The sequence below is a fragment of the Eubalaena glacialis genome, chromosome 4, assembly GCF_028564815.1.
Source record: "Eubalaena glacialis isolate mEubGla1 chromosome 4, mEubGla1.1.hap2.+ XY, whole genome shotgun sequence".
Taxonomy (NCBI): Eukaryota; Metazoa; Chordata; class Mammalia; order Artiodactyla; family Balaenidae; genus Eubalaena; species Eubalaena glacialis.
The window spans coordinates 176,106,474-176,250,652 of record NC_083719.1 but is presented as its reverse complement, the minus strand read 5'-3'; the positions used below and the strand labels follow the sequence as shown (position 1 = coordinate 176,250,652).

General features: G+C 40.6%; 4 protein-coding genes, 1 long non-coding RNA gene and 1 pseudogene across 7 annotated transcripts; 4 read left to right on the top strand and 2 right to left on the bottom strand.

Annotated features, from left to right (window-relative positions):
• Window positions 1–32,021: 32,021 nt before the first annotated feature.
• LOC133090334 (olfactory receptor 7G2-like) lies at window positions 32,022–32,966 on the top strand. The gene has a single exon (XM_061188708.1). The coding sequence runs from the start codon at window positions 32,028–32,030 to the stop codon at window positions 32,964–32,966; it is 939 nt and encodes a 312-aa protein (XP_061044691.1). The 5' UTR covers window positions 32,022–32,027.
• A 23,746-nt stretch (window positions 32,967–56,712) lies between these two features.
• LOC133090333 (olfactory receptor 7G1) lies at window positions 56,713–67,053 on the bottom strand. The gene is made up of 2 exons (XM_061188707.1): window positions 66,135–67,053; window positions 56,713–56,738 (listed from the first exon to the last, which is right to left on the bottom strand). Exons 1-2 carry the CDS (start codon window positions 67,048–67,050, stop codon window positions 56,713–56,715), a joined length of 942 nt encoding a protein of 313 aa, XP_061044690.1. The 5' UTR covers window positions 67,051–67,053.
• A 9,509-nt stretch (window positions 67,054–76,562) lies between these two features.
• On the bottom strand, window positions 76,563–77,504 carry LOC133090332 (olfactory receptor 7G1-like). The gene has a single exon (XM_061188706.1). It carries the CDS (start codon window positions 77,499–77,501, stop codon window positions 76,563–76,565), a length of 939 nt encoding a protein of 312 aa, XP_061044689.1. The 5' UTR covers window positions 77,502–77,504.
• Window positions 77,505–81,104: 3,600 nt separating this feature from the next.
• LOC133090331 (protein SET-like) lies at window positions 81,105–82,186 on the top strand. 2 transcript variants are annotated; one of them, XM_061188705.1, is made up of 2 exons: window positions 81,105–81,962; window positions 82,004–82,186. In XM_061188705.1, the coding sequence occupies exons 1-2, from the start codon at window positions 81,149–81,151 to the stop codon at window positions 82,009–82,011; spliced, it is 822 nt and encodes a 273-aa protein (XP_061044688.1). In that variant the 5' UTR covers window positions 81,105–81,148; the 3' UTR covers window positions 82,012–82,186. The 2 variants fall into 2 exon arrangements, with proteins under 2 accessions (XP_061044688.1, XP_061044687.1); XM_061188704.1 differs by having other exon boundaries at window positions 81,105–82,186.
• An 11,210-nt stretch (window positions 82,187–93,396) lies between these two features.
• Window positions 93,397–94,132, top strand: LOC133090674 (serine/arginine-rich splicing factor 3-like; annotated as a pseudogene).
• Window positions 94,133–101,127: 6,995 nt separating this feature from the next.
• Window positions 101,128–131,734, top strand: LOC133091241 (uncharacterized). 2 transcript variants are annotated; one of them, XR_009700869.1, is made up of 4 exons: window positions 101,128–101,436; window positions 117,317–117,428; window positions 117,854–117,952; window positions 131,654–131,734. It is a non-coding gene; the product is annotated as an uncharacterized LOC133091241 (long non-coding RNA). The 2 variants fall into 2 exon arrangements; XR_009700870.1 differs by lacking the exons at window positions 117,854–117,952; window positions 131,654–131,734 and adding an exon at window positions 117,518–117,847.
• Window positions 131,735–144,179: the final 12,445 nt, after the last annotated feature.

The window sequence follows — 144,179 nt, the reverse complement described above, 5'->3', positions numbered from 1 at the left end:
ATTCTATGAAAGGCAGCCTACAGATTGAATATAATCTCTATCAAAATTCCAATGACATTTTTCACAGAAATGGAAGGATTAATCTTAAAATTTGTATGTAACCACAAAAGACCCTGAATAGCCAAGGCAATCCTGAGAAAGAACAAGGCTGGAAGCATCACATTTTCTGATTTCAAACTATATTACAAAGCTATAGCAATCAAAACAGTATGATACTGGCATGAAAACAGACACATAGACTGAAAGAACACGGTCAAGAGCTCAGAAATAAACCCTGCATATAAAGTCAACTAATCTCTCACAGGGATGGCTAGAACACACAATGGGGAAATAATGGTCTCTTCAGTAATCGGTGTTCGGGAAACTGGATATCCATGTCAAAAGAATTAAAATGGACCCCTGTCTCATACCACTCACATAAAATAACTCAAAATGGATTTAGACTTAAATATAGGATCTGAAACCATAAAGCTTCTAGAAAACATAGGAAAATGCTCCTTGACACTGGTTTTGGAAATAATTTTTTGGATATGACACCAAAAGCACAGGCAAAAAAAGCAAAAATAAGTGAGACTACAATAAACCAAAAAGTCTCTACACAGTAAAAAAAAATCAACAAAATGAAAAGGCAACATAAGGGGTGGGAGAAAATATTTGCAAACCATATGTCTGATAAGGGGATAAAACCTGAACTATATAAGGAACTTATACAACTCAAAAGCAAAAATACAAATAATCAGCTTAAGTAATGGGCAAAGGACCCTAATAAACATTTTTCTAAAGAAGACATACAAATGGCCAATAGGTGCATGAATCAGTATTCATCAGAGAAATGCAAAAAAAAAATCACAATGAAATATAACCTCACATCTATAGTCGTTACAGATGACTATATTTAATAATATTGTATTGTATACTTGAAATATGCTGAGAGATCTTTTTAAAAAAAATTATTTATTTATGTATCTTATTTATTTATTTTGGCTGCACAAGGTCTTAGTTGTGGCACACGGGATCTTCGTGTGGCAGGCGGGATCTTTCTTAGTTGTGGTATGCGGACTCTTAATTGTGGCATGTATGTGGGATCTAGTTCCCCGACCAGGGATCGAACCTGGGCACCCTGCATTGGGAATGCAGAGTCTTACCCACTGGACCACCAGGGAAATCCCTAAGAGAGTAGATCTTAAGCATTCTCATTTTGGCTCTCTTTTCTTTAGCAATTTCTGTCCCATGATCCTTCGGAGATTCTGCTAAAACTATAGTGCTTCCCCCCTGAAAAATATACATTTTGGCATTACTTTGCATATCATTTCGGAGTGTTTACGAAATGCCCTACCCTCTGAGTTAAGAGCTGCTTTAAAAAACTTTTTGGTAGAGGTCTCATGGTTTTCAAAATTGATTCCCAGACTTACAACTCCAGACTCCTAACACCCAGACTTGAATGTCTGCCCTCAAACTCAGTTTTTCCACCAGGATAATTTGCAGGAATTCAGTGTAGAGAGATGGAAGCATACAGATAATCGAATTCAGATAGACCAGGATTCAAATCCTGGCTCCATTACTTAGTGCCTATTAACCTCTCTAAACTTCATTTTCTGTATCTTTATCCTTGGGAGCAATAATACGCACCTCTGGGTTTTCTTAGAAGATGGAGTGAGGTAGCACGTGGAAAGTGACTGAAACAGTGCCCAGCAATATAGTGTGGTCTCAGCCAACATTGGCATCTTCATCTCAGGTTTAAGGAAGGGCTGTGAAAAGAGAAACACCTGGGTATGATTCATGGGCTCACCACTTACTAGCTAGGTGACCTTCAGCGAGTTGCCTAACCACTAAAATCTCACTTTCTTGGTCAAAAGGGGATGATATTAATGGTGTACAACTTAAAGGTTTGTATTGAGGATTAAATGAGGTATTGATCTAAAATTGTCTAGTATCTGACACAGAATAATATGGTTATAATAAGCAGTGATTTCCCTTTCTCTTTCTTCCTAGTGCACAAGTTTACCACATTTTAAAAAAGGCTATTACTTTTCTGGAGCCTGTATTTTATTTTTTTTAATATTTATTTATTTATTTGGCTGTGCCGGGTCTCAGCTGCGGCATGCAGGATCTTTTAGTTGCAGCATGCAGGATCTAGTTCCCTGACCAGGGATTGAACCCGGCCCCCTTGCATTGGGAGCATGGAGTCTCAACTGGTGGACCACCAGGGAAGTCCCTGGAACCCGTATTTCTATGAATAAAATCACCATCACTCCAGACACCTATGATTTAGAATTTGACTCTTCCTCTCTCATTACTTCCCTTGCCAAAGCCAATCTGTCAATGAGTTGCTACATCTTTCATAGCTGAACATCTCATTTTTATAGTCATTTTTTTGTCTAACCCCTCCTCCCACCAACCTGAATCAAGGTTCTTCTTTGTTCTGGATTGCTAACTACTAGTCCTTAATTAGGTCTCATGCATCCATCCATTCTCTCTCCTCCAAACCATCATGCAATCACTGCCAGCATAATCTTCCTGAGGTATAGCTCTGACTATATCACTTTTATTCACTTATTCATTCACTCGCTTTCTCCATAAGCAATTATTGATGGTTGCTCTATACCATGCTTTGGGGTGAATGAACAAAGACATGAATAGACACAGACTCTGTCCTCCAGACACTTGAAAGCAGGGACTGTGTGTCTTTGTTCATTTTTGTGGCTAGTGTCTTATCTGGGATATAGAAGGCAAAAACACCATTTGCAATACATGCATAAATAAATAATGATTCTCTTTTTCATTGTCTCCTACAGCACCAGGCACTATTCTACATTCTTTGTCACTTTGCTATTCAGAACAACCCAGTGATGGTGTGTCTGTTTCATACACAAGGAAGTGGAGGCATGAGGAGATTAATAAAATCAAATGGGGTTTCACAGAATGTGGGTGACATAACTAAGCCAAGCAGTCTGAATCTAGAGCCTGTACTCTTAATCTGTATAATTTCAAGAATCAAGAGTGAATTAATGAATTTACAGTTGCGTGAAGGAAACAGACTCAAGAGGCATTTATCAAATTATGCTGAAATGGGCATAATAGAAAATTACCCTGAGAATTATAAGAGTACTTAGGAAATGTAGCTCAATCAGACAGTGGTTCTTGGAAAGTCTCATATCTACACAGCAGCATTTATTAATCACTGTTGTTCACTCAACAAAGTCCAAATGTTTACCTTCTGGTTAAAAAAACTCCTGATTTTACTGCAAATATATACTTGTACTTTATTTACCACTGCCCTCCTAAAATTACATTTTTTTTTTATTCCTTTATTTTTATTTTTTATTTACTTATTTATTTATTTATTTTTGGCTGTGTTGGGTCTTCGTTTCTGCGCGAGGGCTCTCTCCAGCTGCGGCAAGCGGGGGCCACTCTTCATCGCGGTACGCGGGCCTCTCACTGTCGCGGAGCGCAGGCTCCAGACGCGCAGGCTCAGCAGCCGTGGCTCACGGGCCCAGTTGCTCCGCGGCATGTGGGGGTCCTCCCAGACCAGGGCTCGAACCCGTGTGCCCTGCATTGGCAGGCAGACTCTCAACCACTGCGCCACCAGGGAAGCCCCCTAAAATTACATTTTACATCAGCTTTTGGCGGCAAGATGCCAGTCCCTCTCAAAATCCATCCTTACCCTTAATTTCCTGTCTCCATGCTTCTTCACATTTCATATTACTAAATAAATATCTAGTATGTGCCAAGCGCAATAGACACTTTACATATGTGTCATATCATCCTAATAACAAACTGTGAGGTAGGAGTTATAATCCTCATTTTACAGACGAGATGATTGCGGTTCCAAGAGGAGAAAGGGTGTGTAGCTCTTATAACTATTAAATGGTGAGCTTGGTTCCAAATGCATGTCTGCCTGAGTCCAAAGTTATGCTGCCATTCTACATTCTCTCTTCCTGGAGTTCCTTGGCCTCCTTACCATCTTCCATCAGATTTCACCTCTACAGAGCCCCCGTGTCAAAGATGGTTTCTTACTCTGTGTCTTGACATTAGATTAGAAATTTATGTGGCTCTGATAACATTCTACTTGATAGTATCATCACTTGGCTAAAAGATTTAGGCTTTTTTTTAAATCCCAAGAGGGACTACTGAGTGCCCTGTTGATTAAATTACTAACTGAATCAATGAGCTCATCTCACATTCTCCTGTCCTGCACACGTAAGCTATCAGTCACTTGCTCTGTCACTGTTCATCCTTCCACAGCTCTCGGAAAAAGTTTAAGTTTCAGGAACTGGGAGACTCAGGTGTTCCCTTAATTATCTTGATGAGGCTTACTCAAGGAATACAACTCCCATCCCACGTGGCACCCTAGAACTTGGACATTTTTCCAGGTGTCCAGGTTCCCTCACCTGGAAAGATCAGGAATCTCCAAGGGCTTCAGAGACTCAGTGATGGAAATAACTCAAACCTATGCCTTCAAAAGTTTGGTGGGAACTCCTTTGTTCTTTGAGATACTCAAGTGAGCTTGGAAAAGCAGGTCCAGGTACTAAGAACTGTGATACAAATCATGGGCTTTGGAAAGGGCTTGGTGGCATCACATTTGGACTAAGTTGAACTAGGTAGATAAGTGCGGTTGTTGGATTCTGGGCTGGAAACTGTGTGTTGAATTGAGCTAGGTAGACTCCCCCACTTCTCTGAAAACATAGCAGCTCTAATGTCTGCCTGCATTCTCTCCAAGTACTTCGTCTCTCTCTCTCTCTCTCTTTCTCCCCCTCCCTCCCTTTTTCCTTGTCCCCAAATCCACTTACTGGGCTATCTTTCCTCTTCTTGACATCATCACTGAGGCAAGAGGCAAACTGGGCTCAGTTCCCTCCCAGGTGATGTACAATAAAGATGCTGGCTTTGCTTCCAGAAAAGGACAAGAATGATGCGGTTAGATCTGGGGAATGGAAAGATGTTCATAGAGGCACAGGTAGGTATCCTCCTGGCCCAAAGAAGGAGAGCAGGGGTGGAGGATAAATTGTAGGAACGGAGGGAATATTTACAATTTCTGAGCCAATAAGAAGTCAATTCCCAAGGCTCCTTGTTAGATAAGTTTTTCAATTTCACCTCTATTCCCTGAATAGTTCAGTTTCCTATGGGGGCTGGGACATGGAAGTAAGAAGGTTGTATTGAGTATTTTAGGTCTTCAGGAGGCAACTTGGAGCAAGTTGTGTTTCCCAACTTGCTCTGCACCTTGTCTTCAGGGAACAAACTCTCCTAGTCACCCAGACTCTTTGTCCCCAAGGCCCAAGTCTTCTCATAGAGGAAGTTTCCATTTTTCTTTGAAGCCAGTCTTCTTTATCACTTTAAGAACCAAAAAACATCTCCTTACATCCATCCAGTGACATAATACCCAGATATAAGGTTGCTTCCAACCCCATTTAACATCAAGAGGGAAACTCTCTGTAAAGACACCATGTCTTCCTTCCAGTTCTGTCAATGGAAGAAACAGAATCTAACCTCATGGGCGTACACAAAGAGAGGTTGACTGAATGGGTCTGCAGACAGATTTTCAATCTTGATATTGGTTCCAGGGTGGCATCAGTGGGAGTCTCTACCTTTGCATTTTTAGGAATTCAGTTTCATAAGGTCACTGCCAGATTATTGGGTCTTGTGTCCACTCGATAAACACCCATGGAATTGATTGGTACATTAAGTGCCAGTGTTAAAAAACATTTTGTTATAGAAATACTCAACCACAGACAAAAGTAGACAACATAGCACTAGGCTGAGTCATATGACATTGCCAATATTCCACGATTTTTGACCAACAAAACTCTCAGTTTTTCACATGCTTCAGCTCTATGTAATGAAACCCATGTATTCATCACTCAGGTTCAATGATTATCAATTAGGGTCTTGTTTCATCTGTATTCTATCTACTTTGACCTCCTCGCCAGGATTATTTCAGAGCAAATTGCATATATCATATGATTTCAGTACAACTCTAAAAAACCCCCTTCTTTTTAAAAGCATAACCCTAATCCCATTATTTTACTTTAAAACATTAATAATAATTATATATCATAAAATATCCAGTTAATATTCAAATTACCCTAATTGCCTCATGATTTTTATAGTTTATTTTTTTCACTTTGGAATCCAAATAGTATCCCTATATTCCAATTGGTTGATAGCTGTCTAAAGTCCTTTCTAACCTATAGGATGTTTTTCCCCTCTTGTTTATCACCCTTGGAATTTATTTGTTGAAGAAATGGTCTGGATTTTGCTGACTGCATTTGTATGCTATTGTTTCAAATATGCTTCTTGTAAATTGTAATTATAAATTGATGTGTAGATCTAGACACTTGATCAGGTTCTGGGTTGATTTTGGGATAAAGGATAATCCATAGGTGATATTGTGGACTTTCCTCAGGACACACACACTTTCTTTTTTTTTTACTCCAGCTTTACTGAGGTATAATTGACTAATAAAACTGTAGTATTTAAAGTGCACAAAGTAGGGTTTCCCTGGTGGCACAGTGGTTAAGAATCCGCCTGCCAATGCAGGGGACACGGGTTCGAGCCCTGGTCCGGTAAGATCCCACATGCTGCGGAACAACTAAGCCCGCGAGCCACAACTACTGAAGCCTGTGCTCTGCAACAAGAGAAGCCACCGCAATGAGAAGCCCGTGCACCGCAACGAAGAGTAGCCCCCGCTCACCGCAACTAGAGAAAGCCCACTCAGCAACGAAAACCCAACGCAGCCAAAAATAAATAAAATAAATAAATTTATTTAAAAAAATACAGTGCACAAAGTAATAATTTTATATTCATATATATACATTGTGAAAGGATTCCCACAATCAAGTTAATTAACATATGTATCACCTCACATATTTCCTTCTTTTTTTTTTTTTTTTTTTAAGATTTCACGTGTAGGGACTTCCTTGGGACACAGTGGTTAAGAATCCACTTGCCAACGCAGGGGACATGGGTTCGAGCCCTGGCCCGGGAAGATCCCACATGCCGCGGAGCAACTAAACCCCAGCGCCACAACTACTGAGCCTGAGTTCTAGAGCCCGTGAGCCACAACTACTGAGCCTGCGTGCCACAACTACTGAAGCCCGCATACCTAGAACCCATGTTCCACAGCAAGAGAAGGCACCACAATGAGAAGCCCGTGCACCGCAACGAAGAGTAGCCCCCACTCGCCGCAACTGGAGAAAGCCCATGCACAGCAACGAAGACCCAACACAGCCAAAAAAAAAGAAAGGATTTCACATGTAAATAATACCATGTAGTATTTGTCTTTGGCTCATTTCATTTAGTATAATGTTGTCCAGGTTCATTTACATTGTCAAAAATGGCAAGATTTCCTTCTTTTATAGGCTAAATAATATTCCATTGGACATACACCACATTTTCTTTATCTGTTCATCTGTTGATGGACACTTAGGTTGTTTCCATACCTTCACTATTGTAAATAATGCTGCCATGACGTGGGAGTACAGATATTTCCTTGATATGATTTCATTTCCTTTAGATATGTACTCAGAAGCGGGATTGCTTGATCATATGGTAGCTCTATTTTTTATTTCTTGAGGAACCTTTGTACTATTTTCCATAGTGGCTGCACCTGTTTATATGGGCACCAACAGTGTAATGCTGGAAGAAACACATTTTCCACTGTCTCTCTTTTTGTGATATTTGCCACCATTGAGGTCTATCGCCTAGATCCATTATTTCATGAAGGATTGCAAAATGACAATATTCTATCAGACCTCCACTTCCTAGCTGAAATACTTCTATAGAAATAAACTTCCCCTCATTAAGTCTCTGGTTAGTCTAAGGTACTGTTTGTGGAGGAAACGCAGTAAAAATGCTTGAATATTTATATTTTTTCCATTTATTTATTGGTTTTCAAAATAACGACTTGGTCTCCTAGCAGCTTTCACAGGTGACAATGAACATGGTTTTTTTTTTCCAACCCTTAATATGAATTCCTGTATTTTTAATATTTTTTAAGAACAACCAAAATTTATTCTGTCATAGTTTTGAAGGTCAGAAGTTCAAAATCAAGGTTTTGGCAGGGTTAGTTCCCTCTGGAGACTGAGAGAGAGAATCTACTTTCTGCTTCTCTTCTAGTTTCTGGTGGCAGCAGGAAACCCTTGGCATTCCTTGGCTTGGGGCTATACAAATCCAAAATCTGTCCATCTCCACATGACCCTTCTTCTCTGTGTCTGTGTGCCTCAAACCTAGCTCTCCTTCCTTGTATAAGGATACCAGTCACTGGATTTAGCACCCACTCTAATCCAGGATAATCTCACTTTAGAATCCTTACTTCTATTTCACCTGCAAAAACTCTTAATCCCCATAAGGTCACAGTCTGAGGTTCTGGGTAGGCATGGATTTTGGGGGGACAGTATCCAAACCACTAAATCTGCCTCAGAAATTGTCTCTAAAATATGCTTTAGCTTCACCTGTTCTTTTCTCTTCTGATACTGTTGCTGCTGCCTTTAGACATGGCTATTAAAAGTCAACTTTCAAAATAAACCTTGTTATTTTTCTTTAACATCCTTTAAAATGTAATTTTAAAAAAGCATTCATTCTTCTTTTTACCGAAGCAATAATGTTAACTGAAGAAAATTTGGAAAAGCACAAAAGAGAAAATAAAACCACTTGTATTCTTACTGCTCAGAGGAAAAGTTGTTTTTTACTACTTTAACCATTTTGAACAGTTCACTGACATTTAGTACACTTATATTTGTGCAAACATCACTACTATCCATTTCCTGAACTTTTCATACTCCCAAACTGAAGCTCTGTCTCCATTAAACAATAACTCCCCATTTCCTTCTCCCTCTGGCTTTCTGTGACTACCATTTACTTTCTGTTTCTATGAATTTGACTCCTCTTTATACCTTATATAAGTGGAATCGCTCACACAGTATTTGTAGTTTTTTGTATGACTTATTTCACTTAGCATAATATCTTCAAGGTTCATCCATGTCGTAGCAGCAATGGACACTTGGGTTTCTTTCGCACATGTTGCTATGATGAATAATGCTGTTATGAACACGGATGTACAAGTAACTGTTTGAATCCCTGCTTTCAATTCTTCGGGGTAAATGCCCACAAGCAGAACACGAGATCATATGATAATTCTATATTTCATTTGTTGAGGAACTGCCATACTATTTTTCATAGCATCTGTACCATTTTATACTTCCACCAACAAAGGTTAGTTTTTTTCCATTTGTTTGTTTTTGTCTGTTTGTTTCTATAATACCCATCCTGATGGATGTGAAGTGGTATTTCATTGGGGTTGATTTGTGTTTCATGTTGAGTACCTTTTCACGTGTTTATTGGTTATTTGTATATTCCCTTTGGAGAAATGTCTATTTAAGTCCTTGCCCCATCTTTGAGTTGTTTAGTTTGTTGTTGTTGTTGATGTGTAGGAGTTCTTTATTTATTCTAGATATTAATTCCTTATCAGATCTATGTCTTGCAAATATCTTCTCCTATTCCATGAGTTGCCTTTTCATTCTGTTCATAGGGTCCTTTGGTGATAAAAAGTTTTAAAATTTGATGAAGTTCTATTTATTTATATTTTCTTTTGTTGCCTGTGCTTTTGGTGTCATACTCAAGAAATCATTGTAAAATTCAGTGTCATATAGTTTTCCCTCTATGTTTTCTTCCAAATAATTTTATAGTTTTAGCTCTTAGGTTTAACTCTTTGATCCATTTTAAGTTAATTTTTGGATATTGTATAACATAGAGGTCCAACTTCATTCTTTTGCATGTGGATATCCAGTTTCCCCAACATCATTTGTTGAAAAGACTGTCCTTTCCCCCAGTGAATTGTCTTGCCACTCTTGTCCAAAATCATTTGAACGTGTATGTGAAGGTTTATTTCTGGGCTCTCCATTTCTATTATATTGGTTTATCTGTCTGTATTTATTCTGGTAGCATATGATTTTGATTACTGTAGCTTCATGGTAAGTTTTAGGATTAGGAAGTGTGAGATCTCTGAATTTGTTCCTATTTTTCACAAATAATTTGGCTATTCGGTGTCTTTGAGAAGACACCGAATAGCCAAATTATTTGTGAAAAATAGGAACCGTATGAAGTTTATAATGGATTTTTCTATTTCTGCTGAAAACATCATTGAGATTTGCATAGGCATTTCATTGAATCTGTCACTTGCTTTGGGGAGCACTGACATCTTAACAATATTACATCTTTCAGTCCGTGAACACAAGATACCTTTCCATTTATTTGTGTCTTCTTTAATTTCTTTCAAAAATATTTTGTAGTTTCAGTATAAAAATCTTGTGCCCCCCTCTTTAAGTGTATTCCTAAGTATTTTATCCTTCTTTTGGATGCTATTATAAATGGGATTATTTTCTTAATTTCCTTTTCAGATGGTTTCTTTTTAGTATATAGAAATGCGACTGATTTTTGTGTTTGATCTTACATTCTTTGTAAACTTTGTATAGCTTTGCTGAATTTGTTCTAACAGGTTTTTTTTTGGTGGCATCTTTATGGTTTTCTACATATCAGATTATGTCATGAGTGAACAGAGATCATTTAACTTTTTCTTTAACAATTTGGATGCTTTTTACTACCTTTTTGTGGACACAGGGAAAGGGATTTACTTTCTCTTTTTTAATGATCTATCCCCAGGGCTGAGAAAAATAACTATCATGGAGTAGACACTTGGTAAATATTTGAATGAATGGATGAAACATTTATTGAGGTCAACAAATGATGGAAGCTGATATTACAAGGACTAACAGGACAAATCTTTCTTGGAGCTGTGGTCTTTATTTCTTAACATGGAAAAGATGAAGATTTTCTGAAAATCTTAAGAGATTTTTATTGGCTGTTGGAATGTCTCCTTCCACAGAGGAAGGAGTGGTCAAATCAGTGCTTTAGCTCAAGCTATATCTCTCTGTATCAGAGAGAGAAGTATTCACAAAGATTCTGTGAGTTCCCATATTGTAATCATTTTCAAAGTCACTGGCAATTCCAGCCCTCTCCCAACCAATACTGTAGCTATTTGTATGCATGTGGCAAGAGAATGGAGGGGAGTTAGGAAGAGAGAGCACTGTGGTTTACTTTTACCTGTTTTTTGGTTATTCTAAAAAGGCATGAACAGACGCATGGGTGCCCCATGGCAAACTCCAGTGTTCTTAAATTTTGGATTTTATCCATTAATATTACCTACAAAATATATTTTCACCTTTTCCACATGTACCCTTACTAACAGAGTACTAAAACAGAACTACGTCTGGAGGTCTGTTTGTTCAACTGATAAATTCTAATTTAATTTTCATGAAAGGAAAGTACCAAAACAAATTAGATGTATGATTATTTAAAGCTCTTCTACTTAAGATTATGTCAGATCCTTAGCACCTTTTGAAAATTTCTGGCCCTTGCAAAGTCATTGCTCATTTCACTTTAGTTGTAAATCTCCAGATAAGTAATAGGATTACTCCCTAATAGAATAAGTGAAATTTATTGTCCTCATAGGAACTTTAGAATGACTAAATGAGACACAGCAAAGAAACCAAGTATAGTGTGTAGCACAAAAACTCAAAGTTCTCATTTCTGGTATAAGCAGTGTTACCACTTATATGCATTCCACAGGCATATATGGCAACTGAGACATTCTTCAGCTTCCCTCTGGTTTAGAGATTCATGATTCAATTGATTGGTATTTTGCTCTTTGTCTATGAGATATACACCAAAAAATGACATTTCCTCATTTCCTTAGTGCATTGTCTGAATCTCTCCCTTGTGCCTTGCACAACTTTTTTTTTAAACATCTTTGAGTATAATTGCTTTACATTGTTGTGTTAGTTGCTGCTGTATAACAAAGTGAATCAGCTATACGTATACATATATCCCCATATCCCCTCCCTCTTGCATCTCTCTCACATCCTCCCTATCCCACCCATCTAGGTGGTCACAAAGCACTGAGCTGATCTCCCTGTGCTATGCAACTGCTTCCCACTAGCTATCTATTTTACATTTGGTAGTGTATATATGTCCATGCCACTCTCTCACTTCGTCCCAGCTTACTCTTCCCCCTCCCTGTGTCAAGTTCATTCTCTAAGTCTGCATCTTTATTCCTGTCCTGCCGCTAGGTTCTTCACAACCATTTTTTTTTAGAGTCCATATATATGTGTTAGCATACAGAATTTGTTTTTCTCTTTCTGACTTACTTCACTCTGTATGACAGAATCTAGGTCCATCCACCTTACTACAAATAACAATTTCATTTCTTTTTATGGCTGAGTAATATTCCATTGTATATATGTGCCACATCTTCTTTATCCATTCATCTGTCGATGGACACTTAGGTTGTTTCCACGTCCTGGATATTGTAAATATTGCTTCAGTGAACATTGTGGTACATGACTCTCTTTGAATTATGGTTTTCTCAGGGTATATGCCCAGTAGTGGGATTGCTGGGTCGTATGGTAGTTCTATTTTTAGTTTTTAAGGAACCTCCATACTGTTCTCCATAGTGGCTGTATCTATTTACATTCCCACTAACAGTGCAAGAGGGTTCCCTTTTCTCCACACCCTCTCCAGCATTTATTGTTTGTAGATTTTTTGATGACGGCCATTCTGATGGGTGTGAGGTGATACCTCATTGTAGTTTTGATTTGCATTTCTCTAATGATTAGTGATGTTGAGCATTCTTTCATGTGTTTGTTGGCAATCTGTATATCTTCTTTGGAGAAATGTCTATTTAGGTCTTCTGCCCATTTTTTAACTGGATTGTTTGTTTTTATGATATTGATCTGTGCGAGCTGCTTGTATATTTTGGAGATTAATCCTTTGTCAGTTGCTTCATTTGCAAATATTTTCTCCCATTCTGAGGGTTGTCTTTTCGTCTTATTTATGGCTTCCTTTGCTGTACAAAAGCTTTTAAGTTTCATTAGGTCCCATTTGCTTATTTTTGTTTTTATTTCCATTTCTCTAGGAGGTGGGTCAAAAAGGATCTTGCTGTGATTTATGTCATAGAGTGTTCTGCCTATGTTTTCCTCTAAGAGTTTGATAGTGTCTGGCCTTACACTTAGGTCTTTAATCCATTTTGAGTTTATTTTTGTGTATGGTGTCAGGGAGTGTTCTAATTTCATACTTTTACATGTACCTGTCCAATTTTCCCAGCACCACTTATTGAAGAGGCTGTCTTTTCTCCACTGTATATGCTTGCCTCCTTTATCAAAGATAAGGTGACCATATGTGCATGGGCTTATCTCTGGGCTTTCTATCCTGTTCCATTGATCTATATTTCTGTTTTTGTGCCAGTACCAAACTGTCTTGATTACTGTAGCTTTGTAATATAGTCTGAAGTCAGGGAGCCTGATTCCTCCTGCTCCATTTTTCGTTCTCAAGATTGCTTTGGCTATTCGGGGTCTTTTGTGTTTCCATACAAATTGTGAAATTTTTTGTTCTAGTTCTGTGAAAAATGCCAGTGGAAGTTTGATAGGGATTGCATTGAATCTGTAGATTGCTTTGGGTAGCAGAGTCATTTTCACAATGTTGATTCTTCCAATCCAAGAACATGGTATATCTCTCCATCTATTTGTATCATCTTTAATTTCTTTCATCAGTGTCCTATAATTTTCTGCATACAGGTCTTTTGTCTCGTTAGGTAGGTTTATTCCTAGATATTTTATTCTTTTTGTTGCAATGGTAAACGGGAGTGTTTTCTTAATTTCACTTTCAGATTTTTCATCATTAGTATACAGGAATGCAAGAGATTTCTGTGCATTAATTTTGTATCCTGCTACTTTACCAAATTCATTGATTAGCTCTAGTAGTTTTCTGGTAGCATCTTTTGGATTCTCTATGTATAGTATCATGTCATCTGCAAACAGTGACAGCTTTACTTCTTCTTTTCCGATTTGGATTCCTTTTATTTCTTTTTCTTCTCTGATTGCTGTGGCTAGCACTTCCAAAACTATGTTGAATAATAGTGGTGAGAGTGGGCAACCTTGTCTTGTTCCTGATCTTAGTGGAAATGGTTTCAGTTTTTCACCATTGAGGACAATGTTGGCTGTGGGTTTGTCACATATGGCCTTTATTAAGTTGAGGAAAGTTCCCTCTATGCCTACTTTCTGCAGGACTTTTATCATAAATGGGTGTTGAATTTTGTCAAAAGCTTTCTCTGCATCTATTGAGATGATCATATGGTTTTTCTCCTTCAATTTGTTAATATGATGTATCACGTTGATTGATTTGCGTATATTGAAGAATCCTTGCATTCCTGGAATAAACCCCACTTGATCATGGTGTATAATCCTTTTAATGTGCTGTTGGATTCTGTTTGCTAGTATTTTGTTGAGGATTTTTGCATCTATGTTCATCAGTGATATTGGCCTGTAGTTTTCTTTCTTTGTGACATCTTTGTCTGGTTTTGGTATCAGGGTGATGGTGGCCTCGTAGAATGAGTTGGGGAGTGTTCCTCCCTCTGCAATATTTTGGAAGAGTTTGAGAAGGATAGGTGTTAGCTCTTCTCTAAATGTTTGATAGAATTCGCCTGGGAAGCCATCTGGTCCTGGGCTTTTGTGTGTTGGAAGATTTTTAATCACAGTTTCAATTTCAGTGCTTGTGATTGGTCTGTTCATATTTTCTATTTCTTCCTGGTTCAGTCTTGGCAGGTTGTGCATTTCTAAGAATCTGTCCATTTCTTCCAGGTTGTCCATTTTATTGGCATAGAGTTGCTTGTAGTAATCTCTCATGATCGTTTGTATTTCTGCAGTGTCAGTGGTTACTTCTCCTTTTTCATTTCTAATTCTATTAATTTGAGTCTTCTCCCTTTTTCTCTTGATGAGTCTGGCTAATGGTTTATCAATTTTGTTTATCTTCTCAAAGAACCAGCTTTTAGTTTCATTGATTTTTGCTATTGTTTCCTTCATTTCTTTTTCATTTATTTCTGATCTGATCTTTATGATTTCTTTCCTTCTGCTAGCTTTGGGGTTTTCTTGTTCTTCTTTCTCTGATTGCTTTAGGTGCAAGGTTAGGTTGTTTATTCGAGATGTTTCCTGTTTCTTGATGTAGGCTTGTATTGCTATAAACTTCCCTCTTAGAACTGCTTTTGCTGCATCCCATAGGTTTTGGATCGTCGTGTCTCCATTGTCATTTGTTTCTAGGTATTTTTTGATTTCCCCTTTGATTTCTTCAGTGATCACTTCGTTATTAAGTAGTGTATTGTGTAGCCTCCATGTGTTTGTATTTTTTACAGATCTTTTCCTGTAATTGATATCTAGTCTCATAGCGTTGTGGTCGGAAAAGATACTTGATACGATTTCAATTTTTTAAATTTACCAAGGCTTGATTTGTGACCCAAGATATGATCTATCCTGGAGAATGTTCCATGAGCACTTGAGAAAAATGTGTATTCTGTTGTTTTTGGGTGGAATGTCCTATAAATATCCATTAAGTCCATCTTGTTTAATGTATCATTGAAAGCTTGTGTTTCCTTATTTATTTTCATTTTGGATGATCTGTCCATTGGTGAAAGTGGGGTGTTAAAGTCCCCTACTATGATTGTGTTACTGTCGATTTCCCCTTTTATGGCTGTTAGTATTTGCCTTATGTATTGAGGTGCTCCTATGTTGGGTGCATAAATATTTACAATTGTTATACCTTCCTCTTGGATCGATCCCTTGATCATTATATAGTGTCCTTCTTTGTCTCTTGTAATAGTCTTTATTTTAAAGTCTATTTTGTCTGATATGAGAATTGCTACTCCAGCTTTCTTTTGATTTCCATTTGCGTGGAATATCTTTTTCCATCCCCTCACTTTCAGTCTGTATGTGTCTCTAGGTCTGAAGTGGGTCTCTTGTAGACAGCATATATATGGGTCTTGTTTTTGTATCCATTCAGCCAGTCTGTGTCTTTTGGTGGGAGCATTTAATCCATGTACATTTAAGGTAATTATCGATATGTATGTTCCTATTCCCATTTTCTTAAATGTTTTGGGTTTGTTGTTGTAGGTGTTTTCCTTCTCTTGTGTTTCTTGCCTAGAGAAGTTCCTTTAGCATTTGTTGTAAAGCTGGTTTGGTGGTGCTGAACTCTCTCAGCTTTTGCTTGTCTGTAAAGGTTTTAATTTCTCCATCAAATCTGAATGAGATCCTTGCTGGGTAGAGTAATCTTGGTTGTAGGTTTTTCTCCTTCATCACTTTAAGTATATCCTGCCACTCCCTTCTGGCTTGCAGCGTTTCTGCTGAAAGATCAGCTGTTAACCTTATGGGGATGCCCTTGTGTGTTATTTGTTGTTTTTCCCTTGCTGCTTTTAATATGTTTTCTTTATACTTAATTTTTGATACTTTGATTAATATGTGTCTTGGCGTGTTTCTCCTTGGATTTATCCTGGAAGGGGCTCTCTGTGCTTCCAGGACTTGATTAACTATTTCCTTTCCCATATTAGGGAAGTTTTCAACTATAATCTCTTCAAATATTTTCTCAGTCCCTTTCTTTTTCTCTTCTTCTTCTGGGACCCCTATAATTCGAATGTTGGTGCGTTTAATGTTGTCCCAGAGGTCTCTGAGACTGTCCTCAGTTCTTTTCATTCTTTTTTCTTTATTCTGCTCTGCAGTAGTTATTTCCACCATTTTATCTTCCAGGTCACTTATCCGTTCTTCTGCCTCAGTTATTCTGCTATTGATCCCATCTAGAGTATTTTTAATTTCATTTATTGTGCTTTTCATCGTTGCTTGGTTCCTCTTTAGTTCTTCTACGTCCTTGTTAAATGTTTCTTGCATTTTGTCTATTCTATTTCCAAGATTTTGGATCATCCTTACTATCATTATTCTGAATTCTTTTTCAGGTAGACTACCTATTTCCTCTTCATTTGTTAGGTCTGGTGTGTTTTGACCCTGCTCCTTCATCTGCTGTGTGTTTTTCTGTCTTCTCATTTCGCTTATCTTACTGTGTTTGGGGTCTCCTTTTCACAGGCTGCAGGTTCGTAGTTCCCGTTGTTTTTGGTATCTGTCCCCAGTGGCTAAGGTTGGTTCAGTGGGTTGTGTAGGTTTCCTGGTGGAGGGAACTAGTGCCTGTGTTCTGGTGGATGAGGCTGGATCTTGTCTTTCTGGTGGGCTCATCCACGTCTGGTGGTGTGTTTTGGGGTGTCTGTGGCCTTATGATTTTAGGCAGCCTCTCTGTTAAGGGACGGGGCTGTGTTCCTGTCTTGCTAGTTGTTTGGCATAGGGTGTCCAGCACTGTAGCTTGCTGGTCGTTGAGTGAAGCTGGGTCTTGATGTTGAGATGGAGATCTCTGAGAGATTTTCGCCATTTGGTATTATGTGGAGCTGGGAGGTCTCTTGTGGACCAGTGTCCTGAAGTTGGCTCTCCCACCTCAGAGGCACAGCCCTGACGCCTGGCTGGAGCACCAAGAGCCTTTCATCCACACGGCTCAGAATAAAAGGGAGAAAAAATGGAAAGAAAGAAAGAAAGAGGATAAAATAAAATAAAATAAAGCAATTATAATAAAACATAAGAAAAAAATTATTAAGAATAAATTTATTAAGAAAAAAATTTTTTTTAATTTTTAAAAATAGATTTATTAGTTTTTTATACTAAAAATAAGAAAAAAATTATTAAGAAAAAAATTTTTTTAATTTTTTAAAATAAAAAATATGAAAAAACTTATTAAAAAATTTTTTTTTAATTTTTTAAAAATAGAAAATAAGGAAAAAATTATTAAGAAAACATTTATTAGGGGAAAAAAAAATTTTTTTAAGTAAAAAAAAACAAAAAAAACGGACGGACCTAACCCTAGGACTAACGGTGAGAGCAAAGCTATACAGACAAAATCTCACCCAGAAGCATACACATATACACTCACAAAAAAAGGAAAAGGGTAAAAGTTAATATGTCCTGCTCCCAAAGTCCATCTCCTAAATTTGGGATGATTCGTTGTCTATTCAGGTATTCAACAGATGCAGGCACATCAAGTTGTTTGTGGAGCTTTAATCCGCTGCTTCTGAGGCTGCTGGGAGAGATTTCCCTTTCTCTTCTTTGTTCGTACAGCTCCCTGGGTTCAGCTTTGGATTTGGACCCGCCTCTGCGTGTAGGTCGCCTGAGGGTGTCTGTTCCAGCCCAGACAGAACGGGGTTAAAGGAGCAGCTGATTCGGGGGCTCTGGCTCAGTCAGGCCGGGGGGAGGGAGCGGTACGGAGGAGGCGGGGCGAGCCTGCGGCGGCAGAAGCCGGCGTGACGTTGCAGCAGCCTGAGGCGCGCCGTGCGCTCTCCCGGGGAAGTTGTCCCCAGATTACGGGAGCCTGGCCGTGGCGGGCTGCACAGGCTCCTGGGAGGGGCGGTGTGGAGAATGACCTGTGCTCGCCCACAGGCTTTTTGGTGGCGGCAGCAGCAGCCTTAGCGTCTCATGCCCGTCTCTGGGGTCCGCGCTGATAGCCGCGGCTCGCGCCCGTCTCTGGAGTTCGCCTAAGCGGCGCTCTGAATCCCCTCTCCTTGCGCGCCGCGAAACAAAGAGGCAAGAAAAAGTCTCTTGCCTCTTCGGCAGCTGCAGTCTTTTTCCCGGACTCCCTCCCGGCTAGCACCGAAGCCCGAGCCTCAGCTCCCAGCCCCCGCCCGCCCCGGCGGCTGAGCAGACAAGCCTCTCGGGCTGGTGAGTGCTGGTCGGCACTGCTCCTCTGTGCGGGAATCTCTCCGCTTTGCCCTCCGCACCACTGTGGCTGCGCTCTCCTCCGTGGCTCTGAAGCTTCCCCCCTCTGCTACCCGCAGTCTCTGCCCACGAAGGGGCTTCCTAGTGTGTGGAAACCTTTCCTCCTTCACAGCTCCCTCCCACTGGTGCAGGTCCCATCCCTATTCTTTTGTCTCTGTTATTTCTTTTTTCTTTTGCCCTACCCAAGTACGTGGGGATTTTCTTGCCTTTTGGGAGGTCTGACGTCTTCTGCCAGCGTTCAGTGGGTGTTCTGTAGGAGCAGTTCCACGTGTAGATGTATTTCTCATGTATCTGTGGGAAGGAAGGTGATCTCCGCGTCTTACTCTTCCGCCATCTTGCCCCTCCCCCCTCTTTTTTTTTTTTTTTGCTAGTAAAATAACTGTTTTATTTTTAAGCTGGTGGCATACAAGAGAGATATTGTGAAGGATAATGTGCTGTGCTAATCTTATCCTCTTTGAGGAAGGAAGCAATCATTACTCCAGTGGCAGAGTGCTGCTAGCAGACAGCCCTTCACTGTCAGCTCCCTTTGGGACAACCTGTCAGAAGAGAGCCACTGCACCCAAAGTCACTGCCTTTTTCCAGAGTTGCACCTAATGACTGATTAGTACAGGTGTTTAAAGACCTTGCTCTCTTGCCCCAACTTGGAACAACTCTGAAGAGACATTCTAGGCATAAACCCCCTGCAGGATCTGTGGAGCTTGACCCTGGGACATCACTGCACCTCACTTGCTTTCTCTGCCCAATCTTACTTTCTTACCTTGTCTTCAACGGGGTTAAATCTAGGAGTACTCCCCAATAAACTCCTGCATGCTAATCTCTGCTCTGTGTCTACCTCCCAGTAGCACCAATTCGATGCTGTAAGAAAAATATCAACTGCCAGATGGTGATAGGTGCTATGGAGAATATACAATGCTAAAAAGGGCAAGCATAAGTAAATTTGTGCAATTTTACACAGGAGGGCAAGAAGACTCACTGAGAAATTGGCATTTTAATAAAGGCTTGAAAGAGGTGTGGGAGAGAACAATGTGGTTATGTGGGGCAAAAGTCAACCTTGCATTCCTGGAGCAAAATTGAATTTTTCAGAATGCATTATCCATTTTTATTGGTTAGATTTAATTTTGAAAAATTTTGTTAGTAATTTTGCAGGAGTAAGAATGCATTGTAATTTTCCTTTCTTCTAAACTTGTGTGCTTCAGGCATCCAAGTTGTTCTGGCCTTATAAAATGAGATAGAGGATATCCCGCCCCATATTTTCTGAAAGCATACCCTTAGTCTTGATATTAACTCTTCCTTGGTTGCTTAGAAGAAGTTACCTGAAGTCTGCTTACATGAGGTTGTGTTTCATTGTTAGTAATGCTGTTGCACAATTTAATTTTCATAATGCTTCTCAGTAATTATTTTTCCATTTTTCTTCCTGTAATTTATTTTAGTTTCATCATGCGGTGGTTGGAAAAGATGCTTGATATAATTTCTACCTTCTTAAATTTGCTGAGACTTGTTTTGTGGCCTGGCATGTGATCTATCCTGGAGAACATTCCATGGGCACTGGAAAAGAATGTGCGTTCTACTACTATGTATAACATAGATAAACAACAAGGATCCACTGTATAGCACAAGGAACTCTACTCAATATTCTGTAATAACCTACGTAGGAAAAGAATCTGAAAAAGAATGGATGTATATATATATATATATATATATATATATATAAAACTGAATCAGTTTGCTGTACACCAGAAGCTAACACATTGTAAATTAACTGTTCCCCAATATAAAATAAGAATTAAAAAAAAAAAGAATGTGTATTCTGCTGTTTTTGGATGGAATGTCTTGTAGCTATGTATTAATTTCAACTCTAATGTGTCATTTAAGGCCACTGTGTCCTAAGTAGTTTTTCTGTCTGGATAGTCTGCCCATTGATATAAGTGAGGTGTCACCTAGTATTATTGTATTACTGTAAAATTCTCCCTTTATGTTTGTTGTTGTTTTATATATTTAGGTTCTCAAATATTAGGTGCATATATGCTAATGAATATTATATCCTCTTCTTGTATTGATTTCTTTATCATTATGTAATGCCCTTCTTTGTCTTTTATTATAGACTTTGTTTTAGTCTACTTTGTTGGATATGAGTATTGCTACTTTAGCTCTCTTTTCAGTTCCATTTGCATGAATATCTTTTCCCATCCCCTCACTTTCAGTCTGTGAGTGTCTTTAGCTCTGGAGTGAGTCGCTTGTAAGCAGCATATAGGTGGGTCTTGCTTTTTTATCCAATCAGTCACTGAATGTCTTTTTTTTTTTTTTTTTCCCCACACACACTGTATTTTATTTTTACAAGAGATAAATAGACTGACACCAAGCATTGTACATGGATGACCACAACAAAAGCAACAATGATTGCAATCACCAAACATGAAACACACTCATACTATGTCATAATATTGACATTCAGTCCAGTAATCCTCCACTGTAATAGCTCCTTTACTTTGCAGTGAAAATTGATTTGTATATTCTTTGCCTCTGAGTCCTTGTGGGATTTTTTCTTTTTTTTAAAATTCAAACAGAAAGTCACAAAAATTATACTCATCCTCATCAGTTCACTCAGTCCCACGTAATTAATTTTTTTTTTCATCTTGATCTTTTGTTAGCACTTTTATGAGCTCATCAGTTTTTCATTAGAGTTCTGAAAATGCTTATTCATTCAGTTCAGCAGTACAGTCAGGTACCAGAAACCTGTACTTGTCCGAGTCTTTTCCATGAATTTGCTGAAGATGAAACCCTTTTATAGGAACACATTTACAAAAGCATCAGAGTACACCCAGAACTGTCTGTAAATGACAAAAGACTTAAAAATGACCACGGTTAAAGATTGGATGAAAGTTCATAATAATGCAGTTGACAAGAAAATTAGTTATTTCTGAGATATACATTTTAAAGTAATAACTAGGATTATGACTTATAACATTATACCAGAACATATAAGATTTTTAGAAATTTCATGTAATGTCTGAAACATTTATATTAACATATCTCCATACAAATAACCCAATGAAAGTTTAGTATTAGTTGTTTTGTTTGTTTGTTTATACTGCAGGTTCTTATTAGTCATCAATTTTATACACATCAGTATATACATGTCAATTCCCATCGCCCAATTCAGCACACCACCATCCCCACCCCACCGCAGTTTTTCCCCCTTGGTGTCCATATGTCTGTTCTCTACATCTGTGTCTCAACTCCTGCCCTGCAAACTGGCTCATCTGTACCATTTTTCTAGGTTCCACATACATGCGTTAATATACAATATTTGTTTTTCTCTTTCTGACTTACTTCACTCTGTATGACAGTCTCTAGATCCATCCACGTCTCAACAAATGACTCAATTTCGTTCCTTTTTATGGCTGAGTAATATTCCATTGTATATATGTACCACAACTTCTTTATCCATTCGTCTGTTGATGGGCATTTAGGTTGCTTCCATGCCCTGGCTATTGTAAATAGTGCTGCAATGAACATTCGGGTGCATGTGTCTTTTTGAATTACGGTTTTCTCTGGGTATATGCCCAGTAGTGGGATTGCTGGGTCATATGGTAATTCTATTTTTAGTTTTTTAAGGAACCTCCATACTGTTCTCCATAGTGGCTGTATCAAGTTACATTCCCACCAACAGTGCAAGAGGGTTCCCTTTTCTCCACACCCTCTCCAGCATTTGTTGTTTGTAGATTTTCTGATGATGCCCATTCTAACTGGTGTGAGGTGATACCTCACTGTAGTTTTGATTTGCATTTCTCTAATAATTAGTGATGTTGAGCATCTTTTCATGTGCTTCGTGGCCGTCTGTATGTCTTCTTTGGAGAAATGTCTATTTAGGTCTTCTGCCCATTTTTGGATTGGGGTGTTTGTTTCTTTAATATTGAGCTGCATGAGCTGTTTATATATTTTGGAGATTAATCCTTTGTCCGTTGATTCGTTTGCAAATATTTTCTCCCATTCTGAGGGTTGTCTTTTCGTCTTGTTTATGGTTTCCTTTGCTGTGCAAAAGCTTTGAAGTTTCATTAGGTCCCATTTGTTTATTTTTGTTTTTATTTCCATTACTCTAGGAGGTGGATCAAAAAAGATCTTGCTGTGATTTATGTCAAAGAGTGTTCTTCCTATGTTTTCCTCTAAGAGTTTTATAGTGTCCAGTCTTACATTTAGGTCTCTAATCCATTTTGAGCTGAATGTCTTTTGATTGGTGCATTTAGTTCATTGACATTTAAAGTTATTGATAGGATGTACTTATTGCCATTTTGTTCCTTGTTTTCTGGTTGCTTTTGTAGTTCTTCTCTGTTCTTTTCTTATTCTTTCAGTTTCTACCCTTTTGGTTTGATGTTTTCCTTTAGTAGTATGCTTGTGTTCCTTTCTCTCCAGTTTTTTTTTTTTTGTATCTATGTATCTATGTTTTGTATCTATGTTTTTGATTTGTTTACCATGGGGCTCATATATATTTGTTTTAAACTGGTAGTCATTTAAGTTCAAGCACATTCTAAAATATCCACATTCTTTTACTCTCCTACCCCAAGTTCGGTTTTTGATGTCACATTTTACATTACTTCACTGTTTATTGCAGTTATAGTTGATTTTATAATTTTTTGTCTTTTGTCTATATACTACCGTAGCCATTTATCTATGTAATAGCTGTGGTTGATCCACAGCCTTTACTATATTTTTGCCTTTACTAGTGGAATTTTTCCTTTCCTATATTTCTTACTTCTCGTTGTGACCTTTTCTTCTCCACTTAGAGAAGACCCTTTAACATTTTTAGGGTGTTTGTATTTTGAACTCTTTTAATATTTGCTTTCTGAGAAACTATCTCGCCTTCAATTCTGAATGATAATCTTGCTGGGTAGAGTATCCTAGGTTGTAGGTTTTTCCCTTTCAGCACTTTCAATATATCATACCACTCCCTTCTGGCCTGCAGTTCCTGCTGAAAAATCAGGTGATAGCATCATGGTGTTTCCCTTGTATGTGACTCTTTGTTTTTCTCTTTGTGCCTTTAAAATTCTCTCTATAACTTTTGCCATTTTAATTATGTCTTGGTGTGAGTCTCTTTGGGTTCATCTTATTTAGGACCAGCTGTGTTTCCTGTACCTGGATATCTGTTTCATTCTTTAGGTTTGAGAAGTTTTCAGCTACAATTTTTATCAAAAACGTTTTCAACCCCTTTCTCTCTCTCCCCTCCTTCTGGGACCCCTATTATGTGGTTGTTGGTCCACTTGATATTGTCCTAAAGGCCCCTTAAACTGTTCTCCTTTTTAAAATTTGTTTTTCTTTGTTCTGTTCTGATTGGGTGAATTTCCATTTTTCTGTCTTCCAGATCACTTACGTATTCTACTATATCACCTAGTCTGCTGTTAATTCCTTTTAGTGTGTTTTTCATTTCAGTTATTCTGTATTCTTCAGTTCTGACTCATCCTTTTTTATATTTTCTAGTTTCTTGTTAAAATTCTAATTGTGTTCCTCTATTCTTTTCCTTAATTCAGTTAGCATTCTTATTACTAATGCTTTGAACTCTTTATCTGGTAAGGTATTTACCTCTCTTTCATCAGTTGTGTTTTCAGGTTTTTTGTTTTTTGGTTTTTTTTGCTTGCTCTTTCATTTGAAACAAACTCCCCTGTCTTCTCTTTTTGCTTAACTTTCTCTGAATCTATGAAATTAGGTGAAACAGGTACCTATTGTGGTGTTGAAAGGGTGTCGTTATGTGAGAGCATCCCTATACAGTCTGCATGTGCCTAGTGGCTTTGGTGGGATAACTGGATTTGAGGTGAACACAAGTCATGTCTTTTCTCATGGTGTGCTGGCAGCTATCAACTTGGTAGGAGGTGGGGCTAGAGATGGAGGGGCTAGGGCCAGATCCTGGGCTGAACCAGGGCTTCCTCTCTACTTAGTGGCCATCACCACCCTATCAGGTGCGGTGTCGGTTCATAAGCTGCAGTAGAGCGGAAGCCTTGAGGGTCAGGTTTGAGCTGGCTCTGTTCCATTTACCATTTATGTGTGTGCTTTTGCTCCTCCCAGCACTGGCATCCTGGCCTGAGAATGGAGCAGTGCTGGGACAAGAGGAGCTGGCGTGGGCACTCAGCATGGGTCAGACCATGGGCTGTGGTGGTCTGGCTGGGTCCCCATATGCTGCCTGTGTAAGCCTTAGTAGTGGCTGTCCCTGCCCTGCTCAGACACTGCTTTGCATCTGAGGTGCCTCTTTGTGTCACAGCCTGGCTCTCACTTTGGCTGTGGCAGCCCTTGCTCCAGTGTGGAGCTACATGGTGAAACAGGCAGGCCTGGAGCAGTCACTCGGTTCCAGCTGGGGCATGTGCGGGGGTAGTTGTGAGAAACTGACCAGCCACTCATGAAGTCTCAGTCTGCCCTCTCTGCTCTGCTTTGGGACAAAGCAAGCAAGCATATGAGCACTTCTTACAAGCAGAGTCCAGCCTTTCTACAACCCTCCTGTTAGTGCCACTGGCTCTGCAAGCAGCCAAGTGGGCTCATCTTCTCTGTGCTGACCCCACGGCTGGGGCACCCAATATATGACTTGAACAGCTCACTCCCCAGGGAGCATCTCCACCCATGTAATCTCCCTTTCCTCTGAGTTCTTACACAGGGCCACAGGTCCTGACCTGACTGCTTCTCCTCCCCGCTTACCTGATTCCATGTGGATCTTTCTTACAGCCTTGGTTGTACAGGAGTCTTCCTGCCAGTCTCCGGTTAGTTTTCAGTGAGAATTGTTTCAAGTGTAGATGTATTTTTGATGTGTCCATGGCGGGGAGGTAAATTCTGTGACCTCCTATTCTGCCATCTTGATCTCCTGTGTTTCATTATCTTAAATAACAAGTACTTCACCAGGTACTAGGCTGTCTGCTAAGATGATTTTATTGATTAAAAATGTAGAGTCCCACAATTGTCAAGGCATTTCGGGTATCCAGACATACCTTTCTCAGTTTCCTTTTTCCCTCTTAAGGCTAACTTGGCCATTCCCTCCCTCTTCCTAGTACTGTAGTGATGCACTTGTCAAGCAGCATGGACAACGGTGTGGTAGATTTTATCTTCATCATCCCAGAATCCTAATTTGAACACACTGACAAATTGTTGCTTTTGAATATACATTTACAAGTAGCATATACAAGTAGCATATTCTAATGTTGATCTCAGGTGTTGAGTGTGGGTCTTGTTTTGATACTGTAATTTCTAGATACTCCTTTTGCGGTCAGAAATTAGAAGACCTTCAAAATCAGGGCAAGAATTTGCAACTTTATTCAGGTTAAAGTTTTTAAAAGGCAATTGATGGAATCTGATGAACCCTTCAGGATACCTAAATCTCTGCTTCTCTGAGTTTGCATCCTGGTGGCATGAGTTCAGCTGCAAAGCCTGGAAACCTGCGTTCAAATCCCTTAAATACCTACCACTGGAGAGTCAAGTACTTTGGATCCATATCTTCACCTCACTTTATCTTTTCATGAGCATAAATAGAAGTGTTTTAGAAGCACCTGACTCACAGGTCAGCAGAGAAAATGAAATTAATTAGTATGAGAAAAGTGCTGAAAACTATGCCTGACAGTAGAGCATTGCAAGTGTTAGTGATAGTGTGAACAGTTAATAATAATTATTGCATTTAATTTTATGATACCTGGTAAGACCATTATTATTACAATGATTATAGATCGTGTTTGTGATAATAATCCTATAATGGGACAGGAATGGAAATGGGGAATTAAACGGACAGATTTTGGTGATCCATTGAAAATGATGAATTTGAATGGAGCCATGAACTTGAACTCCCAGAGCATTAGAAGAACATTGATGAGTCAGGCCCTCATTCTCCTCTTTACTTATGCTGGGTCTGCTCCAACACGTAAACAATTTGATTTTCTAGGCCCACAGTGATCTGTGCTCTAGAAGAGTGGTCGTCAAAGTAAAACCCAGACCAACACAGCAACATTTGGGAATGTGTTAGAAAGGCAAATTTCCAGCCCCGTGCCCAACCTCTGAATCTCAGATTCTGAGTGTGGAGCCAAACATTTGGGTTTTGACAGATCCTTGAGTTGATTCTAATGCAAGGCACAGTTTGAGAAACTCTGCTGTAAACCCATATTTCATATGCTTGGTTTTGGTTTTCCTGCTTGCTGGTTTGAAGCTTTGGAGAATTCTCAGTGAATATGTTGTTCCCTACTTTTTTTAAACTTTATTTTATTTATTTATTTATTTTAAAACATCTTTATTGGAGTATAATTGTTTTACAATGGTGTGTTAGTTTCTGCTGTATAATAAAGTGAATCAGCTATACGTATACACATATCCCCATATCTCCTCCCTCTTGAGTCTCCCTCCCGCCCTCCCTATCGCACCCCTCTAGGTGGTCACAAAGCACCGAGCTGATCTCCCTGTGCCATGCGACTGCTTTCAACTAGCTAACTATTTTACATGTTGTTCCCTATTTTATTCCTATTGTTTAGCACAATGTGGGAAAGTTCAAATTAATTTTGAGTGTAGGAGAGAGAAGGACAGAAAGATTAGAGGTTGAGGAAGTGAGAGAGACTGAGAGAAAGACAGAAGGCAAAGAAAAACATGAGGACTAGTCACTTCGATTTACAATACAGATATCACAGTTTTCTAAAGTAAGTGATTTGTGTACATCTGCTATGTGTCTTATCACATGTATTTTCCCCAGCAGACTCATCCACAACATGGAATCAGAAAGCCAAACAGGTGTAGGAGAATTTCTCCTCTTGGGCCTCTCAGAGGATCCAGAACTGCAGCCCCTCCTCTTTGGTCTATTCCTGACCATATACCTGGTCACTGTGCTTGGGAACCTGTTCATCATCCTCGCCGTCAGTTCTGACTCTCACCTCCACACCCCCATGTACTTCTTCCTCTCCCACCTGCCCTTCACTGACATCAGTTTAGCACCACCACAGTCCTCAAGATGCTAGTGAACCTCCAGACACAAAGCAAATCCATCACGTATGCAGGGTGCCTAGCTCAGGTGAACCCAAGATCAGGGTTATTTCTATAGTGACTTTGTGGACAATGTTCTTAGGAGAATTTTAGTGTCAGAAAGAGAACAGGGTAGGGGAAGGAGTTGAGCAAGGGTGTCATTATAGCCAGAGCACTAGCCTCAGCTTAGGTTTTAGGTGTTCTTATACCAAAAAAAAAAAAAAATGGTATCTATATGAGGAGATGGATATGATAATTATATTGACCACAATGATAATTTCACTAAGCATGTATATCAAGTCAACATGGCTTACAACTTAAATATGTATTTTTTTAAATACACAGAGAGAAAAGCATATCATTCTCTTTGTGTCTCAGGGTGAGGCAATCAGCCAACACGAATTTGGGAAAGGTGAGGAATTTGTCAAATTAAGGTCATTTTAAAAATTGTTTCTTTTCCTATGCAAAAGCTTTTCAGCTTGTAGTAGTCTACCTGTTTATTTTGGTTTTGTTGCCTTTATTTTTGATGTCACTTCCAAAAATTTATTGCCTAAACCAATGTCAAACAGCATAACCCCTATGTTTTGTTCAGGAGTTTTCCATTTCAGATCTTACATTTAATTCTTTAATCTATTCTGAGTTGACGTCTGTCATTGGTGTAAGACAGGAGTCCAGATTCATTATTTAATCCTCATTACCTGAAACAGCATCCTCTTCCCTAAGGACATAAATCAGCAGAGCCACTTGGCTCCAGCCCACCTACCATTTTAAGTGTCAGATCTTTTGGTGCTACATGGAAAATTTAACCTTTTTTTGAGCCAGCTAAGGCTTTGTGTATTTTACCTAATATACATGTGTTTGAAATTTACTGCTGTTAAGATGTTCCTCAGTGATATTCAAATGCCATCTTGTCATAAGTTGATTTTAAAACTATATCTAGAAATATATAGCATAAGAAAATTCATATAGAAAAAGTTAGAATGAAAATAAATGATGAACACATGAAAATACTGAGGTCTTTAAAGAAAAATGTTTTTAAGTGAATATTAGGATGGAGCACCATCACATCTTAAATTATGGATGAAATCTCATGAGATCTACTAGATAATAGACAAAACTGCACACTAGTGCCTTCGGTGACATTGTATTTTATCACAACACAATTTTAAAATAAAAAACCATAATTCAATCCAAAGTTGCCTAAATGTGAAGGAAAATGTACATTGAATCTATTGTGTGAAAAATGGAAAACGTGGTTATGAAAGCCTAAAAAGAGAGTATGATGTCTGTTTATATTGAGCACAGTCACAATAGATCATAGGGAATAAATTGGATACTGCTGTATAAAATATAAAGAACAGGAATTAAGGAACAGGAAACATTCAGTGGCTCTAAAACTGAAATGCCCCTAAGTGTCTGAATTTTATAATATCTTAACTATATTCATAAATGTACTATTTGTATCTAATATGTAAAATACGTTTTCACACAAAAGTTGAAATCAGGCGTTCTGGTATTATTAATTTGAGATGGCTTTTTCCGTAATTTTATAAAAGGATCCAGGAGTTCATTAGAAGAGAAGTGTGTGTACATATGTGCAAGGTATGCAAAATGCAGGCGAGCATGAACAAGTGAAGAGAATGGGTAATGTATCCTTGCCTCACAAGTCAGGGATTAGTCCTCATGAATTCCTTTCTTCTATAGTTTCGGTCTTTAGTGATTTGACTGCTCAAGGATCAGAACGACATTAATAATATATGTCTAATGAGGAGCTTTGGATATTGATCCCCCGGGGGAAAACGAGATACTCTAAAGAATCAACTTGTGACAACATTTCAACGGCTCTTGCCTAGTCAAAGCAGGCACACCTTCCAGAGATTATGCTTAACTAGAATTTCATTGTCTCATTTGGTCTCTCTGCCCTTTCTGAGTACAGATCTGTCTTCAATATCCAGGTGTCATTTCAAGTTTCATCTCACACTGATGCCAGTCAGGTAAATTAATGCACGTTAGATAATGTTTTTGTAATGAGACGAGGCGTTTTACTCCAAAGTCATCTTTGGGAAGCAACTGAGCAGAGTACATGTATGAAATGATCAGAACCCAGTGTCCCATGGGACTCCAGACAAATTGTCTGCTTGGTGACAAATTCTCATGTTTGTTTGTATCAATGCTCACCCAGTTCTCAGTCTGCTGGTCTAATATTTTCTCTAAAAATGGAAAAAAAATTTATCCTCCTGAGCAGAGATCTGCCCCTTCTCAAACATGATGACTGTTATAAAATTTTCTGACACTTACTTAAATTCTTCTTGTGGTTGTGGGGAAGGTGTTTTGTCAGCTTTCCCTTCATGTCCCTTCCTGCTTCTTTAAACACCACTGCACAGAAGTGTGTCTGCATTATCTCTGGACTTGGGCTATGAAATTGCAGGGGAGAAAGTAGAGACACAGAGAAACAGCTAGCTGCCATCCCAGTACACCTGTTTATAAAATTGCCAAGTATTTAATATAAGAACAGCAGAGATAGTATAATAAATTTAAAAAATATAACCATCCTTCAACTTATTCTAGAATTTTCAAATGTTGACACTCTATCATATCAACTTCAGGTTTTTTTAAAAAATAAAGTAACAAAATAATACACACATACAAAAGCCCTCCCTTTCGCATGCCCTCAGTTGTTGTTCTCCCCTTCCTAGAGACAACATCACCTTGAATGTGGTGGTATCCCTCATGCATTGCTTTATGGTATATATGTGTTCAAAAAAATACATTGATAAAAGGAATCAACACAGCAGAATGGAGAAATAAAACATGATGTAACTTGCAGTGGAATACTCCCTGGTGATTAAAAATAATGAAGAGGGATTAAATATAGCAACATTAGAGAATAGTGAAATCACATAAGAATGCAAATTGTAAATGACATGCACTGTATGTTGAGTACTATGCTGGCTGCTCTGTCTCTGTTCATTTCTCATCATTGCAACATCCTGATGCAGCTTTATGATAGTTCCCATCATACAAATGAGGACACCAAATCTTCTCATACAATTGAACCATTTTCCCTATTCTCAAAGGAAGTGCTGGTCCTGGATTCAGTTCAGAGTGTTTGAGTCTAAGTAATACAGCAAATAATAAAGACTGTCATGCCCACTTCCATCCCCCCCCAGGAGAACGAGGACCACTGCTTTACGGAGACAGTCCTATAGGATGCCTGAATATTTTGTAAGTATCATATGTCTTCTTATCTTGTAATTTTCTGTCTTGCAAGGGCCAAAAATTGTTGCTATTTTCTTCGACTTTTTAGAAGCCTATGCATTTTGTTCTCTCTCTCATTTATCTTTTTTTAAAAAAAATCATATGCCTCCTATCACCTTAGGGGAAGAGGTCCCGTTAGGATGAGACAGAGAATGTCATTGATATTTGCACACCTTCTCTTAGAATTAATTGTTAATGCAGGTGCGTTACATTTCATGAGGGTGTCTTATGAGCTCTAGTTTACAGGCAACATTTTCTAATATTCGCTCAGGTGCAGAGTGTATCCTTGGATAGATGTCATGACCTGCTATACAATATTTCATGCGTAGGGATGGACATACACTGTAGGGAAGAGAAAAGATTTAGAGCATGGTCCTAGATTAAAATATTGAAATTTTAAAGGAAAATTGTAAAATCTGAGTGTTGGTTTAGGAATGGTAATTCTGTACTATCCAGCGACATTGACAATGATTGGTTAAGAGAGTCAACTCAGCAGTCAGATAATCTTAGTTCAGACTTAGTCTTTTCCACACACTGTGTATTTCATGTCCATGAGGTACCCTCACTTTACCTAAGTGTCCGCATGGATGAATGGAGTGATAATACGATCTAACTCATCTGTAATTTGACAAGCCCTTCAGATGATTCTGCGGCAGGTCAAAGTTTAGGCATCATGCATTACGAAAGAGAGAGGATAACTTCATTCTCATTTTTCTTTTGCTTGAGGCAAGAAATATTTCTGAAGGAAACGCTGTGTCTTATTCTTTGTTTCAGCCTTGACACTTGGCACAGATGTGATACAGAGTTGGTGACCCATCAAAATAATGGCCAATAAAGAGAGTAGAGGGAAGAGGAAGTATGAGAGATGTTGATGGAGAGAAAAATTAGCAAAGGGACAGACTTGCATCGTCTTTTGGGTTCACAGTAGGCACAGAGTTTTCTTTTTTATTTAAGCACAGTTTCAAAGTGTTAGCATATATGACATTCATCTGGAGGGTATGTTAAGACTTAGATTGCCGGCCCTTACCTCCAGAGTTTATCAGCAGTACATCTGGAGTGGCATCAAGGATTTGCATTCCTTTTCATTTCCTTTTCTTTTCACTCCATTTCCCCGTCAGATTCACCGACAACATGGAACCCAGAAATCAAACAGACGTTTCAGAATTCCTCCTCCTGGGATTGACAGATGATCTAGAACTGCAGCCCTTCTTGTCCTGCCTGTTCCTAGCAATGTACCTGATCACTGTCTTAGGAAACCTGCTCATCATCCTGGCTGTTAGCTGTGACTCCCACCTCCATACCCCCATGTACCTCTTCCTCTCAAACCTTTCCTTTACCGACATCTGTATAAGCACAACTGCGATTCCAAAGATGCTGGTAAACATCCAGGCAGAGATACAGCACATCACTTACATAGGCTGCCTGACCCAGATTGGCTTTGTCCTGGTTTTTGTTGGTTTAGAAAATTTTCTCCTTGCAGCAATGGCCTATGATCGCTATGTGGCCATTTGTCACCCCCTGAGGTACACGGTCCTCATCATCCCCCGGTTCTGTGTCCTGCTGATTCTACTCTCACTTTTCATCAGCACAGTGCTTGGCCTACTCCTCAGTCTGACGGTATTGCGGCTGTCCTTCTGCAAGGACCTGGAAATCCCTCACTTCTTCTGTGAACTTGCTCAGGTCATCAAGCTGGCCTGTTCTGATACCCTCATGAATAACATCTTGATATATACTGTGGCTAGCCTGTTTTGTGGCGTTCCCCTCTCTGGGATCATTTTTTCTTATACTCAAATTGTCCCCTTTGTTTTGAGAATGCCATCAGCAGGGACAAAGCTTAAAGCTTTTTCCACCTGTGGGTCTCACCTTACAGTTGTGTCCTTATTCTATGGGACACTTTTTGGAGTTTACATTAGTTCTGTGGTCACTGACTCACCCAGGAAGACTGCAGTGGCTTCAGTTATGTACATTGTAGTTCCTCAGATGATGAATCCTTTTATCTACAGCCTGAGAAACAAGGACATGAAGAGAGCCTTGAGGAAACTTATTAGTAGGATACCTTCTTTCCCGTGATCGTGCCCTCTACTTTGGACTTGAGTTTCTAGAACGAGGCAAGGGATTAGGAATCCTGGGTGAGCCATAATGTCTGATACTTTCATTAACAAATTCTTCTAAAACAGCCAACAGCAGACTTTCCAAGTTAACTTTAACTTGGGGTTGACACCAGATTTTGCTTTTTGTTCATCCATATGCTGTTTGACACATATTTTCAATTCTTCAATTCAATTTCTTTGCTCAGTTTCTATAGAAGTAGAGCCTGAAGCAAGGGTTCTAGTTTTTATGAATTTTTTGCATCACTCTCAGAATAAGGAATATTGCCAAAATTATTAGGAAAGGAAGTACTGTAGCAAGGCTGTGGTCATATCTAGAGACTAACTTCCACCTGATCCATGGTGGGGCCATATGATTTGCACCCCAGAGTTAGGTCTATAGTGGAGTAAGAGATCTTACCTTTTCCACACCTACTTATTAATGAATTAGATTGAGGAACATAAGTATCTACTATAGTCAGTTTCATTATCTATGAAATGTGTCAGTGGTTTGAAAAGTGAGATATTTGAATTCCATTAGTGAGGAAGCCTTCAGTTCTAATAAGAAAAAGAATCTCTAACTCTAATATGTCCAAACAACAAAGAAAGTTATCTTTCATAACAAGGTCTTCATAGGTAAGAAATGTATGTAAACCAGGGAGTAGGAATTCATTCAGTCCTGCATGTGTTGTTTTGTCCTGGGACTGGTTTTCCTCAGGGTCACCAGTGGTGTTGCCAGATGAAGATGTCATGTATGGACATGATTTCCAGAGACAGAACCCTGGTTGTCCTTCTTTGAGTCAGGTAATTATAGAATTTTCCATGGAGTCAACTAGAATATATTTCTGTAATGGGTTGTATAGTGGCCCTAAAAACAATTTGTCCACATCTTATTTCTTATAACCTATTAATATTATATGATTAAAAAGGTGGATGTTGTAATCAACTATAATGGAATAGAATTAGAAAAACAGTGAGTGTTACTTATTTTGAATTAGAGTCTTTGTAGAAGATGAGTTTATCCCAGATTGGCTGAACATGTCCTAAATATAATCCATGTATCCTAATAAGCTAGACAGAAATGGAAATGACACAAAGAAAAGGAGAAGGTAATGCAGCCGTGGTGACTGAAATTGGATTTATGCAGCCAGCAGTTGATTTCCAGCATTTGATCATTGTTTTCAGCTTTATTGAGATATCATTGACATATGAACTATAAGATTATGCTGTACAGTTTGTTGATTAGATACATTAACATATTCAAAATGATTACCACCATAAAATTAGCTAAAAACCTCTGTTCTGTTACGTAATTAAGACTTCTTTTGTGGTGAGACTATTTAAAATCTATTCTCTTGGCAATATTCAAGTATACAATATATCATTTTTAGCTATATTATCATCATGCTGTACAAATTAGATTCTTGAACTTAATCTTATAACTGGAAGTTTTTACCCTTGACCAGCATCTCCCATTTCTTCCAGCTCTGTGATAACCACCATACTACTTTCTGTTTCTATGATTTTTGACTTTTTAGTTTGATGGAGTTACTTGTGTTTTTGGTGTCATATCCAAAAAACCATTGCCAAGGCCAATATCAAAGTGTTTTTCTCAACATTTTCTTCTAAAAGTTTTATGGATTCAGACATTATGTTTACATCTTTAATCGATTTTGAGATAGTTTTTGCGAGTGGTGTAGGATTGGGGTCAAGATTCATTTTGCTGTATGTGGTTATTCAGTGTTCCCCAAACCATTTATTGAACAGACTACTCGTTCCCCATTGAGTATTCTTGGTGCCCTTGTCATATATTAGTTGACCGTATATGTGTGGGCTTATTTCTGCGCTCTTGGTTCTGTTCCATTGGTCTAGGTGTGTGTGTTTGTACCAGTACTGTGATGTTTTGATTACTATAGCTTTGCAATATAGTTTGAAATCAGGATGTGCTAGGCATCCAGCACTGTTCCTTCTCAAGAATGCTTTGGAAATTCAGGGTCTTTTACCATTTTAATTGTTTTTAAGTTTACAGCTCAGAGGTGTTAAATATATTCACACTGTGTGTTTATATCACCATCATCCATCCATAGAACTCATCATCTCACAGAACTGAAATATGTGCCTATTAACAGTAACTCTGTAATCACTCTTGACCCCAGACCCTGGAAACCTCATTCTAATTTGTGTGGCTGTGAATTTGACTATTCTAGGAACCTCATGTTAGTAGAATCATACATTATTTGTCCTTTTGCAACTGGCTTATTTCACTTAGCATTATGTCTTCAAAGTTCATACAAGTTGTAGGATGTATCAGAGTTTCCTTTCTTTTTAAAACTGAATAATGTCCCATTGTATGTATATACCATGTTTTACTTATCCATTCATCAGTTGATGGACACTTGTGCTGCTTCCACGTTTTGTTTATTGTGCGTAATGCTGCTTGACCATAGGTATATAAACAACTTTTCAAGTCCCTGCCTTCATTTCTTTTGGGAATATATCCAGAAGTGAAATTACTAGGTAATATAACTCTACTTTTAATTTTTTGAGGAAATAGCATACTGTTTTTTTTTTAACATCTTTATTGGAGAATAATTGCTTTACAAGCATGTGTTACTTTCTGCTTTATAACAAAGTGAATGAGCTATACATATACATATATCCCCATATCTCCTCCCTCTTGTGTCTCCCTCCCACCTTCCCTATCCCACCCCTCTAGGTGGTCACAAAGCAACGAGCTGATCTCTCTGTGCTATTTGGCTGCTTCCCACTAGCTATCTATTTTACATTTGGTAGTGTATATATGTCCATGCCACTCTCTCACTTCGTCCCAGCTTACCCTTCCCCCTCCCTGTGTCCTCAAGTCCATTCTCTACGTCTGCATCTTTATTCCTGTCCTGACATACTGTTTTAGATAGTAACTTCACTGGTTTATGTTCCCACCAACAATGCACAGGGATTCCAATTTCTCCACATCGTTGCCAACACTTGTTTTTTCCCTCTTCGTCCTCTTCTCCCCGTCCTCCTCCCCCTCTCCCTTCTCCTTCCCCTCTTCCTCCTGTCTCCTCCACCTTTTCCTTCTCCTCCTTCTCCTTCTCCTTCTCCTTCTCCTTCTCCTTCTCCTTCTCCTTCTCCTTCTTCTTCTTCTTCTTCTTCTTCTTCTTCTTCTTCTTCTTCTTCTTCTTCTTCTTCTTCTTCTTCCTCTTCTTCTTCCTTTTTTATAATAACCACCCCAATGCTTATCTCATTGTGGGTTTTATTTGCATTTTCTCAATGAGTAGTTATGTTGAGCATCTTTTCATATGCATGTGGCCATTTGTATATCTTCTCTGGAAGAAGTCTATGTAAGTCTTTTGCCTAATTTTTAATCATTTTTTTCTTTTTCTTGTTGAGTTGTAGAAGTTCATTATGTTTTGGGGATATGAATCCATTATCATCTTATTTCTAAAGTGGTTGAATTTATCCCTCTTTTCATTGTTGAACTGTGATTGTTTTGGTCTTATTTAAGAAATGATTGACTCTCCAATTTTATATTTTCCTATATTGTTTTGTAAACATTTCAGGCTTTGGTACTTTGGAATAATTTTTGAGTATGTTGTAATATAGAATCAAATTTCATTTTTTCTCATATGGGTAAAAATAATTTCAGCACTATTTACCAAATGGTCATATTTGTTCCCTGCAATGACACATTGTCATAAAGAAAGTGTCCAATGCCTCCTGTGTCCTAAATATAATGTGCATATAGTTGAGGGCTTAATTGGCATTATATTTCTATCTGTTCAAGAACCAGACCATTTTAGTTACTATTGCTCCATATCTTGATATTTGGTAAAGCAAATAGTCCACTTTGTGCTTATATGCCAGTAAATCCAACATTTTTTCTCCATTGCTCTTTCATGTAAATTTCAAAATCATCCTCTCAAATATAATTAACATCTCAGACTCTGCATTAAATCTTCAAAAATATTTGAGAAAAATTGACACCTCTGTGATATTGCATGTAGCTCTCCAAAATTAGAATATTCTTTCTATTTATTTAGCTCTTCCATTGTGTTCTTCAGTATAACTCTATAATGTGCTTTCATATTTTTTCTAGAATTCTTCTCAGGTATTTATGTGATGTTCTATTAAAAATGTCTTTTAGAAATCACACTTTCTAAATGAATGTTTTGCAATGACATGCAATTGATATTGTATAGGGATTTTGACTCCAGCTACCTTGATACATTCTAATGATCTTTGTAATAAATGACTTATAGAATTTTGGCCTTCTCTTTACCTAGATGCTAATATTATCTGCTAATGGTTACACTTAAAATTTTTTTTTTAATTGAAGTATAGTGGATTTACAATGTTGTGCTAATTTCTGCTGTATAGAAAAGTGATTCAGTTATATATACATTCTTTTTATAGTCTCTTTTATTATGGTTTATCACAGGATATTGAATATGGTTCTTTATGCTATGCAATAGAGCTTGTTGTTTATCCATTCTATATATAATAGTTTGTATCTGCTAACCCCAAAATCCCACTCTATCCCTTCCCCACCTTTCCTCTCCCTTGGCAACCACAAGTCTGTTCTCTGTATCTGTGAGTCTGTTTCTGTTTCCCAGATAAGTTCATTTGTGTCGTATTTTAGATTCCACATATAAATGGTTACACATTTTTATTTGTTCACAATAATTCAAACTTACACTATATTGTTTGAGTGAAAATAGTGTTAATCAGCATCTGTTATATTGCTCTTGATTTAAAGGGAATGTTTTGACAGAAAGAGACTCATAAACAGAGAGAACAAACTGGTGGTTGCCAGAGGGGAGGGTGGGATGGGGACAGGCAAAATAGGTGAAGGGGATTAAGAGATACAAACTTCCAGTTAGAAAATAAATATGTTATGAAGATGTAATGTACAGCATGGAGAATATGGGCAAGAGTATTTTACTCACTTTGAATGGTGACAGATGGTAACTAGACTTATTGCGGAGATCATAATTTCATGTGAAAAAGTATCAAATCACTGTGTTTTACACCTGAAACTAATATAATACCGTGTGTCACTTATAATTAAATTAAAAGCTAAAAATAAAAAGAGGGACAGTTTTGAGTGTTTGACCATAAATTATTTCATTTACTGTAGATTATCTGAAATGCTGTTTCTTGAGTTAAGGTCATTTCTTCTATTTTCACTTCACTGTTTCATTATCAAGGAAGAGTGTTTCATTTTACTCAAATGCTTTTCCTCCATCTATCGAGAAAGTCATTTGTTTCACTTGCTCTTTATCTGTAAATGTGTCAAATCATACTCGAGTTCTCATATTTATTTATTTATTCACTCATTCATTCATTCATTCAACAAATATTAATCGAGGGCATACTGTTGCCAGGCCCTGTTTTTAGTGCTGACCGTGGAGCAGTGCACAATGAGATGGAAATCCGAGTGCTCAGACAGTGAGGGAAAGGTGAAAAATAAGAGAGCCTTGCCTCACTAAAATGGAATCCGGAGGCCAGCGGGGGAGCTCTCATGCAGTAGTATACAAAATTAATTATAGGAAGAATTGTCAATTACAGACACTAACAGAAGAATCAACCACAGGAAAGAATCATCAATTTCAGACACTTATAGGAATAGGTGTACATTGCCTCTTCTACAAGAAATTGACCAACTCAGCAACACAGACAATGAGAAACTGTCATCACCCTGAACTCTCATTTTCTACAATAGACTTTCATTCAAAACAACCCCTCCCAACTCCCTCCCTTTTCTCTGTAAAATAAACTTCCTTTCCTTCTATTGTTCGCCTTGCCTATAGCTTTTGCTGTAGCATGCTTGCCCTAATTGCACTGCTCTGCTATTCTCAACTAAACTCTTTTTTTGATAGTAAAATAACTGTTTTATTTTTAAGCTCAGAAGGGGAAACAGGTGACATACAAGAGAGATACTGTGAAGGACAATGTGATGTGCCGATCTTATTCGCTTTGAGGAAGGAAGCAATCATTACTCCAGTGGCAGAGAGTGCAGCTGGCAGACAGCCCTTTACTGTCAGCTCCCTTTGGGCAACCTGTCAGAAGAGAGCCACTGCACCCAAAGTCACTCCTTTTTGCCAGGGTTGCATCTAATGACTGATTAGTACAGGTGGTTTTTTTTGTTTGTTTGTTGTGTTTTTTAAAAATTTATTTATTTATTTATCTTTGGCTGTGTTGGGTCTTCGTTCCTGTGCGAGGGCTTTCTCCAGTTGCGGCAAGCGGGGGCCACTCTTCATCGCGGTGCGCGGGCCTCTCACTATCGTGTCCTCTCTTGCTGCGGAGCACAGGCTCCAGACACGCAGGCTCAGTAGTTGTGGCTCACAGACCCAGTCGCTCCGCGGCATGTGGGATCTTCCCAGACCAGGGCACGAACCCGTGTACCCTGCATCGGCAGGCAGATTCTCAACCACTGCGCCACCAGGGAAGCCCAGTACAGGTGTTTAAAGGCCTTGCTCTCTTGCCCCAAATTGGAACAACTCTGAAGGGACATTCCAGCCATAAACCCCCTGCTGAGTCTGTGGAGCTTGACCCCGGGACACCACTGCACCTCACTTGCTTTCTCTGTCCAATCTTACTTTTCTTTTTTAAAAAACATCTTTATTTGAGTATAATTGCTATACAATGGTGTCTTAGTTTCTGCTTTATAACAAAGTGTATCAGCTATACATATACATAAATCCCCATATCTTCTCCCACTTGCGTCTCCCTCCCACACTCCCTATCCCACTCAGTGCTTTGTGACCAGTAGGTGGTCACAAAGCACTGAGCTGATCTCCCTGTGCTATGCGGCTGCTTCCCACTAGCTATCTATTTTACATTTGGTAGTATATATAAGTCCATGCCACTCTCTCAATTCGTCCCAGCTTACCCTTCCCTCTCCCCGTGTCCTCAAGTCCATTCTCTACGCCTGCGTCTTTATTCCCGTCCTGCCCCTAGGTTCTTCACAACATTTTTTTTTCTTTTAGATTCCATATATATGTGTTAGCATACGGTATTTGTTTTTCTCTTTCTGACTTACTTCACTCTGTATGACAGTCTTTAGGTCCATCCACCTCAATACAAATAACTCAATTTCGTTTCTTTTCATGGCTTAGTAATATTCCATTGTATATATGTGCCACATCTTCTTTATGAATTCATCTGTCGATGGACACTTAGGTTGTTTCCATGTCCTGGCTATTGTAAATAGAGCTGCAGTGAACATTGTGGTACACGACTCTTTTTGAATTATGATTTTCTCAGGGTATATGCCCCGTAGTGGGATTGCTGGGTCGTATGGTAGTTCTATATGTAGTTTTTTAAGTTTTAAGAACTTCCATACTGTTCCCCATAGTGGCTGTATCAATTTACATTCCCACTAACAGTGCAAGAGGGTTCCCTTTTCACCACACCCTCTAGAGCATTTATTGTTTGTAGATTTTTTGATGATGACCATTCTGACTGGTGTGAGTGACACCTCATTGTAGTTTTGGATTGCATTTCTCTAATGATTAATGATGTTGAGCATCTTTTCATGTGTTTGTTGGAAATCCATATATCTTCTTTGGAGAAATGTCTGTTTAGGTCTTCTGTCCATTTTTGGATTGCGTTGTTTGTTTTTTTGATATTGAGCTGCATGGGCTGCTTGTAAATTTTGGAGGTTAATCCTTTGTCAGTTGCTTCATTGGGAAATATTTTCTCCCATTCTGAGGGCTGTCTTTTGGTCTTGTTTATGGTTTCCTTTGCTGTGCAAAAGCTTTTAAATTTCATTAGGTCCCATTTGTTTATTTTTGTTTTTATTTCCATTTCTCTAGGAGGTGGGTCAAAAAGGATCTTGCTGTGATTTATGTCATGTAGTGTTCTGCCTATGTTTTCCTCTGAGAGTTCGATAGTGTCTGGCCTTACATTTAGTCTTTAATCCACTTTGAGTTTATTTTTGTGTATGGTGTTAGGGACTGTTCTAATTTCATTCTTTTACATGTAGCTGTCCAGTTCTCCAGCACCACTTATTGAAGAGGCTGTCTTTTCTCCACTGTGTATGCTTGCCTCCTTTATCAAAAATAAGGTGACCATATGTGTGTGGGTTTATATCTGGGCTTTCTATCCTGTTTCATTGATCTATATTTCTGTTTTTGTGCCAGTACCATACTGTCTTGATGACGGTAGCTTTGTTGTATAGTCTGAAGTCAGGGAGCCTGATTCCTCCAACTCCGTTTTTCTTTCTCAAGATTGCTTTGGCTATTCGGGGTTTTTTGTGTTTCTATACAAATTGTGAAATTTTTTGTTCTAGTTCTGTGGAAAATGCCATTGGTAGTTTGATAGGGATTGCATTAAATCTGTAGATTGCTTTGGGTAGTATAGTCATTTTCACAATGTTGATTCTTCCAATCCAGAAACATGGTATATCTCTCTATCTGTTTGTATCATCTTCAATTTCTTTCATCAGTGTCTTATACTTTTCTGCATACAGGTCTTTTGTCTCCTTAGGTAGGTTTATTCCTAAGTATTTTATTCTTTTTGTTGCAATGGTAAATGGGAGTGTTTTCTTAATTTCACTTTCAGATTTTTCATCATTAGTGTATAGGAATGCAAGAGATTTCTGTGCATTAATTTTGTATCCTGCTACTTTACCAAATGCATTGATTAGCTCTAGTAGTTTTCTGGTAACATCTTTAGGATTCTCTATGTATAATATCATGTCATCTGCCAACAGTGACACCTTTACTTCTTCTTTTCCAATTTGGATTCCTTTTATTTCTTTTTCTTCTCTGATTGCTGAGGCTAAAACTTCCAAAACTATGTTGAATAATAGTGGTGAGAGTGGACAACCTTGTCTTGTTCCTGATCTTAGAGGAAATGGCTTCAGTTTTTCACCATTGAGAATGATGTTGGCTGTGGGTTTGCCACATATGACCTTTATTATGTTGAGGTAAGTTCTCTCTGTGCCTACTTTCTGGAGGGTTTTTATCATAAATCGGTGTTGAATTTTGTCAAAAGATTTTTCTTCATCTATTGAGATGATCATATGGTTTTTCTCCTTCAGTTTGTTAATATGGTTTATCACATTGATTGATTTGCGTATATTGAAGCATCCTTGCACTCCTGGGATAAACCCCACTTGATCATGGTGTATGATCCTTTTAATGTGCTGTTAGATTCTGTTTGCTAGTATTTTGTTGAGGATTTTTGCATCTATGTTCAACAGTGATATTGGCCTGTAGTTTTCTTTCTTTGTGACATCTTTGTTTGGTTTTGGTATCAGGGGATGGTGGGCTCGTAGAATGAGATTGGGAGTGTTCCTCCCTCTGCTACATTTTGGAAGAGTTTGAGAAGGATAGGTGTTACCTCTTCTCTAAATGTTTGATAGAATTCGCATGTGAAGCCATCTGGCCCTGAGCTTTTGTTTGTTGGAAGATTTTTTTTTTTAACGTCTTTATTGGAGTATAATTGCTTTACAATGGTGTGTTAGTTTCTGCTTTATAACAAAGTGAATCAGTTATACATATACATATATCCCCATATCTCTTCCCTCTTGCATCTCCCTCCCTCCCACCCTCCCTATCCCACCCCTCTAGGTGGTCACAAAGCACTGAGTTGATCTCCCTCTGCTATGCAGCTGCTTCCCACTAGCTATCTATTTTACATTTGGTAGTATATATAAGTCCATGCCACTCTCTCACTTTGTCCCAGCTTACCCTTTCCCCTCCCCATATCCTCAAGTCCATTCTCTAGTAGGTCTACGTCTTTATTCCCGTCTTGCCCCTAGGTTCTTCATGATCTTTTTTTTTTCTTTTTTCTTTTAGTTTCCATATATATGTGTTAGCATACAGTACCTGTTTTTCTCTTTCTGACTTACTTCACTCTGTATGAGACTCTAGGTCTATCCACCTCACTACAAATAACTCAATTTCGTTTCTTTTTATGGCTGAGTAATATTCCATTGTATATATGTATCACATCTTCTTTATCCATTCATCTGTTGATGAACACTTAGGTTGCTTCCATGTCCTGGCTATTGTAAATAGAGCTGCAATGAATATTGTGGGGAAATTGACAGTAACACAATCATAGTAGGGGACTTTAACACCCCATTTTCACCAATGGACAGATCATCCAACATGAAAATAAATAAGGAAACACAAGTTTTAAATGATACATTAAACAAGATGGACAATTGATATTTATAGAACATTCCATCCAAAAACAACAGAATACACTTTCTTCTCAAGTGCTCATGGGACATTCTCCAGGATAGATCATATCTTGGGTCACAAATCAAGCCTTGGTAAATTTAAGAAAATTGAAATCATATCAAGTATCTTTTCTGACCGCAACGTTATGAGACTAGATATCAATTACAGGAAAAAAATCTGTAAAAAATACAAACACATGGAGGCTAAACAATACACTACTGAATAACCAAGAGATCACTGAAGAAATCAAAGAGGAAGTCAAAAAATACCTAGAAACATGGAGGGATATTCCAGGCATAAACCATTTGATTACCTCAAAGAGAAAGTTAATCTAGGATGGCTAAGGGAATATTCATGTCAGGTTTCATACAAGTTTGATGTTGATATATTAGCAACTGGGTACTCCAAAGCTAGACATTTATATTTCTAATCCACTAATGTGGACAAAGTGATACTTGAAAATTCCAGATATATCCTCCTGTGGCTCTAAGGATTGAAGCTGATATTTCTCTCTAGAGAAATACTTTACTTTTGGAGGCAGTTATATGGACACCATGATTCTCTTCCTACATCACAATATGCTTCACACTGCTGTTAGGACTATTTTCTGAAAATAAAAATCTGCTCCCAAATACATGAAGCCACCCATATACTTCATGAAGCTCAGTTCTATCGCTTAACCTTATATATATGTCCCAGAAAAATATGGTTTATCTCTCTCTCTTCAGTTACCATAACTTAAACTTGATAAAGCCCTTATCACCTCACAAGTGGATGATGCAATTTACTGTCTCAAAGCTACTACTCTTACCATTGCCTGGAGTCTCTTCTCTATACTACTTTGGCAAAATTTTTATCTAGTTCTTAAAGACCCAGCTCAAAATTTACCTTCTTCAAATAAATCCTCAAGTAACTGCATGAAGTAAATTATGGGACTCCCTTATCTTGCTCCTATAGCATTTCCTTCGCACCTATACAACTGCACCTACCATGATGCTAGGACAGTGTCTGGGACTGTCACCTTGTACTGTATTTTGATACCTACAAGACAAGGCTCTATGTTTATAAGCTCCAAAGTCAGTACCTAGAGAGACTAATGAGACATTTTAAAGTATATAATCATAATAGATGTCAATAAAGGCCATAAATCATTTTTGTTTTATTTTACCTTATATTAAAGATGCATAAGGTAATAAGATAACTGGTTATAAAAATCCTTTCACTCTACCTATACTATTTAAATGTGGACTAAAAAAGATCTTTCATGAAAAATAATAAATAAAAGTTTTGCACATCAAAGGAAACCATAAACAAGACAAAAAGACAACCCTCAGAATGGGAGAAAATATGTACAAATGAAGCAACTGACAAAGGATTAACCTCCAAAATATACAAGCAACACATGCAGCTCAATGTCAAAAAAACAAACAACCCAATCCAAAAATGGGCAGAAGGCCTAAATAGACATTTCTCCAAAGAAAATATACAGATTGCCAACAAACACATGAAAGGATGTGCAACATCACTAATCATTACAGAAATGCAAATCAAAACTACAATGAGGTATCACCTCACACCAGTCAGAGTGGCCGTCATCAAAAAATCTACAAACAATAAATGCTGGAGAGGGTGTGGAGAAAAGGGAACCCTCTTGCACTGTTGGTGGGAATGTAAATTGATACAGCCACTATGGAGAACAATATGGAGGTTCCTCAAAAAACAAAAAATAGAACTACCATACAACCCAGCAATCCCACTACTGGGTATATACCCTGAGAAAACCATAATTCAAAAAGAGTCATGTACCACAATGTTCATTGCAGCTCTATTTACAATAGCCAGGACATGGAAGCAATCTAAGTGTCCATTGACAGATGAATGGATAAAGAAGATGTGATACATATATACAATGGAATATTACTCAGCCATAAAAAGAAACGAAATTGAGTTATTTGTAGTGAGGTGGATGGACCTAGAGACTTACAGAGTGAAGTAAGTCAGAAAGAGAAAAACAAATACCTTATGCTAACACATATATATGGAATCTAAAAAAAAAAAAAAAGGTTCTGAAGAACCTAAGGGCAGGAGAGGAATAAAGATGCAGACATAGAGAATGGACTTGAGGACACAGGGAAGGGGAAGGGGAAGCTGGGACGAAGTGAGAAGTGTCATGGACATATATACACTACCAAATGTAAAATAGAAAGCTAGTGGGAAGCAGCCGCATAGCACAGGGAGATCAGCTCGGTGCTTACTGTCCACCTAGAGGGGTGGGATAGGGAGGGTGGGAGGGAGGGAGAGGCAAGAGGGCGGAGATATGGGGATATATGTATATATATATAGCTGATTCACTTCATTATACAGCAGAAACTAATACTACAGAAACTAAACTAAACTACATCATTGTAAAGCAATTATATTCCAATAAAGATGTTAACAAGAAAAACAAACCTAGAAACAAATGACAATGAAAACATGACAACCCAAAACCTATGGGCTGCAGCAAAAGCAGTTCTAAGAGGGAAGTTTATAACAATACAAGCCTACTTCAAGAAACAGGAAACATCTCGAATAAACAACCTAACCTTGCACCTAAAGCAATTAGAGAAAGAAGAACAAAAAAACCCCCAAGTTAGCAGAAGGAAAGAAATCATAAAGATCAGATCAGAAATAAATGAAAAAGAAATGAAGGAAACAGTAACAAAGATCAATAAAACTAAAAGCTGGTTCTTTGAGAAGATAAACAAAATTGATAAACTATTAGCCAGACTCATCAAGAAAAAAAGGGAGAAGACTCAAATCAATAGAATTAGAAATGAAAAAGGAGAAGTAACAACTGACACTGCAGAAATACAAACGATCATGAGAGATTACTACAAGCGACTCTATGCTAATAAAATGGACAACCTGGAGGGAATGGACAAATTCTTAGAAATGCACAAGCTGCCGAGACTGAACCAGGAAGAAATAGAAAATATGAACAGACCAATCACAAGCACTGAAATCGAAACTGTGATTAAAAATCTTCCAACACACAAAAGCCCAGGACCAGATGGCTTCACAGGCGAATTCTATCAAACATTTAGAGAAGAGCTAACACCTGTCCTTCTCAAACTCTTCCAAAATGTAGCAGAGGGAGGAACACTCCCCAACTCATTCTACGAGGTCACCATCACCCTCATACCAAAACCAGGCAAAAATGTCACAAAGAAAGAAAACTACAAGCCAATATCACTGATGAACATAGATGCAAAAATCCTCAACAGAATACTACCAAACAGAATCCAACAGCACATTAAAAGGATCATACACCATGATCAAGTGGGGTTTATTCCAGGAATGCAAGGATTCTTCAATATACGCAAATCAATCAATGTGATACACCATATTAACAAATTGAAGGAGAAAAACCATATGATCATCTCAATAGATGCAGAGAAAGCTTTCAACAAAATTCAACACCCATTTATGATAAAAACCCTCCAGAAAGTAGGCATACAGGGAACTTTCCTCAACATAATAAAGGCCATATGTGACACACCCACAGCCAACATCGTCCTCAATGGTGAAAAACTGAAACCATTTCCACTAAGATCAGGAACAAGACAAGGTTGCCCACTCTCACCACTATTATTCAACATAGTTTTGGAAGTTTTAGCCACAGCAATCAGAGAAGAAAAAGAAATAAAAGGAATCCAAATTGGAAAAGAAGAAGTAAAGGTGTCACTGTTGGCAGATGACATGATACTATACATAGAGAATCCTAAAGACGCTACCAGAAAACTACTAGAGCTAATCAATGAATTTGGTAAAGTAGCAGGATACAATATTAATGCACAGAAATCTCTTGCATTCCTATACACTAATGATGAAAAATCTGAAAGTGAAATTAAGAAAACACTCCCATTTACCATTGCAACAAAAAGAATAAAATACTTAGGAATAAACCTACCTAAGGAGACAAAAGACCTGTATGCAGAAAATTATAAGACACTGATGAAAGAAATTAAAGATGATACAAATAGATGGAGAAATATACCATGTTCTTGGATTGGAAGAATCAACATTGTGAAAATGACTATACTACCCAAAGCAATCTACAGATTCAATGCAATCCCCATCAAACTACCACTGGCATTTTTCACAGAACTAGAACAAAAAATTTCACAATTTGTATGGAAACACAAAAGGCCCCGAATAGCCAAAGCTATCTTGAGAACGAAAAATGGAGCTGGAGGAATCAGGCTCCCTGACTTCAGACTATACTACAAAGCTACAGTAATCAAGACAGTATAGTACTGGCACAAAAACAGAAATATAGATCAATGGAACAGGATAGAAAGCCCAGAGATAAACCCATGCACATATGGTCACCTTATCTTTGATAAAGGAGGCAAGCATATACAGTGGAGAAAAGACAGCCTCTTCAATAAGTGGTGCTGGGAAAGCTGGACAGGTACATGTAAAAGTATGAAATTAGAACACTCCCTAACACCATACACAAAAATAAACTCAAAATGGATTAAAGACCTAAATGTAAGGCCAGACACTATCAAACTCTCAGAGGAAAACATAGGCAGAACACTCTATGACATAAATCACAGCAAGATCCTTTTTGACCCAGCTCCTAGAGAAATGGAAATAAAAACAAAAATAAACAAATGGGACCTAATGAAACTTAAAAGCTTTTGCACAGCAAAGGAAACCATAAACAAGACCAAAAGACAACCCTCAGAATGGGAGAAAATATTTGCAAACGAAGCAACTGACAAAGGATTAATCTCCAAGATTTACAAGCAGCTCATGCAGCTCAAAAACAAAAAACGAACAACCCAATCCAAAAATGGGCAGAAGACCTAAATAGACATTTCTCCAAAGAAGATATACAGATTGCCAACAGACATATGAAAGAATGCTCAACATCATTAATCATTAGAGAAATGCAAATCAAAACTACAATAAGATATCATCTCACACCGGTCAGAATGGCCATCATCAAAAAATCTAGAAACAATAAATGCTGGAGAGGGTGTGGAGAAAAGGGAACACTCTTGCACTGTTGGTGGGAATGTAAATCGATACAGCCACTGTGGAGAACAGTATGCAGTTTCCTTAAAAAACTGAAAATAGAACTACCATACAACCCAGCAATCCCACTACTGGGCATATACCCTGAGAAAACCATAATTCAGAAAGAGTCATGTACCAAAATGTTCATTGCAGCTCTATTTACAATAGCCAGGACATGGAAGCAACCTACGTGTCCATCATCAGATGAATGGATAAAGAAGATGTGGCACATATATACAATGGAATATTACTCAGCCATAAAAAGAAACGAAATTGAGTTATTTGTAGTGACGTGGATGGAGTTAGAGTCTGTCATACAGAGTGAAGTAAGTCAGAAAGAGAAAAACAAATACCATATGCTAACAGATATATATGGAATCTAAAAAAAGAAAAAAGAAAAGAAAAGAAAAATGATCAGGAGAACCTAGGGGCAAGATGGGAATAAAGATGCGGACCTACTAGAGATTGGATTTGAGGATATGGGGAGGGGGAAGGGTAAGCTGGGACAAAGTGAGACAGTGGCATGGACATATATACACTACCAAACATAAAATAGATAGCTAGTGGGAAGCAGCTGCATAGCAGAGGGAGATCAGCTGGGTGCTTTGTGACCACCTATAGGGGTGGGATTGGGAGGGTGGGAGGGCGGGAGATGCAAGAGGGAAGAGATATGGGGACATATGTATATGTATAACTGATTCACTTTGTTATAAATCAGAAACTAACACACCGTTGTAAAGCAATTATACTCCAATAAAGATGTTAAAAAAAAAAAGAGAGCAACCAAACCAATAAACAAATCCACCAATGATAACAAGCAGTAAAAACTAAACGATGATAAACATAAAACCAAAAGCAAGGGGCTTCCCTGGTGGCACAGTGGTTGAGAATCTGCCTGCCAATGCAGGGGACACGGGTTCGAGCCCTGGTCTGGGAAGATCCCACATGCCGCGGAGCAACTGGGCCCGTGAGCCACAATTACTGAGCCTGCGTGTCTGGAGCCTGTGCTCCACAGCAAGAGCGGCCGCGATAGTGAGAGGCCCACGCACCGCGATGAAGAGTGGCCCCCGCTTGCCGCAACTAGAGAAAGCCCTCGCACAGGAACGAAGACCCAACACAGCCATAAATAAATAAAAATAAATAAATTTAAATTACTTATAAAAAGAAAAAAAAAAAACCAAAAACAAATCAGACACAGAAATCATACCTCCAGTCTACAGTTGCTCCCAAAGTCCACGGTCTCAATTTTGGGAACATTTGTTGTCTATTTAAGTATTCCACAGATGTAGGGTTTATCAAGTTGATTGTGGGGATTCAATCTGCTGCTCCTGAGGCTGCACGGATAAATTTTCCTTTCTCTTCTTTGTTTGCACAGCTCCTGGGGTTCAGCTTTGGTTTTGGCCCTGCTTCTGAGTGTTGGCCACCCTCAGGCCTCTGTTCCCACCCAGACAGGAGGAGGTTAAAGCAGCAGCTTATTAAGGCTCTCTTCCTCCTTCAGGCCAGGCAGAGGGAGGGGGTACAGTAGTCGTAATTGGAATTTGGGGTGAGCCTGTGGCAGCAGAGGCCAGCATATTGCAATAGCCTGAGGCGTGCCATGTGTTCTCCTGAGAAGTTGCCCCTGGAACATGGGATCCTGGCAGTGACGTGCGGCAAGTCTCCCTGGGGGGTTGTGGGTAGTGATCTGCGCTTGCACACAGGATTCTTGGTGGCAGTGACAGCAGGGTTAGCGGTTCATGCCCGTCTCTGGGGTCTGAGCTGATAGCCGTGGCTCGCACTTGTCTCTGGAGCTCGCTTAGGCGGTGCTCTGCCTTCCGTGGGCACATGCAGCAAGAATCCCTTCTCCTTGTGCACCCTGAAACAATGGTCTCTTTCCTCTCTGGCAGCTTCAGACTTTTTCTAGTACTCCCTCCCGGCCAGCTGTGGTGCACTAGCCCCTTCAGGCTGTCTTCACACAGCCATTTCCAGTCCTCTCCCTGGGGTCTGATTTCTGAAGCCTGAGCCTCAGCTCCTAGCCCCCACCCGACCTGGCGGGTGAGCAGACAAGTGTCTCAGGTTGGTGAGTGCTTGTTGGCACTGATCCTCTGTGCAGGAATCTCTTTTCTTTGCCCTCTGCACCCCTGTTGCTGTGTTCTCCTCTGTGGCTTTGAAGATTCCCCTGAGCCCACCCCTAGTTCCTACCAGTGAAAGGGCTCCCTAGTGTGTGGAAACTTTTCCTCCTTCACAGCACCCTCTCAGAGGTGCAGGTCCTGTCCCTATTCTTTTGTCTCTGTTTTTTCTTTTTTCTTTTGCCCTACCCAGGTATGTGGGGATTTTCTTGCCTTTTGGGAGGTCTGAGTTCTTCTGCCAGAGTTCAGTAGGTGTTCTGTAAGAGTTGTTCCACATGTAGATGTATTTTTGATGTATCTGTGGGGAGGAAGGTGATCTCCATGTCTTACTCCTCCACCGTCTTGAAGGTCTCTCTCTCAATTGTATAGTTTTAGCAGTCTATTTTAAGCTGATAACAACTGAACTTCAATTGTGTATAAAAACTACACATTTACTGAGCTGAGTGGGGCTGGAACCAATTCACAGAACTATTTCAGGGACCACAGCTTGGACTGAGGTCTGCAAGTCTGCTTCTTGTAACACAAACAGGCATTTCTCCCTCTGGGTCCCTGGGTGAGCAGGACTGCTTCTGGACCTCAGCTGGGAGGAACCGGAGCTAAGTTACAGGGCCACTTCAAGATCTGCAGTTGAAATGAGGTCGGTGGACCTGTCTCAAGTGTCACAGATGGGCCTCCCTCCCAGTGGGTTTTTGGGCAGACAGAACAGTTCTCAGACTTCAGCTGGAGTGCCTGTTGCTGGATTACAGAACTGCTTTGGGGTCTGCAGACAGACTGAAGTCAATGGGCTTTCCTCTGAGGGCACAGGTGGGCATGTCCCCTTCCAGGTCCTTGGGAAGTTAGTACCACTTCCAGACTGCAACTGAGAGGGTGTGGAGCTGGGTCATAGTCTGATAAAGGGTCCACAGCCAGGACTGAAGTCAGCATGCCTGTTACTAGAAGCATAAACAGGCATGTCTTCTCATTCTTTTGGCAGATAGTGCTGGTGGCAGGACCAAGGATAGATAGGCTGTAGTTGAGACCACAATGGGGCAAGGCTTTTTCCATGTCCGTACCCAGGACCATGGTCTGTGAGCCTGTCACTTGAGCACAGGCCTGCCTTCTCAAAACAGCCCTTCCTGGTTTTGGGCTTCACTAGGGTTTTTCAAGGTCATGGCTCCCAAAGCTCCCACATGAGCATTTTTGTCCATGGATGGCTGCCAAATTAATGTTTCTATGGGAGGACATGGGCAGGGGACCTCCTATTGCAACATCTTGTTTGATACATGATTTTTGTGTGAAAGTATTCCCAATCCTTCAAACTAGTGGGGAAAAAAAAAATCTGTGTTTTAGAACTGATAGCATTCAGAATATGCTACTCCAAAACACGGCATATTGAATTTTTTTGCAACTGTTTTTTTTAATGCTTCAATTTTATTTTATTTTATCTTAAAAATTTTTATCTTATATTGGAGTATAGTTGATTTACAACATTATATTAGTTTCAGGTGTACAGCAAAGTGATTTAGTTATACATATACATATATCTATTCTTTTTCAGATTCTTTTCCTGGCATATTGAATTTTTTAAGCTGAAAGAATTTAACAAAATGGTAGATGAAAGAAAGTATCTTGGGCATGCCCTCACTCTCCTCCCCTGAGACAGGTCAAAAACCTCATGTGAGAAGTGCCCTTTGTAAACCCAGAAGAAGGAACATCCTTCTCTCCAAGATTGAGGGACACTGAGATGAATTCGAACAAACTGACCTTGCTGTTTCCCCCAGATTTTTACCCTTAGCTCATACTCAGTTTTCCCTATAATATTTTCCCACAACTGTCCACTCTTCATCAAACCCAGCTAAAGACACTCAGGTTTAGTCACTTTTTCAGGTCTTCATTTCCTTATGAGGGCTCCTGTGTCATGTAAAACTTATATTAAATAAATGTGTATGCTTTTCTCTTGTTATCTGTCTTTTTTGCAGGTGACCCAGTGAATACTTAGAAGAATAGTGGAAAAAATATATTTTCCTCCTCTCCAGAACAATGGCTCTCAAATTCTGACTTCTCTCAGTATCTGCTGGAAAGGTTTTAAAAACACAGACTACTGAGCCCCACACTCGGACTATTGAATTCAGAAGGTTGGGTACAGCACTCAAAAATGTGCCCTTCTAAAAAAAATTCCTAAATGCTGGTACTGCTAGCTTGATGGCCACACACGAGAACCACTCTTCTAAAGCATTGACCATTATAGAGCATGGGTAGTTAACTCATCCACAGGTTTGTACATACTCAGCACACTTCCTGAGCAGATGGTGACCAAGATCAACATCTGCAATGAGGGCTGGCGGGGAGTCAAGCCTATGAATGAATTAAGCCTCTTCATTGTCAATGGGTCCCTAAAATCTGTTCTTTTAATTCCTATTTTCATTTCCATGTCTTATCATTTGAGGTCCTATCACAAAATCCTTGTTCTAAATTTCCTAATTAATAGTAAAATTAGTAGAAATCATATTACTAAAATAATCATTATTATAACCTCTTCTACCACCACCAGTAATGGAGTTATGGCTATTGCTAGGCATGCATCTCAGCACTTTACTTATTTTACCTAATTGCATTCTCTCAACAGACCTGTAAATTGGGTACTTTTCTCATTCCCCACTTTACCATAATTTCACTTAGGTAAAGTAACTTTCAGTTATGCATACATGGATTCATGGTGCTCTTGTAAGAGGTGGTGAGGGGATTCAATCTCAGGCTTCCAGACTTTGGAGTTGACCTCATAACACCATGTGATATGATCTCTGAGTAGTAAAGCATTATGGGACCTAAAGAGTTAATCAGATTCCATCACTTGCCTTTTGAAAACTTCCAGTTGAATAAAGCCCCAAATAATTTCTCTGATTTTCAAGATCTCATTTCTGACCACAAAGATGTTGAGATATTGAGCTGATAGCATCTGACAGGATTCACACTCAGGACCTGAGGTCAAGATTAGAATATGCTACCAGGAACCCCAAGCTCTTATGACTATGGTCATAATATATGTGCACTAAATAACATGACTAGGCTAATGAGATTCTCTTTTCCCCTCAATTACTTGAAGATAAAAATATGTTTCTCATAAGGTGATAAAGTAGCACTTTTTTCTTTTCAAAACACAATTGGAGAAGAGACGACATGCATGGGGCTTGGGGAAAAAAAAAACTGAAGGAAAAAACTAACAGTTTGATAGTTTGTCCTAAGCAGAATCCTAAAATGAGAAAAACTCAATCTCCCAACCTAAACATCCAGGCAACTTGACAGGCGAGTTGTTATAGTAGTTGGAAAAGAGGAAAAGATTGTCAAGTCAACCTTAAGAAGAAAAAAGGAAATTGAGCAAAGTTCACCTGGATTCCTCAAATGTTTTCAGAGTTGTGGGATTTTAAAAATTTAATCCATGCTAATTGCTTAGCAGGAACCTTATCACCTAGTGTAAAGGACTTGTTATTTAAGATGCTCACAACAACTGGATGAGAAAATGAGAGCTTATTTTTAGAATTTCCTTGCCTTCCCTACCACACACACAAAAGTGTATGCAATAAACACATGCACACTCTTTTCTGTGTAGCTGCCAGCCACATTTTTACTTGAAAGCTATTAGGAAAAGACACCATACTATTTCAAATTTTAAATTAACAATAGTCATAATTAATCTCCATGAATAGGTTATTACTTCTAGATCTATTTTTCCTTTTCTTTGTTCTCTTGCTAGGTAGCCCAGTGGAACCCATCCCACCGTTTATTTCCAAGTTTTTAATGGCATATTTAGAAATAATTAACCCCTTGATACTCACTAACTTGATCCATTCTTTATTACTTTTATGTTTTGACACATCTCCCTCTGTTTTATAATTAGCAGTTAATGTCAGGAAAATAAATATTGAAATCAATCATGACATTCAGATCCTCTTCCTCTTTTTCTCTTGGGTCTCTTTAAATCCTGGGTGCCTTGGGTACTGGCACTTACAGGAATCCCTAGTTTATGTACCAGGATAAATTCAGTGATACTTCTACTTCCTGTGTTAAGATAAGATCCCTGAGAATACGGTTATTTTTAAAACATTTTTATTGGGGTATAGTTGATTTACAATGTTGTGTTAGTTTCAGGTGTACAGGAAAGTGAATCTGTTTTTCTTATACATATATCCACTCTTGTTTTAGATTCTTTTCCCATATAGGCCATTACAGAGTATTGAGTAGAGTTCTCTGTGCTATAGAGTAGGTCCTTATTAGTCATCAATTTTATATATAATAGTGTGTATGTGTCAATGCTAATCTTCCAATTTATCCCTTCCCCTCTTAACCCCCAGTAACCATAAGTTTAGTAGAATATGGTTATTGATTGCCCAAAGCAGGCAAGAGTTGATTTGCTAAATTCTGGGTGCTTTAATACATTTTTTTATTATTCTTGAGAATCAGTGGTTTAGAAAAAGTCTCCAAAAGTGTGAATAGCCAATTAGTATACTACTGTTTAGAGCTGAATGGACCTAGGTATATTTTGCTTCACTAATGGGAAATTCTGCACCATGAACATGGAGTCAGCACAACAAACAACCATAACAACATCAATCATCTGGGGTAAGATTTTGACTCAGACACCCCTGAGTTTAATCCATGCTCCAGGACTTGCTTTGTGAACAAGTAAATTTTAACGACTGTGCAAGAAGCCTTATACTCCTCATTTGTATAATAGGGACCATCAAAAATCTTTGAGGGAATGTTTCAAGGATGAAAAATGAATAAACAAGATCATCAAGCACAGTGCTTGACATCTGAGTGTTTCTCAATGCTTTCTGCTGTTACTATTTTTTCCACAGACAGATAAGACCACACAGCATGATTCACTGTAGGAAGGAAAATGATGAGTGGAGTAAGGTGAAAAAAGAGAAGAAAAAGAAAGAATATTATTTGCATGACAACTGTAAATTTCAAGGAAGAACAGATGTGTTGACACTTCCATTGGGAATCTTGCTTGTGTAGAGAAGTTGAGTAAGGGAACAACCCAAACAAATATCAGTGATGTCAATGGGCATTTACCATGGACATATGGTAAGTATATAGTAATTAAAATAAATAACCTAGGTGTTTCGACACAAATAATAAAAACTCAAAAGAGAAAAGTAATTTGGTTAACAAGGTATCTATAGGGACTACCCTGGTGGTGCAGTGGTTAAGAATCCTCCTGCCAATGCAAGGGACATGGGTTTGATCCCTGGTCTGGGAAGATCCCACATGCTGCAGAGCAACTAAGCCTGTGTGCCACAACTACTGAGCCTGTGTGCCACAGCTACTGAAGCCAATGCGCCTAGAGCCCGTGCTCCACAACAACAGAAGCCACCGCAAAAAGTAGCCCCCGCTCGCCGCAACTAGAGAAAGCCCATGTGCAGCAGCAAAGACCCAATGCAGCCAAAAATAAATTATAAATAAATAAATAAATTTATTTTAAAAATGATATCTATAGTATGAGAAAATTTAAATGAGTTGTTTTAATTTTTGTTACAATTTTTAAAGGTTATACTCCATTTACAGTTATTACAAAATATTGGCTATATTCCTCATGTTGTGCCATACCTCCCTGTAGCCTGTCTTACACCCAATAGTTTGTGCCTCCCACTCCCCCACCCTTGTGTTGTCCCTCCAACACTGGTAACCACTAGTTTGTTCTCTATATCTGAGAGCCTGATTCTTTTTTGTTATATTCACTTGTTTGTTGTACTTTTTGTATTCCACATATAAGTGATATCATATGGTATTTGTCTTTCTCTGACATATTTCACTAAGTATAATGCCCTCCAAGTCCATGATGAAATGTTTAAATTTATCAAAAATTGCAGAGCAAACAGGGACTTCCCTGGCTTTCCAGTGGTTAAGACTCCGTGGTTCCACTGCAGGGAGTGTGGGTTCGATCCCTGTTCAGGGAACTAAGAACCCACATGCCACACAGTGTGGAAAAAAAAAAAAATGCTGAGAAAACAGTAAAGGCCTGAATGCCCACCACTCAGCACCATCAAATTAAAATATGTTGTCATCTTACATTAAGTTTTTGTAAAGAAATAAAATAATACCTGTAGTTTTGAAGTCCCTCCTTCCTCCCCACTCTATTTTCTACAGTCTTGATCATTTTTTCCCCACCCCAGAGGGAACCACTGCACTAAACTTGATATACATCATTCCTCTGTGTTTTCAGTACATTTAGTGTGGTACTGATGGTGTTCAGGACATGCCATCCCAAAATATGGCACCTTGGCATATTGAAAATTTCAAGCTAAAAGAGTTTGAGAAAACAACAGAAGCAAGAAGGTCACTCTTACCTTCTCTTTCCCTTTTCCCCTGAAACAAGTCATAAAACCCTCATGTAAGCCCTCCCTAAATACAGAGGAAAGGAGCATCCTTATTTCTGAAGACAAAGAGACACTGAAAACAATTCTAACAAATAAGCCTTGCTAAGTTTCCCCCAGTTTACTACCTCATACTCTCTAACTATCACATTTCTACACGACTACCCACTCTTCATCAAACCTAGCATAAAAATACTCAGGTCTAACTGTTTTTTGGAGGGTCTTCATTTCCTTATGAAGGGTCCTGTGTCACATGAAACTTAAATAACTGTGTACGCTTTTCTCCTGTTAATCTGTCTTTGTCAGTTTAGTTTTCAGACCTAGCCAGGGACCCTAAGGGTCAAGGAAAACTTTTTCTTCCCCTGGAATAGTATCCACAAACAATATTATTATTTTGTGTTTTAATTCTTTATACAGTGTAAATGTCATTTTGAAACTGGTGTTTAAAAATAATACATTCCATTATGTACCACTCTTGGCACATTTTGTTAAATTTAACTGTGTTATACATATTTCACTACCTTATAATTAATTTTCTCTTCACAAGTTGGGCATTTTGATTGTGGCATTATATATATATGTATGTATATGCATATGTATATGTATATAATATATACATATACACACACATACACACGTATATTTATGTGTGTGTAAAAACTTTAAAATAACACCTGGAAACTGATCAAATTTAAGACTGGTTGCCTGGGAAACAAAGAAAGGGAACAGCATAGAATACAGTGTATAACGTCTTTGTGTATACTATTTTTCTTTAAATAATTCTAATGGATGTGGTACATATACAATATATATACAATGGAATACTACTCAGTCATAAAAAAGAATGTAATTTTGCCATTTGCAGCAACATGGACAGACTTGGTAGGCATTATTCTAAGTGAAATAAGTCAGACAGAGAAAGACAAATACAGTATGATATAACATATGTGTAATCTAAAAAAATACAACAAACTAGTGAATATTACAAAAAAGAAGCAGACTCACAGATATAGAGAACAAACTAGTGGTTACCAGTGGGGAGAGGGAAGGGGGAAGGGGTAGTATTGGGATAGGGGAGTAAGAAGTACAAACTATTAGGTATAAAATAAGCTACAAAGATATATTGTACAACAGGGGGAATATAGACAAAAATGGTCAAATGATTTGAACAGAAATTTCTCCAAAGAAGTCATACAAATGGCCAAAATGTATATAAAAAGATGCACGACATCACTAATCATAAGGAAATGAAATCAAAACCACAATGTGAAATCACCACACATGTTAAGATTGCTGTTTAAAACAAAACCAAAAAATAACAGTGTTAGCAAGGATGTGTAGAAAAGGGAAGCCTGGTTTGCAGTTGGTGGGAATGTAAATTGGTAGAGCCATTGTGGAAAACATTATTGAGGTTCTGCAAAAAATTAAAAATAGAACTACCATATGATCCTATAACACTGCTTCTGGGTATATATCCAAGTGAATTGAAATCAAGATCTCAAAGAGATACCTGTACTCCCATGTTTATTGCAGCAGTATTCACAATAGTCAAGTTATGGAACCAATCTAAATGTTCAACAATGGACAAATGGATAAAGAAAATGTGGTGTATACGTACAATGGAGTATTGTTCAGCCTCAAAAAAAGAAGAAAATTTTGCCATTTGCAACAACATGGATGGACCTGTAGGACATTATGCTAAGTGAAATAAGCCCAACAGAGAAAGATTAATACTGTCTGGTATCATTTATATGTGAAATCTAAGATAGTCAAACTCATAGAAGCATAGAATCAAATGGTGTTTTCCAGGGCTTGGGAAGAGGGGTGAATAGGAAGGTGATGATCAAAGGGTACAAAAGTTTCATTTATGTAAGATAAATAAGTTCTGGAAATCTAGTATACAGCATAATGCCGACAGCTAACAATACTGTATTGTACACTGAAATTTTACTAAGAGGTTAGATCTTATATTAAGTGTTCCTAATAATAATATATAATAATAAAATTATAAAGGGGAAACTTTGGGGAGTAATAGATATATCTATGGTCTTTATGGTTGTGATGGTTTCATGGGTGTACACTTATCCCCAAACTTGTTGAGTTGTGTACATGACTATGTACAGCTTTTTTGCATGTCAATCATACCTAAATAAAATGGTTTAATAAATAAATAAATAAATAAATAAATCACAAATGCACTATAAAAATCAATCATGTAGGTTCAGATCCTCCCGCTCTCATTTTCTTGTTGGGCCCCACTAAAGCCCGAGTCAGCCCACCTTGGGCTTCTCCTAAGGATATTCAGAAGATATGCAACAGCATCAACTCCAGGACATTCCTATTTCCTGGGTTAAGATGAGATCCTTAAGAATGTTGATATTCAATCCTCACAAACAGGGAAGACTTAATTGGCTCAGTTCTGGGTGCATTAATATATTGCTCATTATTCTTATGAACCAACGATTTAGAAAAATTCTCTAATGATATTTTAAAGGTGAACAACTCATTAAGACATCTAATGTTTAAAGATGATGTTAACGATGTTTAAAGTATAAAAACTCTGCTTCACCAGTGAGAAAATTTGATTCAAGCAAAGAGTCATGAAACCAAGCAACTATATCAGAATTGATCACTTGGTATAAATTTGAATTCAGACACACATGAGTTTATTCCAGTTTCCAGCACATGTTTTGGAACAAGGAGAGTTTTAAACTATGTGAGAGGGACTTCCCTGGTAGTCCAGTGGTAAAGAATCCACCTTCCAATGCAGGGGACCTGGGTTTGATCCCTGGTCGGGGAACTAAGATCGCACATGAAGCAGGGCAACTATGCCCGTGCACCGCAACTGCTAAGGCTGGTGCGCCTCAACAAGAGAGCCCGCATGCCACAAACTACAGAGCCCATGCGCTCTGGAGCCCACATGTCACAACTAGAGAGAGAAAACCCGCACGCCACAACTAGAAAGAAGCCCTCACAATGCAACGAAGAGCCTCTGCACTGCAGCGAAAGATCCCGCATGCCGCAACGAAGATCCCGCATGACACAACTAAGACCAAACACAGGCAAAAAAATAAATATAAATAAATAAATAAATAAACTATGTGAGAAGTTGTCATCTTTTGCATCATGGGAACCATCGTGAAACTTTTACATGGATGAGAAATAAATAGACAATTTCACCAAGCACAATGCTTGATGTATGAGAACTTCTTAATCTTGCTTATAGTGGTTTGTTTACAGCATAAACATGACTGAACAAACTAACATGGTTTATTATAGGGAGGGTAGTGAGGGATGGAACAAGATGAAGGAAGAGGACAGAGATAAGGAACAATCCTAGGATGATAACTGCAAATTTCAGGGAAGAATTTATGTTCTGAAATGACCACGAAATCTTGTTTATGTATAGAAACAGAAAGAGGAGACAAATTTTAGTACATTTCATTCTGATTCATTAATCTCACTTCTTTATTCCCCTGTCTCACAACATCACAGTTTATTTATTTCATCTTGACAGAAGGGGCATTTGCACTGTGACACACACACACACACTCACATATGTACACATGCACACACACATACTCATATGTGTGTGTAAATACAGTTTGACACAATACCAAGTGTACTAACAAATTCAAGACTGTAGTTGCCTCTGGGAATGGAAGGACAGGAATGGCAGAAAATAAAAATGGAATATTGTCTCTATGCAAACTATCTTGTTACTTTAAGAAGAGAACTGTTATAACAGATGTCAAAATTTATTAATTCTGGACACAGATACATGAGTGCCTGTCCTGATATTCTCTTTTATTTTAAAATATTTGATAGGTTACTAAAGAGATGCCAATACTGTTGATGTAGCTTTATGTAATTCTCCATCTCCTGTGCCAGAGTTCTCCAAGACAGGTGCCAGGGTCAAGACCAGTGATCATCCCTACAAAGGAATATGAAGAACCAAACATGGAAGGATAAATGTAAGCTGATCATCCACCCCAACCCCCTGCCAAGAAATTAAGAAACATTTTAGAGAATTCTAGAATATTCCACAAAATTTTGCAAAGGAAAGTTTCTCCTGAGGATGGAAGAGCCTCTAGAACTTTAGAGTCAGACTAGATTAGAAGATTAACTAGTGTTGCAAAGGTACAAGGAAGTTTCCAGATGATGGACAGCTAGGCAGGCACTTAATAGACTAATAAGATCAGGTCATCTTTGGCATGTTCCCACTCACAGGTCCAGAGACATACATGTCTCGCTATTTGAAAAACATAGACTAGGGAATTTCAGATTACCTGGGTGCCAACCTAAGAATGACATTCAGTTCTCCCTTTGCTATGAAGGAAATAAATAGAAGCCCCGTTCTCTGGGAGCACAGAAACATAGAATGAAGAAGTAGTTCTCCCTTTGATATTAAAATTGTTAAATGGAAGCCCTCTTCTCAGGGAGCACAAAAACATAGAGTGAAGGACTGGGCTGTTGTATAAAAGTGATGGTCCCTGGGAATATGTTCAGGTGTGCTGCCTAGTGACCTAAGCAGGGCTACTGAGTAAGGTGGCTATCGGCAGAAAACTGGCAGTCTCTGTGGCCCTTGGGGGTTCAATATCCAAGGTTTCTCATTAGTCAAATTCTTTTGCTATTAATCTCATCCCACGTCAGTGAAAATCCTTAAGAAACAAGGCCCAGAGAAGAAAGAAATTAAAACCAGCGAAGCCTCTCATCCTGGAAAGTCAAAAGTACACAGTTCTCTTCCATCCCCCTATTTCTTTTCGTATCCTTTTCAAGAGCCTTTCACACATGGATATAGTTCTCTTCTATAATTGGATTCTATAATAGTTTTCTTTCCTAAAGCACATTCAAAGGCACCCTTTATAGCAACAATCTAAGGAAGACAGGACATTTAGTTTCAAAACTATGGTTTATTATATGTATATATATATACATATTATATATATATACTATATATATAATGATATATATCACCTAGAAAATGAAAGTGATAATGTATCAAATATACTCTAAAAAACAAATTCTAAGGACTAATTCTATGTATGGCTCATTACATTCTGTTTTGACATTTTATATTAAGCAGATTCTAATATGTTCCCTGTAATCAAAAGAAACTGTGCATGGAAGAATAACCTCAGCAAAATGGAAAAAATGGCAGATTAGGCAACTCAAAACTCTCGTCTCTCAAAGAAACATTGAAAAATAACAGAAACTGTCAGAACTAACTTTGTCAGATCTCCTGAAAACAGTCAAAATTTATAGCAACCAAGTGAGTGATGAATCAAGAAAATAGCAACTTCACAATGGTAGGAAAGTTCTGAGACATTTTACTTGTCCTTTCCCCACCCTGCAGTATGGCAGTAGTCTTAGTCTTAAGATGGTCACTGCCTGGGGTCTCAGAATGAGGCTCTGGTCCATGTATTCAGAGGAGGCAGAGTTAACATTTTCTCAAATAATTCTGTATGTCTGTTCTAACTTGTCTGGGAGCTACCTGAAGGACTGACACAAGGCATTCATCTCTGGTTAACTCAGAACTCAGGCTGGAAAAGCAGTGGATATGGTTTTGAAACACCACAAACCAAAGCTCACATATGCATCTGGTAAAAGATTAAAGTCACAACATAAAATAGACTAGCTTAGACCCCAAGCAAAACAGGGGAATTTTTTTTAGGAAATTAGGACATTTAAAAGCAGCCAAGGGCTTCCCTGGTGGTGCAGTGGTTAAGAATTCACCTGCTAATGCAGGGGACATGGGTTTGAGCCCTGCTCTGGGAAGATTCCACATGCAGCGGAGCAACTAAGCCCATGTGCCACAACTACTGAGCCTGTGCTCTAGAGCCCGTGAGCCACAACTACTGAGCCCAAGTGCCACAACTACTGAAGCCCACACACCTAGAGCCCGTGCTCTGCAACAAGAGAAGCCACCCAATGAGAAGCCTGCACACCACAATGAAGAGTAGCCCCCACTCGCTACAACTAGAGAAAAGCCCGCCCACAGCAACAAAGACCCAAGACAGTCAAAAATAAAATAAATAAATAAATTTATAAAAATAAATAAATAAAAGCAGCCAAGTTATGGGAGAATTCAGAAAGCCACTTACATGCCCATAGCAATACATATACTCAGAAAAGTCCAGAGAAGATCCTAAACTTTCTCATTGATCTCTAGACTCAGTGCAAACCTGAATAAGTGTTAAAAGAGTACTGCAGCACAGATCCAATCTATAAAGACTGAAAGAGGTGTGTTATCTCTTTGTTTGTATCACTCCTGGCACTCAAGGAAATCTGTCAAACCATAAGCTGAACGAATGTAAGGAACATAGATTTCAATGACCACATACAATAAGAATTACAGTCTTTGCAAATGTATTTTGGGAAAGTCACTAAACACATAGACTACTACCACCTTCAATAATTATAAAGAAAAGCAAACTCTGAGGGAGATTATAATATCCAGATTATAATATTGAGTCTGAGGAGCGGAAAGAAAAAAGAATAAAGAAAAGTGAACAGACAACATTGTTAATTATTAGATGAATGCAAATCAAAACTACAATGAGGTACCACCTCACACCAGTCAGAATGGCCATGATTAAAAAGTCTACAAATAACTAATGCTGGAGAGGGTGTGCAGAAAAGGGAACCCTCCTACACTGTTGGTGGGAATGTAAGTTGGTGCAGCCACTATGGAAAACAGTATGGAGATTCTTCAGAAAATTAAAAATAGAATTACCATATGACCCAGCAATCCCACTACTGGGCATATACCCTGAGAAAAACATGGTTTGAAAGGATGCATGCACCCCTATGTTCATAGCAGTACTAGTCACAATAGCCAACACATGGAAACAACCTAAATGTCCATTGACAGATAAATGGATAAAGAAGATGTGGTACATATTATATATACAATGGAATACTACTCAGCCATAGAAAAGGATGAAATAATGCCACTTGCAGCAACATAAATGCAACTAGAGATTATCATACTAAGTGAAGTAAGTCAGAAAGAGAAAGACAAATACCATATGATATCACTTATATGTGGAATCTAAAATATGACGCAAATGAACCTATCTATGAAGCAGACTCACAGACATAGAGAACAGACTTGTGGTTGCCAAGGGTGGGGTTGGGGAGGGATGGACTGGGAGTTTGGGGTTAGTAGATGCAAACTATTACATATAGAATGGATGGACAACAAGGTCTTACTGTATAGCCCAGGGAACTATTGATATATTCGATGTCCTAGGATAAACCGTAATGAAAAAGAATATAAAAAGAACATATATATATGTATAACTGAGTCACTTTGCTGTACAGCAGAAATTAATACAACATTGTAAATCAACTATACTTCAATAAAGAAAAATATGAAGACAGAGACATTATTTCCTTGAAAAAATTATTCTTTTCTTACTCTTCTCTAGATGAGAATTTTGATGCTTCAAATATGCATATGTATTCTAAGTTACCAGAGAGACTGTATAAATCAGAACATGTTTATCTTTAAAAACAAAAAATAAAAGCAACCCTTAAAGGACACATCAAAAAAAAAAAAAGAAAAGAAAAAGAAAAGAAAATTGAGCAGACCCTTAAGGGATCAATGGGATATCATCAAGTGAAAAAAAAAAAAGCATTATATGAGTCCAAAAGGAAAAGAAAAAGAAAAGGGGATGGAAAAAATATTTGAAGAAATAATGGTCAAAAACAACCCAAATATGATGAAAGACTTGAAACTACAAATCTAAGAAGCTCAAAGAACTCCAAGAATATCTATAATAAAAGATATTAATGCTAAGACATTAACATTATCATCAAACTGACAAAGCCAAAAGGAAAGAGAGAATCTTGAAAGGAGCTCATCACATATAAGAAGTAAAGAGAAAATCACTCATTACTTACAGGAGATCTTCAATAAGATTAACAGCCAATTTCTCATCAGAACCATGGAGGCCAGAGAATTGTGGGATAACATATTAAAGTGTTGAAGGAAAAAACTGTCCACCAATAATGTTATATCTGACAAAATTTTCCTTCCAAAAATGAGTGAGAAATAAAACACTCCCAGATGAACAAAGCCAAAAGAGTACATTACCACTACACCTGCTTTATGAAAATATCTAAAGGATTGCTTCAGGCTGAAATGAAAAGGCACTAGATAGTTCAATGTTATATGAAAAAAATAAAGATTTTTGGTAAAGTCAAGTGAATGGGAAAAAATTTTTAATGTAGTTTTGATTTACAACTCTTCTTACTTTAGGAAAAGTAGGAAATGATTCCTACTGGATTTAGAAAGAAAATGTAAAAAAATTTAAATCTATGCTATTGGCAATAGTGTACAAACATTTAATTTGTGACACTAACATAATGGAGAAAGGACAGAGCCATATAAGAGCAGGGGTTTTGCATGCTATTGAGATAAAAATGGCATGAATTCAAACTACATTGTTATAAATTTAGCATATTAAGTGCAATGTCCATAGTAACCACACAAAAATTATCTGGATATATTCCAAAAAGGCAATGAGAACAAAATCCAAAATGTTCGCTATGAAAAATCAACTAGACAGAAAATAAAGCAGTAATGGACAAAATGAAGGACAAAAAAGTATTAGACTTACAGAAAATAAATTTTAAGTGGGAGAATTATGTATCTCCTTGTCAGTAGATACTTTAAATAAGTGAAATAAATTGTCCAATCAAAAGGTCAGAGATTGGAAGAAAGATAAAGGAAACATGATGTGAATATATGCAATTTATAAGAGACTCACTATAGATTCACAGACACAAATAGATTTAAAGGAAAGAATAGAAAAATTTTAGGCAAATAGTTACCAAAAGAGTTAATATCAGAAAAAAATAGACTTTAATTCAAAACTGTTAAAATAGACAAAAAAGGATAGATAGAAAATAGGTAGATAGATAAATAAAGATAGAGATAAAATGGTCAATAATCAAGATTATAGAACAATTATAAACATATATACACCAAACAACATGACCTCAAAATATGTGAATCAAACTTGACAGAAGTGAAGTGAGAAATCCATATTTCTACAATAATGCTTACAGATTTTAATGCAAATTTTCAGCAATGGATATTAACTCTGGATAGACAAAAAAGATGCAGAGGACCTAAAAACAGTGTAAACTAACAAAATCTAAGAGACATATATAAACACTACACCTAACAAAAGGAGAAGAAACATTCTTCTCTAGAGCACACAGAACTCTTTAGATAGTTCACATGTTAGACCACAAAGCAAGTGTCAATAAATTTTAAGATATTGAAATCATACAGTGTCTTTTCTGACTACAGTGGTATGAATCTAGAAATCAATAAGAGAATAACAACTAGAAAATACACAAATACGTGGAAATTAAATAACATACTCCTGAAAAGCCAGTGGTATCTTACTGATGAGTTTTCTCAAGGCACCTTTCATGTCCCTGTTCCTCAGACTATAGATGAAGGGGTTCATCATTTGAGGGACAACAGTGTAAATCACCGAAGCCACTGCAGTCTTTCTGGAAGAATTAGTAAGAGCAGAACTAATATATACCCCCAAGCCTGCCCCATAGAATAAGGACACAACTGAGAGGTGAGACCCACAGGTGGAAAAAGCTTTATACTTTCCACCCGCTGATGGCATTCTCAAAACAGAGGACACTATTTGAGTATAAGAGAAGATGACTCCACACACAGGAATACCACCAAATATGCTAGTTGCCATATATATCAAGATATTGTTGATGAGGGTATCAGAACATGCAAGCTTGATAACCTGAACAACTTCACAGAAAAAGAGGGGGATTTCCAGGTTTGTGCAAAAGGTCAGCTGCAACAGCATCAGACTGTGGAGAAGGGCATCCACAATGCTAATAAACGGGGAAAGAAGAATCAAAAAGAAACAGAGACGGGAGTTCATGATAACCGTGTACCTCAGTGGATGACAGATGGCCACATAGCGGTCATAGGCCATTACTGCAAGGAGAAAACTTTCCAAACTAGCAAACACCAGGACAAAGTAGATCTGTGTAAGGCAGCCTGTATAAGTGATGCTCTGATTCTGTGCTTGGATGTTCACCAGCATCTTTGGGATTGTGGTGGTGCTGAAACCGATGTCAGTCAAGGACAGGTTGTAGAGAAAGAAATACATGGGGGTGTGGAGGTGGGGGTCAGAGATGACGGCCAGGATGATGAGCAGGTTTCCCAGGATGGTAACGAGGTATATGGACAGGAACAGAATGAAGAAGAGGAGCTGCAGTTCTGGATCCTCTGTCACTTCCATAAGAAGGAATTCTGAAACTCCTGTTTTGTTTCTGGGTCCCATGTTGTTGACGAACCTGGTGGGAAAGATGGACTGACAACACAATCAAATGTGGTTTTCTACACCAGCAGGAGGAGAATCACCAGAGGCATACACTATCTTGGGATGGATAGACACTAACAGAGAGGAATAAGAAATGTGTCTTCTGTATACATATTATTCTGTTACTTTTTAAAAAAAACTGAAGCTGATACAGCAGAAAGTCATCGATTTTGTTAATTCCCACAAGGGTTAAGGGGTAGTCATTTCTTATATTACACTACCTATACTATTTAGATTATTTAAAACATTTGGTAACTTTATAAAGAGAAACAGACTAGGGAGGCAGCTGAATATACTGTCTGGATCCCCAGAGACCTCAGAGCCAGGCAACTGATATAAAAGTATAACAAGGACCAGGAATGGGAAGATAAGGTGAAATTTACCAAACTTCCTGCCCAACCCCCCCCCCCCAACCACAGGTTTGCAAGTGAATATCAGATAATTGTATAACAGTCATCCTTTTTTAAGAGAAGCAGATTTCAACTCAGGAGGAAATGGTCTTTGTTATAGTAGAGAGTGAGTACGATATTAGTAAATGAGACATGTTTGAGTATTGGTGCAAAGTACAAGGAAACATGAGAATAAGATGACAGACAGCTAGGCAGGAGGCCCGGGGGTAGCTTAGTTCTAATCATCTGATGTATGTACTCTCCTCACAGCCTCCCCTGGATGAACCTACAGTGAGACAACTGTCCTCTTTTCCAAACATTCACTAATGGACATTAGGTTACCTGGCTGGCATCACAGTGGAATGGTGCTTGATATCTCTGCTGAATGCTGTATCCAAATCCATACTCAGGAAGGGCAGAGGAATTGAGTGAGCCACCAGGCTCCTGGGCAAGAGGGATCATCTATGGAAGGAGGCTCAGGTGTGCTACTTCTTTTCAGGGAAAGGACTGTTGAATGAGATGGTCATAGGCAGATCACACTCTCTGTATCCCTAGAGGTTCAATTTCCAAAGATCCTCATTAGCCAAGCAATTTTATTGTCACTGTGATCCCAGGGCTCTGCAAATCCTTAAAGACCAAGGATATAATATTATAATGCTACAGTATATTATACTATCCTGTACTATACATATAATCCTATAGTATAATATACTATAATACTTTATGTTTTATATATTATAACTAATTATAAAATATATGCTATATATTATATAAATAACATATTTTAAAATATAGCTAAGTTATTATAAAAAGCAAACATTCCAGGGTTTATCTCTCCAAGAGTCATTAAATGTTTCCTGAATCTTAATCTTCACTGTGTATATTTTATACAATTGATTGTAATATATTCTCTGTGACAATCCTGTCTCTGATCAATTCATATAGATCCCTTATTCCCTTTTTAGGTTTTCAAAACCATCTTTTCTAATTTTGTCAAAATAGCTTCAATATATAGTTTTCTTCACTTTAGGGCACTATGAACTGAAGCATTAACATAAACATGAAACTTACTATTTTCTTCTACCAACATAGTGGAATACAAACCTGAAAGTAATCATACAAGAAGAGAAGAAAGATAGCTTCATTTTGTCTGCATCATCCTATCACTTAAGCTGGCATTGTTCAGTACCAAGAGGGGAATTTCCCAGCTAGAAAGAGTTCCTTTCACCAGGAAAGGAAGATTGGGGTGAGTAACCAGCTTCTCCAGCATTTGGGGGCACTATACACTTCCATTTCCCACCAACTCAGTCTGGCAAAGCCATGACATATAGAGACAACTAGGAATGAGAAAGAAAAGCAGGGGATACTAATAGCAGCCATGTAGTAGAACAGACTGCAGATCACAGTGACTTGCTGTGTAGAAAAAACCAGCAGATTTTTTTCACAGAAGAAACTAATGGCCAGCACAGCTGTTGTGGGCTCCCTGCATATTTCACCAGCTTTCACCCCACAAGTATTAGCATTTGTTAATGCCAGCCACCTGAGTCCCTCATCACTCCTTCCCCTACATCCTGAGACCATAAGCCACAATAGCAGCCAGCTCAGGCCTCTGAACTACTTGAGTGCAAGACACCCCTGGCTGCCCCCCAGCACCATGTGCTCACTTGGGGCTAACTCCTCCAGATGTGAACTTATAAGTCACTGGCCTGACACCTGTCACTGACCTCCACTGCTGTGTGCATGCCCAGGGGGAGATGGTGAGCAATGAGAGAGCTTACCAACAGACAGAGCTCCATGGCTGCTTGTGGGCACAGATCAGACCATGTCTTCTGTCACTGGCCTGCACCACTGTACTTACGTGTAGCCAGCCCCTCCAGTAAAGCACCTGAATACCACCAGACTGTCCAGCATCAGTGGGCCCCACTACCAAGATATAAAAATCAGAAATATATAGGAACCGAACATCAGAACATCTAAATATATTAAGCAAATACTAACAGACTGAAGGGAGAAATAGACAATACAATAATAGTAGGGAACTTCAATACCTCACTTTCAACAGTGAATAAATCATCCAGACAGAAATTCAATAAAAAAAATTGGGCTTCAACTATATGTTAGATGAAAAAGACCTAACAGACATATATAGAACATTCATCAAACAGCAGCAGAATACAGTCTTCTCAAGTGCACATGGAACTTTCTCCAGGATAGATCACATGACAGGTCACAGAAGAGTCTCAGCAAATTTAAAAAGATTGAGATCATACCAAGTATCTTTTCCAGCCACAATGCTATGAAACTAGAAACCAATAACAAGAGGAAAGCTGGAAAGCTCATAAGTATGTGGAAATTAAGCAACAAACCCGTGAACAATTAATGAGTCAAAGAAGAAATCAAAGTGGAAATTAAAAAATACCTTGAGGGCTTCCCTGGTGGCTCAGTGGTTGAGAATCTGCCTGCTAATGCAGGGGACACGGGTTCGAGTCCTGGTCTGGGAAGACCCCACATGCCACGGAGCAACTAGGCCCGTGAGCCACAACTACTGAGTCTGCGCGTCTGGAGCCAGTGCTCCGCAACAAGAGAGGCCGCGATAGTGAGAGGCCCGCGCACCACGATGAAGAGTGGCCCCCGCTTGCCACAACTAGAGGAAGCCCTCGCACAGAAACGAAGACCCAACACTGCCAAAAATAAATATAAAAATAAATAAATAAATAAAAGATTACTATAAATCCTTTGGTATATATGTCTAAAAATAAGGCATCTCCTTTAAAAAAAAAAAAAACCTTGAAACAAACAAAAAAGATATGGAAGCACAATGGGAATTCCCTGGCAGTCCAGTGATTAGGACTCTATGCTTTCACTGCCAAGAGCCTGGGTTCAATCCTTGGTTGGGAAACTAAGATCTTACAAGTCATGCAGCACAGGCAAAAACAAACAAACAAACAAACAAAATGGAAGCACAACATATCAAAACCTGTGGGATGCTATAAAAACAGTTCTAAGAGAGGTTTATAGTGGTAAATGTCTACATTAAGAAAAGAGAAAGATCTCAAAAAATTAATCTACCTTTATACCTCAAGGAACAAGAAAAAGAACAACCTAATCCCAAATTTAGCAGAAGGAGGTAAATATAAAGATCAGAGCAGAAATAAATGAAATAAAAGCCAGAAAACAAAAGATCAACAAAGCTAAGAGCTGGTTTTTTGAAAAGATAAACAAAATTGATGAAACTTCAGTTGGACTAAGAAAAAAGAGAAAAGACTCAAATAAAATCAGAAATGAAACAGGAGACATTACAACTGAAACCATAGAAAGACACAAGGTCATAAGAGACTATTACGAGCCATTATACACCAACGAATTGGATAACCTAGAAGAAATGGATAAACTCCTAGAAACATACAAGATACCAAGACTAAATCATAAAGAAATAGAAAATCTGAACAAACCAGTAACAAGCAAGGAGACTGCATCAGTAATCAAAAACCTCACAAACACAGAAAAGCCCATGACGACATGATTCTATTGGTGAAGTCTACCAAATATTTAAAGAACAATTAACACCAATATTTCTCAAATTCTCCCCAAATTTTCAAGAGGTGGCAACTTTCTAAATCATCTTATGAAGCCAGCATTACCCTGACATCAAAGCCATATAAAGATATCACAGGAGGACTTCCCTGGTGGCGAAGTTATTAAGAATCCTCCTGCCAATGCAGGGGACGTGGGTTCAAGCCCTGGTCCAGGAAGATTCCACATGTCACAGAGCAACTAAGCCCGTGCGCCACAACTACTGAGCCCAAGGGCCACAACTACTGACGCCCATGCCTCTAGAGCCCATGCTCTGCAAAAAGAGAAGCCACCACAATGAGAAGCCCATGCACCGTAACGAAGAGTAGCCCCTGCTCGCCGCAAACTAGAGAAAGCCCACGTGCAGCAATAAAGACCCAATGCAACCAAAAATAAATTAATTTTTTTAAAAGGTATCACAAGAAAAAAAATCACAAAGCAATATCCTTGATAAATATAGATGTAAAATTCCTCTACAACATATTAACAAATTGAATCCAACACCAAATTAAAAGGATTGTTTACCATAAACAAATGTTATTCATCAAAGAACTCAAAGGTGGTTCAACATTAGAAAATCAACGTAGTACATCACATTAATAGAACAAAAGATAAAAACTGCATGATTATCTTGATTGATGAAGAAAAGGAATTTCATAAAATCCAAAATCCACTCTCAGAAAACTAAGGATAGTGATATAATTCTTCAACATAACAAAGGATATTTATGAAAATACCCACAGCTAACATCATAATGGTAAAAGACTGAAAGTTTTCTCCCTAATATCAGGAACAAGGCAAGGAAGTCTGTTTCACCACTGCTGGTCAACATTGTTCTGGATGTTCTAGCCAGAGCTATTAGTCAAGAAAATGTCATAAAATGAATCCAAATTAGAATGAAAGAAGTAAAAATATTTCTACTGATAGACATGATCCTACAGATAAAAATGGCAAAGAATCCACAAGAAAGCTACTGAGCAAAGAACTCACCAAAGTTGCAGGATACATGATCAACACACCAGTCAGTTGGTTTTTTGTTTGTTTGTTTGTTTTTTTATACATCTGAAAGGAATCACTGAAAGGAATATAAGAAAGTTATCCCCTTTAAAATAGCATTGAAAAGAATTAGACACCTAGGAATAAATTTAACCAAGGAAGTGAAGACTTGCACATTGAAAACTTAAAAACATAGCTGAAATAAATTGAAGATGACCTAAACAAATGGAATAATAGCCTGTGTAATGGGTAAAAAGAATTCATTATTAAGATTTTAATACTAGCTATAGAAACCTAGAGATTCAATGCAATCTCTCTTAATATTATTTTTGTGCAGAAATGGAGAATGCTTTTTGTGCAGATATGGAAAAACTGATTCTCAAACTCATATGGGATTACAAAAGGCCCCAAATAGCCAAAGCAATCTTATAAAGAACAAACTCAGAGGACATATACTTTTTTTATGATTATGTAATGGTATTATTTATTTATTTTTCTTTTTTATTGAAGTATAGCTGATTTACAATGTTGTTTTAATTTCTGCTGTACTGCAAAGTGGCTCAGTTATACACATATATATTATACATTTTTAAAATATTCTTTTCCATTATGGTTAGTCCCAGGATATTGAATATAGTTCCCTGTGTTATACAGTAGGATCTTGTTGTTTGTATAGTCTATATTTAATAGTTTGCATCTGCTAATCCCAAACTCCCAGTCCATCCCTCCCCCACCCCACCTCCCCCTTGGTAACCACAAGTCTGTTCTCTATGTCTGTGAGTCTGTTTCTGTTTCATAGATAGGTTCATTTGTGCCATATTTTAGATTGCACATATAAATGATATCATATGGTATTTGTCTTTCTATTTCTGATTTACTTCACTTAGTATGATCATCTCTAGTTGCATCCATGTTGCTGCAAATGGCGCTATTTCATTCTTTTTTATGGCTAAGTAGTATTCCATTGTATATAAGAGCAATATACTTTTAAAATACAAAACTGAATGCATTTTGGCAGTTCTTCAAAAGTTAAGCAGAGAATTACCTTAAGACCCAGCATGTTCACTCCTAGGTAGATAACCAAAGAATTTAAAACAGGGATAAAAACAGATACTTGTACATCAATGTTCATAGCAGTATTATTCACAATGGCCAAAATGTGGAAAAAAACCATGTTCATCAACAATAAATGGATAACTATACTCCAATAAAAATTAACTATAAAAGATAAAATGATATACTTCCCACACCACAAAAAAGACAATAAATGGATAAACAAAATGTGGTGTATATATATATATATATATATACACAATGGAATATTATTCAGCCATAAAAAGGAATGAAGTTCTGAAACATGTTACAGCATGGATGAACCTTAAAACCACACACAATGATGAGTGAAATAAGCCAGACACAAAAGAACATATATTTTATGATTCCACTTATATGAAATAGAATAGGAAAAATCATACAAACAGAAAGTAGACTAAAGGTTGTCAGGGGCTGAGGTGTGGCATTAGAATGAGGAGTTATTGCTAAATGGCTACATTTTTTCTATTTGATCATGAAGTTGTGGAAACTGATGGAGGCAATGGTTGCCCAACGTTGTGAATTTGCCAACAAATTGTGCACTTAAAAATTATGAAAATTGAAAATATTATGTTATATATATTTTACCACAATAAAAAATTAGACTAAATATGTGACACGCATTTTACTCTTTTTTAAATTAATTTTTATTAGAGTATGGTTGCTTTACAATGTTGTGTTAGCCTCCACTGCACAACAAAAGGAATCAGCCATACACATACAGATATCCCCTCCCTTTTGGACTTCCCTCACGTCTAGGTTACCACAGTGCATTAGGTAGAGTTCCCTGTGCTATACAGTATGTTCCCATTAGTTGTCTATTTTATACATAGTGTCAATAATGTATATGTGACAACCCTGGTCTCCCAATTCCTCCCACCACATTTTACTCTTTTTATAAAACATTGCTATCAACTTTTCCCACTCTCAAGGTACTGGATTTGATATATTTTTCCCACATTATGGTCAATTTACTGAAATTATTGTCATTGGTTAACTATATTATTACAGTAAACTATGAGTTAATCAGAAAAACCGTCAAATTGTATTACAGTGTATTTTGTGATTGTAATTGATAAATATTGGGACTTCTTTGTTGCCACAGTAAACTTATTTTTAGCTGAAAGGTATGCTACAATAATTGAGCTATTAAATTGGTACAGGGGAAAATACAAGACCTGTTGATGAGAAGATAGAGCCCATAAAAAGACCAGCACATAAAAGTTTTCATAGGAGTAAAACTAAAAGAAGAACTTCAAAGAAATGATAATACACAATTCAGGAGAATGTTTGCCACTTGAAGGGACAGAGTGATATGAGTGGGAGACCTGTTAGATGGGTTCTACGGTGATGGCATTGCTCTATTTTTAACCCCTGGATAGATATATGTGTTTTTATTATCTTATTCTTGCAGAACTACACATAGAATTTAAGCACTACTTTGTATACGATACTTTAACAAGTAAAATTGAGGAAAGACCCTTCCATATTCCTAATTATAAACAAATTCTCCCATATTCTTTTAACATTCAAGTCATGCATCTTGACTTCATAGGTCATCAGAATGTCCCAAAGTACTTATTAAAAATATTCATTTCTCACATGTCTCCATAGAGATTCAAAGTCAGTAGTTCTTGGGTGAGGTTTGGAAACCTGTCCTATGTGCAAAGGCCTCGTGCGATTAAAATCTGTAAACATCAACGCAGGAAGCTCTGCACTAGATGGCACCAGAATTCCCAGGCAGGAGCTGTTTCCCAGTTGTGGTGCTGAAAATAAAACAACCACTATTAACCTCCAATGACAACCAGAAGTCTCTCCAGCAACTCCTTTGATTCTCCTTTGGGACTGTCACCTCAATACCCACAGAGATCATTCTGACTGATGACTTTACATTTTTGTGAATATGAGAAATGTGATTTACCTAATATTGCTAAATTTCCTTTTTTTGTCTTACATTAAATATCTCTTTCTCACAGTAAAGTAGTCCTCCAAAGAATAACTTTCCTTATAAAGACACTTTAAAAAGTCTTGCATGAGAGCCCTAGAAGTGCAGACAATCTTCTAAGACATCAATGATACAATTAATTTTATTCAGTGGTGTTTCTCTTTGTGGACTTCCCCAGAGATGAATAAGAATCATAGCAAGATAAGATGACTCAGGACAAAAGTGAAAATTCTTATTTGTAAGAATAAACCAAATAAGAAAGTTTCAGCAAATAAGAGACCAGGAGAAGATTATGTATCTTTGCCCTGACTGCATAAACATTATTTATTTTATTGTACTACACAGATCAGAAAAAGAAGTTGATAAATACAACACGAAAGAAAACTAATCTAATTACTGAAGCAAGTGGTAAAAAATATGTGAGACTTGTAATCACAAGTTATGATTATAGGCAAGGTATGGAACACAGTGATACTAGTTAATTTTATTGAGTACTTACTAGATGTCAGACACTGTATGAGGTGTTTGTAATGTTTATGGGGGTGGAATTCCCAGCAAGAATTGCAGTGCATATAGTCATTCTTAGGCTCTCATAATAAACATTTTCTCCACACTGAGGATGAGATTCAGATGGGGCATATGATCCTATTCATGGTGAAGAGAGTGAAGTGTATATATTTCGGATGACTCCATCTACTGCTGCCATCTGGGTCCATGAGGGGAACCAGCGCCCAGGATAAAGATATCACATGGAGGAATAAATGAATTTTGTTCTACATTTCCCACTTCTGAAGTCTTTGTAATGGAAGATAACATTGTTTTGGCATATTATCATCACGGTTACTTTATCTTAGTAAAAATGAAAGCTTCCTCACTGATCAAGATCAAATGTCTTGCAGTCATCTCAAACCACTGAGATAAAAACATATAGCAAATTCAGGGATCATAAAACTGAGTGTAGTAGATGCTGATGTTGCCCTGCAAAGATACAGTTTATCCATGATGGGTGTCAGGAATTACCGAATTGGAATTTGCAAGAACAGCTCTCCCCATATCTCACAATAGACCCTGGGGTGCAATTCACATGGCCCCAACCATGAGATCAGGCAGAATCAAGGCTCTTATGGCCACAGATTTATTTCAGTCCTCTCCCTGACATATCCAACAATTTTCACTTTTCTTCTGATGTTCGAACATTATCACTATAACCCTTGCCTCTATCAACTTCTTAAGGGATGCACTAAGGAAACCAAGATTAGGGAATGGAACTCATTTTGAAACATCACTGAGCAGTAAAAACAGCAAGTTAGGTTTCAACCTCAAGTTAAAATTCACGTACCCATTATATTATCTAGTCATTTTAGAATAAGTTGGTGGTACGAGTCAGATTTTCTGATTTTCTGATTTTCAGATTTTCACTCAGCATTTTTGTCACTTTGATTCGTTCTAGTAATCCCAGTACAAAGCAGAAGACACAATCACAGAAGAGAAGGAGTCCTAATGATGAGTTTCCTCAAGGCTCCTTTCATGTTCCTGTTCCTCAGGCTATAGATGAAGGGGTTGATCATTTGAGGGACAACAGTGTACATCATTGAAAGCACTGCAGTGTTTCTGGAAGAGTTAGTAAGAGCAGAACTAATGTACACTCCAAAACCTGTCCCAAAGAATAAGGACACAACTGAGAGGTGAGAGCCGCAGGTGGAAAAAGCTTTATACTTGCTACCCACTGATGGCATTCTCAAAACAGAGGGCATTATTTGAGTATAAGAGAAAATGATTCCACACACAGGAATACCACCAAATATGCTAGTTGCCAAATATATCAGGATATTATTGATGAGGGTATCAGAACATGCAAGCTTGATGACCCGAACAACTTCACAGAAGAAGAGGGGGATTTCCAGATCTGTGCAGAAGGTCAGCTGCAACAGCATCAGACTGTGAAGCAGGGCATCCACAATAAGAATGAACAGGGAGAGTAGTATTAGCAGACCACAGAGGTGGGAGTTCATGATGAGCGTGTATCTCAGTGGATGACAAATGGTCACATAGCAATCATAGGCCATTACTGCAAGAAGACAACTTTCCAAACTAGCAAACACCAGGGCAAAGAAGATCTGTGTAAGGCAGCCTGTGTAAGTGATGCTTTGATTCTGTGTTTGGATGTTCAGTAGCATCTTTGGGATAGTGGTTCTGCTTAAACAGATGTCGTTAATAGACATATTAAAGAGAAAGAAGTACATGGGAGTGTGGAGTTGGGAGTCAGAGCTGACAGCCAGAATGATAAGCAGGTTTCCCAGGACGGTGACCAGGTACATGGAAAGGAACAGGCTGAAAAGGAGGGAGCGCAACTCTGGATCCTCTGTCACTTCCATAAGAAGAAAATCTGGAACACGTGTTTTATTTCTCTGTTCCATATTGTTGATGAATCTGATGGAAAAGATGGAATGACAAGACAATCAAATGTGTGTTTTCTAGACCAGAAGCATAAAACCATCTTGGGAATAAAGAAGGGGATTGAAAGAGGACAATTAAAAACATGTGCCTTGAAAGAGAAAAACAAATGTATATTAACGCATATATGTGGAATCTAGAAAAATAGTGCAGATGAACTGGTTTGCAAGGCAGAAATAGAGACACAGATGTAGAGAACAAATGTATGGACACCAAGGGGGGAAAGCGGGGGCGGGGTGGTGGTGGTGGGATGAATTAGGAGATTGGGATTGACATATATACACTAATATGTATAAGATAGATAACTAATAAGAACCTGCTATATAAAAAAATAAAATAAAAAATTACATTTATAAAAAAATTCCAAAGGTCAAAATAAAATAAAATAAAATAAAATAAAATAGAATAAAATAAGAAGATGGGATTTAGCGTCTCCCCAAAACTAGGGCACCTGCCGGCCACTGGTGGGGGACCCTGATGCCCAAGGAGATGGGAGGAACCCCCAAGTGAACCAGTAGGATGTGGGGGGTCAGAGGGGTGAGGAGAAGTGGAGGCCAGACAAGATCAGCACCCCTGAGGCCAGGGAGATCAGGACAGGTAGGTGGGAGGGGCCCTCTGGGAGGAGCAGGAGAGGAGGGCATTTGCCCCACCCACTCGGGCACAGGGAACCTGCTGAGTTCCAGGCCGGTCCCCTGCCCTCCAAGGCACACCCCCCGCCCCCGGCTGCATTGGTCCTGGGAACATAGGAAGGAGGCCAAGGGGAGAACAGGAGAGGCAGTTGGGAAGGGCCCTCCAAGACAGGAGAAGCAGGAGAAGCAGGAGAGGTGATGAAGGCATTGGCCCCACCCACTCAAGCCCAGGAAGCCTGATGGGCTCCCAGATGAGGTCCCCTGCCCTCTGAGAAAAGGGGTGAGGGGCACACCTGGGCCCCTTCTGTTCCTTGAGCCTAAGTCTCACCCCCTACAGCCCCCAGGCCTTTTCCAGCCCTGTGGGTCCTAAGCATAGGCCCCGCCCACCACAAACCTCACCCTTTCTTAGGACCTGCCCTCCACAGCCAAGGCCTTTCACCCCCTTTTTTTCCCTTTTTTTTTCTCTTCTTTTTTTTTTTTTTCTCTCTTCCCTCCTCCTCTTTTTTATGATTGTGGTACTGTTGTACCTTCCAGTTGTTGATTCATCTATATTTTTATTTTTATATTCTTTCTAACATATCTGTTAGTTTCCTACTCTAATTTTATTTTTTACTTTGTTATTGCTCGCTCTCTCTTTTTTTTCTGGCCACCCCATGTTGTTTGCAGGATCTTGGTTCACTAGCTGGGGGTCAGGCTGAAGCTCCTGCAGTGTGAGCTCCTCAGAGAACCTCAGACCCCAGGCAAGATTCATTGGAGTGAGGTCTTATGGAGGTCCTCATCTCAGAATGAAGACCCAGCTTTACCCAACAGCCTACAAACTCCAGTGTTGGAAGCCTCAGGCCAAACAACCAGTAAGACAAGAACACAATTCCACTCATAAAAAAAATTTTTAGGGCTTCCCTGGTGGTGCAGTGGTTGAGAGTCTGCCTGCCAATGCAGGGGACATGGGTTCGAGCCCTGGTCTGGGAGGATCCCACATGCCGCGGAGCAACTAGGCCCATGAGCCACAACTGCTGAGCCTGCGCGTCTGGAGCCTGTGCGCCGCAACAAGAGAGGCCGCGATAGTGAGAGGCCCGCGCACTGCGATGAAGAGTGGCCCCCGCTTGCCGCAACTGGAGAAAGCCCTTGCACAGAAACGAAGACCCAACGCAGCCAAAAATAAATAAATAAATTAATTAATTAATTAATTAAAAAAAATTTTTTTAAAAATGAGATGGCAAAACAATATGTCACAGATGAAGGAGCAAAGAAAAAACCTACACGACCAAATAAGTGAAGAGGAAAGCGGCAATCTACCTGAAAAAGAATTCAGAGTAATGATAGTAAAGATGATCCAGAATCTCAGAAATAGAATGGAGGCATAGATTGAGAAAATACAAGAAATCTTTAACAAAGACCTAGAAGAACTAAAGAACAAACAAACAGACATGAACAACACAATAACGGAAATGAAAAATACAGTAGAAGGAATCAATAACAGAATAACTGAGGCAGAAGAACGAAAAAGTAAGCTGGAAGGCAAAATGGTGGAAATAAATGTCGAGGAGCAGAATAAAGAAAAAAGAATGAAAAGAATTGAAGACAATCTCAGAGACCTCTGGGATAACACTAAATGCACCAACATTTGAATTATATGGGTCCCAGAAGAAAAAGAGAAAAATAAAGGGTCTGAGAAAATATTTCAAGAGATTATAGTTGAAAACTTCCCTAACATGGGAAAGGAAATAGTCACCCAAGTCCGGGAAGCACAGAGAATACCACACAGGATAAACCCTAGGAAAAACACACCAAGACTCATATTAATCAAACTTACAAAAATTAAATTCAAAGAAAAAATATTAAAAGCAGCAAGGGAAAAACAAAAAATAATATATAAAGAAATTCCCATAAGGTTATCAGCTGATTTTTCAGCAGAAACTCTGCAGGCCAGAAGGGAGTGGCAGGATATACTTAAAGTGATGAAAGAGAAAAACCTACAACCAAGATTACTCTACCCAGCAAGGATCTCATTCAGATTCGATGGAGAAATCAAAAGCTTTTCAGACAAGCAAAAGCTAAGAGAATTCAGCACCACCAAACCAGCTTTACAACAAATGCTAAAGAAAATTCTCTAGGAGGGAAACACAAGAGAACAAAAAGACCCACAAAAGAAACCCAAAACAATTAAGAATATGGTAATAGGAACATATATATCGATAATAACCTTGAATGTAAATGGATTAAATGCCTCAACCAAAAGACACAGACTGGTTGAATGGATACAAAAGCAAGACCCATATATATGCTATCTACAAGAAATCTACTACAGACCTAGGGACACACACAGACTGAAGGTGAGGGGATGGAAAAAGATATTCCATGCAAATGGAAATCAAAAGAAAGCTGGAGTAGCAATACTTATATCTGATAAAATATACTTTAAAATAAAGACTATTGCAAGAGACAAAGAAGGACATTACATAATGATCAAAGGATCAATCCAAGAAGAAGATAAAACAATTATAAATGTTTATGCACCCAACATAGGAACACCTCAATACATAAGGCAAATGCTAACAACAATGAAATGAGAAATTGACAGTAACACAATAATAGTAGGGGACTTTAACATGCCACTTACACTAATGGACAGATCATCCAAACAGAAAATAAATAAGGAAACACAAGCTCTAAGCGACACAATAGACCAGGTAGATTTAATTGATATTTATAGGACATTCCACCAAAAAGTGGCAGAATACACTTTCTTCTCAAGTGCACATGGAACATTCTCCAGGATACATCACATCTTGGGTCACAAATCAAGCCTCGGAAAATTTAAGAAAATTGAAATCCTATCAAGCATCTTTTCTGACCACAACACTATGAGATTGGAAATCAATTACAGAAAAAAAAAAAACTGTAAAAAACACAAATACGAGTTCTCAGAGCTCCTGGTACGAGCTTCTTCCCTTGGGTGGATTCTTGGCTTTTCTCCCAGCATGGCCCCCAAACACCAGTCTTCACTTCCACCCCAAGCAAAGAAACCGAAGAAACCGAGACGGACTCCTGCCTCCAGGCCAGAGGAAACGTCTGCTTCTCCGAACTTGCCGAAGGAAGAAAAAGAACAGCAAGAAGCAATTGAACATATTGATGAAGTACAAAATGAAATAGACAGACTTAACGAACAAGCCAGTGAGGAGATTTTGAAAGTAGAACAGAAATATAACAAACTCCGCCAACCATTTTTTCAGAAGAGGTCGGAATTGATCACCAAAATCCCAAATTTTTGGGTAACAACATTTGTTAACCATCCACAAGTGTCTGCACTGCTTGGGGAGGAGGATGAAGAGGAGCTGCATTATTTGACAAGAGTCGAAGTGACAGAATTTGAAGATATTAAATCAGGTTACAGAATAGATTTTTATTTTGATGAAAACCCTTACTTTGAAAATAAAGTTCTCTCCAAAGAATTTCATCTGAATGAGAGTGGTGATCCATCTTCAAAGTCCACTGAAATCAAATGGAAATCCGGAAAGGATTTGACAAAACGTTCAAGTCAAACGCAGAATAAAGCCAGCAGGAAAAGACAGCATGAGGAACCAGAAAGCTTCTTCACCTGGTTTACTGATCATTCTGATGCAGGTGCAGATGTGTTAGGAGAGGTCATCAAAGATGATATTTGGCCAAATCCATTACAGTACTACTTGGTTCCGGACATGGATGATGAGGAAGGGGAAGGAGAAGAAGATGATGATGATGATGAAGAGGAAGAAGGATTGGAAGATATTGATGAAGAAGGGGATGAGGATGAAGGTGAAGAAGATGAAGAGGATTATGAGGGGGAGGAAGGAGAGGAAGATGAAGGAGAAGATGACTAATGGAACACTGATGGATTCCAACCTTCCTTTTTTAATTTTCTCCAGTCCCTGGGAGCAAGTTGCAGTCTTTTTTTTTTTTTTTTTCTCCTTCTCCTCTTGTGCTCAGTTGCCCTGTTTTTGAGGTCTCTTTTCTCCTTTATACCATGGATCACAACTTGTTTGGGGGGGAAATACCTTGAGCAGAATTCAGTGGGAAAAGAATCTCTACCCCTTTCTTTTCCAAATTCATTTTTATCCCTTCCTGTCTCAACAAAAACTTTATGAAATCAACACCACCATGCTCTGTGGGAAAAAAGAAAAACCTCTGCTCCCTTAGCTCTGCTGGAAGCTGGAGGGTGCTAGGCCCCTGTGTAGTAGTGCATAGAATTCTAGCTTTTTTCCTCCTTTCTCTGTATATTGGGCTCAGAGATTACACTGTGTCGCTATGTGAATATGGACAGTTAGCATTTACCAACATGTATCTGTCTACTTTCTCTTGTTTAAAAAAAGAAAAAAAAACTTTAAAAAATGGGGTTATAGAAGGTCAGCAATGGGTAGGTTTGAGATGTTTGGGTGGGTTAAGTGGGCATTTTGACAACATGGCTTCTCCTTTGGCGTGTTTAATTGTGATGTTTAACGGACATCCTTGCAGTTTAAGATGACACTTTTAAAATAAAATTCTCTCCTAATGATGACTTGAGCCCTGCCACTCGATGGGAGAATCAGCAGAACCTGTAGGATCTTATTTGCAATTGACATTCTCTATTGTAATTTTGTTCCTGTTTATTTTTAAATTTTTCTTCTTGTTTCACTGGAAAGGAAAGATGCTGCTCAGTTTTAAACGTTAAAAGTGTACAAGTTGCTTTGTTACAATAAAACTAAATGTGTACACAAAGGATTTGATGCTTTTCTCTCAGAACAGATATACCTAATATGACTTTCCAAGTTTGACTTGTATAATGTTATTGTCAAACTTTGTCACCTTAACTTCGTATTTTTTGATATGCACTTTGCAGGATGACCTCAGGGCTATGTTGATTGAGTAAAGGGATTTGAATCAATGTATTAATGTCTCCATAGCTGGGAACCCATCATGGGTACAGTTTGACATCAGTTTCTGAAATTTTTCACATCATTTGGGATATCAGATTGCTGAAAACTCAGTTCTGAATATGTTGTACCCTTGATTTGTAACTCAAATTGGCATTTCAAAATATGGGCTTTTATTTACCTGGATATAATAGTGCCTGCCACTACCATCAGACAGACCTGGGTGCTCTACTGCCGAGTTAATACACAGGGTGATTGTTGGCATGTCTTCACTGGCACTGTAAAATGTGGCCGAGAAGACAGGCTTTCAGAGTAAGAAGTCCGTATTGGTGGTAAGAAACTCAGGTTAGGAGTACTTTTGTCTCAAAGTACCAGCTCTTTTAGCATATAGTTCTCAAATGAGACCTGTCTGTGTGAATCTGGGGGAGATGATGGACTCTGCTCTGTCTGCTAAATGCCATTGTGCATAAATCACATTTTGAGAAGCTACCTAATGCATAAGCTTTTTAATGGTGTAAAATATAGTAGCTAAAATTAAATGCTACTTAGCTTTTTCAGAGATGAATTAATGGACCGCCTGGTCAAATTCAAAGCTTTTTGATGTATAAAAACTTTATAAATGGAACTATTCCATCAATAGGCAAAGTGTAACAAAAACCTGTCTAGATGGATAGTATGTAATTTCTGCACGGTCTCTGTAGCAAATACATCACTGTATACTGGTCAGGAATCTTGCTGCAATAAAGGAGCATAAAGATTAAAAAAAAAAAACAAATACATGGAGATTAAACAGTGCACTACTAAATAACCAAGAGATCACTGAAGAAATCAAAGAAGAAATTTTAAAAATACATAGAAACAAATGATAATGAAAACATGATGACCCAAAACCTATGGGAAGCAGCAAAAGCAGTTCTAAGAGAGAAGTTTACAGCAATTCAATCTCACCTCAAGAAACAAGAAAAATCTCAAATAAACAGTCTACCCCTACACTTAAAACAACTAGAGAAAGAAGACCAAAGGAAACATAAAATCAGTAGAAGGAAAGAAATCATAACAATCAGAGCAGAAATAAATGAAATAGAAACAAAGAAAACAATAGCAAAGATCAATAAAACTAAAATCTGGTTCTTTGAGAAGATAAACAAAATTGATAAACCCTTAGCCAGACTCATCAAGAAAAAAAGGGAGAGGAAGCAAATCAATAAAATTAGAAATGAAAAAGGAGAAATCACAAATGACACCACAGAAATACAAAGGGTTATAAGAGACTACTACAAACTGTTGTATGCCAATAAAATGGTCAACCATGAAGAAATGGACAAATTCTTGGAAAGGTACACTTTTCCAAGACTGAACCAGGAAGAATTAGAAAATATAAACAGACCTATCACAAGTAATGAAATTGAAAGTGTAATTAAAACTCTTCCAACAAACAAAAATCCAGGACCAGATGGCTTCACAGGGGAATTCTGTCAAACATTTAGAGAAGAGCTAACACCTATCCTTCTCAAGCTCTTCCAAAAAATTGCAGAGGGAGGAACACTCCCAAACTCATTCTATGAGGCCACCATCACCCTGATACCAAAACCAGACAAAGATATCACAATAAAAGAAAATTATAGACCAATAGCACTGATGAACATAGATGCAAAAATCCTGAACAAAATACTAGCAAACAGAATCCAACAACACATTAAAAGGATCATACACCATGATCAAGTGGGATTTATCCCAGAGATGCAAGGATTCTTCAATATACGCAAATCAATCAATGTGATACACCATATTAACAAATTAAGGAATAGAAATCATATGATCATCTCAATAGATGCTGAAAAAGCGTTTGACAAAATTCAACACCCATTTATGATAAAAAAAACTCTCCAGAAAGTGGGCATATAGGGAACCTACCTCACCATAATACAGCCTAGATATGACAAACCCACAGCAAGCATCATACTCAATGGTGAAAAACTGAAAACATTTCCACTAAGATCAGGAACAAGACAAGGATATCCACTCTCATCACTCTTATTCAACATTGTTCTGGAAGTCCTAGCCACAGCAATCAGAGAAGAAAAGCAAATAAAAGGAATACAAATTGGAAAAGAAGTAAAACTGTCACTGTTTGCAGATGACATGACACTATACATAGAAAATCCTAAAGATGCCACCAGTAAACTAGTAGAACTAATCAATGAATTTGGTAAGGTTGCAGGATACAAAATTAATGCACAGAAATCTCTGGCATTCCTATACACCAACAACAAAAATTCAGAGAGAGAAATTAAGGAAACAATCCCATTTACCAACACAACAGAGAGAATAAATACCTAGGAATAAACCTGCCTAAGGAGACGAAAGACTTGTACTCGGAAAACTATAAAACACTGATGAAAGAAATCAAAGATGGAGAAATCAAACAGATGGAGAAATATACCATGTTCTTGGATTGGAAGAATCAATATTGTGAAAATGACTATACTACCCAAAGGAATCTACAGATTCAATGCAATCCCTATCAAACTACCAATGGCATTCTTCACAGAATTAGAACAAAAAAAATTTACAATTTGTATGGAAATACAAAAGACCCCGAATACCCAAAGCAATCTTGAGAAAGAAAAACGGAGTTGGAGGAATCAGGCTTCCTAACTTCAAATTATACCACAAAGCTACAGTAATAAAGACAGTATGGTACTGGCACAAAAACAGAAATATAGACCAATGGAAGAGGATAGAAGGCCCAGAGATAAACCCATGCACATATGGTCACCTAATTTATGACAAGGGAGGCAAGAACATACTGTGCAGAAAGGACAGCCTCTTCAATAAGTGGTGCTGGGAAACTGGACAGCTACATGTAAAAGAATGAAATTAGAACACTCCCTGACACCATACACAAAAATAAACTCCAAATGGGTTAAAGACCTAAAGGTAAGGCCAGACACTATAAAACTCTTAGAGGAAAACATAGGCAGAACATTCTATGACATAAACCACAGCAAGATCTTTTTTGATCCACCTCCTACAGTAATGGAAATAAAAACAAAAATAAGCAAATGGGGCTTAGTTCAACTTAACAGCTTTTGCACAGCAAAGGAAACCATAAACAAGACAAAAAGACAACCCTCAGAATGGGAGAAATTATTTGCAAATGAAGAAACAGACAAAGGATTAACCTCCAAAATATACAAACAGCTTATGGAGCTCAATATCAAAAAAACAAACAACCCAATCCAAAAATGGGCGGAAGACCTAAATAGACATTTCATCAAGGAAGACATACAAATGGCCAAGAGGCACATGTAAAGATGCTCAACATCACTAATTATTAGAGAAATGCAAATCAAAACTACAATGAATTATCACCTCACGCCAGTCAGAATGGCTATTATCAAAAAATGTAGAAACAATAAATGCTGGAAAGGGTGTGGTGAAAAGGGAACCCTCATGCACTGTTGGTGGGAATGTAAATTGATACAACCACTATGGAAAACAGTATGGAGGTTCCTTAAAAGCTAAAAATAGAACTACCATATGACCCAGCAATCTCTCTACTGGGCATATACCCTGAGAAAACCATAATTCAAAAGAGTCATGTACCACAATGTTCATTGCAGCACTATTTACAATAGCCAGGACACGGAAGCAACCTAAGCGTCCATCGACAGATGAATGGATAAAGAAGATGTGGCACATATATACAATGGACTATTGCTCAGCCATAAAAAGAAACGAAATTGAGTTATTTGTAGTGAGGTGGTTGGACCTAGAGTCTGTCATACAGAGGAAGTAAGTCAGAAAGAGAAAAACAAATACCGTATGCTAAAACATATATATAGAATCTAAAAAAAAAAAATGGTACTGATGAGCCTAGTTGCAGGTCTGGAATAAAGATTTAGACCTAGAGAATGGACTTGAGGACACGGGGTAGGAGCTGGAAGCTGGAGCGAGAGAAGTCAGACACAGAAGGACACACAGGGTGTGACCTCACTGAGGGGAAACGTCCAGAACAGGTAGATCCACAGAGTCAGAGTGGGTTCCTGGTTGTCAGGGGCAGGGAAGGGGAGGGAATGATAACTAAGGGCGTGAGGGACATTTTTGGGGTGAGGGAAATGTTCCAAAACAGGGCAGTAATGGCGGCTGCACAGCTCAGTAAAGTGTCCCCACGCGCTCCGGTGCAGCCTGTGAGAGCATCGCTCTCAGGACGAAGGGCTGACCGCAGGAAGACTGAACGAGCACGGGGTCCTGGGCCCAGACACTGAGCTGGGGACCCCCCCCCGTGGGGAAGTCACTGGGACTTGCTGAGCCTCCACCGAGACTGACAGCAGCCCCAGGGCCTCACAGCGCGCCGCGCTCCCGGCCCCAGAGCCTACCCTCTGGTTTTCATCACCGCCTGTCACCAGACTTGCATGCAACGTTCCTTTCTTTTCTTTTGTCTTTTTTAAAGGCAACTCTTGAATACATGTGTTTAACATGCAGGGAACCAGTCCTGACTCCTTGATCTGGGGCTTCCAGCCTCCAGAGTCTCGAGGACATCCACTTCCGTTGTTTACGCGCCCAGTGCGTGGGGTTTGATGATGGAAACTGACACCGAGGGCGTCGCCACGTGCGGGGTGACATCAGCGGAAAAATCCCGTGGAGAGGGCCTGCCTGAGGACCATGGCAGAGCCCGGGCCCTCCCCGCCCCCTGCCTGCAGCACCGTGCCCGCACCCTTCTGGGAGCGGAGCTGGTGCATCGCTTGCCAGAACTCATGGAAGTAGGTCTCCAGCTCATCATGCTGCAACAGGGAGGGCGGGTTGGGCGTAGGCTTGGTGAAGTTGGCCACCATGGCTGCGATGGCGATCTGGCGCCTCCCATCCTGCTGCAGGCAGCCCGGCTGCAGGCCAAAGCAGGCCATGTGCCCGGACCTCCCTTCCCTGGGGAGGGACGCGGGTGAGGCCCCGCTTCCACAGAGGAGCCCCGGCCCACGGCCGACAGGTTCCCCCACGCATGCACCGAGGGTAGAGGTCCAGGTAGAACTTGCCGATGGATGACCTTGCCCGAGGCCGCGTCCCGGACCGAGTAGAGCCTCACATCTTCGTGACACATGCTGGCGCCCTCCTCCAGGTCGAAGGTCAGCCCCAGCAGCTCCTGGGAGATGCCCAGCCGCCCGCGCGTGACCACCTGCATGGGGAAGGACTCACTGAGCAGGTAGTGGTCCTCGCGGTAGCGTGTCTCCTCCCCCTGGTTCATGTAGTAGCGCAGGTCCTAGACGTTGATGGGCCCGTCAAAGTGCAGGCCCCGCCTCTGGCACTCGGCCTTCTTTAGCTCCAGGATCACGGCCGCTCCTGCTCCCCGAGGGGCTTCAGCTTCTGGGCCAGCTCATCTGCGGGCGGAGGGGAGAGGCTCGGCTATGTCCCTGTGGCAGCCCTGCAGCCGCCCCCCACCCCACGCCCCTCGAGGCAGAATGAAGGGTTGGGGAAGGCGACCCCCAAGGGCTGACACAGTGGGGTCTCAGGCAGCACCACGTCCAGTCAAGGTCCGCCTGACCCCCGTCCCCCCTGGGACTCGGGGAGGCGGGGTTACCTAGGAAAGTGGCCACCACCTGGGTGGTCTTGGCCATGTTCATCTCCTGCACGGAGTCGGCACGCGTGCTGAACCCCAGCAGGCGGGACTTCTGGGCCTGCAGCCTTACCAGCTCCCCGAGGATTGTGCAGTTCTCCTGGAACCCAGAGCCGGCCGGCGCTGGGGACCGTGGGCCACGCCCTCCCCACGGGCCCCGGGCCAGGTCTCTGCGGGCGGGCAGGGCTCTCAGGCCACTGGCGGGCACAGCCAATCCCCCTCCCTCCTCCTCCTGGCCCGGATTTCTAGACACTTTGGTGCTGTCCTAACACGTGGTCTTTATGAACACAGGTCCTTTTGGAACCAGAAACGCCGTGAACCGTGATGAGGTCTAAGGCCAAGGGCAGGAAGAAATGCGACCAGGCTCTCCAGGAGCCACCCAGGGGCCTCCCCGGGCTCAACAATACAAACTCGGCTGCCGTGCAGACAGCAGCTCATCCCCACGGCGCCCGAACACCCAGCCCCTGGACGGCAAGAGGCCTGTTGCTGCAGGTGGCCCGTGGCTGGCTGGTGAGGCCCGGCCCCAGGCGTACGCCACCTTCTCTGGGGCCACCTCTCCGGGTCTGCGGTGGGGTTCTCCTGGGAGCCCCCAGTCACCACAGGACCAACGTGGCCTCTCTGCAGCCCAAGAAGGTGGGGACACAGGACTGTCCCCCGTGCCCCCCGCATCACCCGCGAGGCCGAGTGAGCACCAGTGGTGTCTGCGGGGAAGATGAAGGGCTCGTGCACAGCCCCCATCTACTGAAGATGCTAAACGGGAGAAGCACAGACTGCAGCCACACGCGGTATGGACCAAACGCAAGTGTCCTTGCAGGAACCGATGTCTGAATGTCAAGGCCATACCCGGGCCACAGTGAGAAGGCCCAGACCCCACGCAAGGCACAGAGAGGGGATGGGGGGAACATCTGCGAATCTGAGCTCATCGGGCATCACCCCAGAAGGAGAGGGAGAGGGAGAGGGAGAGAGCCAGAAGGAGATATGGAGGGAGAGGGAGAGAGAGGGAGGTACAGACGTCTCTCCCTTCCCTGGGGGTTCTCTAGTGCAGCCAAGGCTGAAAACCACTGCATTTCGGGAGATGGGTCCTCGTGGAAAAGTTAAATAGTAGTTCATGGCATTATCGACACATGTTAAAAAGGCCCCAAATCTTGGGGAGTCATGGAGGGGAGCTGGTGGCTGCCTCGTAAACGAGGAGAGATTGGGCGTCAGAGGAGGTGCCTGTGCAGCCCGCCGCTGCCGCCCAGGCCCCACAGACTTCATCTCCCAGCTGTGGTTCCTGGCTGGAAGGCAGCGGGGAGGTCAGGCCGTCCAAGCATCAACGTTGACTTCAGGGCTGATCTAAAAGGCTCCTGGTGTTTGTTGAAGCAGAAAAAAGAGAAAGCAGTGGGGAGAGGATTGGAGGGGGAGGGAGCCCCCATCAGCCCTTCTCCCTGTCTCCCTCTCTCCCTCCCTCCCTCCCTCCCTCTACCTCCCTGCCTCTCACTCTCCCTCTCCCTCCATCTCTCCCTCTGCCTCTCTCCCTCCCTCTCTCCCTGTCCCTCTTGCCCTGTCCCTCTCTCCCTCCCTCCATCCCTGTCTCTCTTTCCCTGTCCCTCTCTCCCTCTCCCTCTTTCCCTCTCCCTCTCTCCCTGTCGCTCTTTCCCTGTCCCTGTTTCCCTGTTCCGCTTTTAGTCTACCTCTTTTCCTCTCCCTCTCTCCCTCCCTCTCTCTCTCTCATACTCCCTCTCCCTCTCCCTCCACCTCCTTCCCTAAGGAGGTGGAGGGAGAGGGACGGGGAGAGGGAGAGAGAGGGGAGAGAGGGAGAGAGGGATAGAGGGAGGGAGGGAAAGACAAAGACGTCTCTCCCTCCCTCCCTCTATCCCTCTCTCCCTCCTTCTCTCCCTCTCCCTCGCTCCCTCTCCTCCCTCTCCCTCCAACTCTCCCTCTCCCTCCATCTCTCCATCTCCCTCACTCCCTCCCAGAGACGGAGAGACGGAGGAAGAGGCAGAGACAAGGGAGAGGGAGAGAGGGAGAGGGAGAGGGAGGGGGGAGAGAGGGAGAGGGAGAGAGGTCTCTTCCTCCCTCCCTTTCCCTCTCTCCTCCTTCTCTCCCTCTCTCCCTCTTCGCTCTCCCTCTTCCTGTCTCCCCCCTCCCCCTCCCCCTCTCCCTCGTCTCTGCCTCTCCCTCCATCTCTCCCTCTCTGGGAGGCAGTGAGGGAGAGGGAGAGACGGAGGGAGAGGCAGAGACAGAGGGACGGAGAGGGAGAGACAGAGGGAGGGAGAGGGAGAGGGAGAGAGGGAGAGGGAGAGTGGAAGGGAAAGGGCGAGGGAGGGAGAGGGAAAGAGGGCGAGACGTCTCTCCCTCTCCCTCTCCCTTCACCTCCCTCTCTCCCTCTCCCTCCCTTCCTCTCCCTCTCTTAGAGGGAGGGAGGGAGAGGGAAAGACAGAGGGAGAGGGGAGGGAGGGAGCGAAGGAGAGGGGGAGTTGGAGAAGGAGGTAGGGAGAGGGAGAAAGAGAGAGGGTGCCTGCTTCCCTCTCTGTCTCCCTCCCTCCCTCTCCGTGTCCCTCTCTTCTCCCTCTCCCTCTCCCTCTGTCTCTCCCTCTCTGGGAGGGAGAGAGGGAGAGGGAGAGGGAGGGAGAGTGAGAAGGAGGGAAAGTGATGAAGGGAGGGAGAGGGAGAGAGGGTGAGGGAGAGAGGGAGAGAAGGAGGAGAGAGGGAGAGGGTGGGAGGAAGAGACCTCTCTCTCTCTCCCTCTCTCCCCCCTCCTTCTCCCACTCTCTCTCTCCCTCTCCCTTGTCTCTGTCTCTCCCTCCATGTCTCCCTCTCTGGGAGGGAGTGAGGGAGATGGAGAGACGGAGGGAGAGGGGAAGGGAGGAGAGGGAGGAAGGGAGAGGGATAGAGGGAGGGAGGGAGAGACTTCTTTCCCTCCCTCCGTCTATCCCTCTCTCCCTCCCTTTCTCCCTCTCCCTCCCTCCCTTTCCTCCCTCTCCTCCCTCTCCCTCTCCCTCCAACTCTCCCTCTCCCTCCATCTCTCCATCTCCCTCACTCCCTCCCAGAGACGGAGAGACAGAGGAAGAGGCAGAGACAAGGGAGAGGGAGAGAGGGAGAGGGAGAGGGAGGGGGGAGAGAGGGAGAGAAGGAGGAGAGAGGGAGAGGGAGAGAGGTCTCTTCCTCCCTCCCTCTCCCTCTCTCCTCCTTCTCTCCCTCTCTCCCTCTTCCCTCTCCCTCTCCCTCTCTCTCCCCTCCCTCTCCCTCTCTCCCTCTTCCTCCCTCTCCCTCTCCCTCCATCTGTCCCTCTCCCTCTCTCCCTCTCCCTCGTCTCTGCCTCTCCCTCCATCTCTCCCTCTCTGGGAGGGAGTGAGGGAGAGGGAGAGACGGAGGGAGAGGGAGAGACAGAGGGAGGGAGAGGGAGAGGGAGGGAGGGAGAGGGAGAGAGGAAGGGAAAGGGCGAGGGAGGGAGAGGGAAGGAGGGCGAGACGTCTCTCCCTCTCCCTCTCCCTCCACCTCTCTCTCTCCCTCTCTTCCTCTCCTAGAGGGAGGGAAGGAGAGGGAGAGACGGAGGGAGAGGAGAGGGAGGGAGCGAAGGAGAGGGGGAGTCGGAGAAGGATGTAGGGAGTGGGGGAAGGAGAGAGGGTGTCTGCTTCCCTCTCTGTCTCCCTCCCTCCCTCTCCGTGTCCCTCTCTCCCCGCTCTCCCTCTCCCTCTGTCTCTCCCTCTCTGGGAGGGAGAGAGGGAGAGGGAGAGGGAGGGAGAGGGAGAGAGAGTGAGAAGGAGGGAAAGTGATGGAGGGAGGGAGAGTGAGAAGGAGGGAAAGTGATGGAGGGAGGAAGAGGGAGAGAGGTTGAGGGAGAGAGGGAGAGAAGGAGGAGAGAGGGAGAGGGAGGGAGGAAGAGACATCTCTCTCTCTCCCTCTCTTCCCCCCTCCCTCTCCCTCTCTCCCTCTCCCTTGTCTCTGCCTCTCCCTCCGTCTCGTCTCTCCCTCTCTGGGAGGGAGTGAGGGAGATGGAGAGACGGAGGGAGAGGGAGAGTTAGAGGGAGAGGGAGAGGGAGGAGAGGGGGGGAGGGAGAGGGAGAGAGGGAGGGAGAGAGGGATAGGGGGAGGAAGGGAGAGATGTCTTTCCTTCCCTCCCTCTTTCCCTCTCTCCCTCTCCCCCCTTTCTCTCCCTCTCCCCCTCCCTCTCCTGCTCTCTCTCCCTCTCCCTCCACCTCCTTTCCTCTCCAGAGAGGGAAGGAGGTGGAGGGAGAGGGAGAGGGAGAGGGAGGGAGGGAGAGGGAAAGAGGTAGAGGCACAGCGGAACAGGGAAACAAGGACAGGGAAACAGGCACAGGGAGAGAGGGAGGGGGAGAGGGAGAGGGAGAGAGGAGAGGGAAGAGGGAGAGGGAGAGGGAACTGGAGAGGGAGAGCGAGAGGGAAGAGGGAGAGAGGGAGAGGAAAGAGAGAGAGGGAGAGGGAGGGAGAGGGAGAAAGGGAGGGAGAGAGGGAGAGTCAGATGGAGAGAGAGAGAGGGAGAGAGAGAGAGGGAGAGGGAAAGAGGTAGAGGGAGAGTGGAACAGGGAAAGAGGGACAGGGAGAGAGGGAGGGAGAGAGGGAGGAGAGGAAGCAGGGAGAAAAGAGAGAAAGAACACACCATCTACATTTCCATCAAATGACACCGGGGATCCTTACACAACCAGGAGAAAATAACACAGGGAGGCTCTTTCTCAGCTGGAACTGGAACTGCAGACGGGGCCAAACACCACCAGGCTGGCCACACATGTCCAGCCGCCGCTCCAGCCCCGTCAGCCGTGAGTCTGGTCACCAGGGCTCTGAGTGTCTGCTCCAGGGAGCTGGGGTTCACCCTCTCACCCGGGAGGCCGGGCCAAGACAGCAGGGCCCCGGGCTGGACACAGGGGGAAAAGCATCCCCACAGGACAGCTTGTGCGAGCAGATTCAGCTGCCAGATTCTAGAGGCCCGGGACCACCCTGTGGCCCATGAAACCCAGGAGTCACGAGGGTCTTGCATCGTGATTCCTGTCCGTTGGACTGTAAAGTTTATGTAGGGCATCTTGGAAACAGTGGTAACAAGGCTGAATTGGAACGAGCTTTAGGCTATTATGGACCACTCTGAAGTGTGTGGGTTGCTAAAAACCCTCCCGGCTTCGCTCTTGTTGAATGTGAAGATCCCCGAGATGCAGCCGATGCTGTCCGAGAACTGGATGGGAGAACACTATGTGGCTGCCGAGTGAGAGTGGACCTGTCGAATGGGGAAAAGAGAAGTCGAAATCGTGACCGCCTCCTTCTTGGGGTCGTCGCCCTCGAGATGATTATCGGAGGAGGAGTCCTCCACCTCCCACACATCTCCAAGATGGAGAGCCTTCTCCGTCAGCCAGAGCAGGTCCCTTTCTAGATATAGGAGAAGAGAGAGATCCCTGTCCCAGGAGAGAAATCACAAGCCGTCCCGATCTTTCTCTAGGTCTCCTAGCCGATCTAGGCCAAATGAAAGGAAATAGAAGACCACTTTGCAAGAGGAGTGGTGTACAGGCAATAACTTCATTTGGCAGGAGTATGTACAGAAAATTCAAGTTTTGTTTGAGACTTGCGAAGCTTGGTGCACTTTTTAAATGTTTTAGTTGTTCACATTTGTTTGTCTCTTGGGACAGTGACACATAAAGGTGTCAATCTCTCTGGTTTGAAATGGGTCCTATGAGGCATGTAATATGAAGAATTGTTACCTTACAATGTTCCCTTAAGCAAAATTGAATTTGCTTTGAATTTTTGGTCTTGCCTAGACTGATAATAAAACTCTAACTCCTGCCCACCTAAAGTGTGATGTTTACTAGTATGGAAACAACACTGGCAAACATTGAAAAGACTTTCTGTAGCTGGGATATGGTATGCAGCTGTAGTTAAGCAAGCAGTTTTTAAAAGGTGCTGTGAACACAAGCCAGCAGGTAAAAATGAAAGCCGCACCCTTACCCTAGATTAGAGGTTTAAAAATTCCACTAGTCTTCACACGGGACAAGAGGTTGTCCAGGGAGTTTAGAATCTAAGAAGTTTCAAGGAAGTTAGTTTACCTTTGAGTTAGGTCATAAGTCCCCTCTGTGATTGCTGTACATGAATACATAGCTCTTTGTAATATTTTTTGGAAATTTGAGATTATCAAGATACCCATGTCCTGCCAGATTAAGAGTATATTGTAGAGCTGAACTTTGAGTTACTGTGCAATTTCTTTTTTCATGCTGTCATTTGTAATATGTTTTGTGAGAATCCTTGGGATTAAAGTTTTGGTTGCAAAAGAAAAAAAGAAAAGAAAAGAATCCGCCTGCCAATGCAGGGGACACAGGTTCAAGCCCTGGTCCGGGAAGATCCCAGGTGCCGCAGATCAACTAAGCCCGTGGGCCACAACTACTGAGCCTGCGCTCTAGATCCTGGGAGCCAGAACTACTGAGCCCCCGTGCCACAACTACAGAAGCCCGCACGCAACGAAGATCCAACGCAGCAAAAAAAAAAAAAAAAAAAAAAAAGACGATACTGGCCAGGTGATCAAGGGTAAAATCGTTTGTCATAAGTCCCGTTGATGGTGTGTATCCTTGATGTGACCTGAGGAGAATGGCATTTTTATCTCTGTCTGGATCTTCCGCCCCAAACCCCATAACTCCAGACCAACCATAAGAAAACATCAGAAAACAAACAGACAAACAAATTGAGGGACAAAATACCTGACCAGTCCTCCTCAAAACTTTCAAGGTATCAAAACCCAGGGACGTCTGAGAAATGTCACAGCCCAGAGGAGACTGGGACAGAAAAAGGATGTTAGGGGAAAACTAGGGAAATTCTAATCAAGTGTGAACTTTAGTTAATAACAATGTATCCATCTTGGTTCCTTAGTTGGATAAACATGTCGTACTAACATACTAACGTGTTGGAAATAGGGGTACTGGGTCAGGGTCCACGGCACTCTATACAGATCTTTGCAACTTTTTTGTAACTCTAAGCTATTCTAAAATTAAGCGAGTACTGAACAGAGATAAGAATGTTATTTCCCTGATTTGAACATGCCTGAGTTTCTTTTCATGGTCACATTTTTGCTATTTGGATGTGTCTTGGACTCAGTAGCAAAGGAGAGTTGCCAGCCCCTGGGAAGATATGGGTGGTTTGCAGGTGGCTTGCTCTGGAGCTGAAGACCACGGTGGGAAGTCTGCAGCCTCGGGCTGCACTTAGAACCATGGGAGGGGATGGGCCAGCTCAGTTAGGGATGGAACCTATAAATAAAACTTTTTTTTTTTCCATTATGGCTTATCACAGGATATCGAATATAGTTCCCTGTGCTAGACAGTAGGACGTTGTAGTTTATCCATCCTACATTTAATAGTTTGCATCTGCTAACCCCAAACTCCCAATCCAACCCTCCCTCACTGTTTCTCCCCCTTGGCAACCACAAGTCTGTTCTCTATGTCTGTGAGTCTGTTTTTGTTTCATACACGAGTTCATTTGTGTCGTATTTTAGATTTCACATATAAGTGAGATCATATGATATTTGTCTTTCTCTTCTGACTTACTTCACTTAGTATGATAATCTCTAGGTCCATCCACGTTGCTGCAAATAGCATTATTTCATTCCTTTTATGGCTGAATAATATTCCACTGTACATATGTACCACATCTTCTTTATCCATTCATCCATCAATGGACATTTAGGTAGCTTCCATGTCTTGGCTATTGTAAATAGTGCTGCAATGAACATTGGGGTGCATGTATCTTTTCTTTCTTTCTTTCTTCTTTCTTTCTTTCTTCCTTTCTTCCTTTCTTTCTTTCTCTCTCTCTCTTTCTCTTTCTTTCTTTCTTTCTCTCTCTCTTTCTCTCTTTCTTTTTTCTTTCTTTCTTCTTTTATTGTCACACGGCATGTGAGACCTTAGTTCCCTGACCAGAGATGGAACCCATGCCCCCTGCACTGGAAGCGCGGAGTCTTAACCACTGGACCACCAGGGAAATCCCAGGGGTGCATGTATAGTTTTGAATTAGAGTTTTCTCCGGATCTATGCCCAGGAGTGGAATTGCGGGACCCTATGGCAGCTGTATCTGTTCCTGCACGTCTCACATCAACCACCTGCACTCCAATCCTTGCTCTCAACGTCATCTTCGGGGAACCCAACCTGCGACAGGGACCTTGACAAGAAGAAATGGCTCAGGGAAAAGCTACCTGCACAGGGAGGAGATAGAGGCCATCGCCCCTGGGGTGCGGCGGGGAGAGTGGGCACAGAGATTTGTCATTTCACCCCCGATACTCATCTCAGCCCTCCTGGCTGCCCCACTCTAGGTCACCTCGTGATACAGAGGTGACCCGGTTAGAGCCCCTGCCTGTGCAGGAAGCTGGGGGCACCAGCGGTCTGAATCACATGAGTGCAGGGCCTCCCCCCGCGGCACTGGGGTTATTCGGGGCGGGTCATCCTCTGCTGAGGGCCCCTCCTGGGCACTGTGTGGGGTTTAGCAGCATCCCTGGCCGCACCGATTTGATTCCAGGGGCCCCTCCCCCCCAGTTGTGACAACCACAGATTTTCCCCACACATCACGAAAGAACTGGGTGAGGCGGGGGCAGGATGGCCCTGGGCGAGGACAGCTGTGTTGAAGCAACTAGCCTGGCCCAGGGCAAGGTCTGCCCCAATCCCGTCAGCGCCTGCATTTAGAACTGCCCCTTTCCTCTCCCACCTCCCCTGCCCTGCAGTGGTCTCCGAGACATCATCCCCATGTAATAAATCACACCTTCTCAGTTTACTGTTTGCTGCCCTCGCTAGAACATGAGCTCTTTGAGGACAGGGATGCTGTTATGTCCCCAGCACCTAGAAGAGTGTCTGCTGTGTAGTAGATGCTTCCTAAATACTTGCTGAATAAAGGAGTTGAATAAAGGGATGAGTGGATGAATGAATGAAGGTTACAATGGAAGAAGGGGGGAGATGCCCTTTCTGGCTCTCGGGGGTTGGGAGATCAAGTGAAAGATCCGTCCTAAATAGGCTGACCAGCCTTCTGGGGTTCCCCGGGACTGAGGGTTTCCCCAGAGTTCCAGCGCTCAAACCTGAGAGGTCCTGGGCAAACTGGGGGCGGGTGTTGGTCACCCTATCTAAACACAGTAACAATTCCAGCTGCAATAGCTATGGCCAATGACCTCTACGGTCTTATCGACCATGCACAGTTCTTTACCTGGCGGGGAAGGGTGGGCCGGGATTGGAATTCTGGTGATCCAGGGTGGGTGAGGGCACACCCTGGGCTTGTGTAGGGGAGTCCAGGAAGGTTCTGGAGGAAGTGACAGTGACACAGGAGGGAGGGAGGAGTCTAAGGAAGAACGTCCCACATGACAACGTGTGCCAATGGCCCTGGGCCCAAGGTCACACCTGACCAGGGCTTGCTTTTTTTTTTCTAATTTACTTTTTCCCACATGGATATGCAATTGTCCTAATGCCATTTATTGAAAACTCCTTAATTTCCCCACTTTCTGTCATATCAAGTTCTCATATACCTGTTTCCGGACCTTTATTCTATACCATAGAGCTATACGTCCCATCCTTGCACCACTAGGGCTGTTTCATCACTATAACTTTATTTTTTATTCATTTATTTTTTTTGGCCGTGCCATGCGGCATGTGGGATCTTATTTCCCTGACCAGGGATCGAACCCGCGCCCCCTGCAGTGGAAGCTCGGAGTCTTAATCACTGGACCTCCAGGGAAGTCCCCAGGGCTTGCTTTGACATCCATCGAATGGTGGCAGGTGGGCAGGGGGAGCAGCTGTGTGTGAGCCATCCTGTGTAGAAATGCAGGGTGGAAGGGAGGACAGATGGAGCGGGAGGGGAAGAAGCGGAGGAGGGAGGGAGGGAGGGAGGGCGGGTGAGAGACAGACAGAGAGTTTCCGGAGACAATAGCTCTGGCCGTGTCCTAGGGCATGAAAGCTGAAAATAGCTCCTAGTGCCGGGAGCCTTGGAGCCGGAGCCTGGGAGCCAGGGTGACTGGCTCTCCTCCCTGGTGTGTGTGTGTTGGGGGGGGGGGGGGTGGCTCTGGGCTTCTCAGGCTGGGAGTGGGGTGCACAGAGCAGGGACGGAGCAGGGACCCTTCTCTCTGGGACCTCGTGGGCCATCCTGAGCTCACAAAGCTGAGCCACTCCTGGCCCTACGAGTGGGGGGCTTATCCTCTCTGTCCCCTGGATCACACCCCCTCGCATACAACTTCCCCGTGTGTGTTCCCAGCAACCAAGAGAATCTGTTTTTAAAAGATTTGGGGGAGGGGGGTAAACACACAAACAAGAGCAGAATGGATACTTTTTCAGAATGTGAATGGCTCTGTGTAAGCCCACCCCCAGGGTAACCACAGTCCTGACCTCTAACACCCTTGACGAGTCAGCCGTGGTCTGGGCTTGCGGACCCACGGAAGCTTCCTCATCCCCTCCTTCAGATCCCATCTCTCCCTCGGCGTCTTTGTGAGAAGCACCCGGGGAAGTGGGACTGCTAGGCTGTACTGCTGCTAGAACTCCACCTGGGCTCCACCAGGCTCCAGCCCCCCGCCCTGTGCACCTCTCTGACCCTGAGGCACCTCAACTGGTAGGAGCCGCATCACCTTCCCTCCTGGGACTTGTGACACTTAAGGGAGACACCGAAAGGACAAGCCTTTGGCTCCCTGGCTGGCAAAGAGCAGGTACTCAATTGTCATAAGTGTCCGTATCAGTGAGGGTTCTCCAGACAAACAGAATCCATAGGGTGTGTGTGTGTATACACACACACACGTACATATGTAGACGCATACAAAAATATACAACTGTGTATATATGCAGTATGCATACACACATATACACATATAGTATATACAATACACACATACATATATACACACATATAAAATGCATAGTTTGTATATATACAGTATGTATACACACATATACACATAATATATACAATACACACAGACATATACACTATACAGACACACATATAAAATGCATAGTTTGTATATATACAGTATGTACACATACGTATAACACATGCAATATACACACCTAGGTACATATATATCATACATATATACACACATACAAAGATATTTAGGTGTGTATATAGACAGTATACATACATACACATATAATATATGCAATACATACACGTACATACATATAGACACACATATACACCTACATATAAAAGCATATAGCATAAAAATATATATGTACTGTATATATAAATTCATCGTATATATACATACATATATCATATATATAAGATATATACACATACATATATACAATGTATACACACACATACACACCTATATGTAAATATGCGCATGTACATACACATATAAATACATACGCAAGTGTGTATATAATAGTATATACATATATACATATAATACCTAGAAACATATACACATACAGGTATACAACATATATACACACCTATATATAAATATACTCTGTATACATACATACATACAGTGTACATATACTGTATATATACACACCCATATATCAATATATGGGTGTGTGTATATATACAGCATGTTCACATTTATAATATGTATACTATATATATACACATACATACATGTATACAATATATACACACAAATATATAGGCTTGTATGTATACTGTATATAGTACTTACACATATACTACAAACGCACGCACATATAAACATATGTGTATACGTATATATAATATGTATACACACATATACAAATTAATAGGCTTGTATATATTCAGTATTTTTACCTGTATAGTTTTGTTTTAAGGAGTTGACTCATGTGACCGTGAGGCAGGCAAGTCAGGGCAGGACTCTGGGCTGGAGACACAGGGAAGAGCTGATGTCCCAAGGCCATTGGAGGAACAGTTCCCTCTTTGTACGGAACCTCATTTTTCTCTCCAGTCCTTCAACTGATGGACGAGGCCCACCCACGCCGCGGCATTGACAATCTCCTTTAGGCAAAGTGGACCAATTTCAGTGTTCATCTCTTCTGAAAAATACCTTCCTGGCCACATCTGAAATAATGTTTGTGGTTGCCGGGGCCCCACGCAGTGTGCACATGAGATTAACCATCCCCGTGGCGATGATGACACTTTATTTTCTCCCTTGACCATTGTCACTACTATTCCAATTAAAATGGCAGCGCCGTGAGGGCAGGGCATTTCCTTTTTTGCCAGTACTGAGCGTCCAGGGTCTGGTGCCTAGCATAGGCTAAATACACGGCATTTTTGTGAACAGAAGCCGGGATTCCGGCTCTCATATTTAATGAGGAATTATAGTCTTATTATTGGGGGGTGGGGGGGGTGTCACGGTACGTCAAGGGCGGGAGTTGAACCCGTTAGCCCAGGGCCCGAGGGGGGTCTCCCCGGGTCCCCACTTCGGGCCGGTGGGGGTGGCCGGGGGCAGCCGAAGACGTCCGTGCGTGCGTGCGTGCGAGGGGGCGTGTCCACGGGGTGGGCGGTGCTCGCCACGAGTGAGTGGTTCAGCCCGGCCCCGGCTCATTGTGCTCGCCTCACGCCGGCCGGAGATGGCAGCAGCGCGGGCGGCCCCGGGCCTGTGACCACAAAGAGGGAGCCGGGGGCCGGACGGGAGAGCGGCGGCGGCGGCGGCTGAGGCCCAGGCCAGGCCCCCTCCCCTCAGTCTCCCGCCCGCCCGCCCGCCTGCCCCGCCCCCGCCGGCGGCGCCCCGCCCCTCCCCCAACCGCCAGACTAGCCTGGTGCGGTGGCCGCGCGTGAAGACATGGGGGAGAGGCTGAGGCTGGAGTCGCCCGTGGGGGCCGAGCCCGCCGTCTACCCGTGGCCGCTGCCGGTCTACGTGAGTGCCGCCCGTCCCCTCTTCCCGGACCCCCGCCTCTCTTCCCCCACGGCGCGCGCTGAGCCCGCTGAGAAACGGAGCGACTCGAGTCGCCAGACCCTCTTTGGAGCCCCCCTTCCCGCCCCGCCGTGGTTCTCCACGGCCGTTTCCAGCCCCCGCGCGCAGGGTGGGCAGAGGGGAGCCGGGGCCGGCAGGGGGCGCAGACTCGGCCGCGGGGACCCCGCGCTTCCGTGGGGCGCCCGAGCCGGGCTGCCGTTGGCTCTGTAGGGCTGGGGACCCCGGTCCCCCCGGGCCTGGACTGCCGGCGGGCTTGCCCTTCCGTACTTTATGATCTGACACGTCGGGTTTCTTTTTCCTGACCAGCTTTACCAGGCTTTACCTGACCAGCTTTACCAGCGTCCCCTGATAATGTGTTAGATATTCAAGTTTTAGGGCCCGGTCCCAGCCCTATGGAATCAGCAACTCTGGCGGGGCTCAGTGATCTCTGTTACAACAGGCCCTCCAGATGATTTTTATTCACCTTAAAGTTTGAAAATATCTGCATTGTCAGCTGGCCAAAGCGTCCACCAGCAGGTGAAGGGGAGTGGCGCCTGGAAAAGATAGGGACTGGCCAAGGCAAGTACAGCAGCATTTGCCGTGGTAGTAATGGAGAATGCCTTTTCTCCACTATTTGGCACAGACTGGTATCTGGGAGCAGTGGCAGGGTTATTTAGGATGTTTTACATTTCAACGTAGAGTGACCGCTGTCCTGGTTTGCCAGGGACTTCCCCTGTGTGAGCACTTAAAATCTCATCCTGGCAAACCCCTTAGCCCTGGGTTTGAAAAACTTAGGGAATAACATGAAATTTAGGGGAAACGTGATGTAGGTTTTGGGCAAGTCACAAGTGCTAATTAAAGCTAAGCAAGTATGGACAACATCTAGCCTTCTTTACCCCTTTGCGGGGAGGTAAATCTGATTGGGTGAAAGGACTTATTGTTAAGAGATCTTTGTAGAAACATCCCCTTCTGCTTAGTCCGCTGGTTCTCAGTTCTGGCTAGACATTGGCATCGTCTGAGGAGATTTAAAATGATTTTATTGGTCTAGGATGACCAACCGTCGGTGTGAGGGTTTTTAAAAAGTGCTTCAGATGATTCTAATGTGCAGCCAAATTTAGGTGCCACTGCTTAAGCTTTTGAACCGCTGCTGCATATTTTCACCTCATCTTCCTATGAGAATATCCAACTGTAGTTGAGGTTTGTTTTTTTCTTTTTCTTTTTTTCACTGTCTTATTATAAGATTTACTGTCTTAAATAGGATTGAATGTACAGAAAATCCTATTAGTCCATCTGGTGTAGCTAGATACCCAGAGTAATATCGTTAAGATATGTACCATTTAAGTATTGTGACTGGCCTTTTTAAAATTAACATATGCATTAAATTAGTATTGATAGTATAGATCTCTTTCGAAGTTGTCATGTTGGGGAGCTATACCTCTAATCTGCTGCCATTGCTAAATATCTGGACACCTCTTATTAGGAATTGCTTTTAAAAATCTTTAGGGATTAAAACCAAGATTGCTGTATTATTTGTACGGGGACCACAAAAACCTCACAAAGTTCCCCCACTGTACCTTCTACCCCCATCTCTAACCCTTGGCAACTTCTAATCTGTTCTCCATCTCCACAGTTTTGTTATTTTAAGAATAATATATAAACATAATCATGAATTACTTAATCTTCGGAGATTGGCTTTTTAAAATTTTTCCCTCGGCATCATTCCCTTGAAGTTCATTTCAACTTTTGCATATATTAATAATTTGTTCCTTGTTGTTGCTCGGTAGTATTCTATCATAAGATTTTATCACAATTTGTTTCAACATTCACCCATTGAAAGACATTTGGGTAGTTGCCAGTTTTTGGCTATTATAAATAAAACTGCTATGCACATTTATGTGTAAGTTTCTGTGGGAACTTCATTAAGTTTTTGTTTCTTTTGGATAAATGCTCTAGAGTACAATTAACTGCATTGTAGGGTGAATCTACTTTTAGGATTAAAAGAGACTGTCAAGCTGTTTCTCAGAGTGGCTAAACCATTTTATTTTCCCACCAGTGATGTGATATAATTTTTCTACGTACTCGCCAGCATTTGATGTTGTCACTATACTTTAATTTTAGTTATTCTCTGATATCTCATTATGGTCTTAATTTGCATTTCCCTAATGGCTAACGACGTTGAACATCTTTTCCTGTGCTTCTTTGCCATGTGTATATTCTCTTCCGTGAAATGTCTGTTCCTGTCTTCTGCCTGTTTTCTAGTTGGATTTTTTTAAGTTGTTTGGCGAGTTCTTTGTATATTATAGATACAAGTCATTTGTCTCATATGGGATTTTCAAATATGTTTTCCCACTGTGTAATTTGAGTTTTCATCCACTTAAAAGGATCTCCTATGAAGCATTTTTAACTCGTTTTGATGAGATCCAATTTATCAGTTTTTGCTTTTATTGATCATACTTTCGGTGTCAAGTCTAAGAATTATTCACCTAGTTCTAGATGCCAAAGATTTTCTGCTATTTTTTTTTCTAAAAATGTCCTGCTTTTACATTTAAGATTATGATCCACTTTGATTTAATTTTTGTGTAAGGTGTGTAAGGTTTAGGTTAAGGTTCATTTTTTGTTTGTTTGTTTTTGTCGAGGGATGTCCAACTGTTTCAGTACCATTTTTTGAAAAGTCTATTCTTCCTTGATAGCTTTTGCACTGCTGTCAAAAACAAGTTATATGTATTTATGTCAGTCTATTTCTGGGTTCTCTGTTCCATTCCATTGATCCATGTATCTACCCTCCATCATTACTGCAAAATCTTGAAATTGCGTAGATTAATTCCTCCCATTTTAATCTTCCTTTACAAATTGTTTTAGCTATTCTTCAGCCTCTTCTTACCATATAAATCTTAGAATAAGCTTGTCTATATCCACAAAAACCTTGAGGGCATTTTAAGAGTAATTGTGTTAAGCCTCTTAACTTGGGGAGAATTGACATGTTTATTATGTTGTGTTTTCTAATCCATGAACAAGGTATGTCTCCCTATTTGTTTGCGACTTTTAAAATTTTCTTCATCAGTATTTTGTAATTTTCAGTATAGAGGTCCTATAAATGTCTTATTGGGCTTATATTTAAGTATTTATTTAGGTCAGTTGTAAATGGCATCACATATTTTTATTTAAGCTTGTACACATTTGTTATTAATACGTAATTTGATAAAATTGTGTTGATCTTGTACTCTAAAACATTTACAAACTAATATTATTTCTCAAGCTTTTTGTGGATTCCTTGGTATTTTCTCCATTTAGATTATCATCTCATCTTCAGATATAGACAGTTTTACTTTTCCTTATTCAATATAATAGGATATATTACTATTCAACATTCAGTAGGATATATTCCTTCCTATTCAACATAGTAGGAATAATCCTTTTATCTTTTAAAGAAACTTTTTAAAAATTTAACTTATAAATTTATGTGTTTATTTATTTTTGCTTTATTTTCTTACTAGAACCTCCAGTAATATATTTAATAGAAGTGGTGAGAGCAGATATCGGCGCCTTGTTTCTGATCTTACAGAGAAAGCATTCAGTCTTTCACAGTTAAATATAATGTCGGTATAGGTTGTTTGTAGATCATCTTTATGAGTTTCAGTATGTTCCTTTTCTATTCCTAGTTTGCTTGGAGTTTTTTTTCTTCTTTTTTTAAAATCATGAATGGGATTGGATTTTGTCAAATGCTTTCTCTGCATTAATGGATAGGATCACATGACTTTCCCCCCTTAATCTATTGGATATGGTGGATTACATTGTTTGATTTTCAAATATTTAACCAACTTTGCATAACTGGAATAAATACCACTTGGTCATGGTATATTATTCTTTTTATATATTTCTGGATTTAATTTGCTAATATTTGGCTGAGGATTTTTACAGCCAATTTCATAAAAAATATTGGTCTGTAGTTTTCTTCTTTCTATACTATCCCTGTCTGGTTTTGGTATCAAGGTAATACTGGCTTCATAAAATTAATTAGGAACTGTTCCCTCTACTTCTATTTCTTATCAAGTCATGTAAAATTGGTGTTAATTCTTTAAGTCTTGGGTAAAAGTGAAACATCTAAGCCTGAATATTTCTTTTGGGGGTTTTTAAATGAAAAATCAGTGTTTCTAATGGTTACAGGAAAATTGAGATTATCTCTTTCATCTTGGCTGAGTTTTGGTAGTTTGGGGTGTAGAAGCATGGGTCCATTTCATCTACATTTTTGAATTTATAGTGTAGACTTGTTCATAATAACTTGTCCCTTATTAACCTGCAGGATATGTCATGGTATCCCTGGTTGCATTTCTGATATCTGTGATTTGTGCCATCTCTCTTTTTATCTTTATCAGTCTTGCTACATCTTTATTGATTAGATTGTTTATTTCAAAGAACCAGCCTTTTGTTTCATTGATTTATTTCCCCCCTATTTTCCTGTTTTCAGTTTCATGGATTTTTGTTTCATCATTATTATTTCCTTCTTTTTGCTTGTTTAGTGTTTTTTCCTCTTCCGTTTTTACTATTTTAATATAGAAAATTAGATTATTGCTTTGAAATATTTTCTTTCCCAATTTAGTGCTATAAACTTCCCTTTCAGCATTGCTTTCACTTCATTCCACAAACTTTGATCTGTTATATCTCCATTTTCTTTTATTCTATGCATTTAAAAATTTTTCCTTGACTTTTTACCCATGAGTTATTTGGAATTGTGATGTTTAGTTTTCATGTGATTGAAGATTTTCCTGTTGTCTTTCTGTTATTGATTTCTAGTCTGATTCCATTATGACTAGAGAACATACTGTCTATGATTTTAATTCTTTTAAATCTGCTAATGTTTTCTTATCACCCAGTATATGGTATATGAGTGAATGTTCCATGGACACTTGAATATGTATTCTGCTTTTATTGAGTGTGTTCTTTAAATGTCAGTTATATCCTGTCGATTGATGATGTTTTCAGTTCTTCCATATCCTTGCTGATTTTTCTTGCTGGTAGTTCTATAAATTGCTGTGTTGAAGTCTCAAATAAGAATTGTGGATTTAAAAATTTCTCCTTTTACCTTTTTCAGTGTTTGCTTCATGTGTTTTGAAGTTCTGTTGTTTGGTGCACACACATTTAGTATCACTAGGTCATCTAGGTGGATTATTCCTGTTATCTTTATGTAATGACCCTCTTTGCCCCTAATAATTTCCTTTGCTCTGAAATCTACTTTATCTGGTATTAATATAGCCATTCCTGCTTTTTCTGATTAATGTTCATATGATATATCTTTTTCATCCTTTTACTTTGAACTACCTATATCATGATGTTTAAAGTAAGCATCTTATAGACAGTATATAGTAGGATCATGCTTGTGATTTTTTCATCTACTCTTCCAATCTCTGTCTTTGACTTGGTTATTTAGATCATTTACAGTTAATGTAATTATTGCTATGTTAAAGATTAGGTCTACCATTTTATTTTTTGTTTTGTCTTTTACCTTAGTTTCTCAATCCTGTGTTTCTCTTATTTGGCCTTCTTGTGGGTTAAACATTTTTTAATAAGTCCATTTTAATCTAATTTACTTATAATCATTTGTGTATACTGTTTGTATAGTTTTCTTAGTGGTTGCTTTTGGCATTACACTATACATATGTAACTTATTATAGCCTACTGGAATCAGTGTTTTATTACTTTAAGTGAAGTTTCAAAATTTTACTTCCATTTAGGTCTCTTAATAGTCCCCAGTTTTAAAGTATGATTTTCTGTAGTATTTCCTTTATATACATTGAGAACTACATCAGATGGTGTCATAATGTTTGCTTTGACCATCATATAGAATTTAAGAAACTCATGAGGCTAATGATAGTCTCTTATATTTACCCCATTTGTTTTCACCCATTCCATTGTTCCCCTTTTCTTTCTGAAGTTCCCAGTCTTCTGTTACTGTTTTTTTATGCTTTCATAACAGTAGGTGATATCTGGGCTTTCCAGTGCCATTGGATATGAGTTTCAGGAAACACTGAGCCTGGCTCACTTAATGCTACTGGAGGGTTTGTATATGTTGGACCTGTTGGCACAGCAGATGCTAGCAGATTAGACTAATGTTGATGGGACTAGTGCCACAGGAAGATGCATTCCCATTCAGGCTATGCTGCTGCTACAGTAGATCAAATCCCCCTCTACCCCAAGTGTGGGGCAGTGACCTGCTGGTGTCACTGCTTCTTTATTAGGCTGCTTTTGCCTCAGGTGTGTGGTGGGATCCCTTGGAAGCTGCTGCTGCTGTCAATCACAAGGTTAAATTCATTTTAGAAATACTTAAATATAAATATATAGCCTGGCTCTGGTAGGACCTCTGTATTTGTTTTTTATTGCTTTCATACAAATTACCACAAATTGAGTGACTCAAAACAACGTAAATTTATTACCTTACAAGTCTGACATTGGTCTCAATTGAGTCAAGTAAAAGTGTTGGCAGGATCGACAGATGAATGGATAAAGATGTGGCACATATATACAATGGAATATTACTCAGCCATAAAAAGAAATGAAATTGAGTTATTTGTAGTGAGGTGGATTGACCTAGAGACTGTCATACAGAGTGAAGTAAGTCAGAAAGAGAAAAACAAATACCGTATGCTAACACATATATATGGAATCTAAAAAAAAAGAAAAAATGGTTATGAAGAACCTAGGGGCAGGACAGGAATAAAGACTCAGCCATAGAGAATGGACTTGAGGACACAGGGAGGGGGAAGGGTAATCTGGGATGAAGTGAGAGAGTGGCATGGACATATATACACTACCAAATGTAAAATAGATAGCTAGTGGGAAGCAGCCACAAAGCACAGGGAGATGAGCTCTGTGCTTTGTGTCCACCTAGAGGGGTGGGATAGGGAAGGGAGGGTGGTAGGGAGACGCAAGAGGGAGGAGATATGGGGATATATGAATATGTATAGCTGATTCACTTTGTTATGAAGCAGAAACTAACACACCATTGTAAAGCAATTATACTCCAATAAAGATGGTTAAAAAAAAAAAAGTGTTGGCAGAGCTACATTCTTTTCTGGAGGCTCTTAGGGGTGTTTCTGTTCCCTGGACTTGATCAGCTTCCAACGGTCACTTGTAGTCCTTGACTCAGAGTCCGCTTTCTCCACCTACAAAACCCAAAATGTTGCATCTCTCTGATTCTGCTTCTATTAGGACATCTCTCTCTTTCTCTTTCTACAGTTGGGAATGGTTTTCTGCTTTTACGGACTCATGCAATTAGATTTGTTCCATGAGGTAATCCAGGATAATGTTTCTATCTCAAGGTCTATAACTTCAGTCATATTTGCAAAGTCCTCTTTACCATGTAAGGTAACATATTAATAGGTTCTAGGGATTAGGGTGAGGGCATTTTTAGGAGCCATTATGCTGCCTACCACACCCTTAACAAGTGACCTTGAGAAAATTACTGAGATTTTTAAAGCCTTACTTTCCTCAAACATAAAATGGAAAGAAAGATATCTAGTTAATATCATGAAAGTGAAACAGTATATATGAAATCAACTAATTCAAAAAGTAAGATTTCTTCTTTTTCTTTCTGATTTACATGATTCTCAGAGTTCAGGTACTTGAAGAGTTACTTTTTTTTAAACAGAACTAAGGAATTTCAGGGTTCAGGTGCTGTAAGATTGTCTGATTATCTGAGTAACAATTAGCTAAGCACAGGTGTAAAGCATTTGATTTACTCCCTGGTGTTCTTTATCTTCTCATCCCACTAAATCCATATCCCTTGTCTAGCTCCAGCCAGTAGAGTCAGAGCTTGTTTTACTGTTTAACTAAAGTTCAATTTAAATTCTTTCTACATCTCCAGATTCTCAGCCCTGGTTGCATATTACAATCACCTGGGAAGATTTCAAAAAGTACTGATGCCGAATTTCTACCTATCATGGATATTTGAGGAGGGACCTGGCATGAAATGCTCTAGCTTATGGTTTGTGGAGCCAAATCATAGTCTACACTGAGCCAAATCATTTGCGATATCACCTCTAAAAAGGAGTTTATCTGTGGTGACTAATGCTCTTCCTTTGTCAGTATGCTTGATTTGTCCCTCTTTGGGGGAAAAAAACCTCAGCAGTTTGGCTCCCTGAATTACAACCTGATGCTGTGGAATTAGTGTTGGCTCAGAGTGCACATCTTCGGATACCCATTCTCTCTCCTGCTCCCTTGCATGAACTTATATCCTTGGGCAGTTTTTCATCCACCACCCTCTTTTGCTTCTAATCTTAGCAAGTCAAGTCTCCCCTTAATGAAACAGCATTTCATGAGACTTGCTGGGAGCATAGGTCTGTTCCAGACCTATCATATGTTAGCGAAAGCAGATATAAGTGATGTGTTTTTGGCATTCATCCTTGTGGGTTGGAGAGAGAAGACAGTATTTTGTCCTTTTAGGTGTCATCTGACTGGGCAAATGGGCTCTTTCCCTCTGCTGCCTACCATGTCAAAAACTGAGGGTGTTACCGCTAGAAGGTATCTTCTAGGTATCAAAATAGTTCAGATAAGTCAAATTTCTCAGTAAAAGATGACAAAACTATGGCTTAGGTGGTTAATTTTACATGTCAATTTGTCTGGGCCACCATGCCCAGTTATTTGGTCAAATATTATTCTGGATATTTCTGTGATGGTGTTTTTGTGTTTTTTTAAATTTTTATTTATTTATTTATGTTTTTGGCTGCGTTGGGTCTTTGTTGCTGCACGTGGGCTTTCTCTATTTGCAGCAAGCGAGGGCTACTCTTTGTTGCGGTGCGCGGGCTTCTCATTGCGGTGGCTTCTCTTGTTGCGGAGCATGGGCTCTAGGTGCATGGGCTCAGTAGCTGTGTTGCACGGGCTTAGTTACTCCACGGCACGTGGGATCTTCCCAGACCAGGGCTCGAACCCGTGTCCCCTGTATTAGCAGGCGGACTCTCAACCACGGCGCTACCAGGGAAGCCCAGGTTACTTTTGAACTGCAATCCCCACACTTGTAAAATGACATTAAAAAGCACTCTTTCTGTGGGTTCTTAGAATTAATTAAGCAGGTTATGTGTGTAAAGTATCCTGGCACTTGAATGAGTTGTCAGAACCAAGGGCTGCTGGAGACGATGCTTCTGCCCTAGGTAATCTCCCCTTCTACTGGGCGGCAAGTAAACACAAGCACAGTAGTCAGTGCTCTGGAAGAAGTGAGTTCTGGTGCTGCAGAGCACAGAATCTTTTTTTTTTAATTTAATTTTTATTTTATATTGGAGTATACTTGATTTACAATATTGTGTTAGTTTTAGGTGTACAGCAAAGTTATTCAGTTATACATATATCCATTCTTTTTCAGATTCTTTTCCCCTGCAGGTTATTGCAGGATATGGAGTAGAGTACCCTGTGCTGTGTATTAAGTCCTTGTTGATTACCTATTTTATATATAGTCGTGTGTATATGTTAATCCCAAACTCCTAATTTATCCCTCCCCCCCCTTCCCCTTTGCAGAGCACAGAATCTTGGAAGGGAGAGTTCAGGCTTCTTGGAAGAGGTGCCATCCTTTCTAAGGATATGTAGCAGCTCCTGGGGTGGCAGGAGGGAGCAGTGTGTGTCAAAGTTTGAGAAATATAAGAAAATATGGCAAAACTAAGGTACACGAGTGGAACTCAGGTTTTGGGAAAGACATGAGAGTTGATACTGGAAACCTACTGGGGCCAAACAGAAAAGGGCCTTGTTTGTCCTGTCAGAAGTTTGGATGTTTATCCTGAAGGCTGTGGGAAACGCTAAACAACAGGGAGATGGACTTCTGGTTTAGAGACTCACTCGGACCTCCATGTGTAAAGCACTTGATTGGGTGCAGGGTGAATTGTAATCTAAGGGGCCCACTTAAGTTATAAAAGGTTGGACTGGATTTCGGAGATCCCAGAGGGAATGGGTGGGGCCTGGTGACCAGTTAGAAAAGGGAGGGCAGCAAGCGTGGGTGACAGTTTACAGCTGCATCTTTTTGTGAGATACAGAGCACAGTAGGAAGGGATTGGGGCTGGGGAGAGGATCTTACTTCATCTTCAGTGCTTTCGAGGGGCCTGGTAGACAGGTCTGGGCCCAAGGTGCAGATCTGGGCTTTTTGGGAGGACAGGTGTTTGAAGGCATGGGAGAGACTTAGGTTACCCACAAGAAGATCCAAAGAGTCATAGGTCTGAGAGCTTTTTAAGTGGGTATATTGAGGATGCTTATAAGCTGAAAGAAAGTAGCCAGCAGAGGAAGGGTGTGAAGATCTAGGAGAGGAAATGATTGTTCATTTGTTTTCAAAAAGCTGAATACTTATCGTGTGCCTGGCCCTTTTCTAGGATCTGGGGTTCTCGCCATGTGTTATCTCTTCTGCAAGGACAGTTCAACTCATCCCCTGGTGAAGAGAAGTCAGATTATTCTTTGCATCCCATTCAGGTGTAGGAACTGTTCTGTCCCTCTGAAGGGACTTTACTTAACCAGAGTAATAAGTTAGAAATCAAAAGAAATTAGAGCTGGAAGGGACCTTAAAGGCCACTGTACTTAATGTTGCCTAATATTTTACCTTGATTGTAAGAAAAATTTATTGCAGAGCCCATTCTCTTCAGAGTTCCTTCACTGGACTTTCTTTATGTCTTTCATCCAGTGGGTCTAGCTTGTAGATTTTGGCCTCCTCATAAATTTGCATCTTCATCCACATTACATTTTGCCCGGACTATGGCAGAAGCTTCTGGGTGGTTTCGCGGCCCCTGGGCTCCGTTCCTCTAAGTTCATTTGCCTACTCGGGTTGAGTGATCTTCTAACATGAAAAGATACGCCTAAAATAATGCTGCTAATGACTTGCCCACACAGAGTTAGTGCATACTAGCCACCCAGCGTGTGCTCTGCCCAGAGGCGTGGTCCTTGGTTCTGGTCCCTAGGTCTAAGCTGCACTTCTGTAGTGCTAATTTGACTGATTTCTGATTGTCACATAACTCAGGAATTAACTAAATCATTACAAATTTAGATACATATAAGATATTATAAGAAAACCAGTGGATGTCACAAGTTTAGGCCTGAGGGAGAGTGTTGTATGAGTCCTAGTTTTGTGGGGCTCACACTGCATGATCGCGCCCTCCAGTATTCCATTGTCAGTAAGAAAGAGGTATGCAAATATATGCTTAATATTTAACAGTGTTGATAAAAAAGAGAGGAGAGAAAGGGATGACAGGTACTTTGAGGGCTTTTTGGAATTCATGAACAATTATGATTGGATGGGGAAAAAGAAAAACCGAGGGCTAACCTCCCGCAAGTGAGCTCAGGAAAGAGAGAAGGGCTTATCTGGTATGCAGGTAGAGAGGTTTGACCTACAGAATCTTAGAAAACGTCAACAATCTGAGCAGTGATGGCAAGAGGCAAACTAAAGGGATAACAAAAGTCTGCAAAAGTCTCACACAAAGAGCTTTGGCATGGTGTTCATCATCTAGCTAATCCTAACATGCAGACATTTATGAGAGTAAAGTCAGGTCTTTGCCAGAGTGGGTTCCTTATTTGGGCAACTGGGTCAAATGAAGAAAGGCAAAGGTAGGCTTCCAGAGTAAATAAGGAGAGGAAAAACAAAACGAACGAGACCTATCATTCATCAGTGGTTTCCCCCCAATATTCTTAGCCTCCACCTTATCTCCATCTTACTGGTAACACAGGAACTAGACTGAACAATCAGGTAAAAGGTCTCTACAGAAACTGAGGTAATATAGAAAATAAGAAAATAAAACATAAAATTGTAAATTTTCTTCCTAGGGGTAATTGAGATGATAGTTGAATAATAACATAAGATCAGGTGAAGTCTAAAGACATTTTAAAAAAGCTGGATAAAGTAAGAAAACATCTGTTCACTGGCATCTGAATGTTAGAGAGACAACAAGACATGTGGGCCAAGTTCTGGAGAGAAGGGAAACACAGACGCAAGCTTGACATTTGGTGCAGCTTTTCTCCTTGGGGCATTTGCTGATTCAACTCATACAGCCTAGGAGCTGAAAAGCCAAGGAGTTCAAAAGACTCTAACCACAGAAGCCAAACGGCAAGAGCTCAAGCTAAAAGCAACAACTAATGGAATGACAAGCTAAGTGTATCTTTAGTCTCACAGGGCTGCGGAGACCATTACATTTAAAGCCTAACAAATACATGGGTAGTTGGGAATAGGGAGAATCCAAACTTTCACATGGTAATCCCAAAGGGCAACACCCGTAGAGGAAGGACAAGACAGAAATAGAGCAACCTTCACACAGACTGAAAAACAGCTTTGAATGAGCTCAAACTGAGAATGGACTAAGGTTTCCAGTCCCTATAGTAACTGTCTGCCATGGGCAAAAGGAAATCTTTTCAAGAGAACGATAACATCCAGAATGTGGAGGTATCTTTATAGTTTCCTAAAATAAGCTAAGCCCAATTTTAATATAAAAAATAATTTGATATACCAGGAAAAAGACTAAATGATCAAAAGCTCAAAAAAAACCCAAAAAAAACAAAAAAACAGAACAATAAAGAAAGAAAGAAAGAAAGAAGACAATATAAATAGACACAGGAGGACAAGAGTTACCAGGCGTTGGTTAAAAAAAAACAAAACAACTATGATTAAACAAAGAAAATAGACACATGGCAAATAAGCGTATGAAAAGATGCTACACATTCCATGTCATCAGGGAATTATAAATTAGAACAATAGTGAGATACCACTACACACCTATTCAAATGGCTAAAATCCAAATACTGAAATACCAAAGTTGTTGACGATGCAGAACAACTGGACTTCTCATTTGTTGCTAGCAGGATACTTGGCAGTTTCTTACAGAACTAAACATACTTTTACCATACAGTGATCTAGTAATCATGCTCTTTGGTATTTACCCATAGGAACTGAACAGTTATGTCCGCATAAAAACCTGCACATGGATGTTTATAACAGTTTCTTTCATAATTGCCAAAACTTGAAATCAACCAAGATGTTTTTCAATAGGTGAATGGATAAACAAACTTGTATCTCCGTACAAAGGAATAGCATTCAGCAATAAAAAGAAAAGGCTATGAAGCCATGAAAAGACATGGAAGAAGCTTAAATGCATATTGCTAAGTGATAAAAAGCCAATCTGCAAAGGCTACGTGCATATTATATGATTGCAGCTATATGAAATTTAGGAAAAGGCAAAACTGTGGAGACAATCAAAAGATCAGTGGTTGCCAGAGGTTGTGGGGAGGGAGAAAAGGATGGGTGAAGCCCGGAATTGTAAAGGCAGAGAAACTCCTGTGTATGGTTCTGTAATGGTGGATACAGGTTATTGCACATTTGTCAAAAATCATACAATGTACAAAACAAAGAGTGAAGTGTAAAGTAAAGCATGGACATTAGTTAGTAATAATGTATCAGTATTGGTTCATTAACTATAACAAATATATTATGCTAATGTAAGATGTTAATAATAGGGGAAACTGGGTTGAGAGGTAAGGAAGTATGAGAACTCTGTCCTTTCTGCTTAATTTTTCTGTAAACCAGAAACAGCTCCAAAATAGTCTATTAATTTAAAAAACAAATCTAGACCTGCATACAAAACTTGCACGTAAATCCAACCACAGCAGCATTATTCATAAGAGCCCCAAAGTGGAAATAACCCAAATGGCCATTTACTGTGAATGATCAATGAAACACAGTAATATCCACACCATGGAATATTATTCAGCCATAAAAAGAAATCAAGTACTGATACATGCTACAACATAGATGAACCTTGAAAACATGCTAAGTAATTGTATGATTCCATTTGTATGCAATGTCCAGACTAGGCAAATCTGTAGACACAAAGTATATTAGTGGCTGCCTAGGGTTTGGAGAAGTGGGGGAGTGAGTGACTTATAGTAGATTATTTTTTTTGGGGGGGGGTGGATGAAAGTTTTACAATTGATTGTGGTGGTAGATGCATAACACATTAAATTGTACACTTTAAATAATATGGAAAGTAAATTATATCTCAATGAAACTATTATTTAAAATGATTTTACAGAAATTCAGTCCTTAACTCTATTATGTATCTATCTGTCTATCTATCTATCTATCTATGTATCTATCTCTATCCATCTATCCATCTATCTATCTATCTATTCATCTATCTCTCTGTCTATCTATCTCTCTATCTATCTATCTGTCTGTCTGTCTATCTGTCTATCTGTGTATCTATCTATCTCTCTATCTCTCTATCTCTCTGTCTATATCTATCTCTCTATCTCTCTCTCTCTCTATCTGCCTGTCTCTCTCTCTATCTCCCTATCTGTTTGTCTCTATCTATCTATCTATCTCTGTTTATCTATCTCTATCTATGTATCTATCTATCTATTTATCTATCTATCTATCTATCTCTATCATCTATCTGTCTGTCATCTCTCTATGTATCTATCTATCTATGTATCTATCTATATCTACCTGTCTACCCATCTATCCTTATGTATAGAACAGTAACAATGGCTTATAAGTCACTTCCCTACATTATTTTATCCTTCCAAAACTCTTGAGAGGTCAATAGGCCATAGGAAAAGCACTGAGGTCACTGAAACACTTGAAGGTTGAATTAACTGTTTGTGATCACTCAGTCAGTAAATGGTGATGCAGGGAATTCCACACACATCTTCTCTGTCCTCCTTTCCTCCTTCCCTCCCTCCTACTTGCTGACTCTATTCCAGCCACATTATTTACTGATTCTTCCCTGAGGACACTGGCATCCTTCCTCTGGGCCTTGCAGAGGTTATTCCCATGATCTGGAATGCTTTTCCCTCAGATGTCTGACTCATCTGCCTCCCTCTAGACTGTTCAAATTCCACCTTCCCAGTAAGACTTATCCTGTCTACCGTTTAAGTTGAAAGCCTTGCTCCTCCCTGCCCACAATCTCACCTCACCATATACTGCTTAATCTCCATAGCATTTATTCCTGGCGAACCTACCAGATAATGTACGTGGGTTTCTGTTCTCCCCTCCAACTGGAAGATAGGCTGCACAGGCTCAGGAGTTTTGCCATTATTAAACCTAGTGGAGGCCCAGCAGAACTCTAGGGTCAGCCAGAACTGGGCACAATTATAACTCTTGTGATTTGATATTTTAGTGGGTTAGCTCAGAGCCAAGCCAGTTATTAAAGAGGATCTTTTCTGCTATTTTAAGCAGCATGGTACATTTGAGGTCAACTTAAATTTTCAATAATTACAGAGCAGGTATGAGCTCTTCCTTTGTTTCTCCAGACACATGAACCTGGATGCCAAATCCATCCTCTCTGGGTGTAGTGGGAATATATGAAGATGACTGGCCTAAGTCTCAGTTGAATAAAAAGATGCCCCAAAAGACATTTCAACATTTTTGAAAAGTTCAGTCATAAAGTGTGGTTCCTTATCACACATCAGGGATTATCTAGCCTCCAGTGTGGTTTTTTTTGTTTGCAGTAAAAATATGTCATTTTATATTTTAAATTTGCATTATGAAAATAAGTCTGTACACGAAGTAATACATATTTAATGAATATGAGTCATGTAAATTTGGTCATGGTATTTAAAGTTGGCTTTGGCTTTGAAGTATTTTTAAATTCATAGAAAATATTGAACTTCTAATAAAGTAAGTAAAACATTTTAATAATTGATATTAATAATCAACTTCAAAATTTCTTCGTCTGCATTTTCTGTTCAATTTTAAAAAGAGAAGTCACTTTCAGTAGTGTTCCAAAGTGAGTGATTGCACCTTCTATGATGTGAAAAAAGATCCGATTGTCATTAGCTGTTCTTAAGTGCTGAACATAACTAAAAGAAATTGTAACAAGACACTCTCTGTCACTGGCAGGAAATCCATCTCCGTCCTTTGCGGGGGCAGTCCCGAGCTCATGTTTTAACGGACGCGAATGCAAACCGTGGTTCTCACGTGACCTTCTGAAGAGCCCCCGCAGCAGGCCCAGGTACGTTGAGTGGACTAAGTCTCACTTTATGGCAATGGCATCAGATGGTGGCTACAGAAGGTTGCCGACGTCCCTGTGTGCTCTGACAGGCTCTGCAGACCGGGGGACGAAAGGACCAAGGAACTCTGACCGCCCTCAGGAATCCCAAGTGACTGGAGGGACACAGCGTCAGGGCCCCAGGCAGTGTCGCCCACTGTTCCGGAGGTGGGCGGAGGCTCCGCAGCTTCATTTCGTCCAATCCCTTCCAGTATTTAAAATTGTTGTCAAGATGCTGCATTAACTCAGGCAGGTCTACAAAGGCGTCCCGAGCAGCAAACATGTCTGTGATGAAATAGTGAAAGAGATTTGGGATTCGGGGATGCTGCAGGTATTTCTTTCAAAAACTGGCATCACCACAGGCAAGTCCTGTCGCTTCTCTTCATCAGTCTGAGAAGAACATTCTTCTGAGATACGTGCGGCCCACTCAATGCACTGCTCCAGGGGTCGGCAGGGATTGGACACATCAGCACACTTAATCAGTCAGGGTGAGTCACCCCAACTCTCCCTCCTCTAGACCTTAGTTCCTCCTGATTGTCACTCGTTACACTGAAAACAGATTTCAGGAGTCAGCACATGCAGCCATAATGTGTGCCTAATTCCTCATCCCAGTCACTGGGACACAAAATTTTGGTGTCTTAAGTCTGGCTCCCACATCACCACTCACATATGTCAGTTCTTCCTCTACAGCTGAGTCAGTGAGTAAAGACACATAAACAGAAATAGATTAATACGAACAAGGTTTTATTGACATATATATATATGTACATAAAGCTGGGAAAGAGAAAGGCCCATTGAGGCAAATGCATAGGGGGAGAGGAAGCATCTGAGAACAGCAGTGGGCATCCTGCCAGTTCCAAGTCTAGGGAAAACTTGGGTCCGCCAAGTTAACAGTCAAGCCAGGGATGGCACAGTGGATGATACAGGCAGCTCTCTTCCATTCTCCTAACTGGAGCTTCTCAAGTCTGGTGTAGTTCTGAAGTGGGCTCATATGCTCCTCACCCTCCAGCACACACACACACACACACATACACACATGCACGCGCACACACACACACTCTTGCACACCCCTGAGGTGTGGTCCTCCGGCTTGCTGTAGGAAGAGAGGAGGTTAAGTTTCACTTCAAGGGGCTGAGCCGCTTTCCAGTGAGGCAGAGTCCATTCATGGTGACACACAGTTTGCAGAATAAGATCTGCTCTTCATTTGTTGAGTTTCTTCATAGAAGAAAGGAATTCGCTGGTGGCTCCTATGAAGCCCTGGGCAGGTTATGAGGCTGCCAGACTCCTATGAGCGCAGGCACAGCTGCCCTGACCAGGGGCCTGCAAACACAATGCTGGCTCGTCTAAGTCAGAGGGGTGTCCTGACTTGGGGACCCCAGTGTTCTTACTGAGAGTGGAGGTTCCTCTCTAAATATGGATGGTGCTATCCCCTGTGGCACCACCTGGGTTTTGACCAGGGAGGCCTCAGGTGCTTTGTATGAATGTGGCACCAGAAGTGTATCCAGTCACAGCAGGTCTGGTGCTGTCCCCCATGCCCCCGCCCCCCCGTTCTCTGCACAGATGGGTTCCAAGTCTGATGGCAGTTATTGACACAGGGCCTCCCAGCACCGGTGAGATGTTGTGCCCTCCATCCACACCACCTGTGTGTTGGCCAGGTGGGTCCCAGTTGTAAGCGGGAATACCAGGTCCTCCAATCATGGGCATGATGTTGTTCCCTCCTAGACGACCACCACCTAGATTGTGGGCAGGTGGGCCTCTAGTGCTTGGAAATAAGGTAGAACTAGAAGTGTGTTGAAACCCATGGGTGATAACCACACTTGCAACTCCAACAGATGTGGTGTGCTCTGTTAGAAGGTGGAAACTGACATGTCCCTTGACACAGATTTCTTCTCCTTGGTGATGGAACTTTTAAATGTAGATTTTCTACATCCAGATGGGCCCTCTGTGCAGTGACGGAAAGTGGAAACACTAGGGCCTCCCATCGTGGGGATGGTGTTGTCCCCTGCCATCACCGTACCACCTGTATTCAGCCCAGGTAGGCCCCAGGTATTTGGATTTAAAGTGGAATCAGGTATGTTCCCAAATGCTGGGATGGTGCCTGTCCCTCCTACTGCAGCAGCCTTGCCGTGGTCAGGTAGATGGCAGGTTGTGTGGCCCAAAGTAGGAACAGAAGCGGTGCCGGGTGCCCCACTTAGTCCTGCCCCAAAGTTAAGTGGTCTGGATGCCTCTGAATGAGTGAGGCCTGGGGCTGACACACCGACCCCAAGGCTCCCACCGGCCGTAGGGGCTGCAGGTCCCATGAACAGTGGGCCCGGTGTGGTGTCGGCAAAGAGCGAGCTACTGTCCCCAGTACTGGGCATCCCGGTGGCAAGTCCAAAGCCAGTAGCAATGGACACAGCCCTGGGGAGAATGCCTGGCTTGTCGCCAAAGGCCGGCTGCGTGTTGCTGGTGGTGGCGAATAGGGAAGCTGGCAAAGCTGACTGCATGATGCTGACTCGCGGTGGCTAGGCTGCAGGAGCGACTAGGACTTTATCTTGTGCTGAAGCTGCTGGGTTTCCCAATAGAAAATTATCGTTAGGGCTCTGCCCATCGTTGGCCCCCAGTTTGGCCTGAGACGGGAGACCTGGGTCCAAGGAAGCTTGAAGTGTTGGTCTATCTGTTGGCCGGCGTTGCAGGTAAATGAGTCAAGGCATGGGCTGAGGCATTGCTACCGCTGGGTGGTGTGTTCCCAGAACTAGGAACAGCCCTGTGAAATGCCTATTGGTTCTGCCTGGAGACAGGGGCAGACTGGAAAATGACAGCCTGGGAAGGAGGTGTGGTGTCCATAGGTACAGTGTCAGAGCTGCTGCCTGCTGAAGCATTGGTGACGGCCAAAGCCGTAAATGGGGGGCTGGGGAAAACAGGAGCCGAATGGAAAATGACAGCCTGGGAAGGAGGTGTGGTGTCCATAGGTACAGTGTCAGAGCTGCTGCCTGCTGAAGCACCGATGCGGGCCGAAGTCTTAAATGGGGGGCTGGGGAAAACAGGAGCCGAATGGAAAATGACAGCCTGGGAAGGAGGTGTAGTGTCCATAGGTACAGTGTCAGAGCTGCTGCCTGCTGAAGCACCGATGCCGGCCGAAGCCGTCAATGGGGCACTGGGGAAAGCAGGAGCCGAATGGAAAATGACAGCCTGGGAAGGAGGTGTGGTGTCCATAGGTACAGTGTCAGAGCTGCTGCCTGCTGAAGCACCGATGCCGGCCGAAGTCTTAAATGGGGGGCTGGGGAAAACAGGAGCCGAATGGAAAATGACAGCCTGGGAAGGAGGTGTAGTGTCCATAGGTACAGTGTCAGAGCTGCTGCCTGCTGAAGCACCGGTGACGGCCGAAGTCGTAAATGGGGGGCTGGGGAAAACAGGAGCCAAATGGAAAATGACAGCCTGGGAAGGAGGTGTAGTGTCCATAGGTACAGTGTCAGAGCTGCTGCCTGCTGAAGCACCAATGCTGGCCGAAGCCGTAAATGGGGGGCTGGGGAAAACAGGAGCCGAATGGAAAATGACAGCCTGGGAAGGAGGTGTGGTGTCCATAGGTTTGGTGTCAGCAGTGCTGCCTGCTGAAGCACCGATGCTGGCCGAAGCCGTAAATGGAGGGCTGGGGAACACAGGACCTGAAGCCATAAATGGGGAGCTGGGGAAAACAGGAGCTGAAGCCGTAAATGGGCAGCTGGAGAAAACAGGAGCACCAGGGAGAGAGGCCCTCTGCTGCCCATCAGAGGTCCCAAATATGGGCTGAGGGTTGGCTTGGGGGCCAAAGGGATGGTTAAACATTGGGGTGGCGCAGGGGACCATCGGCACAGGTGGGGTGATGGACACTGGTACCCCTGCAGGGTGCCTCTGCTCCACCCTGAAACCTGGGGGAGACCTAAAAATGACAGTGTCCATGTAGACGCTAGGCTGCAAGGTCAAACTTCCAGATGCCGTGACCATGCTGGTGGAAGGGATTGCCATAGAAGTCATGGGCTTCCCAGTTAAAATAGGGGGCTTGATGGTACGGGCTGGAAGAGGGGTAGGTGAGTATAAAGGAGGGGCAGAATCTACACAGGTGGGTGTTGGGGGTTCTTTTTCATGGGACGGTGGCTGGACCTTCCTTATATTCTTGGGGATCTTTTTCCAGCAACACTGAATGTTCTTCTCCAAGGTGCCTGGGTTTTTGGCAGCAGCTAAGCACGGAAGCTTAGGAGGAGGGGGCAGCTCACTTCGATCCCATGTCAGTGCCTCGTTCCCCGACGGGGGCGACCTCAGCCCTGGCAGCGGCAGAAAAAGCGGCAGGGGAATCTTCCGCTTGCAGGGCCTACTGCTGGTAGATAGCAGGGAAGAGGAGCTTCTTGTTGGGATGCGTGAAGACTCTTCACGCTGCAGCTCCTTCCCAGACATCAGTGAGCCTGGTGATTTGGGCCGGTGGTCTTCACCCAGCACTTCTTTTGGCCTCTCCAGCAGCAGGGGGCAGCATGCGGTTGGGGCAGAGGACACCACGGCATGGGATGGGACCTTCACCTCCCTCTTCTCACCTCCTTCCCGGGCTGTCATTTTCCATTCTGCCCCTGTTTTCCCCAGCCCCCCTCTCCTCAGTGGGAGGTGACTGGATGGTACCGGCTTCCTGACGTTGACTCCCCGCTCAGGGCAGAAGGCAGGCGCTGGAGCAGCAGGGTGGTCCCGGTCAGATGTGGCAGCCTCCCAGGAGGGCAAAACCAGCGGGTGACAGCCCACCGGGGCCCCACGGCGGGGCGGGCGGCGGGGCCGGCGGCGGTGGCGGAGCCAGGTACGAAATTTGCATAGTAAATTGCCCATGTAGGACCAGTTGTGCGCCAAGCAATCCGAGAACAGAGTGTGAAACTGGGAGAGCTTCTCCTTAGCTTCACCTCCTCTCAAGGTCTAGCACGCACTGGACACTGGATGGCTCAGCCTGGCGCTTGTGACATGTCCATTTTACCTGTCACAGAGAAAGGGCGGGCGGGGCAGGGGGTGGGGCAGGGGGGTGGTGCATGCAAGCCCAGCCCGTGGAGAAACCCCGGCCCAAGGGCAAAGGGCGGGGCCCCAGGGCCCAACCCCTTCTGGACTTTCTAGTGGCTGGGACTTCTCGCTGTGGGTGGCAGGTGTTTGGCCCCGGATGGGCCACCATGCGGAGACTGTTGGGGACTGTGGAAGCCTTCTCCTCCAGAGCTCACCCTGCCTGGGCACCGGCTCTGCAGGCCCCTCAGCCCTGCGTATGTATTGACCAGCCCTTCACCCCCAAGGGGCCCAGGGGCCAGAGCCTGTTCAGAGCTGAGTGCAGGAGGCACCCAGAGCTTGCCAGGCTGTGGCCAGCCTCCTCCAGGGACCTCCCCAGCTTCTCTGCAAGGCCTGATGACGGGAGCACCTTCTCCAGGGCTGCTCAGCTGCCAGCATCACCATGAGCCAGGTGGCGAAGGTTTCTGAGCAGGGGATGCTGACCCGACTGGATGCTGCACCCCACGATGTCCCTTCCTGGCAGATAGGTTCTTTCTTCACTTCCTTTTTGAAATTTGGTAAAACAACATTTCAACCTTCGACTGTTCTTCAGGTTATACAGATGGTAGTGGCTTAGCTAGGATTTGAAGCAAGCCTGTGTGATTCCAGAGCTCGTGCTCTGGACTGTGGCGCCTCCTTATCATATATGCTTCATGTGTTACTTTTTTTTTTTTTTCTTGTAGTCCTTATGGTACTTAGCCCTAAGTGCCATACGTGTAATGAACACATACACTGCCCTGTAGGAGGTCTTCTTTTGTTCAACTCAGGAATTGGTCATCCACCACACTGGGTTCTAGTCTCAGAATATACAGGTCAGGGAGCACCAGTTGTCAGCATAGCAGCATCCCACATTTCTAATTGAGGCTTGCAGCCCAGATTTTCCCTTTGGTCTAGTTTGAAGGGTCCAGATATGTAAAGATTATATTCTAGACAAATCATGGGCTATCCGGAAAGAAATTCACCAGTAAATTATTCCAGTTTCTCTGGCCTTCCTGGAGTATATCCAGTAAGGCATCTCATTCATGTCTGGAAAGCAAATATATCATTTATTGCAACTTCATCGTGGAGTGATGTATTGGTTTAAAGTACGATCAACACAATTTGGTCATTGTGAGTATGCCAGCTGGGTCCACTGTTTACTACACATATGTAACTCTGGCGATTCTTATGCCCAAGAGAGGAGACATACTCTTGGGTGTCTAGGGCAAGGGAAACATGTGTTGTTATTCAGGAGCTGGAAGCTTCAGCATGACAGGAAAGAATTGAAAAATCCTGGTCTACACATGACTTTACCTTGTTTGAAACTTGTTTCTTTGGCTTGCTTCATTGGAGTGTTTTCTCTCTCCTGGGGCTGACATTGTGTGTTATGTATCACGCATGTGACATGTAGAAGTTTCAGAACCCAGAGTCATATAGATCAGTAAAAATTTATTTATATATTTTAGTTTAAAATCTATTGAAAATAACACTGGGCATAATTCATATATTCCAAAATTAGTTTGACCCTCTGCCCATGAGATTCTTTTTATGATATGTGACAGCTAATTTGGACTTCCATCCCCAATAAACTTTGAGGTTTGAGGACACAAAAGGTTTTGCTCAGACCTAAATTCTGTCTGAAAAAAAGGGCTAAATATTATAAGCCCTTTCTAACCTCTCCAGGAGCAGAAATGATTTACAGCTGTGGCATTGAACCATAATTCCTTGATCTCATTTGAGAAGAGTTCAGTAAGAAACAATGTCTTGATTTTTGTTTGTTTTGTTTGTTCCCTGTTTTCTTGTCTTGCTTACCAACAATCCATTGTAATTCCTGAGTTAGTATGGCAGCAGGCTGAGTGTTCCCTGGAGCTCATTAAATGAACTTTTGTTCCTAAAATGATGTTTGTCTCCTTGTTTTCGGCCCCTCTTCTTTCCTCTGCCCTTTACTATAACCAGAGCTCAGCAAAAGCTGACTGGCTTTGTGCAGACCCTACTTAGGGTAGTCTTTTCTTAATTATTTTATTCATGGCTCCTCCATTTCATTGTTTGCCTTCTCAAAATGTGTTGAAGTCTTTCTGTGGTTGATGACTTCCACAATGTCTTGGCTTTTATTGGTTGCTTAATTTTGGTATTTCTACAGTTTTATTTAAATATGGTTTCAGGAGGAACAGAAAGTAAATGTTTCCTAGTCTGCCATCTTGAGCTGAAAATCCCTGTTGATTTTAGCATCCAGTGTTCCCATCGGAGAAAACCCAACCTTGGCATTAATAGATGTAACACTCAAGATTTCAGCTTTTCTTGAGCAATCACTAAGGATTTAATATGTGGTCATTTCTAATGGGAAAATAATAACTATCTCATGGAGTTGACTTGAGGATGAAATTAGATAATGAACATGAAAATGCTTTGTAAGGTTTAAAAATCTATAAAAATGTTTTGTGTTATTATTTGATTTGTTGCTATTTCAACTTTAGCTGACAGTTGTTTATGACCTTGCTTATGTGAGAAAATGCCTTCTGGTTTATTGTTTTGAAAGCCAGATTATATTTTTCAATAGCTCAATGGAAATGGCATCATTTGTGAAGGTTAAGGGTGAAGGCATAAATGTTTCTTGACACCTATCACTTTACAATGTTTTCAGGAACTAATTGACTCATGTATTCCTCTTCCAAATTTTGCTGAGGACCTCCTACCAGCCAGATGCCTTCCATCAGGTGTTGGAAAGCATTTTCTGGATTTTAAATGTCTTAGGCTTTGTGGGCCATATACAGTTTCTGTAGCTTCTCCTCGCCTTTCTTCTTCAACAAGCTTTCGAAACGTGAGAACCATTATTAGCTCACAGTCACACAGATCCAGGCTGAGCACCTGATTTGATTTGTGGCCAGTATTTGCCGATCCCGGCTCTGCATCCGCACTGAGGAGGAGGCGCATTTTTGAGTAAATCACTTCTTTGAATCAACTGTTGGTCTTCTGGGGCTTGTCCCTTATTCTCCTACAGTCTCTAATCAACATGGCATCCAGAGAGATCCTGTTAAAACATAAGTCAGATCATGTCACTCAAGTCTCTTCAATGGCTTCTTCACAGGAAAAGCAAAGTCCTCAAAGTGCCTCCACAGCCCTAGAAATCTGGGCCTCTGTTTCCTCTCTGACTGTTTCCTCTGCTTGTACCATTCACTTCCCAGATGTGCACCTTGCTCCCTCCCAGAACCTTAAGTTCCCTCTTAAATTTTATCTTCCCCAGAAAGCCCTCATTGATCACTTACTTTCAGATCGCAGCCTCCTCCTACCAGCTAACAATCTCCATCTCCCTTCCCTGCTTGCTGTTTTTCTCCAGCACTTACCTGATATACTAGTTATTCTACCCATTTATTTAATTTTTATTTACATATTTATACTTATGATTTTATATTTGCTTCTTTACTTTTGTCTGTCCCCTCAGCTCGAGAGAGGCTATATTCATCTGTGTTAATCACTGCTGTGTTTCCTGAACATGGCTATAAAACATACTGAAGAAGGGTGCCTGAAATTTGGTAAGGGATCAATCAATTTTCTTGGCTGAATGAAGAAATATGTTCATAAATTAATGAACAAATCTCTGGGGTTTCTGAATTGAGGACTAATGGGAAGAGGAAGGCAAATGGTTGGGACAGGGTACTGCAAGAAGTAGTATTTGGAGTACTCTGATAGCTATCCTAAGAGATAACATTTTGTTCATTTAAATAGTTTTAATGAGAGAGCTGGGAACTAGGGACACACAGCATCAAGGTTTTTATAATGCATTCTGTAGAGTTCTTTTTAAGTGTGTACAAATATCATTGAAAATATATGCATGCATATAAACCTCTGTTACTTTATTTAGTGCTTTACAAGAGCCCCTAAAGGAAGGGGTAGTAGCAACTATCAGTATCCTTCCTTTATGATGAGCTTAATTTATTCAAAGTTACATCGTAATTTATTTGTAACTGAGAAACTAGACTTAGTTATTGAGTAGACCCTCCCTAGAAACCTATGACATTAATAAAACCAACAAAAATTTGTTCAGTTTCCAATGATACACACACTACAGACTCAATTATGGGCCATCCATTTTAATGAAGGGAAGAAGTGATTTAACAAATACAGAGCAAACAGAATATTAAGTTTTGTCCTCCATTAATATTAGTAACGGATAAAGTGGGCTCCAATGCCTTCAAGATAGCTTGAGACCATCATCTCTGTGTCATGGGCAGGGGGATGTTCAGCCAGGATGTCTTTCTCTGTCACTGAGAAAAATTTCCATAATATATAATGATACTTACTGAAACAGATATGGGGCATTTGGGTAATTAGGAATCCGTTAGCATATTTTTCCAGAAGCCTTGACTACAAAATGAAGATAGCAGATTTGGACACTTTCAGCTATGAAGAAATTGTTTGGGTATTCATCTTTATGCCGAATGAAATAAGCTTATTTCATCTCTGCAGCTTCCCATATACCATTTTCCAACCTCGGTTTTATGTTTGGAAAGACTTTTAGAAATTAAAAATCAAGTTAAAAAGTGAGTGACAACTTAAATGATATATGGAATATTTTGCTGACTTACAAGAGCATGCAGAATTAAATATGACCCAGTTGAAATGTTAATTTTATTTTAATGTGTATGTTGGGGTGGAGTCTTCAAGGTGCCAGAAAATAAGAATTCACCCATCCTGTTTGGAACTGCAGCACACACACACCTTCAGTTACCAGTTCTGTTCATTCCACAGAATCATCTTGAGAATACATACTGTTTTTTATGAACCTGGTATATATCTCAATTAGTTTGAAGAATTTCCCAGATACCTGTTAATATGTAGTTCTCCAGTTCCAATCTTGCCACGTCCTGTACCAGTGACACAGGACATAGGAATTTTATTTCTCTTTCTTTCTCTGGGTTGTTCAGAACCCAACGAAAGAACAATGGAATGGCATCAAAGAGATCAGGGTTCTTGACCCAGATTTACCATAAAATAATTGTGTCCTCTTGGGAAAATTATAGTTATTCTAGGCCCCTTTCCTTTTCTTTACTTTGACAGAGCTGCACTAGATGACCCCAAGTAACATTGCACTCTTTCAGTCATAGCTTAGATGTTATTGGTTTTCTGAAACAAATGAAGACAATGACACATGAAGCTGTGCAACATCTCTGTAACTATGTTTTCTTAGAGTTGCCTCCATTTTACAGATGATAAGATGGCTGGGCACAGAAGTAGATGTTTTGACCAGAGGTTCCAGAGTAAATGGAACTAAACCACAAGTTTCCTTTTTTCCTGACGCTCACTTAGCCAAAACATAGGCTTCTGAATATTAAGCTGTAAAGCATATTATCAGTATAGTTTAAAAGGAGCTGTTCTTCTAGGATTTCCAATTAATAGCAGGAGGTTTTGAAATCCTTAAAAGATCATCTAATTTTGTGAGATTTACAGCTCTATTTTCCTGTCAAACAAGTTGTATTAGTGCCAGACAATCATCTGAGTTTCTGGATGCTTCTCTGAACCTCTTGAATTTTTCTTCTTGCTATCTGAAATTCATGCCAGATAAGGCTTTTTGTAGAGAGTATGTACAGACTTGTCTATTTTCATCTAAGAAAGCGATGCAGTGAGTCAGGATGGGGGTTAAGCCCTCATTCTCAGAGTGGTATTGAGCTCCTGGTGAAATATAATCATCATTTCCTCAGAATAGAAAAGCAGTTATCTCAAGTTTTTAATGCCATTAACTATTTATACATTTATGTATAATACATATATTTATTGTACCTACGAGGTGTGTTCTCTTCGGGAAGTACAAAGCTATTTGAGACATCGGTTGTTCACTTTTTTGTTTTCCCACAAATACTGTGACCCTTTCCCACAAATACTGTGAAGGTCTATATTTTACTAACATCTAGAACAAGTAGCTAACACGGTGTCTAAGATGTAGTCAATAAATATGAAATAGATAAATGAACACATTTTTAAGGAAGGGCCAGGACATGAACAAATAGAAAATTTTCCTGTTCAGTCACAAAGCCACAACAGACATAAAAATGATACAGACAACAAGTGCTACGGTCATTCAAAGAAGGCATAGAATAGATACAACAAGGATCTCCTCTATGGCACAGGGAACTATACTCAATATTTTGTAATAACTTATAAGGGAAAAGAATCTGAAAACGGAATCACTGTGCTGTACACCTGAAACTGACACGACATTGTAAATCAACTATACTTCAATTAAACAACAAACAGACAGACAGCAACAACAACAAAAAACCAAAAAGGTCGTAGAAGTTCTTATGAGATTCCATAAGAGAAGAGAAGCCAAATGAAGACAGGAGAGAAGGCTTCTGAATCAGTTCAGAGGAGAAGTCACAGAGGAACTAGTCTTTGACCTGAACTTGAGATTAAGATTAAGATGAATTAATCTTAATTAATTAAGATTGCAACACAGGGATATTACAGATGAAGGTAATCACATAAACTTACTATACTGCAACTTGCAGAGGTTATGAGTGTTGTTCAAGATCCCAACGCAAGTGCATTGTGGAATCAGAATTTTAAGTGAGGCCTAATGAACTGAAAACAAACACAAAAACAAGCCCTTCCTGTGATAACCACGTTGCCTTTGAAGTCGTTTTTTTTGGTGGCTTGGTAGAAACTGGTTCCAGTGTTTTGCACAACTGTACAGTGTTTCTTGCAGGAATGACTAGTTCTGTCCCCCCGCGGCCCCCCACCCCCGAGTTGATCCTCAAAGTTTCCTTTAGAATGGACTTGCTAAAACGCAGACATGCAAGTATTCATGACGCCTGTGTCCAATCATTTCTCCTGCCATTGCCTACTTCACTTCTGGATTATATGAACAATTCACTGTCTTCATTTATGCTTTTCCCTCCTCCAAGAATTCCTTTCTCCCTATGGGGCACCTGGGAAACCCACTTCATTTTTCAAAACTCAATTTACATATTATGTCTTTTGTGCACTCTTCTTTTTAGTGTTGTGATCACACGCTCCTTTTTGCTACCCTTGCACTTCTGCATGCCTGATTGTTGCACTCGCTACACTGTATTGTGATTGTATTTTTTACATATCTCTGTGTTTTCCTGGGCAACATTTCTTGGGGCCAGGGACTACCTTTTTTCATCTATTGATGCTGCCTTAGCATGTTACTTGTTGTGAAGTAGTTAGTTATAAAAATGAGATTTGAATAAATTAAAAATTGTTATGTACATATTACTTATTATCACTTTACAGATATAACAGGAAAAAATATTAATGTTGGTGCTGAAAGTTCACTTCTAGTAAATGGTGGTGGTACTTGACTCTACTTATAATATTTTTCCCACTATTTTATATCTTTCTACCTGATAACTCTTCTTCATTTCCATCTATGTTTCTTTATTGCTAAACCAAGAAAAACAGGTATGAGGGTAGGGCTAGGCCATACTTGGCTGGAATAGTAAAGAAATTGTGTGGGGTTTTGGTGAGAAAATCCTGAAGCATACAGGTCTGCATCTTCCCTTTGAGGCATGTGGAGGGGTCTGCTTCTAAAGAGTTTTATTAGCAACTAGTCAAGATGCTTTTGCACAAAGCTCCTGATTAGCTGTTGGTATACTAAGAGTGAATCAGAGTTAGCGTAGTTTCTGATTTCTTTTACATTGTCAATGTGGATGATCATTTTTTACTGCTGGGGGTGGTGGTGGTGGGGAGTGAGGGAATGTTCCTTTCCTGCTCCTGATGTTTCAGTCCCATCAAGAGAGCTCTTAGGGTCATTTCAGCCCTGCTTCTTTACTGACTCTGCCCCAGCGTGATCAAGTGACTTATATAGAAAGCTTGAAAAGAATTAAGTGAGCATGCTTGCCTTGACTAATTCTGTTCTCTCCCTTGAGAGTGTGAGTGAGTGTCTTCTGTTTCTCTCATTCTATGTATTACGAGTTAGTAAATCTGCCCAATTCTGGGGTTCCGTTATGTGATCATTGCGTTCAAACTGGATTCTCAAGCCAGGGTTATCAACAGTAACAGGAATATTCGGCCCTCCATCTTTTCTCTTTTGTCTTATTTCCTAATTTATTCCAAACCAAATGGAATTAAGGCATTGTACTTGCTGGAAGGTAATGAAAAGACCCTAACATTTGGTGCATTACCTGGGAACACTGAGAAATAAAAAGAAAGGAGCAGACATTTTGGAGAGGAAAATGTCCATGTGGAAAATATTTTGGTACTGCCAAGGAAGGTAGTCTAGTGCCTTGGTCTTTAATGTATGGTGGGAAGTTGAGACCTTTGACTGTTTGAAAATATTTAGGTTTGTGCAGTAAACTGCTGAAGCCTAGAAAAGGTTTAATGCATGCTGTATAAGTGTCCTCCGTGCCTGCTGGGAGACTAATAAACTTGGAGGCTTAACACAATAGAAATTTACTATCTCACAGTTGTAGAGGCCAGCAGTGTGATATCAAGGTGTCAGCAAGGCTGCTCTCCCTACAGATGCTCTAGGGGAGATTCTATCCCTGCCTCTTTCAGCTTCTGGTGGTGGCCAGCTTCCTTGGCTTGAGGCCACATCACTCAGTTTTTGTCTCTGTCTTCACATCACCCCCTTTCTGTGTCTGTATCTTTTGTCTGTCTCAAATGTCCCTCTGCCCTTCTTGTATAATAAGGACAATTGTCATTCTATTTAGGACCCATCCAGATAATATAGGATGGAAATCCCATCTCAAGATCCTTAATGACACTTGCAAAACCTTTTTTTTCAAACGAGGTAACAGTCAAGGATTAGGACATGGATATATCCTTTTGGGGGCCACCATCCAACCCACTATACCAGCCGTAAGATGCTTTGATTTTGGCTGACGGCTGTAGCTTATGGCGTGGGAGAGGGGCTGTTTCTTTAGAGCCACTTAAGTAAAGGTCTGACATAAAGAAAAGGGGCGTTAGGGAGTTGCAGGTGGCTGAGCAATACCTGGAGCGGGATGAATAAGGCGCCTGGAGGGTCTTTAGTATACAGACACCTTTACCTGGCACTTGACTTGAGAGTGTGCGGGAGTTTACAGGGCAGGAAAGTCTCAGGCAGCCGTCCACCTTGCCTTACTCTTCAGGTACAGTTTTTCCCAAGCAGGCTTGACCGAGACAAAGACTCAATTGTAAGGAAAACATGTTTTGTAGAACTTGTCGGCATTGACACATACGGTCTACCGTAGGCTCAAGTGACTCCCTTTACATGTGGACCCAAGCTGACACTGGATTTGTCAATTATGTTGGAGAAAGAAATGTTCTCTTAAAAGCAGCCACCTTTGGTCTACGCAGTTCCATAGCAGGAGGCAGTGAAAATGGCCATGGCGGCATAGGACTGTCAAATCTACGCATCAGAACTGGAGGTGTAATGTCACTCGACAGAAGCCGTAATCAGTTCAGTACTGCAGTGTGAACCACAAGGTCATCAAGGAGGAAGGATAACTCACGAGTCCACGTGTGATAGATGCTCAGGGCTGTGCACTGCACATGGCAAATTCATAGTGACAAATCAACGTCAGGCTTCAAAGATTCCTCCTGGTTCGCAGTTGGCAGGTCAGAAATTTCAAATAAGTGGCATAGACTAATGGACATCCTAGTGAGGCTAAAACGAAAGAGACTTTATCTTTCTCTCAAATGCCATTGAGTTTCTGCTATGTTCTTTGGTCAAATTCTGTACTGGATTCTGGGAACAAAAATGTGCCTAGTTTCACTCTTCTAGGAGTAGGGGATTGGCTTGCTTTTGAGATTGTTTTTAAATTTTGGGGATAGTGCTGTAAAATCAAATTGTATCTTAGTAACTCTTTAGACTCTTTAAAAGCATGGTTCATGAGAGACTTGATAAACTGATAAAACAGCCAAGGCCCTAAGAGACCCACACCCGTGTCAGTGACAGAAGTCCAAGCTACAGATACTGAAGGAGCCCTCAGTCCCATTCAGGCAATTAGAGCCCTGTCACTGAGAATGAACCAAATGTACATTTGGGAGGATTGTTTATGGACATTTAGGACTTTGGATTTTTAACCCACAGTAACAGGGACACTTGATTTCAAAATTGGGCTTTAATACTTTGGGACCTTAATTCATAAGAGCGTTTAATGTGTGCCCTTTTAATTTCTCTGTGAAGAATTTGATACTGGCAAAGGTGTACTTTCAAATGTGCAACATTTCTATGATTTCTGAATTGTATTACTGGATGCTTTTATGTATTTAACCTTAGTGTGTCATTTAACCTCATCAGCTTTCTGTGGTTAGCTGTGCTGTGGATGGCTGGTCGAACAAAAAGTTGTTTCTGATCATTGGATATGAGTAGCCCTGGAGTTAATTTAAATTAATGCAATTTCTCACCCATATCAGAGACTTCTGGGATGAAACTCTAAGTTGTCCACCAGCAGTTCCCGGAGGCCGCTCAAACGAGTAACCCCATAAAAGTGTGAGCAGGACTGTCCTGATAAAGGTCTATTCTTTTTCCTGAAGGGAGAGCGATATTCCATTAATTACAGGCTTAAAGGCATAGTTGAGTGGGTTAAGAGATTGAAAAAAACAGGGAAGCATTAGTGACAATTTCCCTTCTCGTTCCTAATGGTACCTCCATGTGAAGGGAATTTGATTAGTATAACTTTTAACCTCCCTGCTCTTATATTCACTGACACTGGCTGGGTGAGGTGACCTACTTGACTGGCAAAGTCAGGAAGAATAACTGGCCATGCTTTGCTAAGCTCTTCTTTCCTTCCTCTTGGGAGTGAGTCTGGTGATAGAGAGACAAAAGTTCTCTGCTCCACTGTGGACATGCCCCTTTCACATGGGTTTGCCTGGAACCAACTTGCTGCAACAAAGTGTGTAAGTCTGGATAATTCTAGAATTCAGTTGACAGACTCACTTGGCTGTCTCATGAAGCCCCTTTTTCCCACATGGGCTCTAACAGTAAAAAGTGACATAATGTGTGGGCTCCAGTGCAAAATGAAACTATAGTGCCTCTTGTTCAAACTGCAAAGAAAAAGTGTTGAAAGTATTTGCACTGGGGTGCATAGTGTCCTCCCCAAATTCATGTTCACCTGGAACCTGTGAATGTGCCCAAGTAAATTCTTTTTTCAGATAGAATCGAGATAAGATGACATCATACTAGATTAGGGTGAGCCCTAAATGGGTTCTATGGGTTGTTCTCTCTTCTCTTTTTCAGCAGAAGTGTTTGGCTAATATTGGGAAGTAACACGAGTAAGAAAGGATATGATAAGATTCTTTGGACATTCTTGTTTCTTAAAAAACAACTGCTTTCTTTCTGTGTTAGAAGTCAGTTCAGATTCAAATGGAAAGCATGGCCTCCCGGAGCTGTTAACACCTTCTCTTAGTCTTGGATGTGACCAGTAGCACAGAATTCTGGTGGAACTCAGTAAGACTCCAAATGGGTACCAAATAAGCATGTCATGGAAAGCACAGCATAAGCAGGGTGAAAACTAGATGTGAATGGGGCAGCAGGAATGGTGGCAGACACACATATTGCACATGTCTCCTCTGCTCATGCGTATATTTTATTGTCCCATTAATTTTACTTACAAAACGTAGGTTCAAAGATAAAATCATTAAGAATTTCGAGACAGCAATAGCAGAGCATGAAAGCAAGCAAGCGTGGGGCCCTTCTGAGCATGGTTCATGCGGGACTTGATCAACTGGTAAAAGAGCCAAGGCTCTGAGATACCCACACCATGTCAGTGACAGAAGTCCAAGCTAGAGATATTGAAGGAGCCCTCAATGCCACTCAGGCACTGAAAGCCCTGTCACTGAGAACGAACCAAAATGTAAATTTAGGAGGATAATTTATGGACATTTAGGACTTTGGATTTTTAACCCACAATAACAAGAAAACTTCATTTCAAAAGAAAGTGTGAGGTCTTCAAGTTTGCTTTGGTTATTGAGGATCCTTTGTGGTTCCATATCAATTTTGGAGTCGTTTCTTCTATTTCTGCAAAAATAGGGGATTTTGATAGGCGTTGCATTAAATCTGTAGATAGCTTTGTGTAATATGGACATTTTTTCAATAGTTGATGAACATGAGATGTCTTTCCATTTATTTATGTCTTCCTTAATTTCTTTCAGTAACACTGTAGTTTTCAGCGTACAAGTCTTTCATGTCTTTGGTTAAGCTTATTCCTAAGTATTTTATTCTTATTCCTAAGTATTTTATTCTATTTTATTCTTTGGTTAAGCTTATTCCTAAGTATTTTATTCTTTTTGATGCTATTGTAAATGGAATTGTTCTCCTAATTTCTTTTTCGGATTGTTCATTGTTAATGTGCAGAAATGCAAGTGATGCATATATGTTGATTTCATATTCTGCAAACAAGCTTTGCTAAGTTGTTTTATTAGTTCTAATAAATTTTTTGTGAAATATTTAGCATTTTCTACATCTTTTTCAATCGTTTCCCTTTCAGCCTAAGTGTATCCTTCAATCTAGGGGACATTTTGACCTCCATCTTAGGCTTTCATCTTAATTCTCAACTTATTAAGAGTCTTAGTTGGTTAGTGTTCTCCTTATTGTTTGCCACTTTGGAGAATCCAACAACATGTTCTACTCAAGGTGAGACCTCTTTTCTCTTCCACCTCTGAACCTGAATATCACTTATTACTTACTTCATTCTCTTAGAACTTAGCATTCGAAGTTTCAATGGTGATCTTTCTTAAAGGAGGTCAATATGCTCACCGAATTCAAGACCTCTGGTGAGTTGTGTCAAGTGTGTAGGGATCATATTAACTTGTCGGCTGTTAGCACCCCTGGAAACATTTCTAAAGTGGCGTTTGAGCTTGATATTCAGGTTTATTGGACACCGCATTAAAGAGTTTAACAGAATAAGAGTAGGCTGGTCTTTCCTAAAGCAGAGTTTATCCAAGGGTGACCTTGTAGCCACCTGCATCAGGCTCATCCCCGTTGAGTCGTTGAGTGCCCTCAACCCCCCTAAACTGTAAACTCCTTACAGACAAGAATTGTGTTTTATAGCTCTTGTTCCCCTTCCCTATACCTAAACATGCCTGGAATAGAAGGTGCCTCTACGAACAGGTGTTGCTTTATTTTAAACTACATTAAGTACATGTATATGTTCATTTCCCTGTGGGAAAGGAGGCTACATTCCACAGGATTCAAATATCAAACCTTTAAACTTCCTTGAACCCATAGATATATAAATAGTTGCATAACTATCCTCCCTCTATACAACTCTAAGATGATCATATCCAAGTATGGTCATTAATTGTTTTTCATTGCAAACAGATAATAAGCAAAGTGAAAGGAACTTCTTCCACCAAAGTAAAGGCCAAAGTTCAAAAAGTCCAATGAATATGGGATTTGTTACTATTCTAAATAGTAAAGAACACTGACAAGAAATATCACAGTGCTGGTTGCTATTAGCATCTTTTCATTTTCCATTCCAGTTGTTTATATTATCTTCATGGGATTTCACTGAAGTTATCAAGGTTTTTTAATAGTCAAATTAAAAAACGAAATCCCTTGAAATGCCAATACAAAGAAAAATGAGTTAGAACATGAAAAAATGTTTTAGACAAGTTGACAACATATATTCTTTGCTCATTTCTCTTTTTGAGACAAGTTCCATCTTATTCGCACCCACATGTACAATAGACTGAATAAAATACAACCCCATCACTCGATGGTGATAAAAAAAGGAAAGACAAGCTGGTTCCAGAAAATTCCTCTATTTATTCCTAGTGTCTTGTTGCATCTGGCAAAAAAGAGCATTTTGAAATATTCTCTAAAGTTTTGTATTTTATTTTATAATAATTTGCTTATTTATCTCAATGTAAATATTAAAAACGCATGAGAAATATTTTAACATTTGGCATTTGACTATTCCTATCTATTTCCTTAATGTTTCCTTTGCCTCGTATGATGATCTTTTGGGATAGACAGCACATACCACTCTCATACTCCCCAGACTCTACAGCCCCATACACATGCAAAATAGCTCGTGCGGATGTGTTAACATACACTTGGTTGAGGCAGGAAGGCTGTAGAATACATCTTTTTTACACCTCAACATTTTAAGTGTTTTTGGAAAGTAACCCTAGTTTGAGTGCAAGATCCATCGATTTATCAAATGCATTTCAGGTATACCTAGGTATGTCCAGTCAAATGGTAAGGCTATATTACTGGGAGACTATTTACATGAGCAAGTGAAAAGACATCAGTGAAAGAATATATTATAACCAAGAGTCAGATATAATACGTCAGTCAAATAGAATGTAGATCCCAGAAACATATCCACACATATAAGGACAATTGATTTTTCAACAGAGCTGCAAAGCCAATTTTGAGGAGAAAGGAGAGTCTTCTTGACAAATGGTGCTGGAAGCATATAGCACACGGATATTGTGCATAGATAGCCATATGCAAAAGTATGACCTTTGATCCCTACTTCACACCATATAAAGAATTAACTAAATGTAGATCAAAACATAAATCTCTAAAACTTGGACAAAATCTTTTTGACCTTGGGTTAAGCAAAGATTTCCTAGAGATGACACCAAAAACAAGATCCATAAATGAAAAAAAGTGATAAATTGGGTTTCATCTTTGGAAGCCATTATTAATAAAAGAAAAGCCACAGGTTGGAAGAAAATATTTACAAATTATATACCTGAAGAGACTTGTGTCTCTAACACGTATAGAACTCTCAAAACTCAGTAATTAGAAAAATTTTTAAAAATTAACAATATGGGTAAAAATATTTAAAAAGAGATCCTTCCAAGGAGGTGTACGGATGCAAATAAGCACATGAAGTTGCTCAATGTAATGAATTATTATCTAAATGAAAATGAAAGCCCCAGGAGATGCCACTACACACCTATTGAATGGCTAAAATTAGAAAAGTCCAACCACACCAAGTATTGGTGAGGCAGTGTAGGAACTGGAAGCCTTTTACACTGCTAGTGGGAAGGAAAATGGTACAGTCGCTTCAGTCAACAGTTTGGCTGCTTCTTTATAAGTTGAACATACACCGACCGTATGATCCAGCCTTTCTGCACCTAGATATTTATGCAAGAAAAATGAAAGCATATGTTCATACAAAGACTTGTACGTGGATCATCATAGCATGTTTATTTTTAATAGACAGAATTGTAACAACCTCGAGCACCCATCAACAGGCGAATGAATAAACATACTGTGGTATACTCATACCGTGAAACACTACTCAGCAAAGCAAAGTGATCAGCTATTGATACCCACAAAAATATGAATTACTTTCATAATAATTACATTGAGTGAAAGAAGCCAGATAAAAGAATCCTCACTGTGTGAATCCATTTATATAAATGTCTAGGAAAATGAAAACACATCTATAACGATAGAAAGCATATCAGTGGTCACTTGGGGATGTGGAGGGGTGGAATGTGAGGGACAAAAAGGGGCTTTATGAATGAGGCATAAAAACACTTGCAAGTGATGGATATGTTCCTTTTCTTGATTGTGTTGGCAGTTCCACGGGTATATGCATATTTCAGAACGTAAATTGTGTTCTTTAAGTATGTGCAGTGTACGGTGTGTCCGTTCTATTTAACAGAGCCATTACAAAAAGGCTAAGAACAGACGTTTGTCTCAACAAATAAATGTAGCAAAGAACAGAAAAGTCAAGTACAGTATGATCTCTGTCAGTTGAATTTTCCTATAGTTGATTTCCCTCAAGAAATATATCCCAGTTCTTAAAAGAGGTGGGACTCTTAATAAAAGGTTAAAAAAACCGGCAAAGCCATCAGCAGGGTGAGCTCCAGCTACTTTTCAATTGTGAGACACTAGGTGCACGGTGCAGACATGCTAGGATGTTTGTTCTTCCTGCCCAATATTTTAGAGAGGATATTAAACACCCCCGTTAAATGCCTGCAAGTGATGGCCAGAGTGGAGTTTGGAGAATGATGGCTGTGATCTTTAACATGGTTGTGCCTTTGTAAAGAGTCTCACTCAGAATTTCCAGGGTAATTTTGGAGTCAACTTTTTTTTGTTTTTTGGATGATTTATATGTCTAACTCACCTCAAGAATATATCCACGTAGACTTGAAGTTAGGGACCAGCTGGTGTAAATTTGCGTGGTTATCTCCTGACCTAACCTTTTAGCCTCTTTTTTTTCCTTGATTGTAGTTAAGCTTCATCTTGCCTCAGGGCCTTTGTATTTGCTGTTCCCATGTTTTGGAAATATTATTTCCAGAAAAATTGTCCATAAATGATTCCTTTCTATTCTTTGGCACTGATCTCTTAAAGATATTTTTTCCTTGATTGTCCTACTAGCCTAACTCAGTCCCAATTTATCAGATTACCTTACTTCTTTCACAGAATAATAATCAAAACAAATATTATCTTTGGTGTCTCTTTGTATTTAGGTGAACTTCTTCCCAAAGAACTCAAGCCCCACAGTGACAGAGGTTGTTACCTTTCTTATCCCTTATTCTGTGTCTTAGAACTGTGTCTGGCATGTAGTAATCACTCGAGGCCTGTTGACTGTGTAAAGAATATGTGAGTAGATGAACAGATTTGGAGTTATTTGAGGTCGCTCTTAATGATGGCTGGTGTTGGTGATTAAATTAAAACTGTAGGTTTTAGAGTTGGAAGTGATCTTGCTGAGTCTCACAGCTATGGCAAAACTCTCCCTACTGTAGCATCCCTGATAGATGATCAAGTCTGAGCTTGAATAACTGTATATGAAAGACCCTAGCCAGGGCAACCTCCTAGCTTTCTTCCAAGCAGGTCACAACCTTCCATGGGAGTTTGCTCCCTATTATTCAGCTGTAATTAGGAGAAAACGGTTTGATTTACCCAGAATCATCTTCTCTCAGTCTCCTTGTTCTAGTTCCTAGAGAATAGACAGGACAGAGTTTCCTCTAAATTACATCCTTTGGGTTTGCATTCCTGCTTGTAACAAAATAAGCACCATGCTATGGCAAAATTCCCCTTGATTGTCTGCCACTTGTTGCTACATTGCTTGTTAGTGTTTAGAAATAATTTGTGTTAATGTTCCGCATTATAATTGATGGAGTACAGAAATAAAAGAGATCTCGGGGTTATGTGAGAAGCAATCAGACAGATATTTTAACTTACCCTTTTAATGTATTTAGTGCTGACACTGTGAGGAATTGGAGCAGTATAGTCGCCGCGTTATTGCCATTGCTGAAAAAATGTATTTATGGTGAAATTTATGGTAACTTTGAAAGCATTAGCTGATGGGGAAATTGTCAGCTACATCTTAGAGCTCTGAGCATTTCTCAAAAAGTTGTGATACGAAACACCTCTGCCTTTTCTTGTATTTCTGTTATGTTCAGCTACTTCACAAAAAGCATTCTTCATATTCCTGAAATAATGATGGGCTTAGTTGAGATTCCTTTGGGTCCTAAGGGAACAACATGTGTGCATAATAGTGTCGAGTTACACAGAGCCTGGATGTTTGGCTCCAGACTGAAAGCCCCATGGAGTCGTTTTTTCACATCTGTTCACCAATGTGTATGAATGGGAGAAAACCAAAGTTCTGGTTTGTTCGATCAAGGGGAGCCACACTCCTTTTACTTTTGCTGTGACAAACAAGTAAAGAGGTGTAAAATATCTGAAAAGAGCCTCTTAGGGTTTGGTAGAACGCTTAAGTGGGATGTAGAGAATATACAACCAAAAGAAAAGCGAGTACTGCTGGCAAACTTTTTCAAGGACAGCTAACAAAATAATAATAGTAGTAACAACAATAGTAAGATTGATCTTAAAAGACTTAAGAGTGGCATGGATTCCTAAGCACTCTACCTGTATTAACTCCACGCCACAGCTCTGTAAAATGGGTGAGGTTATTAAGAGGAGGTTGTTTTTCAAAGAGGAGGTGAAACACAAAGAAGTAACACTCCTGAAGTCCCACCACTAATAAGTGGTGGAGCTGGGGAACAAAGATCCAGGCAAATTAATTTCAGAGTTAGTGCTCTTAACCAGTAGGTTATGTCCCACAGGTAATATTTGCACATTTTGAAATCACTTTACAAATACTATTTTTACCCCTAAAGTACACAGGGAATACCCAGGGAAATTGGCATTATAATTATTTTTATATCTTTGCCCCAGTTCATTTCCCCATATATTTATTCTCGGATTAGTGATTTTTGAACAGGTGTTCATCTCTTTAGAAATACCTGTGCCATGACCGCAGAGTACTCAGATTTCTTTTTGGCATTTGGTGGCATATGATGGGGAAAGTGACGAGTTGTACGACAGGAGAGGTACAAGGTGAAGCTTAGAGTAAGTAAGACTTTATGCATAGGTCTTAGTCCCAAAAGGAAAAGAGAAGGATAGCAGCGAGAGTCATTGGAATAAAGGACCTCTCAGATGAATCAGCATTAGGATAATTCATTGGTTACCGACTGTCCAGTGGTTTTAGGTTATACAGTATTCCTGAGTGACTGCATCAGTTTATGAAAGGATCTACCTAACTATAGCTTTCTTTTGCTGGAGTTAGTTTATATGGCAATAATATGCATAGAGAATGGCAATTGTGAATTCATGTCTTCCCCAAATTGAAGACACTCGTTAAGGTACAAGTTTCCCCAAGACTGCAAATGATTTATCTGTACTATACTGACTGAGACTGTGTCTTACCATTCTTGTTTGTTAAAAGGAGATAACAAGGCTAACTTTGAGTAGAGTAATAGCAAGATACTTAGAAAATACTTTCAGGTTAAGTTTTGTATACAAAGTTCAGTGTTTACCCACCAAAAGGAAATCAGCTCATTTAGTATTGCAGGAAATGCCTTCATACTTTTTCATTGCCACTAAAGGAATTTAAAACACCTGTTGGATATATTCCCTCCTAGAATGCCATTTGTACACTTATTCCTAATTGGACCTGTTATTTTAAATGCAAACTCATATTAGAAGGCTCAGAATTGATACTCAGTATTTTTAGTGATCACATGGTTTAGGGTTCTCAGATTTGGGCTCAGACTTGCATTTCAAGCATTGCAATCTGGGCTTGTTAAATGATTTCCTTGCAACCAGGAAAAATTGTTTATCTGAATCTAAAGTCCAATTAAAGAAATGTGATAGTGGTGATAGTGGTTGATGAAGCAGACTAGCATAGCAGCTAGGGCAATTATGGACAAGTTACATTTATCCTCTCTGTGCCTCAGTGTCTTCCTCTGAAACTGAGTTTCTTCATCAATGGTGATAAATACTGGTACCAATCTGACAGTTATTGTGAGAAATGAAGGAGTTCACAAATTTCCTAAAGGCTTAATGTTTGGCTTGTCATTACTAAATGCCGGTAGTTATTAGTAAAACAATATCCCTCTATTATTTATTATATCAAAATAATAATGATAAGGGCCTGTTATTTTAGTAGTTCTATTTTTTGGTCATATAGTTTAGACTAACTCATATTGTTTAAATGTGAAACCAAGAAGAAAAACAGTTTTGTTTTGTTTTTTTAACCTGGTCAAGGAACCCAAATCACCTAATTCAGAAATGTTTCTAACTTGGCATCTGCTTTGAATCTGTCACAGCCAGAGAAAGTTTATTGTCTCAGAAAGTGACAGCCTTGTATTTGTGTAGCATAAAAAAGAAGATACATCCTAGATAAGATATAGACCCCTTATCATAGTCATGCCACATAGAGTGCAAAGCTATTCCTGCTGGGTTCAAACATTGTGATCCAGAGCCTGCCATTGCCTATTATCAGGAGCAGGAAAGCGTAAGAACCGTATGTGTTTGCCCTTAAGTTGGTCTACAACACAGATACTGTCAATCAGCCTCTGACAGTACCCTCCCCGTGGACAACCTTCTGTGCTCTTTTGAGCGTGCTCAGATGGAGTCTACCATCAGTGTGGTGGGAGTTCACTTGGCTTCAAGTGTGTCCACATTGAAGGGTGAAATTAACAAATACTAACCAAATTTGTGGCTGTCCAAACTAGGAAAATAGTTAAAGAATCAGGACATGAAGAATCAGGCAAATACTCATTTGGCGTCAACCCAATAAAAAAGCTTCTTGGTGAGAAAAAAGTTGCCAAAGATGAAAGCCCAGAATAGTGCTACTTTAGCCTAACCACAGTGTCAAAGCAAATAACACACATACACACAAACGCAAAAGGAAGCCCTCTTCACACTAATGCCCCAAAGTCCTTTATGGGTCTTCAAATTGAGCAGATTAGGTAGGTTGATGGTTGTGCTTTACGGACTGGGTCCACCTAACAAGACTGCTTACTAACAGAATCTCTCTCTTTTGTCATTTAATAGACATCCCAAACTTAATATACCTTGCAATCAAATACACACAGAGTCACTCATGCTTTTCCTGTAGACTTTCCAAAACAGAAACGGGCAGCTCCATTCTTCCTGGTGCTCAGTTACAAAATGTGATTCATCTTTGACTTTTTCCTTTCTCTCTCCTTTCACATCCAATACAGAAGCAAAATGTGTCGGCCCTATCTTTGAGATAGAACCAGAATTTGACAATTTCTCGATTTTTCCACTGTTACCACTCAGGATTAAGATTTCGTTGTCTGTCATCTTAATTATTATCCCTCTGAAATGTGTCCTTAACACAGTGGCCGGAGAACCCTTTGAGAATCTAAGTCAGAAGAATTATGTGACTTCAGTGTCTTCCCCTTCATGATAGTTGAAGCTGAAGTTCTTAAAATGCTGGAAAGTTGCTACATGATTACCCTCTACATTATATATTTGATCTCATCTCCTCCACCTCTACTCCTTGCTCACTCTTTTCCAAACACCTTATACTCTTTAGTCCTTGATGTTCAACAAGTATAGTAGGCAGACATTTTCACTTGCTGTTCCCTTTACCTGAATTGCTGTTCTTTTACTATCTACAGTACTCACCCACTCACTTTTTTAGGTCTTTTCTCAAATATCACCGTCTCCATTTTGAGGCCTTGCTTGGTTTCCCTGTAAATAACCTGCAGCCCCACTAATACACACTACCTCCTTAGAAGCCTCCCTTCTGCTGTAGAATCTGTTGAATGAATGAATGGAGTGAGCTATGTCTAATTTCCAAAAAAATAAACATCAGCCGTAAACACTTGTTGAGAGACGGGTTCAGGGTATAAAGAATAAAAGAAATGTAAATTCAGGCCTTACCATTCACCATCCATTCCCTCAGGGTTCTGCTATGGTGTATCTTTGAATAAAAAGCGCAATTTGATAAGACTAATTAATAGCTTAAATTCGTTAGACTCCAAAACCTTTTATAGTAGAAATGTGATAAAAATTGTGTCAGAGATTCTCAACAAAATGTTAGCAAATTGAAGCCACAAAAGTATAAAAACAATTATATACCATGACCAAACGGGATTTGTGTCAGGTATGTAAGGCTGGTTCAACATTTGAAAATTAATTAATATAATCCATCCAAGACAAAAAAAGGAAAAACAAAACATATAAATACATGCGGAAGAAGCATTTGACAAAATCCAGTGTGTACTCATGAGAAAAACTCTCAGTAAACTAGGAATAGAGAGGGACTTTCTTAACTTGATAAATACGATCTACAAAAAAACCAATAGCTAACATCATACTTACTGGAGAGAAACTCAGTGCTTTCCCACTAAGATTAAGCACAAGGCAAGGATGTCCTCCTTTATTATAACTTTTCAGTATTGTGCTGCAAGTCCTTGCTAATGCAATAAGGCAAGAAAAGGAAATAAATGGTGTACAGATTGAGAAGGAAGACATAAAGCTGT

Excerpts from the sequence above, each read along its gene's own strand:
- LOC133090334 (XM_061188708.1), top strand. The coding sequence starts at position 32,028 with ATGGAACCCAGAAATCAAACAGACGTTTCAGAATTCCTCCTCCTGGGA.
- LOC133090332 (XM_061188706.1), bottom strand. The coding sequence starts at position 77,501 with ATGGAACAGAGAAATAAAACACGTGTTCCAGATTTTCTTCTTATGGAA.
- LOC133090333 (XM_061188707.1), bottom strand. The coding sequence starts at position 67,050 with ATGGGACCCAGAAACAAAACAGGAGTTTCAGAATTCCTTCTTATGGAA. Across the intron at positions 56,739-66,134 it reads TGCCTTGAGAAAACTCATCA|GGAGGGCTTACATGAGGGTT; the intron begins GTAAGATACCAC and ends CTCTGTATTTAG.
- LOC133090331 (XM_061188704.1), top strand. The coding sequence starts at position 81,149 with ATGGCCCCCAAACACCAGTCTTCACTTCCACCCCAAGCAAAGAAACCG.